Below are 120,126 nucleotides of genomic sequence, written 5' to 3' on the forward strand. Positions count from 1 at the left end.
GTAGACATGATTCAATGTAGGAATCAATGTATATCGTGAATGACGGTGTGATGTGCCATGTTGCATCCAACTGCAAGTGGTTGCAGAACTCAGGCTATGATGCGACAGATACCGGGCTGTGGGAGGCCTGGCTAAGGTGGTCCTAAGGTAAGTGGGTAAGACATCCCCTGAAAATAAGAGTGGTCCTTATTTTGGGGCCCAAAAGAAAATAAGACCGGGTCTTATTTTCAGGGAAACAAGGTAACATCAGACATGCATAAAACACACCTGACTACAAAAACGTGAGGAATTTTTTCTCCTTCCCCTTATAAATCCGAACCCTCTAAATTGCAAAGACAGACATTAAACATTAAAGAAAGAACTTTAGGCGTAAAAGCTGGCTGGGTGACCTTGAGGCTAGCCTACCTCACCTCACAGGGTTGTTGTTGTGGGGAAAATAGGAGAAAGGAGTATTAGGTATGATTGCTGTTCCTTGTGTTATCTGTAAAAATAACAGACAGTAGTATATAAATAAGTAAATAAATAACCAAATCGGGCATTGCATGGCAGTATTCTGCAATAAACTAGGATAAAAGATACTTGGAGAGTTTGTGGCTCACAGACTCCGATCGCAAGGTGGGGCTAGCTTAGGGCTCGGCGTACTGTCTGAAGGTCGGTTGATGGGGTTAATCCAGCCGCCCATTTTCGACCATTGCCCTTTACTGTACTCAACGGATTACCTGCTTCGCTCTTTCTGCGCGGGGCTATGATAAGGAGGCTTAGCGTTATCGCTCGAGACAGATCCTGCCCCTCGCCGCCCTACCCCTTTCCTAGATGAGTGGGTGGATCCCACTCTGATGTCATTTCCCGTGGAGTTCCCCTCCTCCGCTGACACCCCCCCCCCAACACTCTTCCCGGGCCGGAAAATGAAGCAATCCTCCGGCTGGATGTTTTCCTCTTGCTTTGGGAGGAGGCGGCGCTGCTATTGATTTCTTCTGCGCCTCGCTCCGGAGCCGCCGCCGTCCCCTCTTTGCTGCGTCTGGGCTTTCTCCGCGCTGCACAAACGGGGTTTGCACCGTTCTTGGATCCCGACCCGTTTTCGTCCCGTGAACTGAAGTGAGAGTCCCCGATTGCTTTCCAGGGAGCTCCAGTGGAGGTGGGGCGGGGGGGGGATGATGTCCCATGACACGAGCGAGCGGCCCCCAACCCAGAGCCGCCCCCGCGACTGTCTACGTGTTAGTGGAGGACCCGCGGTCGACGGACGCCCTCCAGCTGCTCAGGTGAGTCGAGAACCCCTCCCCCTCCCCCCTCTCCCTCGGAGTTACTGGAATTGCCGTAGCGGGAATTAGGAGGCCTCCGAGAGAGGAGCCGAGTTTAGGCGAGAATCCGCGCGGGGCCTCTCTCCTTCCTCGGAACGACGACCTGAGGACCTGGATAATTCCGGAGCAGCTTCCGTTGGCCAGAATGTAACAATTCCCACGAGAAGGATCGGAACCTTCTTTCCCTGTTAGTTTGCAAACAGCCTTCTCAAACCCGAGTTCTCCGGTTGAGCCGGGTTTCCCGTCCCGCCGAGAGGATGGGGATGGAGACAGGAGTTTGAAAGGCAGAAGAAAAAGTCCACATTCTAGTCGGCTGGATTTTGACGTGTTGATAATCCCGTCACTTTCTTCACTAGGAGGCATAAGAAAAACTGGTTGAAGATGGATGCTTGGAGAAAAGGGCGAAGTGCTGAGCAGAGTGCTCTTGGCAGCCAGGGTTTCTGGTTTCCTTTTTCCCCCCTCTCCTCACTTCCCCCCAAAAATGTAGAAAAAGGAGAAAAAGAAGGAAACTAAGGTGTGTGTGAGCGCCCTTAATAATGTGCCTTAGTATCAACCGTTCAGTTTATTGGCAGAGTTCCTGGCTCTAGAACTTATATTGCTTTATAGTTCAGTTTCAGGTGTTTGACAGAATGATCATGACTCTGGCTCAGCCTCTGGTTTAGCAGAACAGCCTAAGGTGAAAGTGAGAAACCCAGCCATCTCTGAGATCAAAACAAGAAAAAGGGAAAGTGCCTTTGAGCAGGTGCCAAAGTTGTTATTCTCCTCCAACAATTCAGTTTCCTCCTTAAGTTGCTTGTAATGGTAATAAAATGGAACATGTAGACAAAAGGAAGACAAAAGCCCCTCTTAAAAGAAAACTAGGGATAATCCTACCACACATTGCTGCTTGAGCTGGGAAATCCAAACTAGATAAGGATTTTAAATGGGATCCCAGCTGCTAGTCCTGTGATCTGAATTTGCAGAAAATCACAATGTGTATGTTTCTGTCTTTTTCATGGTGGGTGAAGTGTCTTAATGATTCAGTTTCCTTCTATTTTGCTGCCTGTTCCCCGAGATTACTTTTCACTTCTGTTTTTTTTTTAAAAAATGCTGATCTCGACTTTTTCCTGAATAAAAGCACAATCAGCTTTAGCTCGAGCTGATCTACCAATTGACTTTAAAATTCTTACTTGTTTGTTTACTTGTTCCCAGGACCAAAATGTAACTCCCCCCCCACTCCACATATACACTTCTAATGTATTTGAGTTTATCGGGGAAATCATAGTTTAAGGAGGTAGTTATAAAAGCAGCTTTAATCAAAACAAGTGAGGAGAGCAGAAATGAAAAATTTCTGTGGACCTCTGCATGTTACTGAATTATTGTTTTATCCTTTGCTATTGTTTGCATTTACTGGGAATTACTGAAGCTGTCGTTCTGTGACATTAAGAAAGCCCTAATGTATTCATTCCTGATTTAGAAAATCAAAAATATGTACATTCTGTTTTCCGGCTTCCCAATGCTAGAATCACTTTTCCTGGATAAGCTCATTGGGAAGTGTTTTGGGAATTAACGCTTTCCTACTCTCTGTGCATGTAGGATTACAGTCTCTGTCATCCTCAATCATCAGAAGCAAACTGATGAATGGGGAATGGAGTTGTAATGGAACACATCCAGAGCAGATGGCACACAGAGTAAGGATAACTTGGAATGTGAAAATTCTTGGCTGGCATAAATGACTGGCAGTCTGACCTGGTGAGATTTGACTATTTCAAAGATTAATGTATAGCCGTATGGGAATAATCTCCACAGCCCCGGTTTTCCTGGAAAATATGTACAGGACAATATTAAGGATTTATAATAATTTATAATTAAGTAGTATTACTTATTTTGTCCATTTTCCAACCTATGCTTACTTAGAGAATTACAAAAGGATACTGGAATTCTGTTGGCTAATTTGGGGTGGGTGGGGATTCCATCTGATTTCCCATTCACCTAAATTACCACTATAGAAAAGTACTATGATAAATCAATAATATTGCCCTATATTTACTTCCCAAGAAAATTGTTGCTGTGGAAATTATTCCCATACGTCCCATATTATTCCCATTAATCCTTGAGAGAAACCATAACAATAATAATAGAAGCATGACCTATGAGCTTTTTTGTTTGTGTGTCTTCAGGTCAGTCTTGAGTCCTGGTATCTAGGATGCAAAAATGGTTGTAGTATGAAACTACAAAAAGAAAAATTTACGTTCTTTTTGTCTTTTATTAGGTTTAGATTAAGTACCTGATGGAAGGGGATGAGGATGTGGGTGGGTACATTTTATGAAATTTAAAAAGAACAAAAAACTAAAATTTAAATATTTTTTTACCATATCCAGTGGTGTTTTAGATTAAGCAAGGAAAGCACCAAAGACTTCCTTCATCCTGTTCAGAAGCCCCCCTAGAGTTATATAAGGCTAACATTAGGACTACAGAGACAGGCTAGTGGTCTCTTGCACAGTACTGTTTTGATGTTGTTTGGCAACAACCTTTCTGATATGAATCTTTGGTTAGTTTAACTGGTGAGGCTGCAAACAGAAGCTGGGAGTATCTGCATGTAAAATATGTATTTTACCCCAAAATGTAGGTGGCATAATTGTAGTGGTGGTAATGAGAAGGAATGACTTCCTCCAGCATTCTGTTGTTACAGAACTCTAAGCAGGAGAAAATGCCCTACAGCCTGTTGATCACTTTTTCCACAGTGCTATTGACATTGTTAATAAGTGCCGTGGTTTTTTTTTATTCATATCACAGCAGAGGGGGGGGAGAAAACCATTCAAAACAAGCATTTTATTTTGTTCAATTATCCACACTTCATCAGTAGAAGATCTTACTTAGGCTCTCAGAATGTATAACTATTGTATTGTTAAAGTTCATTTATTCAGGCCCATGCTTAGGGAAAAGCCTGTTTGATCATGTAAGGACTATCTTCTGAGTAAAGTCTTTCTGGGTACAAAATTACTGCAATATCTTATTCTTTGTACAGCATACACTTCTTTGTAAAAATCAGTCTCAGCACATCTGGCAGGGCTGGTCTGCTCAGATCCTTTGTAACGTATCTTGCTGCTTAGTGAGGCATGTAAAAATCCAGTTGTATGCTACACCTATAGTACAAGCTAGAAAGCCCTTGAAATTCCCTAACAATGCAGTTCTAATACATGTTTACTTGGAAGTGAAGTCCGAAGGTTAATGGGCCGTTCTCCTGGGAAATATGTCCATGTGCTGACATCATCCTGTTTTGGATTCCGATTCTCATAATTTCCAATTCAGCATGTATTCTTTTTAGTATTTGGAAGGTATTAAGATATGAATTGTGGATTGCTGGCTTTTTTTCTAGGCAGATCAAAAAAGTGATAACACTGGAAGGAAGTTATCTGACTGGCAGCAATAGATTGTCGAGAGATATTTGTATTTGAAATAACTTTTCCTTTTTGGAGATCAAGATGCAGGGAAGGTGGCTTTTTGATAATTTAAGGGTGGGGTGGGGATATTTTGTTTATAATTCTCCAAGCCTCTCCCCCTCTCCTTAAAAATGAATTTTAAGAGTACGTGATAAAGTATTGCTAATACTATTGAATGTGTACTTTTTCTCCCGGCAATTAGTTGGTTATAATTGAATAATAACAATTCCCAGCCAGCAGATGCAAAAGATTAGTCTCACAAGTCTGGTGCGATTATACGTTAATAAGCCACTCTGTAATAACTAACAGCCATAATTCGATGTTTCCCACTCTCAACATCACATTATTTGAAAGTCTTGCCTCTTTTGGATTTTTCATCTCAAATATGTAACCCGTGTCTCCACTAAACGGTGCGAGTCGAAATACATTTCTCTCATCCACCCACCCCAGCCTCCCCCCCCCCCCGCAAGAAAATAATGACAGAAGGGAATTCTGGCGCGGCTCCTTTAAAATGAGCGTTCAGTGGCGAGAGGAAGGGGTTTGTTGAGCTGAAAGTGAGACTCCGGGTTGCCCCCTAGTGACCAACAGGCGCCACCGCCGCCTAATGGCTTCTCCTGTCTCCAAGCGCGTAATTTCTCCACGGTCGGGCTATTAATAGCACCAAAACAAGGGCGCGCTTGGAGATGCGCAGCGAGGATTTGTGTTTTCTTGCGCGGCTCAACCAACCGAGAAAAGGGGCGGAGCCGCTGCCCACTTGGCCAGGACACGCGCTTCGAGGGTCCGGCGGAGCGGCGGGTGCAAAATAATCCGCCGGGTGCTTTTTGCTCTCCACGCGGTTCAGCGATGCCCGGTTTCGAACTGGCCTTTACCAGGAAATGTAACAAGCACTTTTGCCAGAGGCCTTAAAAGCGGGGCAGGAAGTCGGAGGCGCGCCGGGATCGCCGGGCGCGCAGAGCGAGGATCGCGAAAAAGGGGACGGGAAGGGGGAGAGGGTGGATCGCTCAACTTCGCCGGCCCTCATGCCCCACCGCTTGCGCGGGGCCGCTTCTGTGGCGCAGTCCAAGCCAGAGGCAGGGCTGGGGAAAGAGTTCGGCTGGAGAGGAAGAGGAGGAGGAGGAGGAGGTGAGCGAGCTCCGGGCCTTCTCTTGGTTCTCACGGTTTTAGGGATCTCTCTCCTTCTTCCCCAACCCCCGCCCCCCATATCCCGTCGTTATCTCTTGAGAACGAAAACGAGGAAAATTCCGTATTTGAGGAAGTCGCGGGTGAGGGGTTTTTCTTTTTCCTCCGAAATCTTGGGCGTTAACAATCTTGTGGGGTGGGAAGAAGTAACGAAAATCTCAGTTTCCCAGTCCCCTGTTTCCCGGATGCCTAAACTTAGATAAAACTCTCTCAAGGACACGGCGTGGCATTTGACAGAAACGGTTGTTTGTGTGTGTGTGTGTTTGTTGGGTTCCGTTGCGCGGGGTTTTGTTTAACTTGTGCAATGCAACCGTTTCGAAGCTGCTTCGAAACCAACCCGTTTGCATCTGGGATGGTTCGCTTTCGAAGCCGATGAGCCCAAGATCGCGGGACCGGTTGAGCATGTTCTCTCTTTCATCCATCGATCTCTTGAAGAGGGATGGACAGAAGGAAATTTGCTATTTTCAAGAATCTGTGGTTGCTCCTGTATTGCTATTGTCTTCATAGATGATAATTTTTCTGGGGAGCTAATTCGAAGTTCAAATGTAAATTCCTAAGAAGTAAATGTCATGAAATTTACTAACTAGGGCTTACTTCTGACTACTGTACATAGCTTAAACTATAACTAGCTTTACCCACTCCATCCCCAAATTCAAGAATAACTTTACCCTCCCCTTCAATAATGTGGAGGAAGTGATAAGACGACCTTTGTTCTGATGTCTTGTAGGTCCATTGGGGTTTCAGTAATTTTCACTACACTCTCGCTGCCAAGGTGGGGATGATGGGGTTTGAATTTCAACATACTTTTGGGAAGGTTGCAGGATTGATTGATTATGTGTCATTAAGTTGGCATCAGTTCTTAGGCACCCCACAGATTTTCTCCAGAAGGAAATGAAATTATTGCAAGTATATGTAGACTATGTATGGAAAACATTTCAGTTGCTCCAAAGTGCTGTATATTAATAATATTTTTTCCATGTCGAGCAATTCTATAACCATCCGATTGATTGTCTGTACAGTATACTGTTGGCATAAATGAGATGAGTTTGCTTCTGGCAGGGTTGATATGGATCGACGTACAACTTTGCAATATAAAACAATTAGACTTGTGGAGAAAAGCAAATTCCTATTAAGGGTAGTGTTGATGCCACTGTTTATTTACATCTGAGCTCATGAAGATTTTAATTTTGATTTATATAGCCACCATCTTCTAACCAACTCTGGGCGGCTCCCTATCATAGATATCTGATAACGTGCCCATTTTAGACTAGACATTTCAATTAAACCAAAAAAGCAATTTCAGATAGGAGTCTTTAGAAGTGGAACGTGAAGGGACTTTTTATTCACCAAGTTTTGGGCAGGGCTGTTGTTTCTTTGGAGAGAGGGAGTTTTCTGTTTTACACATCTTTTATCAGCTCTAGTATGACTTATGGATGAGTGAGTCTCTAATTGTTGAGTGAACGTGAGAGAGTTCGGAAGTGTGTTCAGAAGGACAATACTGCCTATATAACAAGGATTGCCTGGAATTTTATAGCTTTTATATTGGAATATGATACTGTGTTTCAGGATAGGATTAAGTTTCTATTCACACATGCACTCCTTGGACAGAAACTCACTGAAAACAGGCAATCTTTGGAATATATAAATATGGGACTCTGCTTGAAGTCTATGTTTTGTTTTATTTTACATGTTATTGTTTTATATATTTTAAAGACTGAAAGTGAGATTGTAAAAATAGAAGGACCAGGTGCAGGCAAGGAAATATAGGCAGATCAACAACAAATCTAAATGAGCAAAACCACAAATATCATCGAAAGCTTATGATATTATAAGAATTCTTGCTATCCATTTTATATTGCTGAATTTTGAGCTGAGATGCTTGGTTAACACAGTTCAAAAATGAAGGAAAGACTGTAGATCACAAACAAAACATTAACTCTACATTGTAGATTGCCATTCAATTTAAAATCTAAAATCTAAAATCCAAATCTTAGGTGTAGCAGAATTTCCTGTAGGTGGAATGATTTCTAACTAGAATTAAATTCTGTGTGGTTAATTTTTTAAAATACAAAGGTATTTTAGATATCAACGCATAACCCTACAAATTATTTGTTTGTTTATTCATAACTCACCTTATTATTGTTATAAATAGCTTCAGGCAGTGAACATACCTAATACGCCTTCCTCCTTCTCTTTTTCTCACAGTAATAACCTTATGAGGTGAATTGGGCCAAGAGAGAGTGACTGGTCCAAAGTTACCCAGTTGGCTTTCATATCTGAAGCAAGACTAGAACACCCAATCTCCTGGTTTCTTGCCTTGTGTCCTAACCACTAGACCAAACTAGCTGTCAGTCTAAATATTCAGTTATATGGCTCTTCAATTTAATTAGCCATTCTTCCAGATAACTTTTCCAATAAAAGGGTCTAAAAGGGCATTGGATATATTTTCAAGTAATTGTATGAAAAGTATATTATTTCTCTTTAAAAGCCCTGTTAATTTAGGAACAGCTTAAATTCATTGAAGTAACTTCATTGAAGTAACTTCACTGACTCCTCCTTCAGCAACCATGATAATATAAATGTCATATAGTAAAAAGTGTTCATGGGGGCTTAAGAAAGCCATGTATATAATGCTCCTTACATTTTTATTAATGTATTTGGGAGAGAGAATGAATGAATTATTGAATTGTTCTTACGTTATACCAACTCTAGGAAGTCTCAGTAAATGAAATATTCAGGAAACGCACACAGACCAAAACCTGATCATATTCTACAGGCTGAGGCAGGCTTCGCTGTCTTTGTGTCAAGAGGTATTACATTGATGGCCAGTGCTAAAAGAGGTGGCAGCTGTCGCTCTGACGGCCTTTGCACAGCACCATCCTGGCCCTCAATTAGGACCATTCTTAGATCCTCCTCCTGCTCACTGAAGCCTTGGTCATATTTTGGTTGGGTTGTTACAAAGGCTGCCATGAAGACAATAGTTGCTGGTCCAGAAGGCTAGATTCTGAGTACAGGTAGTTCTCAACTTATGGCCACAATTGACCCCCAAATTTATGTTGCTATGTGAGACATTTGTTAAGTGAGTTTTGTCCGTTTTACTAACTTTCTTGCCACAATTGTTAAGCGAATCCCTGCAGCTGTTAAGTTAGTGACACGGTTGTTAAAGTGAATCTGGTTTCCCCCCATTGGCTTTGCTTGTCAGAGGGTTGCAAGAGGGGATCTTACGACCCCAGGACGCTGCAACCATCATAAATGTGGAACAGTTGTCAAATGTCCGAATGTAAATCATGTGACCACGGAGATGCTGCTAGAGTCATAAGTGTGAAAAATCGTCTTAAGTCACTTTTTTCAGTGCCATTGTAATTTTGAACAGTCATTAAGTGAGCTGTTGTAAGTCGAGGACTACCTGTAGTTAATAATGCATCTTATTTTGCTTGGATAACACAATTCTATGCTTCTGTGTTAACAACCACGTAACAGTGTTACACTACTAAAGAATTTTTCCGATGTGGACTTAGAGACACTACTCATCAGTTGCAAGCCCTTTTTATGCTCCATGAGAGTTTATTCATTCATCTCGTTTGAGTTTATATACCACCCCATGTTCGCATAAGCAGTGCGTTACAAACCCTAGCTGACTAAATTCTGTGTACACAATAGAAATATCCAGACTCCCTTCTCGTTGTTTTAGGCGATTTTAACAAGGCTAATTTAAGTCAAGAACTGCATACATTCAGCATGGCAGCTGTCTCACTAGAGGCAAAAAAACATTTTTGACCACTGTGCTGCTCCATGTTAAAAGACGGCCTCTACCAAGAGCAGCTGTGGGCTTCTCTGATCATTGTATGATCCACCTTGTACCTGCCTATAAAATCTGTGGTCAAAACAGAGAAGTCTTGGACTGAGGGGGCAAAGTTAGAATTACAGGCTTGCTTTGATGGCTCAGACTGGAGTGTTTTTGAAACTGCTTCAGCAAACTTGGATGAACTCACTGATACTGTGACATCATGTGTTGGTTTTTGTGAGGACATGTGTGTACCGACCAAGAGCTTGCGCGTATGTAGTAATAATAAACCTTGGTTCACAGCTGAGCTCAAGCAGCTACATTATGCCAAAGAGGAAGCCTACAGGAAAGGAGATAGGATGTTGTACAGTCAGGTCAGAAATGTATTAACAAGGGTGATCACAGCAGCAAAGAGAAGCTACTCTGAAAAACTGAGGAATCAGTTCTCAGTTTATGAACCAGCAAATGTGTGGAGAAGCCTGAAAAATATCATTGGCCAAATATGCCCCTGATATCTTTCAGGCTTCTCCACAGGTTTGCTGGTTCATTGGCAGACAACCCTCCCAGGTTGGCTGGTTCATTGCCAGACAACCCTCCCATACTGAAGAAATTCAACAACTGGCAGGTGGCCCGAATGTATTCTACTGTAGGTCTGAGAGGAAATCATTGTTGGCTATTGCTACCCTCTCCGTCTCATATATAGCAACAATAACCAAATCAACACCTATCTCTATCCTACTGAGCTCCTCACCTCTGGTGATCTTAGAAAAAGATGTGTGTGGGCTATTTCATAGACAAAAGATTGGAAAAGCACGAGGCCCAGACAGAAATAACTCCTTCTCACTTGAAAACCTCTGCTGATCAATTGGCCCCCATCTTCACCTGCATTTTTAATAAATCACTGGAGATGTGATACGTTGCTTTAAACACACTACTATCATCCTGGTTCCCCAAAAAATATTCATCAAGGAACTGAATGACTACAGACCAGTTGCTCTGACATCTGTAGTTATGAAGGCCTTTGGAAGGTTAGTTCTGGCTCACCTAAAAATTATCACAGATCCGCTGTTGGACCCCTTACAAGTTTAGCTAGCATGCAAATAGAGTGGCAGATGATGCTGTCAATATGGCACTGGACTACACCTTGCAACATTTTGAATCCCCAGGGACCGATGTATGGGTCCTTTTTGTAGACTTCAGTACCGTCATTCCAGAAACTCTTCACTCTAAACTGATTCAGCTAGCTGTGCCCCTCCATACTTGTAGCTGGATTATAAGCTTTTTGACAGATAAAAAGCAACAGGTGAAGCTAGGGAAAATCTCATGGAGTACCCAGGCAATTAACACATCCTCAGGGCTGTGTGCTCTCTCCATTACTCTTCTCTCTATATATATACCAATGACTGCATCTCTAAGGATCCCTCTGTTAAAGTAATAAAGTTCGCAGATAATACATTCATTAGTCTCATTCAAGACAATGATGAATCTGCATGTAGACAAGAGGTTGAACAAATGGCCCTGTGGTGCAGCCGGAGCTGAACATGCTTAAAACTGTAAAGATGAGAGTGGATTTTAGGAGGAACCCTCCTACCACCTCTGTCTACATTAGACAGCACAGTATCAACAGTAGAGTCCTTCAAGTTTTGGGGTTCTATAATCTCCCAGGATTTAAAACAGACGCCTAACATTAGAGCCATCCTTAAAAAGGGACAACAAAGAATGTTCTTTCTGCATCAACTCAGAAAGTTCAGACCGCTCCAAGAGCTGTTGATATTGTTCTACAGAGGAATTATCGAGTCTGTCATTTGTACTTCTACAACTATCTGGTTTGGTACAGCAACCAAACAAGGACAGGTACAGACTTCAACAGACAGTTAGGACTGCAGAAAAAAATAATTGCAACCAGCCTGTCTTCCATAATGGCTCTAGATATTGCATGGATCAGAAGGAGAGCTGAAAAAATATCTTCAGATCTCTCATATTCTGGATATAAACTGTTTCAACTCCTCTCAGGATGCCACTACAGAGCACTGTATGCCAAACAACTAGATTACAGAGAAAGTCACCCCTCCCGTGCCATCACTCTCCTAAACACCTAATTTGCACTGTACTGTCTTTGTCTGAGCTAATTTACCCATGTAGTATGTTGTAGTATTATTATCGTCCTTCTCATTTTCTTTACTGTCTCTTCTTACTGGTATCATTATTATGATTATTATTACTCTGTTATTTTGCATGAACACTGAGAGCTGCTGCACCGGAGACAAATTCCTTTTGTGTCTAATGATGCTTGGCCAATAAAGAATTCTCTTCTCTTCTCTTCTCTTCCCTTCCCTTCCCTTCCCTTCCCTTTTTCATTTTCTCTTCTCTTCTCTTCTCTTCTCTTCTCTTCTCTTCTCTTCTCTTCTCTTCTCTTCTCTTCTCTTCTCTTCTCTTCCCTTCCCTTCCCTTCCCTTCCCTTCCCTTCCTTTTTCATTTCTCTTCTCTTCTCTTCTTCTCTTCTCTTCTCTTCTCTTCTCTTCTCTTCTCTTCTCTTCTCTTCTCTTCTCTTCTCCTCTCCTCTCCTCTCCTCTCCTCTCCTTTCCTCTCTCTCCTCTCCTCTCCATCTCCATCTCCATCTCCATCTCTATCTCCCTCTCCTCTCCTCTCCTCTCCTCTCCCCTCCCCTCCCCTCCCCTCCCCTTCTCTTCATTTTCTTCTCTTCTCTGGTTACCTGTTACTGGTTGACTTCCAGGTGCAATTCGAGATCCTTTGGCTTACCTGCTGTATGGAAGGGAGAGCTGTTTCAGTGCCCACTTATAAAAAAGAGTGTTACTGCTAGGGATACCATTTGCCATTGTTGTGCCCTCTTCTCTGACAGGACATTTCTTATGGATCAAGTATGGGCAGTCCTGTTGCTAAGCAAAGTGGTTGTTAAGTGAGTCTTGCCTGATTTTGCAATCTTTTTTCCACGGTTGTGAAGCAAATCACTACAGTTTGTTAACTGAATCATGTGCTCGTAAAGCAAACCTGGCTTTGATTTTGCTTGTCAGAAGCTGGCTGGGAAGACTGCAAATGTGGATCACATGACCCTGGACATGGCAAGCATTGTAAATACATGCCAAGTGCCCAAGTCACAGGAAACGTTGAATAGGGGACTGGAGGCTAAAACATATATAGAATGGTTGCTGGAACTGGGCGTGTCTAGTTTAATGAAAAGAAGGACTAGGGGTGACATGATAGCAGTTCAGGGGCGGCCAAAAAGAAGAGGGAGTCAAGCTATTCTCCAAAGCACCTGAGGGGCAGGACAAGAAGCAATGGGTGGAACTAATCAAGGAGAGTAGCAACCTAGAACCGTGTTGGCGAACCTATGGCACGCTTGCCGGAAGTGGCATACTGAGCCACTTCTGCCGGCATGCGAGAGCTCGCCCGGAAGAGTCCCACTGCGCATGTCCGCGTGCCGCCAGCGCCTGCCAGCTGATTGTCGGGTATCTGGTGTGCATGCATGGGGTGCGGGGGTGCAGAGACGCACGTGGGATTGCGTGCGCATGCACAGATGGATGGCACAGGGAGGTGATCTCACGCGCATGCGCAGAGGTGCATGGCAGAATTGTGCACGTAGATGCAGCAGCATGGTGCGCAGCAGAAAGATCTTGCATGCATCGCAGGGGGTGTGAGGGGGAGGCCAGCAGGCATTACCTTTTGGGTGCGTGAGCGCAATTATCGGCATGGGAGCCAAAAAAGGTTTGCCACCACTGACCTAGAACTAAGGAGAAATTTCCTGACAGTGAGAAGAGTTAACCAGTGGAACAGCTTGTTTCCCAAAGTTGTGGGTGCTCCAACGCTGGAAGTTTTAAAGAAAAGATTGGACAACCGTGTGTCTGAAATGGTGTAGGGTTTCTTGTCTGAAGAGGGGGTTGGACTAGAAGACCTCCAAGGTTCCTTCCAACTCTGTTAGTCTGCTCCTGTGATGCTTGTAGGGAGTACACTGTATTTTCAGAAATAAGGAATAAGAGTCACAATAAGCAGAAAGTGATGCTGTATTTACAGTACTAAGAAAGAGGCCAGCAGGATCTCTTCCCAATAAATCAGTCGTCATCCTCGTTACATTAGCAAATTGACATTCTGCATTTTTTATTCACCGAACATGCCTTGTCATCTTTAAGGTCTTCCCTATAGCTCTGGTAATCTTTGTTCTGCTAGTCCTTGAGTCAGAAAAAAAGGCTGACAGCATAACTTGCATTGCTCCGATGGTTGAATGGATTCCTGTTCTGCCTCTGTAATGAATCAGTTTGGGGTGCTGCCCTTACAATTTTACTGCAGGACAATTTAAGGGCAGCAAGTTGGTGGATTCCTGCAGCTTTGTTCATCTCCTCCCTAATGTCACTGGTTGGAAAATCAATAAACTCAGATGAAATGCAATAGCACTGACATCTAAGTCAAGATAGGACTTTCAGAATAATTCTTTGGTGAGGTTGTTAATGATAGGTTTGAAAGGAACAGTCATTAAAGCCCTGAGAAATAGCAGTCTCATGAACAGATGTGATAAATCAGAAAGTGAGTAGATTACTAGCTGTATAGAATGACACACAGGTGGGTAATCAGAGAGACAATTATCTTGCCCCTCTAAGAGGTCAAAGTTTGTCTTGTACAGTAATGTACAATGTTAGTTGCTTAGTCTCCTACCCCAGATCTATTTGTAAGAGCCCCAGTAATTCTAGGGTCCCTGCTGGTGGCAGACCCCTCTTCAAGGGAATGTCAAGAATTTCTTGGGAGCTGCTTGTCTGGAGATCAAGATGGTTTTTATTGGAGGTCCAAGCTACAGCCTGAGAAATATTCCCATTCGGCATAAAGCTGTAGTATTTGTGGATGTAGAATCTCAGTCTTATGAAGGATGCATAGACATTTCAAGAGCTGTCCTCTGACTCATCTCTACTAGAGGAAGAAACTATGGTGACATGAACCAGAATGGGAACATTAGAACCACCCATTCCTGGCACATCTCAGCCTTCCACACAGCTTTGGCTAATGCTTGCAGCAAAGCAGTCCTTCCAGCCTTGCCAAGCTCCTACTGGAAGGAGTGGGCCATTTATTGCTTCTCTCAAACTGAACAGCTTCCCCATGCTTGAGATGGGCGATGGCAGGAACATGTTTCCTGGCTTTCTTATGAATCCCAGAGCATTTTCTCCACAGATCATCTCCAGCAGCCATCTGATCTTGTGTGGTAGGTATTCCTAAGAGTGCTAGAAATGTCGCAGTGAGTGGTATTAATTTGAAAATGGCATTAATTTGAAGAGCACATGTTCTATGGGCCAAAAGACCCGGATTTCCAATCTTCCTGAAAGGTGCCAAGGATAGAAAAAATCATGAGCACAGTGGAAAGGAACTCCAAATCTGACTGACTATTAGTGAGCTAATGAGACCAGGGGTTTACCTTTGAATAAATTGATTTATTACACAATAAATTTAGTTGCAATGTATGAAACTCTCTGCTACACAATGAAGTAGACTTTAGTTCACCTAATCATTAGCCAGAATAAATATGTTAGTCTCGAAGGCGCCATTTCAGTCTTGACTGCACTCTAGCCTTGCTTGTCAGTGCACTGTCAATATAGAACAGGGATTTCCAGGTTCAAGAGTTAAGATTATATATGGAAATAGGGCTCAGTCACAAAATGACTCCCATGAATTGCTCAATAGGTCAAAAAAAAAATGCTTTTCAGAGAAAGGCAGTGAGACAATGGAAACAAATACATTTGCAGTCCATGATCAAGACTGCCCTCCAAATGTCTTTCTCAGTCTTCACTTGTCCTTGATGTGTAGAACTCCCCCATTTCTACAACTCAATAATTTTCATGCTCTCACAATCTATTTCCCTGCTGTTTCTCCATAATATAATGTACAAACACTTGTGCTATATTGCCTGACATAGAACGCCAGACAATATTTTGTCATGGAGAGAAGACAGTTTGCATTGCATCCTTTATGAATTGAACAAATGGGAAGGTTTAAGTCCACACATACTGTTTTCTAGGTACTTGATTCCAAGCTGTAGAAGTCTGTATAAAGCAAAACCAGCCTTTTGAATTGTGCTGAGAAATGATTCTTCCTGTTTTAAAGTTTGTTCATTCTTGCCTTTTACAAGGTGATAAAATGTCACCGGGGAGTGTTATCATTTCAATCAATGGTTTTATGATGTTACCAGCAATTCTTGAGTGTTCAGTCTAATCTATGGCTCAAGAATAATTGCCAGGCTGAATCAAGCAATCCTTGGCTCAAATGCTATCTTTACCTCTCTATGGTTGCCAGCTGTACCTTTGCTCTACCAATACCAGACACTTCTCCTTAAGTAACTTTCAGAGGTGCTGCAAAAATTACAGTCTGTGAAGTTTTTGGATGCACGTGTTACAGATACCGGATAATCAGAGTTGGAAGGGACCTTGTAGGTCATCTAGTCCATCCACCCCCCGCCCAAGCGGGAGACCCCACACCATTTCTGACAAATGGCAGTCCAATCTCTTCTTGAAAGTCTCAAGTGATGAAGCTCCCACAACTTCCGAGGGCAAGCTGTTCCATTGGTTGATTGCTCTCACTGTCAGAAAGTTTCTCCTTATTTCCAGGTTAAATCTCTCCTTGTTCAGCTTCCATCCATTATTCCTTGTCTGGCCTACAGGAGCTTTAGAAAATAGCTTGACCCCTTCCTCCCTGTGGCAGCCTCTCAAATATTGTAAGACCTCTATCATGTCTCCCCTGGTCCTTCTCTTTACTAGACTAGCCAAGCCCAGTTCCTGCAACCGTTCATTGTATGTTTTAGCCTCCAGTCCCCTAATCATCCTGGTTGCTCTTCTCTGTACTTTTTCTAGTGTCTCAACATCCTTTTTATAATGTGGTGAACAAAACGGGATGCAGTACTCTAGGTGTGGTCTTACTAAGGCTTTATAGAGTGGTATTAGTACTTGTTTGAAAGGTTAAGCCTGGCTTTTAGTAAGAGTGGAGAAAAACTATTTTTCTGAATGAAATCAGGCTTTTTAAGTAATTTAGAGGAAGGCCAAGCTTAGCCTTGTAACTCAGAGATTTCATCTATTTGTTTGCCTGCTAGAACAGCGGTCCCCAGCCTTTGTGGCTTGGTGGCCCTGCTTGGGGGAAGGAGGGGAACTGGACTGCATGAGTGGCAGTCTGGTGTGCATGCAAACAATTGAATTTGCCTGAGTGGTGCACACACTCGTTCACATGCAACTCAACTACAACTGAGTTGCCTGCGTGTGCATGTTGGCCCACTGCTTACGTGAGTTGAGCTGCACTGTGTGTGCACACTGGCTCACCTCTCACGTGGCCTGTTTACGAATAGGCTACGGTCTGGTAGGGGCCACGGCCTGGGGGCTGGGGACCCCTGTGCTTAGAAGTCTTCAATTTCTGCTTCTTACCTACAGGCTTTGATACAGGCATATTTTTTTGTGGTTGTGCACAGCTCACTATCTGAGATCTTTTTCACTTCCTCAAATTTAGCTCTTGGGAAAAAGGAGGTATTTTATCATGCTAGTTGCACAATTTCTTCTCTCCAGATTAGGAATCACTTCTTCCACCATGTTTGGCTAGAAAAAGTTACCACAAATTCCGCCTAAGTTCTAAATTTTACCTTAGTTGTGTGCTTTGCTAGGACAGGGAGGTCTCACAGCTCAGTTTTAAACTATGGTATTACTTGTCTTTTTGCCTGCCTTTTGGGCCAGTTTTCTGTCTCTGGGGTGGGCAACAGTGGGAAAACCTCCCTTGTGAGCTCTGTACAATAGTAACTTTACATGAGATCCAAACATAATTTAGCATAAGGCCGGTAAATGCAGGTCAGCCTTTCCCAACTGGGACACCAGAATTTCCAGCTTCAGAGGTTTTAGGAGATGAAATTGGTGAATTCAGGCAACCAGATGGTTTTTAACTCACAATTATTTGCGTAATCACCATTACAATGAAACCCCCTGGACCTAAGAACAACCTTATTTCTAAGATCAGAATCCTATTTAATGGAATAAGGTGCCTCTGCAGACATTTCTGTAAATATTGTAAATAAAAAAGAAACCCTGTGGATTGTCCCCAGAATATGGTAACTGGCAGTATATTAGTTTTGTATAAGAAACTGCCCTGATCAGTTATTATAATGAGAAGCCAATTCAATCTGGGTTTCTTTTAAAATATCTCAATAGGGTTTTCATTTTTGATGACAGTTTCTAATTTCTGCTTTTCTTTTTGCAGCTCCTTATCATCTTATATTTTTTTAGTTGCTTCTTTAAATTAAAAGGCTCTGTCTTCAGCAAATAGATAGCTTGTTACCACCCACCATACACCCACCTCATACTTACACTAACTCTTTTGTCTTCTCCAGCTCTTGATTAAATACCTTTTGTACTGTCTTGGGTGTGGAATGTTATATATTGCAAGTTTGAAGCTTTTTATGTGTAGAGAGTAAGGCAAATGATCTTGACAAAGTAATGCAGGAACCCAGTGGTGAGATTCATTTTTTTTACTACCGGTTCTGTGGGCGTGGTGTGGTGGGTGTGGTGTGGTGGGAGTGGCAGGGGAAAGATACTGTAAAATCCCTATTCTCTCCCCACTCCAGGGGAAGGATACTGTAACATCTCCATTCCCTCCCCAAGCCCACTAACCTGCTTTCCAGCTCCATTCTCCTGTACAGGGCTACAAAAGAAGATCCAGCCAATCAGCTGGGACTCGGGAGGCAGAGAATAGACAGGGGTGGGACCAGTCAGAGGTGGTATTCTGAACTACTCAAAATTTCCACTACCTGTTCTCCAGAACTGGTCAGAACCTGCCGAATATCACCTCTGCAGGAATCATTACCTAGGCAAAAGAACGGTGAGATAATATTCAGCGGCACTTCAGGAAGACGCCTCCCTAATCCACTAAGTATAATGAGGAGGAGGAGGAGGAAGTACAGCTCAATCAGACTTGCAAGATAATTATAGTCAATCTCAATAAAAATAGTTTTAGCTTTCTTGTGGAATGGATTTCCTGGTCTGTTCTACCTAGTGGGGCTTACACTAGAAGACATCAGTTCCAGAGATAGTTACCTCCATTCCCTTTACAGGCACGACATAGTTTATCAAAACATAAATAGTATTATTAATAAAATATTTATGGCATTTTTTAAAAAAAAGCTCTGAATAACTTGTATGCTAAGAGTAATGTGTGCTAATAACAATAATTAACTTAGAGGCAGTGTGCTATAATAGACAAGGTGTTAGGCTGGCATGGGGGAAAATGCAGATTCTGTTCCTCCTTCAGCCAGGAAAGTTCACTGGTTGTTTTGGGGGCAATTTCCCCCTCAGCACAACCTACTTCATGGGGTTGTCATTAGAAAGAAAAGCAGAAAGAAGGAATGTTATGTACACAGCCCTGAGCTCCTAAATGAAAGGCAAAATTTGAGGCTAATAAAAGTATGAAATAAATAATTGTTGAGATGGCTGAATCAACAAGCTTTCCAATCCTCTGGGATTTTTAAAATATCAGCAGGCAGTTTAATTGAGCAGCTGAAATTAAAGAACTTGGGTGATGCTGTTTTCTCAGAATCAGATCTATGGCTAGGCAGCATGAAGCAGACACTTCATGCAGCTAGCTTGGAAGTCAGGGCTGTTGGATCCTCTCATTAGCCGTGTCTTTCCTGTCCCCAGATGCAGGGAAAAATGTGGACCCATCGCTAATCTTAAAGTAAACTTTAGCCTCTAATCCAGTTTTTATCATGGTAATTGGATGTCTCAAGTAGCAAAACATGTAAGGCCACCCCTGAAAACTTACAAAACAGGCAACAGCAGCTAAGCTGATCATGAAAAAATAATAATCCTGAATTTGTAACAATATAAGTCTATGAGACTGAAAGATTATGGAATAATGTGGAAGCTTTTGAATTTCAAAGAACTCTACAGCTGACCAGATAGTTAAAAAAATTGCAGGAAGGGCCAAGGAAAAGGGAGAAAATGTACTTAGTATTTCTTCACCAGGTTCCAGTCCTAGAGTTAATGTTTAAATCATCTGGAAGATGTTAATTGGATGTAATCAGATACAGAACTGTGTTAACATTGCACTAAAATCTTGCCAAATAGTGCAGAGAAAAAGAAACATTGAAACAATGGTCAGCCCACTATTCTTGGAAATAAAACATCCTGCGGTTAAAAAACAAAATTCTTTCCATCTTTGTGAAAGATGTGAGTCCCAAAGTACGAAGCTAAGCCTTAGTAAGCTATGTGAAGGGCTTACTGGTTGTCACAATTTTTTAAAAAAATCAAGCTTGGGAAGTAAAAATATTTTCTCTGACCACCTTTGGGTAAATCATATTCTTCCTGAAATATATGATGATCATCGTAGGGTTGAGATAAATGTGTACATTTCAGATCAGAACATTTAATGAGTGTGGGGTGTGTGTGCTTGGTATAATGTTTGAATCACTTTCCACTTCTGCTACCTCCTTTTCCTTGTGGGAAATTTCCCTACCTTTCCCCCTGTACTTGTTTATGGCCCAAGACTGTGAGTTGCAGATACAAGGAACTCTTCTTACTTATTCAGAGTCTGGTGATAGTTGCCTGGTAAAAATGATGCCAAGAAAATTGAAAGTTCAAGGGTTGTTATAGCTTACCAACTATTACTATTGAAGTCTGGTTTTCCTGCTAAAGAAAAATGAAAGTGGCCAGCAACGTTAACTGTTAAAATCACCAGTACCCCTCAGATAAACAACAAGCAACAAACCAATAGCGGATAGCAAGAGCAATAATAATAATAATAATAATAATAATAATAATAATAATAATAATAATAATAATAATAATAATAATAATAGTATCAAGTTTGTGATGTATCAGATTATGATTGCTAGCCAGTTATCCTAGTCCATGAAAATACTAAAAACAGACAGGAAGTATTTATGTTTCTTGAAAATGATACTGCTCTACCATATCACCAGCAGGAAATACAACATGAAATCCAAACAAACAAATGGATCAGTAATAAATCCATTCAAAAAAAAGCCAAATTTTCACATGCATTTAACAGCTTTGCGTTATCTCTGTCTAAGGATGTATTCCTCAGGGCAGGAGCCCTATTTGGGAGATGTTGAACCTCGGATGCTACAGGAAGGAAGAGTTCAGCTCTGACATTGACTATAGCAGAGGTCCCCAACCTTGGCCACTTTAAGACTTGTGGACTTCAACTCCCAGAATTCTCCAGCCAGCAAAGCTGGCTGAGGAATTCTGGAAGTCCACAAGTCTTAAAGTGGCCAAGTTTGGGGACCCCTGGACTATAACATGTGGGAAAAGAATATAGATATAGAGCAAGTGTAACTTAAAATAGACCCTGAAGCCAAGGATGGCTTTCAAAATAAAAATTTGAAACTGAAAGCAAACAGATAAATATAAGCTCAACAAGGTTGGAATTCTACTCGGTGATCTGTCCCAGGTAACAGGGCAGTAATTAACTTCTGAAGACCAAAGAATATTTTTAAGGATAGGCCCATGCGGTGTGTGTTACAGTAGTCCAGTTATACAACTATTAAAGAATAGGTGGCCTTGACAGGTCTGTTTTATCTAAGAAAGGATGTCACAGGTTTATTAAGCAAACATCAATGTCTCCTGCTATATAGAGAATGGTTTAGAGGAGCTAAGTCTCAGTTGATTGGCTGAGATAAATCTTAATTGTTCAAAGAGAAATAAGCATTGTGTCTTAATCCTTGTCTGTATTTTCAAACAGCCTCAGCTCTGTGCCTCCAGAGTCTGGGATTGTGGCTGACATTGATTTGGAGAACATCCTCTCTCTGACCAGCGAGAACTTCTACGAACTCAAGAGCCAACCCATTGGTGTCAGGTAGGAAGATCGAAGCACAGCTGTCACTGGGCTCTGTGAAGCTATGATTCTTCTGCTTCTCAGTTACTTCGGTGGTGGAATAAGCTAAAGGAAAGGAGAATTTCTGATCAGATCAAATGATACTGTTGAGAGGATTTTTCTTGTTTTTTTTAAAGTGCAGTTCATTCATTCTTCTGGCACATTTTATCCTGTCACTTGCAAATAGATTACATAAACCTTCAATTCTAGGCTTTCAAAATAACATATTTCACTGTGGGGGCTTCATTTATTTATTATTGGCCTTTTCAGGTTTTACAGTATTTTTTGGCTGAACCTCAGAGATCCCCGAGGCTTTTAAAGATGAGATTTTAGATTGTACCTGTAAGAAAAAGAAAGGCTAAACTAAACAATACATCTTGGGTTTGTGTTTTTTTTTTTTTTGTTAATCTCCTGCATAGACAAAAGTGGCTGTCACAGAATTTTTTTTCTATTGCTTGCACACATTTAGGTACATAAAATTCAATATGCTTCCATTGACATAGTAGACTTTTGCCTAGCATGTAATATAAAACTTTTTTGTGTATATTAAAAATAAAACCTTATTCTCCTACCTATACTTTAAAATGGGACTGGTCAAACATTCTTAAATTGAGCTGGACTTAGTTTCCCAAATGATCTCTTCTAATTATGTGAGTTTCTTCCCTTGTAGTGTATTAAACACCGAATTTCCCTAAATTTCTAGCAAGAAGCCATGGCAATTTAGAACCTGGATGCCTTTCTGTTCTTTATCTGAAGCTCTGATCTCAGTTGAATCATCTTTGTTTAAATACACCTGACCATTTTTATACTACAGCATATTACCATCATAAAGCAGTTTACAATAGTAGTAATTGTTGCAACTTTGTGGTGTAAAAATTATGTTGAAGGTTGGATGATTGAGCTTTGGTCAAAATAATTGGTGGTGTGGTGATGTTAACTTCTGGATTTAGTAAAATTGACAGTCTTTTAATGCAGGGATTCCCAGCCCTTGGTCTTTGGACTGGCACTGGTCCGTGGCATGCCAGGAACTGGGCCACGCAAACAAGCAAAGCCTCATCCATGGTATGCAGCCAGCACGCAAAACCATGCCTCTTCCGGTCTGGGGAAAACCCTTTCTCCACGGAACCAGTTCCTGGTGCTCAAAACATTGGGGGCCAAAGTTTTAATGCAATTCAGATAGTGAGAACAAAAACAGTCAAGTCAAGGGAAGTTCCATATTTCATGAACTTGTTGCTGAAGTATCAAGATATCTAGCCTGGAAAACTACTGCAATGTGCTACTGGATTCTCTAATGCAAAGCAAAGTTACCCTTCCAGTTTGTACTTATTATCTTTAGATTGTGTATCATGTTACGCTTTATCCCAGCTTCACAGTATATTTCTTTATACCAAATACTATCAGTATGTAAATAGTAGTAACTGCGAGAGGGTTCATGGAGTTCCAGTGAAACCTAAATATGAACCAGCAGATTGCTGCAGCTGCCAAAAAAGCCAACGTAGTTATAGGCTGCATTAACAGAGGGATAGAATCAAGATCATGTGACATGTTAACGCCACTTAATAATGCCTTGGTAAGACCACACTTGGAATTCTGCATCCAGTTTTGGTTGCCATGATATAAAAAAGATATTGAGACTCTAGAAAAAGTGCAGAGAAGAGCAACAAAGATGATTAAGGGACTGGAGGCTAAAACATATAAAGAACGGTTGCTGGAATTGGATATGTCTAGTCTAATGAAAAAAAGGACTAGGGGAGACATCATAGCAGTGTTCCAATATCTCAGGGGCTGCCGCAAAGAAGAGGGAGTCAAGCTATTCTCCAAAGCACCTGAGGGTAAGACAAGAAGCAACGGGTGGAAACTAATCAAGGAGAGAAGTAACTTAGACTACAGAGAAATTTCCTGACAGTTAGAACAACTAATCAGTGGAACAGCTTGCCTCCAGAAGTTGTGAATGCTCCAACACTGGCAGTTTTTAAGAAGAGATTGGACAAGGTTTGTCTGAAATGATATAGGGTTTCCTGCCTGAGCAGGGGGTTGGACTAGAAGACCTCCAAGGTCCCTTCCAACTCTATTATTCTCTTCTCTTCTCTTCTGTTCTACGTACAATATTTACATGAAAAGTTCCTTCAGATTTCTGACCAGGAAATATTTTGAGTTTTTTTTTTCTTTCTTTTGTTGACAGAGTTCTGCTTTCAGGAAAGATAGGACACTATGAATAGAGTAAAGAAAGGACTTTGACCTGAGGAAATTATAGTTGTAAAGGGGGGTGAAATGAAATCCTAGAGAGGAATATGAGTCAATAAAATCTGTTTTATTTTAAGCAAAAAGGGATTTAGAATACCTCTTCCCTTAGCACATGTGGAATTGTAACATCGTGCACGATTCAATGTGCACTCAATGCACATACACTTTAAAAGAAAGTCAGAAAAGGTGAAGGAGAGAATCAGAGACATTTAAGAAATGTGTTGATTTGAGTAAAGATGTCCCTTTAAACAGGAATTTGACCCCTAAGTCACTCTGGTTGCTGATCAGCTAAAACAGGAACTACTGTATCACTGGGATGACTGTGGCGGATCTGAAGGAGGCAGTGTGAGGCCGAGGGGCATGGAGAGTGCTGATCCATAGAATGGCCAAGGATCAGATAAGACTGAATTGTTGTGATTGACCACAATAATGACAGTATCTAAACCCTCAAGTTTGTCTTCCCCATCCAAGACATCTGAGAGGGTTTTTTTTTCCCCCTTCACTTTCCCTCTTTTTAAAAAAAATTCCAGATTTTATAGAGGTACCACATCCCATATCTCAGTTGCCTTTTTTCCTAGTTTGGGGTTTATGAGCAGCAATATTGTTATCAATCTCTGAGTAGTCAAGAGTCTTAGTAATCAAAGCAGCCGACTTTGCAACAGTATAATTATAAAACACCTAATAGAGTGTGTTGCTTTTAAATGTCCCCTGAATTTTTTTTTCAACTGGAATCTGTGTTCTAATGTATAACATCCCTCATTTTTCATTTCACGTTTGATGGGATTGAACAGAGTGGAAAGCACCTCTGTTTTCAAGCAACTATGACTCCAGGTCTGTTTTAATAACTTAGATTTTAAATTTCTTTGAAGCACGTGTCTCTCTCTCTCTCCTGTTCTCTGGCAATTCTAGAAGTAGCCAGAATACAGTAATGGTTAGAGAATGGTAGATTAGAATTAGAGTGTTTAACATTCAAATGCCCATTCAGCCATTAAAGATAAGGTCTGATACTGTCTTTTCATCTATGTTAATCTGCTCAGTGAAGATAAAAGTGTGTGTGTGTGGGGGGGTGTTGTATGTTGCCTTGGAGAAAAAAATGAGTTAAATAAAAAATGTAAGACAATAATATAAAGTGGCCTTTCTTCCAAACAAAGTTCTTAGCTGCCGCCTTATCTTCCTTCAGAACAATCTCTTAGTAGATAACAATGGAAGGAGGGAGGGGTTCTATTTCACTTGGCCATGATTAAATCTAGTTGTGAAATAAAGTTTCCTAGGGAAAGCCTATTTTGATCATGATTGATTCTGTACTATTAAGTTGGTGTCAACTCTTAGCGACCATATAGACAGGGTTTCTCCCTGAGGAGAAGTCCCCAACCTTCTCTTTCAGGTTTTTGAAAAGGGCACGCCATAATAACGGAATCTATCTTGCTGCTGGTCGTTCTCTTTTCCTCTTTCCTTCCATGTTTCTCAGCATCAGAGCCTTTTCCCAAGAGCTAGGTCTTCACATAGTGTCCAAAATAAGATAATTTGAGCCTGGCTGTTTGTGCCTCGAGAGAAAACTCTAGGTTGATTTTGCTAGGCCAGGGGTCTGCAACCCATGGCTCTGGAGCCAGATGCAGCTCTTTCAGCCCTCTGCTGCAGCTCCCTGTTGGCTGATCCCACCACTGGCTGGCCCCTCCCCTCTCCGTCACTCCTCACCTGGCCTGAGAAGGTAAAGGTGAAAGCAGGGAATGGAGACTGGCTCCATATTCCAGAGCAGGAGGTGACGCCCACCCAATCACACCGGTTGTTAAATTATTGGCTCCTAGTGTGTTTTTTTTCTGTGAGAAACAGGCCCAAATGGCTCTTTCAGTGTTTAAGATTGCAGGCCCTTGTGCTAGGCCATCCACTGGTTTAGCTGTCCAAGATATCCTCAGGAGCTGGGTCCTTGAGGGCTGTTGTCAGCCTGCAACCTGACAACCTATCTCAACAATTGCCTTTACGGAGCATCACGAAATATATACTGTACCTCCCATGTATGCTATTTTAGTGCATCATTGCTCCATTAGTGGGAAGAAAGCTTCATCTCACAAAAGTCTAATCTAATTATGCTCAATATAATAGCCTGCTTTATTTATTTATTGCATTTCTGTTGTGCTCCATTCTTACAGGTCTTGGCAGCTTACTTAATGTAGGATATTACACACACACACACACACACACACACACACACTTGTATTCAGGAGCTGGTATTCTCTTAGCAGTGAGGCTTCTTTGGAGAATTTACTGGCCAGTGAAGTAAAATGATTCTGATGGTCTCTCTCTCTCTCTTCCTCTCTGTCCTTCTTCCAGCCCTCCAAGGGCCCCAGCTCAAAGTCCTAACATGTCGTCCCGGGTTCTACTCCGGCAGCAGCTTATGCGGGCACAGACGCAAGAACAGGAACTTCGAGAGCAACGGCAGGCAGCCCAGTTCACTCCTGCACCCGCTGCATCAGCCACCCTGGCTATTTCTGTGAGCCCACTAGCTCGCCCTGCACCTGCCCAGGTGCCTGTGGAGGTATTGAAGGTAAGAGAAAAGAGGAAGCAACTCTGCACTGGAGGGAAATCAGGTTTCACCCTAGCAAAAGGAGCTAGTTAGAAGAAGAGGTTGGTAGCAGGTCTTTGAGATTGAAAGGCCGTCTGAAAGGGATTCTCCTTCACTTGAAATATTTTTCATATTTACAGAGGACAAACAATAACACTGGAACTGCTCTTGGAGCCCTAAGGCAGCTTCTCTGCCCATCCTCTTATTTTAGACCTGCTTGGCCCAAGTGCTCGTTCCATTTCCTTGCATCCATATCACTGTAGTCATGGGACAGAATGACATAGCCTCCTTCTCCATGCAAAAGTCTGAGAGCTACATTCCTTGATCGGGCATATAGTATGTCTTACTACATTGGACATCCATAGTCCAACATGTTTAGCTATGGCCACTCTGAACAGGAACTCCGGGAATTTGAAGTCCAAACATCTGGAAGGCCCTCGAGTTGGAGCAGACTGTGTTATTTATTCCATGTGTCATGTTGCAATTGGCTCCTGAGTTACTTAAGAGTCCTGTTGCCTTCTGCAACAGGTGGATCGAAGGCCGCAACTCCTGGAATTCTCAGCAATGCTCATCCTGGCTAGGGAATGCTGGGAGTTGAAGTTCACACTTCTGGAAGGTGCCCATGTGGGGGATATATGCATTAGGTATTCCTTGGGACAGCTGTGATTGGCTACTGAGAATCCAGTTCTTTTATTGGACAAAGGGAAAGGGGCATCAATGTACGTCGGTGTTCTTTATGTCACCCATTTGCAAATCTAATTTAAACCAACACAAAAGACATTGGCAAATTCTCTGAAAATAGATTGAAGTTCAAGCTGGTTGGATGTCCGATGTCTCCTCCTTCATATCCCCTAATGCAAGGCTACGTTGCAGGTGCAATAGCGCCTCTTTATCCGGGGGTACAAATTTGAAGTGTAAGTTTGAATTCATTGGGAACAGCATGGAGGATTATTTGTGACAGCAGTCTTTGCCTGACAGGCATGGCTCCTTCTGTTAATTTGATTCTATTTGTGTAGCTGAGGGTGAGATTCATATTCAATTTGCCAGCATTTAGGAATAGAGGTAGGCGTTCAGTTTTCTAAGTTTGGGGCGTTGCCTTCAGGATGCTTGGAAAGTGTCTTGCAAATAGTTGAATGGCGCTGCCCAAGTGATGGTTGACTCATACTTTCCCCCCTCTTTTTCTCACTTGAATTCAGGTTCAAACCCACCTGGAGAACCCCACAAAGTACCACATCCAGCAGGCACAGAGACAGCAAGTCAAACAGTATCTTTCTACAGCTAGCAAGATGTCAACACAGGCATTAACTGGAACTAGCCCTGGTGCACCCACGTGCTCCCCACAGGCTGTTTCGGGTCCTGAGCCCCCGCCTGGTTTGGCTCACCAGCAGGGCGTGGCAGGAAGCACTGGCAGTGCCCCCAATAGCCCTATGGCGATGCTCAACATTGGTTCCAACTCTGAAAAAGAAGTGAGTAGAAATTCCCCTATCACCTTCACCTCTCATATTCCCACAGCCTTTTTTGGCCCTTTCCTCCATTTTTGCTTTCTGAATATTTCCAGTAGCCCCCCACACCCCCACCCCCAAATGTCAGATACTTCTGATCCCACCCCGCTCTCCTGTTTGTCAGATTGATGATGTCATCGATGAGATTATCAGCCTGGAATCCAGCTACAATGATGAAATCCTGAACTATGGTGGCCTGCAGATGCCCAGCACTGTGAGTAGTTTTTGGTTTTTTTTTTTTTAAAAAAAGAAAGAAGATAAATGGACGCTTAAGGAAAAGCAGTGGTGGTGGTGGGAAACCTAGATTTGGAAATTAGGATGGAACAGGTAATTTTTATTTTATGTCCCTTGGTTTAAATAGAAAAAAAAAAAACCTTGTGACATCCTAAAGCAGGGGTGTCAAATTCACTTCACTTCATATCAGGACTTTTTACCCCTTCGCTAAACTGGCCATGGGTGTGGCCAGCAAGTCACGCATCCGGCCTGTGGGCCAGGAGTTTGACAGCCCTGTCCTAAAGACTGAGCAACATATGGTTTGCATTTTCATAGGCCATAAGTTGACTTCAGCAAATGGAAGTTGGAAGTATTAGACGAAGTGGGGTATCAGCATCTTCTCTTATATCTTCTCCCATCTTTTTTTTTTTTTTTGCTACTTAAAATACAGGATTTGTGCCCTAAATTTTTGGAAACTGTTCCATTATAATAAAGAATGTTGCCACCCAATAGTGGCTACGTACCTTGGGTAACTGGCCAGGGGAGGGGAAAGCTGCTGCAAAAATCAGAAGGGGGAAGGTTATTTGACCCATAGGCTTTGGGTCACCCGTCTCTCTTTACTGTGCCATAAGATTCTCTATTGGTTTTGATCCACCAGACTAGTAGATGACTGCTCTGCCACTCTTCAAATAGATCAATTGCTTGGTATAAAATGTACTTGAGAGATGGAGAGAAGCCAGTAAAGTACTACAAAAACAACTGTTTTGAAAATATCAGTCATTTTCCTCCCCACTAACACAGTAGAACCAAACTAAATAAAAATAATGTTTTTATTTTTTAACCCCAGTTCTTTAAAAAGTACTTCTCCAGAGTAAATCACCCACCAAGTGCTTGATTTCTTAGGCATTCTCAGTAAATATCATTAACTAAAATTAACCTGTAGATATTTGTACATTTTATATACAGTATATATATTTATCTTCTGTTTTGACATCAAAAGAATATAGTACCCATTTATTTCTTCACGAGAGCACATCCTATTGGCCATTAAAATAAGCCAACATGGAGTAGTGGGCAGATTGTTGGCCTGGACTGCACTGGGGAGATGTAGATTCAGACCCCCACTCAATGGGAAGCAAGCTCACTTGGTGTCCATCCACAGCTCTTATTTCCCAGGTACCGCCTTCTGATCTAGGCCTAGATTAGAAGGTAGATTAGAAAGTAGGCATCTCACAGTACAGCAAAACTTTCTAAGCTGCTGGCCTGGAAGTCCTTTCAATTTTTTTTCTGTTCTGCACAGCTGCCAGTCTCTGGAAACCTCCTGGATGTGTACAGGAACCCAGGAATGATGGAACCAGCTGTAACTGTCAGCAACTCCTGCCCAGCTGACCTGCCCAATATCAAGAGGGAGATGTCAGGTACTTCACCGGAGGGATTGAAAACATGCCAAAGTTGAGCACTGAAAGGTGCTACATTGCAGGGATATATGACTTGGTTATTATTTCTGTCTTATTTTGTGCCCCTTTACAGAAACCGAAACCAAAGCATTTCTGAAGGAAAGGCAGAAGAAAGACAACCACAATTTAAGTGAGCGGACTCAACTATCTGTGGCTTTTTATTTTGGGTTTGAAATGGATATTTCAGTACTGGGGAAAAAAGACGAAAGCATTTTCATGTTTATGAGACCCTCCTTTATGTGCTTATTTTGGTAAAAGAAAATGGACTTATATGAGGTCATGGGTGTTTTGTCCTATCTCCTCTGATTGGCTGTCTCGGATTTTCATCTTCTACACCAGGGGTCTCCAACCTTAGCAATTTTAAGGCTTGTGGACTTCCACTCCCAGAATTCTGGAGGTTGAAGTCCACAAGTCTTAAAGTTGCCAAGGTTGGGGACCCCTGTTCTACACAATCCCTTTGAATAGGGACAACAGGGCTTAAAACTTACAAATTTCTACAGGCAAAGCAAATGCTTTAATCACCAAGTTCCAATCTCTTTGAAGTCAGAAGGACTTTATTCTGAGTAAAATGAACATGATGTAGCAAATCAGTTTTTTCTCCCTCAGGTGGGGGAGGGTTTTTTTCCCGTGTGCATGTATATGTGTGCGCGCACACACAAAACAGAGAATGAGAAATAAAATCAGGAGTAAAATTTGGTGAAATTGGATATAATTATTCTATAATGGCCTGGTTTATTGTCTCAGTATTTCAGTGCAGAATTAGTTTGGTCTGCTTGCTCATCTTTAATTTTCAAAGCCTGAGAGTAAGATTCAAAATTCTGCAGGACTCAAAAGATGATATAATTTAAATTAGAAAATCAAGTCTGTCAAATAAGCTGTCCATCATTGATAACAGAATGACACAATCTCTGTACAGCATAACTGTAATAGCAGTCATAACTGTAATAGCAGTTATAAAAGGTGATGGCATGGCCAGTAGACCTCACAAATACTGCTTTTATGATATAAAGAAACAAAGAATGGGAAGGGACTTATAATAAGGCAAAGTATGTTAAAAATTTGTAATCTTCTACAAGTAAGAATAAGCTCAGTAATTTCAACTCCCCTATATATGACACGTTATACAGCAAGGCAGATTCATACGGCTTTCAGGAAAAGAGTCAAGACACTAATTAAAAACAACAGATGAAATGTCTTGAACAAGCAAAATTCTCCAATGTTTTATATTAAATATTAACAGCCTAGCATAAATATTTAAATAGTGGCTAGTGGTTGCGGGGAGTGGGAAGAAGGGAAGGGGAGAATTCCAAATTCCCCTTCACAATATTTTTACTAAGGTTCTATTTTTCATCTGCCTTTTGTATCTTTTTCTCTTCATCCTTTTGTAATCTTCATCCTTTTGTAATCTTTAATCAATATAATAAATACATATTTTTAATCAGTGAAGGATTCCCCTCTATTTTAATTAGGGTGTTACATTTTGGGAGAGAAGAAAAGGTATTGTGTGCTTTCTTGGAAGAAGGATTTATTTTCCCTTTTTGTAAATGAGATTAAAAAATATTTAACTGAATGAAAACCCAATGTTTAAATTTTTATGTAGCATCAAGATTTTTTGGAAATCCTTTTCACGTTTAACATTTTTATTGAGTTATAGAATCAAATAAGATATAAAATATGAAAGTAAATAGGAAAACGGTGGGAGAAAGAGGGGGAAGAGAAGTGAGGGAGCAGAAGAAAAAAAGAAAAAGAAATATTGACTTCTGACTCTCTCTGTTGCAGTAGAATAAGTCATTAACATCAAATCACAACTTTTTATTTTTTCATAATACTAGGAACCAGCCATTTCTATAAAGATCTATCAATCTAATTAATCTAATTGGTAAAACCCAAAATCAAAGTCACACACTCTCAGCCCAACTCAACTCAACTCAACTCAACTCCTAGGGTTGTTGTGGGGAAAACAGGAGGAAGAAGGAGCATTACCTCACAAATACTGCTTTTATGATACAAAGAAACAAAGAATGGGAAGGGACTTATAATAAGGCAAAGTATGTTAAAAATTTGTAATCTTCTACAAGTAAGAATAAGCTCAGTAATTTCAACTTCCCTATATATGACACATTATACAGCACGGCAGATTCATACGGCTTTCATGAAAAGAGTCAAGAATGCCTTGAGTTCTTTATAAATAGAATAAAGTTGTGATATAAATTAAAAAATAAATAAAATAGTAATTGGTATTAGATAACTTTCCCTCCACCCCCTTCCATTCAGTTGGGTCCAATTCCCAGAGTCTGCCTGGACAAATCACTGCAGATTTCTTGACAAGGTTTTTCAGAATTGATTTTCCATTGCCTCTTTTCTAAGGTTGAAAGTGACTAGCCCAGGGTCATCCAGCTGTCTTTGTGCTAAGGTCAGACTAGAACTCACAGCCCCCAATTTCTAAACTGATGCCTTAACTACTACATCAAACTGGCTCACTGAATAGTTTATGTTGTGCATAATTCAGTTCCCTGTTGATTATGGGGAAATAAAGAACTACGGAGAGCCCTATTTTCCAGCCACTGAAATAGTTTGCATCTTTATTTTTAAGAATATTTATACATGTCTGTCATTGCCCTATTAATCATTTCAGGCCAGATCAAAATTATTTGTAATTTAATGTTACTATGACAATAAGAGCTAGCCCCCCATTTAAAACCATAGTGTTAAAATACTTAGGCAAATAAAATATTTTGCTTGCTTTGAAAAAGATTGCAGTATATCTGAGTTCTCTTTAAAGATGCACCCCTGCTTAGAAACCCCCTTTCTACTTTTCAGTGGCATTATTTGAATAACAGAAGCCCTTGGAGAACAGCCTCAGAAGAACTTAAAGCAGATTCATGTGGGTTGAGATTTTTGACATTTTTGCCTTTATACTGTGTTTCAAATAAATGTTTAGAACCATGAGGCTGGGAACCTTGGCCTTTAAAGAATCTGAGAAGTTGAATTTTGTGCCCAAGAAATAATTCCATACAATTCACAATATATACCTAACTTTGAAAGAAACTTGGCATAATGGGGAATTTATCTAAGGAATGTTGAGAAGTTCATTTGGATGCTATAAAAGCAAACTGCTTTGCTTGCTGGAAAAATTAAGACTTTATATGCATTTATCATTAATAGTTGTAGCAAAAGCAGGGGTCTTCTGTCTCTCCACAGGGCCTCTTATACAACTCTCTCTTTTTACAGTTGAACGGCGTCGTCGGTTTAATATAAATGACCGAATTAAAGAACTGGGGACCCTCATCCCCAAATCCAATGATCCGTAAGTATGACAGGTTGATGACAACTAGTTAATCAAAATAAGCAAAAAGGACACAAGCTTGTGTAGGCTTCATTGTGTATTCCACTGAGTTTTCCTGAGTGATGTATGTAACACGTTTTAAAAGGTAGATAAACAGAGTTGGAAGGGACCTTGTAGGTCATCTAGTCCAACCCCCTGCCCAAGCAGGAGACCCTACACCATTTCCAACAAATGCCCGTCCAATCTCTTCTTGCAAGCCTCCAGTGATGGCGCTCCCTCAGCTTCCGAGGGCAAGCTGTTCCATGGGTTGATTGTTCTCACTGTCAGAAAATTTATTATTTCTAGGTTGAATCTCTCCTTGATCTGATCTGATTTTGGTATAAAGTCAACTATGATTATGTATTTATACAGTACAATAATAATCATAGCCAATGGTAATTTATAAACACGATTCAGTATGTGTAGAAATTATTTTGTGAACACTTCAGTAGTTGGTGATATATAATACTGAACACATGAATACAATAAAATGGTGTGGGAAACAGTACTGTATATATAGAAAGTTGCTGTACTTTCTTTACCTTGAGAAGCCTGTCTTGGTTCAGTCCTTCAGGGGCTGTGGGTTTATGCAGGACTGAATATTGTCTTTTGCCCAGGCCGACTGGGAACATTGGAAGTTTAGCAGTACAACACATTTGTAGGGCCTAGTTGAAAGAAACTACCCTTACAGAATCAAATTAAGTAAGCTTAATTCCTGTTCTCTTACCTTCCCCTCACTGCATATTTTAGGGAAATGCGCTGGAATAAAGGGACTATCCTGAAGGCCTCAGTAGATTACATCCGCAAATTGCAGAAGGAACAGCAACGCTCCAAGGAGATGGAGCTGAGGCAGCGTAAACTGGAGCAAGCTAACCGCAGCCTGCAGCTACGAGTCCAGGTAGGACAGCTGCCAAGGTGGGTGGCGGTGGGAGGAAGACAGGGCAGCTCAGGCCTGCTGCAGAGTCTCATAAGCCTGTCTGTAATTTCCTCCTCAGGAGCTGGAACTTCAGGTTCAGATGCATGGGCTGCCTTTGACTTCCACCCAGGGCCTTCTGGCACAGTCCTTGGGAGGAGACCCCATTCCACCCTTTGCGGAGCCCCTGGACCTGCCCTTTTCAGCTGAAGAGCTGGGTCTGGGTCTCGCAATGGGATCTGATGGGGGAGCCCTGGAAGATGTTCTCATGGACGATGGGACTGCGCTGTCCCCACTGGGTGCCTCTGATCCACTCCTTTCCTCTGTCTCTCCTGGTGCCTCAAAGGGCAGCAGCCGCCGTTCTAGCTTTAGCATGGAAGATGATTCATGATGGCAGCCCTTGGATGGAAGGGCTGGAAACGGCTTCACCGTTTTACATGTCTTGTTCTGACCCATGGCAGACTGCTGCTTACACTCAACAGCTTCAAATCTTGGAGGCTGCTGTAGGCTATAACCCTCTGGAAGTATCATTCCTTTCATAATATTCTGTATTTTTAAAGGTGTCCCTTTAGCCAAATGGAGGGGGCTCGTGGTTAAATTTTCTTCTATAGAAGGTGGGCTCAAACCGCGTAGTACCAAACTTTCTTCTTAGTGCAGTAGAAGCAGAATTTTGTTACAAATTGTAGGACAATTTGTATGTTATCTGCACCCATTAAGGCTCAGAAGCGCAGTGTGATAAACTTGTGCATCTCCTGTACCTATTCTAAACTTCCATAGGGTGTTGCTTTAATGCTGTGCAAGGAGCATGTAATCGCAAACCTTGATTCCTTCACTTAACCTTTTACTCTTGCATCTTTCCTGTATATAATTTGGGAAGAATTGGGAAGGGAGGGGAGGAAGAAAGTGGACTTCTTTCATAACATTTTTGGAAAGCAGAGAGCCACTAACATTTTTTTAAAATGAGAGCTTTATTTTATATAGATATATTGGACTTCTTAATTTGTACCTTTTAGCCTTTCCCTGTCACTGTTTCCAAGTTTTACTAAACTGCCACTTTCTACTTCGCATTTAATATATGAGTTGCTTGGCACTCTACTTCATGATACGACTAGCCCATGTGGAGGGACAACAAGATGGTACTTCTTGGAATTTCACTGGACAAAGGTGCAGGGCAAAGAAAAGTAAATAACTTTCTTGGAATTTCACATATAACTATTGAAGAGTCATGGCTACTCAGTAGGAATTAATTGCCACCTCCCCTGTTTTTTGTAAGATAAGTGAAACTAATCAGGTTTTTTAAAACTAATTTCTTGCTTACCAGATTGATGTTAGCAGAAACCCAACAAATAGAACTGTTTGCTGATTTGTTACACTAAAAATACTGGATCTATGACCTGTTCTCTGGATGTTTAAAAGAATGGGCAAAATTGTTGCAAAGACAATCATTTGGGCTTCACTGGAAACTTTGTCACCGCCATATGTATGAATGCTCTTAAGAAGATATGATGAGCCTGTTCCAAAAGGTTATCTAAACACACAAACTCTTTGGAATGTCTAGATTTAAATAGTTGCTTGGCATTTCTGTTTTTCAAGAAGGGTAACTGAATCTGGGAGGAACTTCCTCAGAGGGGTGGGATCTGAAGATGAACAGGATATAGACTGAACTTTATAGGAGGATGTGATAAGAGCCTTGGTGGTGCACGGGTTAGAATGCTGTACTGCAGGCCATTTCTGCTGGCTATCAGCTGTTCAAATCCCACCAGGCTCAAGGCTGACTCAGTCTTCCACTCTTTCTCTCTTAGAGAGAGAAAGGGCTGTAAAGCACTATAAAGTGGTATATAAGTCTAAGTACGATTGCTATTGCAATAAGTAGCAATTTGGGAATGAGAAGAGTACCTGGGCAGCTTCCCAACTAAGATCTTCTTGAGCAGGAGACAAGGAAATGGGATTAGATGGTCAGTGTAAGTGAGATGTTGCACATTCGTATTTTAGCATGTTGGCAAGAAAGAAAGATGGCAGAGGACAGAGCAGCTTGGAAATTCAGGTTGGACAAGTGGTTTCGGTTCTTAATGGGAATTGAGTTGGACTGTTCAGGGTATGAAAAAGGGGGAGAATTGCAAATTTGAGGAGACTCTTTTGTGGATTCTACATCCTTAATGACCCAGACACCACTTTCTACTGTTTTATTTTGTATGTTTAAACATTTACAATTACCAATACTAGAGGCTTCTAAACAAATAAATGAACAATGTCCATTTTCTACAGCCAGTTATGTCACTTGTTTCATCACTGTGTCATGCAAAATGTAAGGTGTCTGTTTATTTTTTAAAAAAGCCATATCAGGTTGGTGATAAAAAAATATATCAAGATTTCTGATGCTGAAAATAAGGATCTGAATTCAAGCTGGTGAAGACTCATTCGTGAACCTTATTTTACATAAAGGATGGCTGAGAAAACAGTTGTTTCACACTTTGATGACAAGGTGGTTTGACCTCTGGGTTTCCAACTGACCAACATTAATTTAGTTTCTGTTTTGAAGTCAGTAACAGAACAAAAAAATCTCAGATGCAATTTTTGTAACTAATGTGTTTTGCCCATGCTTTTATCAAAGACTCAATACAATCAGGGTCACTATGTCACACTTAGGTCACACTTGGCATTCAGATGCAAATTTCTGATTCTAGAATGCTGAGTGCATCAATTTCTAGTCATTATGAAGTCTGTTATCTCTTCAAATACTCACAAATAAGTGATACACTCACTGAAGTTCATGAAATATGTTCAAGATAAATTATAATTATATAAATTAAGCTTTGTCATCAGCCTTAAGAATTAAGCATCTTTCATAAATGACATGTTTGTTTTTATTTATTGAGGTATAGGGACCTGATTTTTGGACCTTAGCCTAGAGGTGTCAAACTGGCACACACACACACCCCACCGAATGCGTCATGCACTGACCACACCCACCCCAGCTCCGCAAAGGGAAAAATGTGATGGTAATGTGACACTGCGAGTTTGACACCTCTACCTTAGCATGACACTAAAAAAATTATAAGCTAATTATAGGGTACTTAGCAGGCTTTCGAGGAATCAAAGATTTTATTTACAAAAGAAACAGTTAAATTGCAGGGAAGGCTGATATGGCAAAATGAAACAATCTGTTTACAAGGAATAACTCTGTATTTAAATACAAAGTTATTTCTCATAAATGGATACATATTTAATGCATGCATGGTTTGCCATAAACTCAGCGAATGATAAACCTAATAAACTTCTAGTAGCAACAGTTTCCAAAGGACAGACAAATCCTAGTTTGGAATACAGTTACATTGAATCTCTTTTGTATCACTTTGGAAATAAGGAATGCTCTCTGCCTTGAGATCTTAGTATTTATGGCCAGTATGTTTCATGCATTTTGGGAAGCTGCTAACCACTGGATAAGATAGCTTTCAAGGCTGGTAGTCTTATTTGTATTGGTACTGATTCAAAATTATAAGAAGCCATTCCTCAATATTGTGTTAACTTCCCAATAGTGGTGGCCCTCCCAGAGAGATTTCTTAGACTAAAGTCTAAGCAGATGAATTCTTTACAGAAAAATTTGCAGATGTTAATTCACAATGTAGTTTGTAATTTTGAAAATTAGAAAAGTCTGAACTAATTACATGGATAAAATAGAAGATAGTGGTGTAAAAATTAGATTTAATTCAAACTCTAATCATCCACTTAATGGGATTTAGTGAGTGGGCCTCAAACTGTCAATCACAAGGGAAATAAATGGGGGGGGGGAACAGCTGCAGAATGGGACTTGTTACATGGATAAAGCTTCCATTTAATTTGTTCTCTAAAGAAATAGTATTTCACACACTTTATATTGTGTGAAACAAGTACATCTGGTTTAGTATGAGGTAGCTTTAACAGATGTAATTATCTTGCATAAATCAAATACTGTATATTAAGACCTGGGAATCTTCTGAAGAGACTATTTCCCTATAATCATTTGTATAGCAGTAAGTATATTTGGTATACATGTTTAGGATTATACCCTCGCAGCACATTCCTTTACATAATTTGCAATGTTATTGAACAAAAGAGGCCTCAATCGCAATTTAGTTGGTGTAGGATTGCAGCCTTCTGCTTTCTTTCCTGCAAGAGGTGCCATTGCGCTGCTTTATCCGTTAGCATTCCCGTTTCGGGGGTAGCAGTTCTTGGAACACCCGTTTTGTAAGCAAAAGATTTCGATTCCATCCAGGTAGACACACACACACACACACACACACACACAGAGTGGAGGTAGAAATGATCGCACGACTGTCAGCTACTGGCGACTTTATATCTAATGGAGGAAAAAATGACTGTGACGTGACCGAAGGAAGGAGAAGGCACCGAAGAGGCAAATTTTCAATTGTTATCGATCACTTCCGAAGTCGCCTCCTTCGCTCACCTCCTCGGCCATTTCGCTTTCATCTATAATATATACTGCACTCCTTATTTCTATGAGCTCAATCACTTCCGGCATCTCTATGACCCTGACGGGAAAACGCCTGGATCCTCTCTAGGCTTCTGTTTCTATGGGAGCATCCGAACCGCTGCATTACACTTTCTCCTCTTACTCCCTGTCCCTCCCTCCCTACTGCCTCGGGCGCCAAAGCTCCGCTTATGAATCATCCTTCTTCATTAGTGCCCACTCACATCTCTATGCCTCTTCACTTCCGGCCTCCAAGCTCCAGTCCGCCGGTTCCGCTTGTTCCTCTCTCTCCGGTGCAGACAAAAAAAAAGAGAGAGAGAGAGAGAGTGAACGTCTCTCAAAACATCCGTCCGCTCTCCTGCTCCCTCTATGATATCTTCTTAAAGCCATCTCGTCATCCTTCTCCAACGAGTGGGCAGGGGCAGGCTCGTGATTCCTTCTTCCTCTCTCCTTTGGATCGTACCAAGCTGGAGCCGAGCCGGGGGGGCGGCGGGGGAGGGAAGATGGCGCAGGCCTTGTCCGAAGAGGAGTTCGAGCGCATGCAGGTGCGTCTGACTCTGGCTGGAGGGGTAGGGGTGGGGGCGGGCGGAAAAACAAGAGACGCCGTCGGAGACCCGTGAAGCATCCTCGGACGGGAGTGAGGGAAGAGACGCGCCTTGGAGGAGCGGGCTCCGGGAAGCTTTTCCAGCAGAGAGTGTGGCGAAGGGTCGGGGGTGCAAAGGCAAGAGGAGGGGGCGCAATGTCCCAAGAGCTGTGCATGGGGGCGCATCTTTTTTGCGCGGGGGTGGGTGGGGGCTGCTCCCCATGCGGCTGGAGCAAAACCGACGTTTCGGTAAGGAGCGGGGAGCCCTCCGCAGCTGCTTTCCTAAGTTCCCTACGCCTGTTCTCCGCAGTCGTGCTTCGAACCTTTATGGGGACGCATCGGCGCTCGTTTAAAGCGCCCGAAGCCAGCCTTGGCCCCCAGCTGGTCTGCTTGGATTACACTTCCCAAGATCCCTCCTCAAGGGCAGCTTCTGGAAGTTGTAGTGGCTGAGCCCATCGGGAGGACAGAGAGGGTGGGAGGCTGCCTTGGGAACTCATTCATTCATGAATAGGTGGGTGGGTATTGACTAGCTGGTCCCCAGGGCTTGGAACGGAGCCGCCACCCCGCTTGAGGTCGGCGTTGAGCCTTGGTTTGGTATTGCGTTTCCTCACTTTTGCTCTCCGCCCCCACCCCTGCCCGCCTCCACAGATGCGGAACTGGCGCTAGTCATCCCACTACTGGGGTGACCTAAAGGAAAATGGGGCTGGTGTCCCTTTAGGGGAGACTGTATAAGAGAAGAAATTTTCCCAGAGACAGTTCCTCCCCCTCATCCCCGGGCATTACAAACTCTGCTTCTCAGCATCTCTCCTTTTGCAAATGTGTTAAAGAAGCTCTGCTCTTTGAATTGTATTTGTTAAGCTTTAACAAACCTGGTATAACATCTGAGTGTTTCAGATTACAAATCCCAATCACAGAGCCCATAGAGATAGCAGTTGAACATATTGGGTGTGTGCACCACATTGTGAAAGTCTATATAGAGGAAAATACGTACAGACACACCTACCCACGCACCTACTCAGAGTTGCATTACTGTGTATTGTTTTCAAGGTTGACCGAGGATCCATTTCAGCTCATTTCTGCAAGTGAAGTAGTGTCGTTTTTCTCTCTCTTGCCTTTACACCTTTTCCAGGTGTAACATAAACATGATAAAAAGTGAATAGTGTTCCCCATTTCAAGGTGTATTGAATACATCAAGATCATATATTCCATCCCTCTCTTTTATTTCTCTTCTTGTGATCACAGATTAAACTCTTCAGAGTATAAATGTTTACTGATCCTTATTTAATCTTTTGTGCCTGATTGAAAATTCCACAAGTGAAAGAGTTGATCAGTTTTGTTATCAGGATAATAGTCACCTTGGTGAGATGGACAGTGTAGAAATTTAATAATATTTTTTAAAATTCAGCATATGTGGACACTAATTTTTTGCAGTGCCATGTGGAACTTGGCCAATTACTTGCTTCCTTATTATTTGTTCAAACAAATACTTTACGTCAGGTAAGTTTTTGATACCTGCAGAGTTATTTGCAACTCCCTGTTAATAGGACTATCTGAAAGTCCAATTGCCTCTTGAAAAAGCACCTTTGAGACAACCATGACCCGGATGACTGAAAATCTCCATAGACTCTCAGTTAATACTTAATTTTTGTTTGGTGCTGAAGTACAAATATCTTTATGGAGAGAAAAAGCAGGTTAATATGGATTTTTTTTCACATGTTCAGCACAACTTGAAAATTTCTGATGTTCTGAGGAGAGTGCAGAATTAGAGCAGAGATATTAGCTGTCTTAAATCACTGCAACAACTAACCATTGTGATTGCCAGCCCAGAATTAGAAATATGATGTATTGATGGTAGATGCTGCTGCAGCGGGTTTGGCAGAAGACACTTTTGGAGTGTAGTTTTCAAGGCCTTAGAAGGGTAGAAGAATAAGTGGGGAAAATAAATCCCCCTATGGAATTTACAAGTTTTATAGATCACAATACAAGGCAATAGAAACTTTTCTATTTGCATCCTCTTTCTCCAACTCTTAAAAGCCAGTCTGATTCACTGGATGAATTTTGGATAACTGGGTTCAAAGCCCTCTCAGTAATGGCACTTCTGGATTAATATTTATTTCATTTTGTCAGTCAAGAATAATACAGAGTTATTTTAAAAGTAATTAAGAATTAGTAGCAATGTTGCTCACAATTTGCAAAAGACTCATAAACGCTGCATCTCAAACAATATACGTTCTGAACCCAAGCTTTGAAATGAACTGCTGGGTTTCCTGACCTCAAGAGTAAATCTCCTTCGTGGCTTTAGCTCAGTTCTTTGGCTTGACTTGGCAGTGATTCCCAGACTTGGTTCAACTAGATTAGAATATTTTTTGTAGTCAGGAGTAAAGCCATGCAGAACTGACATTACCCGCTGTCACTCTTGTATGTGCAACTTCGGAATTAGTGGATATGTGGCATAGTACTTGAGGGCCATGAAGCTGAGCAGCCATTTCTGTTGAAGAAGCTGCTGGCTCCTGCCTTAATCCTGCGTAGTCATCTGTATGATGTTTCTTGGTGAGGTTGGTTAAAATCTTTTTTCTTTCTCTTGGTAGGCCCAGTTATTAGAACTTCGAACGCAGAACTACCAGCTCTCTGATGAACTCCGCAAGAACACAACCGGTAAGACTTTCTCCTCAGTTCTACTTCCCGAGTAATCCTGGGATCTGAGCCATTATATTATGTACCCAATGTGAAAGCATCAAAATGTCTGCACATATTCATATATGCTTATGTTTGCATATGGTTGTGCTGGTTCAGTCATACTGGTTTAGCATGACTCTTGCAAAATCTGAAATTCAGGGGAAAGGCGTAGTAGAAAGAAAGCAGTGAATGAATAGCTATGAAAAGTTACAAGAAATAGTTAGAATACAATATTGGCCATTGAATTCAGTTCCTATTTAAAAGAAATGGCTTTCTCAGCGATTTGATTGGGAAGTTATTTCTGAAGATGCACAGACAATGTATGATGAAACCTTAGGAGTAGACAGATTGCCAAAGAAGCTTTCCTGTGGTTTGAGAATAAGGCTTTGGTGCCTATTTAGCGGCACATCCCCCCACACGAAGAGCAAAAGCAGAATAAAGTTCTCAGGAATTTGGCCAACTTATATTTATTCTGGCTCAGAAAACAACTGTAAAAACATTCACCTCTTTTCCTCCTTCCTTGTATCTTCTCTGGCTCTTGGAGAGGAAATAAGATTTCGTTTAGTCTTTTGTTGTTGTTCTTGTTATTCCTTTATTGCTTCTCCCATCTTTAATAGGACTATGTTCTCTGCATCATTTTGAAGGCATAAAAAGTTTTTAAAAATCTTTCTCAATTTGTAATTAAAATGTTCTCTTGTTTATCTTGTTGCAATACTTCTCCAAGTCTGATGTGTCTTTTATTTTGGTGCTCACAAGGCCAAGCAAGCATGCATAATTGCATAATTCTGCATAATTCTTTTACATTTGGCAGACTGATAGACCTGAGGGCTAGTAGCAGACTTTTAAGTACACATTCAAAAAAATAAGAATGATCGGAAGTTCAGGATTAGATACCATATTTCATACCTTATCCTACAGGTTCAGGATGGCAAAAGATAGGTGTTCTGTTTCTATAATATTTTCCTAATTGTGATTTGTTTTTCTCTTGATTTTTTTAGAATTAAATGGGCTCCGACAACGGGTCTCCTATTTAGACAAGGAATTTGCTAAGGCTCAGAAGGTAAAGTGAGATTCTTTAATGGAATAATACAGTTACATTAGCCTAAAATGTAATTTTCCTTTGAGGGCAATATCACCAAGGTATCACAGAACACTAGTGGATATTTCTTGATTTTTATACTGCACTCTGGATAAAACTAACTAAAAAACTCACAGGTATTAAAAATTGTGATACCAACTCCTTATATTCTCTTTTACATTCAAATATTTTAAGTTTAAAAAAATGTACAATAATAATTGTAGACAATCTTCTCTCATATTACATTCCCATTCCTAAATGGTGAAAGGAAACAACTGGGTTCTTAAAAGAGTTAAACAAATTCAAAAGCTATGATTACAGGAGTTTGTAATCATTCTTTAGAGGATCTATGAGTGTAAACAATAAGGATTGTTTATGTCAGAATTTCATATAATTGGCACTGTGTCTAAATCTTATTGGTGCTTGGTTAACAATTTTCTCTCTTTCACAGGCTCTGAATAAGAGTAAAAAAGCTCAGGTAAGGCATCAGTCTATAGCATCAATTGCCATGTTAAATTCAGTCCTGCCTGGATCCAGACTATCTGCCATCACTCATTTCTAATATTTTTGTTTTGTCTCTCTGCAAGTCTTCCTTTTCTTCTCCCAGATAACTTCAACTGCCACCCCCACCCCCCCGCCCCCTTGCAGGCCAGATTTAAGCACCCTGCAGGCTGGAAACAGCACATGGGCCTTGAGTTTGACACCCCTGGTATAAGCAATCTAAGTCAAATGGGGCAATCTTAGTTCTCTGGTTTTGCCTGCCATCTAGTGGAAGGAAGTGAACCTTGCAGTGATTATGTGTGTGGGGTCTCATGCAATTTTGTTGACTTTTTAGGAGGTGGATGCACTTCTTAGTGAAAATGAAATGCTTCAGGGAAAACTGCATAGCCAAGAGGATGACTTCAGGCTGCAAAATAGCACTCTCATGCAGGAGCTCTCCAAGGTACTGGACTAATGTTCTCTTTGCAGTGCCACCAGGGTCATGCCAGGGGGTGCTGTGTGACACGAAATAGCACTGCTGATTAACCACGCAGAATTCTAAGCTAGAATTCCAGAACCATAGAGTTGGAAGGAATCGTTTAGGCAGGTACACTCAACCATCTGGCTAGTGCCGAAATCCAAAGTCTAGTATCTTAGCAAATGGCTATCCAGCCTTGCTTTGAAAACAACCAGATCTTCAAAACATGGTTACAAAACTGCGGGATCCACATTCAAAATCAAAGCAGAATAAATTAGGACTGTGCAGGGCTTCAGACTCAGTTGCCAAACAGTTTACGGGAGGGCACAGGTGTGCAGATGTAACCTGTCCTGAGCCCCTTAAAGCAGCTGCTCTCTTCCCCAGGATTGGTTCTGAGAAAAGATCTTGCAAAGGTGCTACAGAGAAGTGCTAAGTTCACTCTCCTATGTCCTTCAAAACACATTTTGCACATTGAATCTAAAATGTTGCTCAGCATATTTAACTACTTATATAGTTTAATACTTTTAAACCAGCATCTTCAGTTCAAGTCTCAGAGGTTTTCTTTTCTTCCATGGTTCATCTTATCTTTTCTAATCATTGCTTCTGTTTGTTACCACAGCTGGCTCAAAGCAAATACTATATATAAAGTCTGGGTGGGAGGAATACCAGCCTTCAGCTCCTCAACAAGCTTCCTTGTGCATGTGAAGAATTTTTTTTTCCTTGTCTTTCACCCTAGTTTGCCTATCAATTGACAAGTCAAGTTACTGCAAAAAATAATAACAATAATCTTTTTCCTTCCACTCTCACAATGTGGTATTTGAGTCACTTGTGTGGTATTAAAAAAGCATTCTGAGTGGGAAGCTTTTCTTAGCAACCGCTGTTTGCATGCTTATTGAGTTTGGAAAAATGCAGGCTGATCAGCGGGGGGTGGGGGGGATCTTTCCATGCATTTGTTGTGATTATTAGATTGCTTCTAGTTCATTAAATCAAAGCCATTGAAGAGGGGAAGGATCACTACATCCTTTGTAGTCAACTCTAAAGAGAAGTGGTCTCCAACCTTTCCACTTTGGCAGCCTGGCAGAATGTGTGTTTGTGTGTGTGTGTAAGGTGCACGCGTATGTGCTCAGCCCACCACTTGCGCTAATGGAGCTGAGCGTGTGAGGAGGCATGCAAGCACAAGCTCCACTTGCGTGAGCGGTGAGTACTCATGCTCGAAGCTCCATTAGCGCAAGTGGAGCTTCACGCCCAAGCACAAGTGCTCTCCACTCAAGCGCCCATCCCTCACATGACCTAGTTTCCAACAGGCCATGCCCCAGTAGTGGGCTGTGGCCTGGGGGTTGGAGACCCCGCACACTCTTGGGACTTATTTGGGGAGCTGGGATAACAAATGCTTTTTCTTGCCATGATGATCAGGGATCAGATGCAGACCAATTTCCCTCAGGTGGATCACCTGTGTTTTTGTTCAGTGTTCTGGGAAATGTATTTACTCACTGAAATCCAGTCCTTTGGTTTTTCAAATGCAGCTGTGCTCGCAGATTGAGCAGTTGGAGAAGGATAATCAGATTCTTCGGGAAGGGAAGACCGCATTAGCCAGCGAAGGGGCGTTCCCAGCCAGTCCCGTGGATGGCGAGCTGTTAAGGCTACAGGCAGAGAATTCTGCCCTGCAGAAGAACATGGCAGGTAGCATTCTTGCTGACATACAAGTGTGGGGGCTCTTAATTGAAGTTTGGAAAGTCCAAGGAATTGGACAGGGGGAAGGTTGGCAAGGTGGAGCACTCTAGAGCAACCTTCCCTAAACATGGGCCTCTGCTGAGACTTCGTGGCATCAAATCCACACAGCACAATGGGGAAGATTGCCTGCAAGCTGATCCGATCCTTCAGCCTGGCAGTTGTTCTCAAGGGGTGCCTGCTGTATGGCCCCGCCTCCACGTGCCATGAATAGGCCAGAATGTGCAAATGTTGGAGCTGAGTAGGGGACAAAGCTAAGATCTACAGCCAAGTCATGGAAGGAGGCAATAGAAGTGTAAGTTCAAGGAAGATAATTGCTGAGAAAGCAAGAAACAGCAGGAAATCCAATAGGCTGGACTCTTTGTCTTTGTCCTTTTAAGAGTTTTAATTGGGGCTGATTGCCAATTTGCTAACAATTGGCTAATCAGCCAATTGCTTACTTTTTATGAGAAGAACTGGAATCTGGGAAGCATCTTCTAACAAGTCCTTTTGGATGCAACATAAAAAGGAAGTAACTTTTTTTAAAAAAGAAGACTGCAGTAAGTTTCCCGTATAATCATTCACCAATGATGTGGAGGATTCAATGAGCCTTCATCAGTCATGTGAGGACTTGGAAAATACTGTTTGCAGAATAAAGTATGACTTATAATCAGAGTAGGTAACATTCTTGTGACTGTAGCCCACACTTTTATTTTCTTTTTGTTTCAAGGGCTCATAGTAGATGAAAAGTTGCAGTATTACACAGTAATACTGATCATTGGTTGCCCTCTCCCCTCTTTGGAAGAGCTTTATAGCTCCTGCTGCTTTAAGAAAGTTCAAAACATTCTCAAAGATCCATCTTATCCTGGGAACTCTTTTTTCAACTATTACCATCTGGCAGACGGTACAGGATAATAAAAACAAGAACAAATCTGCTGAAAAACAGCTTCTATCCCAGGGCAGTAGCTCTTTTGAATTCAACTGTATACTGCAATATTAATGCGATATCAGGGGTTTTCAATTCAATGTGTGGGGTGTGATGTGTGTTTGTGTTTATTTTCATAGTCATAAATTGTACACTGAAGATGGTATTTAATTTTATTGTACAAGGTGCAATGGCAATAAAGTAAACTAAACTGGAAAGTCAGCTATTATGTATTTGTATTTCTAGCTTTAATGAAAGCTACTGAACATCATATGACTATTACTGGGTGCTTTGTCTCAGGATTTTATCAGCAGATTTGAAAGAGGGAGGGCTGTTCCGGGCTGGGAAAAGAGTTTGGGAGACAAAGTTGATCCCTGGGCCTTAAAGTGCCCATCCTTGATTTAAAAAATCATTATTTTTCAAACTTGGCAACTTTACAATGGGTGGACTTCACTTCTAGGATTTTCCAGCCATCTAGAATTGTGGGTCCATACGTCTTAAAAGTTGCCAAGTTTAAAAAAAAAAAAAAAAACCCCACAGATTTAAAAGGGATACAGAAGACGGAATCTGTGGCCTGCTCAGAATGGGTGACCCTTGTTCTGCAGCTTTACAGGAACGCTATGAGAAGGAAGTAGTAGCCCGGCAAGCAGAAAACCGAGGTGGTGGGAAAGGCGATGGTTCTCCGGATCCTTGTTCCACTGTGCCAGAGACGACTTCGGAACAGCCGGCGTTTGACAGTGACGGTAGTGGTGCCATTTCCCAGCAGCTTCTTTTGGAAGTCGAACTGAGATTGCAGACCGAGAGGGAGGAGAAAATACTGCTGAAGGAGCAGCTGCAGAGCCTCGAGGTAAGAAGGACTCCTGGATATTTGTCCTCCTTTGCCAATGTTGGTTTTTGCCTCGGTTGGAGGCTGCAGCTATTGGGAAGTAGTCCGTAAGGGAGCAGGGAGTTATTCCTCACTGCACATAAAACGCAGCTATTTCAAAGGAGATGGAAGACAGCAGAACGTTCTGACCTCAGTATTGACCTTCAGGATATGAGAAGAAATCCCATGCAGAGACTGAGGAGGTTGTGTTTCCATGGGATGTGGTCAAACGTTGTCCACTCTCAGCATTTCTCACCACAGGCTCTGCTGGTTGGGGTTCCCGCGACTGGCAACTTGGTGGCCTCTCAGCGGACCATAGACTCCTTGCTCCAGATTGAATTTCTCCATCTCCATCCCGGCCCTAGAGTCCCAAGTAGCAGAGAAGCGCTTGTCGCCCAGTTGCCCTGGCTTATACTAACTGGATTTGCATACGAAGCTTGCACTTTAGTCACTTCTCGCTTGGATTACTCTCATGTGCTACTTGGGGCTGCCCTTGAAGTTCATCCAGAAGTTGTACCTGGTTCATCATGCAGCAGTACTCAGTTCTGAAGAGCTTGCAATTCACTTGTATTAACACTGCTGCTATATGAGTTTCACTGGCTTCCAGATGCAGTTCTGGGTGCTGGTTGTCATGTTGAAAGACCTGATGGCCCAGGGCGAGGTTATTTTTAGGACAGATAAGGTGGGCACCTCCAGCTCTCTTCTTTTAAATGTTGCCGTCTGGAGGGACCTTGGAGGCACTTCTCTTTTTGTGGCTTTCATGGTCCTTTGGAACAGCTTCTTCCCTGAGATACGGAGGGCCCCAGATTCTGGAGGACTGTGACATCCTGGCTCTTCACTCAGGCATTGGGCTAGGGCGATAGTGAGACCAGTAGATCTGGATATTGTGGGATATTGTGGTACCATGGCAGGATATATGATTAGTTCTTTGCGGGGGAAGCAGGTCTGTGGATTTCTATTTGTCTGTTTTTATGGAATGTTGCTGTGAGCTGTCCATGATTATAACATGTGAAATATAAGCAGTCATATGCATTTTCTAACAATATAACTAAATCACATTGAATTAGAAATGTGCTGATCTAATATAATGGTTACTAGCAAAATGACCAGTGTTAGCATAGCAGGGAATGTTTCAGTAAAGAATATTATACAGACTTGAAAGCAGGAAAGGATTCTGGAAACTCTGGTTCATAGTGATTTGTCCTTTGTCCCCAAGTGCAGGCCTTTATTTTTATTTTTCTTTCCAGAGGAGTGAATGGTGAACTTTTGGTTGCCTAGTATACAGTAAATGATGCCCAGCATGCTGGTTTCTGAACTAGAAAACCTATACGTTGCCTCTTCCTTGGCTCACCACTGCCCTAAAATGGGTGTTGTCTTATAGAACCACTTGGTGGAATTGTTCAAAACGATTGCCAGATCAGTGAATGACTTTAAATGTGTTTGCCTCTCCTTCCCCTCCTACAGGTATCCAAGACAACAGAGACCTCCCGCCTGCAGCAAGAGCTCTCCAAGGTAAGAGGGAGAGAACGAGAGAGAGAGAGAGAGAGAGAGAGATTTGTATGGCTGGTCAACATTCTCAGGAGACTGTTGGGTGGGTAGGAGAGCGAGGATTGCTGGCAGGAACTTACAGCTTTTTCTCTCTTATGCAGCTTATGGAGAAGCTTAAGAAGAAGCAAGAGAGGTAGGTTTTGTGGGTGGGGAGGGGAGCTTGGTCATATTGGGATAAGGAATGGGGTTTACTCCTAGATAGATAGATAGATAGATAGATAGATAGATAGATAGATAGATAGATAGATAGATAGACTGAATAACTTTATTGTCACTTTGAATGTACATTAATTGGCATACATTAAAATGAAATTACATACAGCTCTCAAAGGGTCACCATCTTCAATATATACTACCTAAACATGACTAAATAAATACCGTGTTTCTCATATAATAAGGCTGGGTCTTTTTTTTGAGCCCCGAAAAAATGGCTAGGCCGTCTTTTCAGGGGTGACAGTTCCCCCCCCCTTGCATCTTCGGGCGGGCAGCGACGGCTTGGATGTTGACCTCGGCATTGGTGGGGCACTTCGTATCGGGGTCAATGCAGGCAGCACCATATCCGGGTGTGCAACAAAAGTACTTCCTAACGGCAAGCCCCCCCCACCATTCCCCCCCATTTCGCATGGTTTAATATAGGCCTTAATTTGGGGGGAGGGGCTTAATTTCATTTCATGCCTATAAAACATGCTGGGACTTCCTATTGGGGGAGGCCGTATTGTTGGAGAAACAGGGTAAATAAACAAAAAATTATGCATATACCCACATATATTATATGACACAGAGAAACAACACAGTCTAGTTTGGATGTATACCTGTACATGGCGAGAAAAATGAATCTCGTGAGTTTACCAGATGGATGGCATAGGGAAGAAAGATGTTACAGAACCTGGAAGTCCTACTAGAAGTTCTTTGAAACCTCCTCCCAGAGGGGAGCAACAGAACTGTTAGAGCAGAATTACAGAGCAGAATTAGCTAGACAGGCTTCCACCTGCTTGATTGCTGTTCCTGTTCCAAGTGAAAGTTTGCCATCATCTCAAGAGGTTTGAATGAATTCTCTCCACTGGCGAGAGAATGTTAATACGTTCTGCAGGGCGGCTTCCCTTTGGGAACCAGTTTTGGCCTCTCTCCTATTCTGTGTTTTAACTTCTCCCCATTTTGGCGTCTCTGCCTCTCCCTTTTAGCTTTGTGCGGCTTCAGACGGAAAAAGAAGCTCTCTACAATGACAGCAGGTATGGGCTGAGCAATCTGGAATTTCACCCTCTGCGCCAGGGCAACAGTGCCCTTTTCACATGTTTGAGATGCATCGGGTGGCTGGAGTAGAGCTCTCCAAAGGACACTGGAAGCCAGGGTTTTAGGAAGGGAGGGAGGGGGAGAAACAACAGGAGGAAGCTGGAGAGCTGAAATCCACCACCAGTATTACAGGCCAGGTCATCAGAAAACCACCGCAGTGTGAAAGCGTTACATAAAGTCTGGCAAGATGATCCCTATGGGAATCCGCTGAGCAAGCCAGTTGATGGCGCGGAATGAATTGCACTCATGCCTGAGAGGTCTGAAGTGGGCCCAATTAAGTAAGTAGAAAGCCTTGGGACTCTTTCTCCTTCTTCCCAGCCTCTTGAATGATCATTGGCCCCATTTTCATGGCATTTATTTAAGCCATGCAATGCGGCCTTCAGATACTATATTTGATATAACAAATTACATTCATAATAAAATAGCAGGCTACATTCTAGCCGAACAAAGCTATATAATACAATGTGAGTAGATGAGACAGAACCTCTAAGCTCAAGAACTATTTTTGAACTATTACCATCTGGCAGACAGTACAGAATATTGAAAACAAGCACAAATAGGCTGAAAAACAACTTCTATCCCAGGGCAGTAGCTCTTTGGTGCAGTGTTGCGGGTTTTCAGTTCGATGTGTGGAGTGAAGGATGTGTGTTTGTATTCATTTTCGTGGTCACGATGTGCACTGAAGATGGTGTTTGATTTCGTTGTACAAGGTGCAATGACAATAAAGTAAACTAAGAATGCCAGTGCATCTCTCCCCTGTTTAGCAGAAACAAATGATCTGTGTAAAGCAGACCTTGATCCAGAATAGATTAGACACATGTGCATAATTTAGATCCAGTGTTGTGCCTCTTAGCTAACCTTGAATGGTCTTGAGTGCTGTGCAAACTTAGCCTTAATTACAGTTTGGATGGGGGACCATCTGGGAGGCTCAGAGCTGCTGGCCAGATTTCAGCATTGAATTAATAGAGTACTTTAGAAGAAGGCAGTGGCAAGCCACTTTCGTTACACTCAGGTGGGATGCAAATATTTTTACTACCGGTTCTATGGGCATGGCTAGGTGGGAGTGACTAGGTGCACATGGCCATGTGACTGGGTGAGCATGGCTTCTTCTTTTTTTTGCAGCAACACTCCCCCTCCGTGCTCCATTTTTTTTGCCTCCTGGGCCTTAGGGAAGTCTCCTGAGCAAAGCAGTAAGACAGCTAGGGGGATCCTGGCGCAGCTGATCGTCAGAACAGCTGATCATCTGGAGGAAAAAAAAAGAAATACTGTAGGGAGTGACTGGGCAGAGAGGGGAGGGGCCAGCCACAGGCACGATTTCCTGGTTCTCTGAACTGCGCAGAATCGTTAACAACCAGTTCTACTGAATTGGTCCGAACCGGTAGAATCCCACCCCTGGTTCCATTGCTTAGAAAGCATGGATATATCCATGAAAGTCCCCAGAGTTGAGCATAGCTGAACAGTAGAGGTTCTTGCTTCTTTTTCTTGGAATTTGCATCAGCCGGGGTGCAGGTTTTAACCGAAAGTGAAAGTGGATTTGGGGCTGGAGCATTGGGCAGTAATGGTGTTAAAGTGCTTTTGCTGCAGTGGTGGGTGCTGAAGAGAAAGTGGAGAAAGAAGCCCATTCCTGGGAAGACAAACAATAAAGCTGGAAATGGGGATGAATGGATGAGATGGGAATGGAAAAGGCATATTTCCTGCAAGAGTAGAGTGGTGAAGAGAAGACAAGGAAACAATTACCCAAAGGCAACAGAGCAGCTTAAAGAGAAGAAAAACATTGTCTCTGAGTTCTCTCTCCTCTGTAAACAAATTTTCCCGTTCTCTGTTCAGGACCAAAATTGAGGAGATCCAACAACGGAAGGAAGAGGAACTCAAATCTCTGCAAGTTCGTAACCAGAAGCTTCAGCAGGAGCTCCAGTCCATTAACCAGGTAAAAGACGTTATTCCTTCTCCTCTATGTTCAGATTGAGTTACATTTAAGGCATGGCTGAAGAGACCCGATTCATCAGATTTAGAACTTTGCTCCATCAGCAAGGAAACCTCTTGATCGAAAGGGTTTAGTTTTATCAGTTGAGAGGCCTTGATGCAAAGCCTAGCTGTGTATTTACCCAGTTCTTTTCAGCTTTGGTTCTCTAATCCAGGGGTTCCTAACCCCCAGTCCGTGGACCAGCACCAGTCTGTGGCATGCCAGAAACAGGGCCATGGAAACAAGTGAAGCCCCGCCTGCAGGCTGCACACAAAACCACACCCCCTTCAGTCTGTGGAAAAACCTCTGAAAAGTTGGGGCCTGCTGCTCTAATCTGTACAGTTAGAGTAATTCTGGCCTTTCCGTTTCTAAAACATTGTTTCTGAACCTCAGCAATGTTAGATGTGTGGACTTCAACTCCCAGAATTCCCCCTGCCAGCAAGACCACACCTCTTAAGGTTGCTGAGATTGAGAAACACTGGTCTAAAGCAGGGTTCTCCAACCTTGGCCATTTCAAGACTTGTGGACTTCAACTCCCAGAATTCCTCAGCCAGTTTTGCTTTACTTTGCTGGCTGAGAAATTCTGGGAGTTGAAGTCCACAAGTCTTAAAGAGGCCAAGGTTGGAGACCCCTGGTCTAAAGCATGACTGGCTTGTCAGGGGTTAACTGCCACAATTTTTCCCAATGAAGTTTGAGAAATAGGACGGAGCTAGGGTTGTTTGCTTGTTTATAAATCATACGTATAGGTTGTCCCACTCGCCAGATAAATTTCTCCTATCTCATGGAACTATACTTCCTGAAATTTCTTGGAGGAAATGCCACAGACTTGTTAAAGTGGATAAAACATAAATAAAGCTAACAATAATGGGCCATTTGTTTCCTGTTCTAGAAAATAGGATTCCCTCCCCCTCTGTTTTCCCTAAGAAAGGGAAGAATCTATGGTTTTATCTTTTTAATGGTTCTGAGGTTTATTGATTCCACCTGATAATTTCCATGGGCATGGTTGTCTCCATCTCAGGTGTGATACTAGTGGAATTTAATGCAACAGTGAAATCCTCCCTTCATGTTCTTTCTCTGGTAAATGTGTTCCTTCTTTCTCAGGGCTTCTTGGAATTAAAGGACCAATTGCAGAGTGGTAAAAAAGAACATGAATTGGCCCTTCAGACTCTGCAGGACCAGGTGAATGCCTCTTCTACCTGTCTGCCCCCCCATCCCCCCACCCCCCTTTGTTAAGAATCTCTGATCTGCCTCAATTTATAATTTTGGTGAGATGTTTATTTTCTGATATTGTAGGCCTTTGTGGAGGATTGAATCTCTGTTTCTGCTTCAGGGGGTTGAGTTTATAGCTCCCATCATTCTGAAGTGGTATTGGGGTGCTGGAACTAATAGCATATGAAAGGCATATGCATATACACTTATGCCTGTTCTTGAAAGAAGATAATAAGTGTATTGTATCAGAAATAACAGTACCCAGAGAACTCCCTAAATGGATTCTAGTTTTGGTCACAGAGCTATATGGTTTCAATGTTTATTATAAGGCGATTCAGATTTGCCACCAAAGAAGCAGAATTATATGACTTGTATCAATCGTGCTATTTGAGTACGTTGACATTAGGAGTTCTAGACAATGTGGAATTCTGATTTTGCTTTTGTAGAAATGAACAAAGATTTGTTTTTCTAATGATAAAATGTACTCAAGTCATAAAAACTGGAGGTGTAGGACTTTTTGAAGTAAAAAAAAAAATCTGTGTTTGTTATTATGTTTTGTAATTTTTTCCTCTGCTACTGTGACATAGGTCAGCCCAAAGTCCTATAGATGGTTGAACCAAACTTCCCTAATTATTAATCCTCCCTGATCAATGGCCAAGTGATTGAGGCTAATAGGAATCTAAAACATTTAGAATGAATCATCTTAGTGAAGCCTGAAATGTTAAAAAGGAAGCCTTTGATCAGCTCTGGCAGATACACCTGTTGGATCAGAAGGTAATAAAGACAGCGCCTTATCTCTCAGCTAGACTTCTCTCATTTACTTTACATAGGGCTGCCCTTGAAAGTGATTCCGAAGTGCCTTCTTGCTATTTAGTACTATCCAGTTTCACAGGATAACTCCTATTTTATGGGAGCTGGTTGCTGTTGGCTTCTGGCCCAATTCAGAGTGCTGATGATCACATAGAAGAAGCTCTATACCTTTGAATTCTTGCTATGTCTGGGCTCCTTTCCTCCAGGAAGAATCTGTGCGAAGCAGATAGAGTATGCTTCAAGTCCTTGTCCCACAGGAGATTGGGGGCGGGGGGCGGGGTGAGGAGGGACGGGGATTGCTTGCTGGCATTCAAAATCACCATAGTGATTTCATATTATGTTATATTCATATTATGAACTATCTTATGGCTGTTTTTAGATCGTGCATTCGAAGACATGTGGTCATAAGTCACTTATAAGGATGTGGGTAATGAATAAATAAATAAAGGAAGCCATATGGCTGACTGGCAAATGGGTTGGCTAGCTGAAATATTGATACAACCTGCCCCTACTTGTTCACGGAATTACTTCGGTAGAGATTCATCTGGGGTTTTTTTGGCACTGTGATTGTACTTTCCATAAAATAATTTGCTATTCTTTCCATTTAATTCAATAAGTTGCACATTGGCATTCTGTTCCTATTCTTGCCATATTCTATGTGTGGGTGTGTGAATTATGTTGATCCAGTACAATTTTATATCTGTCTGTCTGTTCTAAGTATATTTTTGAATGCAGAGCATGCAACGTCTCCTTGGTACTTTATAAAAGAAATCTGAATTTGCTGATGTGGATGGGGTTATCTTTCTCTGGATACTTCTTTGTCAGTAAATCCAACTGAACCTAATAAAACCTATTGAATAGTTAAATATGAAATTACATTGTAATGTTTCTCTGTGTATGGAAGTCAACAGCTAAACAATTAGAATCCTGGGACTTAAAATATGAACACTATTAGTGGCAGTTGTTGAAGTAACACTCCAAAAGAATTAAATGTAAATAATGGGAAGTTGCTGTAAAACTACCCCATCCCCATGTCAAGGAGGCTGTTGTATCGCTGCCCTGTGAGTACATCTCTAGTCTCAGTGGGGAGGCAGATACTGTGTCCAATTGGTTTATATCATTCATTTGCCCTGTACTGAAAATGATGCAATTTCAGACAAGACCATGTATTGCTTTATTGAATGAACTCCTCTTAGCTATCCTTCCTTCATTTGAATGATGCCATGTGTTCAGTCATAAGCATGTATAAATGTGAAATTGTGCTAATGTGCTAAAATGTCAGAAAATTGTAGAAGGCAATTATCTGCTATGAACTTGAATTCATGTATTGTTCCCCCCAACACAAAGATTGTCCCCCGCATTGTGTTTCTGCAATATTCCACGTAAGAGAATCAGAACTGAAGGGCCTTTGTGGATGATTGTCTTGTATGTGTACTGGTTGAATATAAATTGTATGTGTACCATACTTACAATGTACAGTTGTACATTGTGATATTGTTTGAGTTTATGCATGGCAATGAGATTATAATCAACCAGTGTCTATTTTACCTATCGCAATGTCATTGGGAGTGACCGTTCTTTATTTTGTTTCACATTGAATATGTTACTGTGGACACTTTACTATGATATTTTAGTTACGTTGTTTACCTTAGAAATTTTAATGACTGTTCTTATGTAAACTGATGTGAGAATAGATATCATATTTGTACACTGCTGTATAGATTCGGCAGCATACAAATCTGACAAATCCATTATTGCAGAACCAGTAGCAGAGCTGAGCAGCGAACCATCCTACAGACTGCAAAGGATGGGAAAAATCTATAACGTTGTTAAGTATTTAAGAAGCAATGTGAAGCTAGTGTAACAGTTAATGAGAATTGTTATCTGAACAGATCCCTAAAATTTAAACCCAGAGCATTAACATATTATGTAAGTTCTGCTTGCTCTCTATATATTCTGTCAGCACAAGAAGAAAACGAATTTCAGTATGAAGCGTTGAGAGCACAGAGAAGCCAGATTTATTGTTATACTGAGTTGAAGTGTAACAATATACAGTACTTATAAAATCTCTAATTTGGGGCATAGTGATGGGAAAATAGTCCAAATAATCTGGACAATACTACTGGTACTTTCCTTTTTAATAAAACAATATGCTGCACATGGGAATAACTTTCATTCAGTGATCTTAATTCTTTTATAGTGTAAGCTTCTCCATTCATAATTTTTTTTCTAAATTGGGTTGTTCTTGAAGGCTCTGAATGAAAAGGGAAAGTAATTTCAGGTTTTGGGGTTACACTGCTGGGGAAGAAGTGGGTTTTTTTACCTCAAGGTTGTGGAGAAGAATTATATTTCAATTTTCTCTACTTTCAACCTACGGCAAATGAAAACAATCCGATTGGCTTAAATCTTTTGAAAAAATAGGCATTGGGAAAATGCCACTGCATCCATCAGGCTTTGCCCAAATAGAAGGATGGAAAGAGACAGGAAAGAAAGATGTTTGCAAAACCAGCTATGTATTTTTAAAGGAATTTCGATGTGCCTTCTCCCTCTAGCATGTTCTCCTTATCACTATTAACTTCATATATCAAATTCATATTGTAAGTCTCTCCAGAGAAGATATTCAATATGTTTTACCTGTAGATTTGGGGGCCATGCTATTTTGAGAACGTTGTATCAGAATCTTCATTTCTTCTGTACAAGATACTATTTTAGGCTTAATTTCATCCAAGGAGCAGAGGATGTAAAACTTTGAATTTCCTATGTAAAACTATATGTATTGGATAAGCTCTTTCTTTTTGAAAATAAATAGTTTAGAACACTTATTTAACTCAAATGCTATTTAATATGAAATACTCTTAAGATTTCTTTTTTTTTTCCCTTTCCTTTTTGCTATTCAATTTCTCCTTGAGCTCTTACTATGTTATATTCCCTTTGTTCCTCCTCTCCCCAACATTTCTTGAGCAATGCTTCAGGCTTATTCCTCTCTAAAAGGGACTCACCCGGCCCCCATTGTTTTTTGATTTACAATATTTGATCAACAAAGGCCTAGTTGCCACTTTTTGTTTTGAAGGGTAATTAATCTCTGGTGAATGGACCATGTAGCTCCGAGGGATTTTCACATCAGTTTTATTTTAATCATGAGGTATGGACATTCCTATGAATGTTACTGTTATTACCTGCTTTTATAACTAGAAATAGAATTGCAAAGTTCAACTAAAATCTCAAAAAATGAAATTTTAAAATCTTTTGGGTGGTTCACATGTATTTGGACGACCAGTTGGTGACTTTTGTTCAGAGCTATCCATTTTTTTCCTTCTGTTTTCCTTCTGCCAAAGCTAGAAAATAGGGCAAAATACACTCTCAGCATTGTCATTTGAAGCCAGCTCTTATCTTGCTATATGCTTGGATATATTCTAAATATTTTATTTCCCGTCACATAATATACTGTAACTGAATTGTCTTGAATTTCATCCAAGCCCATAGTACTGAGGCCCATTTTCTCATCTTAAAGCAGGGATGAGGGAATATTTGAGATTTTGAGAGTTGTACCTTTTCCTCAGACTCTTCTGATCACAGGAAATTGATGATATGATGATGCAATCAACATAGATGAGGCTAATTTCCCCCCTCAGGGGATGTTAAGGATACAGTTGTGCTCGTAAATTGAGGACTACCAGTACAGCAGTTTTGCGCAGGTTTGAACCCCGAGCGACAATGGGATTAGCCATCTTGCTCACAATTGCAGCAGAAACTTTCAAAAGACACCAAGTTTGCGAACCTCATTTTCTAATCACTTTTGGAAATTGCTCATTAACTATTTTTAAGCTATTAGAGATCTTTGGAATAACAAGTTCGAAAATTCCAGATGAGTTTGCCCTTTAATCCTGAACTGAAGAAAATTTAATCATAATGTTAAGAATTAAAAAAATCTTTGCTATTTCTTTATTATATTCCTACTTTTCTGTTTTCTTTTCTTGTACTCTATTCTATTCTCTTTTCTTTCTTTCTTTAAGTTCAGATTGTATTAGATTTTACCATTTTAATAAAAATTATATATCCATATGTATTGACCTCCAAAGGGGTTGACCTCCAGCTTTTACCCAATTTACCACCAAAATTCAGAGTGCCCCTAGGTTGGTGGGGCCAATGGTTGGCTCCTGCTTTCAAGTATAATTCAAGTTCTGCTTGAAAGCCATATTCTGTGGTTCCCTTTTAAAGATTCACATGATGCCTGAGTCTATGCTGTTTCTCTGGGCAGTTACACATAACTTGATCCTCATAATGAGTTGCTATGGGAAACCTTGTAAGATGTTGCCAGTGATACTTTTTTGAGGCCTTACATCTTCTTTGCCATGTGCTTTGGTACGCAAATGGGATTTCATAGACTGGCTGTGGCTTCTTCTGATTTGATATTGGATCGTAATTTAATGTAAAATTTATTTTACCACTTTGTTTATTTTTTCCCTAAGCCATTTCCTCTTGGATAATATAAAGTTTGGTGTTTTATGCCATTGTGATGGAAGTGCTGTTCTACTGCAAGTGAAGTAAGCAGTATTCCATTTTAAACTATTATTTCTTTAAACTCTTTTATTGGAAAAAAAAACATAGCAGCCATGAATTGGATATTTCATCTATTGTTATTTTATCAGAAAATAATTCTTCAGGCTATAGCACCATTAACTTTTCCAGTTTAATTATTAAAAGTTCCCTTAATTTTAAAGTAAAATTATCTCATGGATCTCTTTGGGAATCCCTATTGGATTTTATAATAATAATAATTTATTAAACTTGGATGGGATGGTGGTCTCTCAATTCCAGATTGGATCCTCAGTGTGCTTCTTTATATCTTGTAGAAAACTGGCAATGTGTTTATCTGGAACGTGTTTTGAACATGATGCCCTTGTGGCCTTTGTAGGTCTAGTTAGTATTGCTTATATCTTCCTCAACATTGTAAATGGATAACTTGTAGATCTATACAAGTTATCCATTTAGATCTATATACTACTAAAACTCTCATGCCAATAACCTTCAGTTGCACAAAAAATGCATTATAGGGTAACAATTTTTGATGCAAAATACCTCAAATGGGCTAACTTATAAAATGCATCCAAAATCTGGGATCCATGACTCCCATGGATTTGAAATTTGGCAAACATTAATACAAAATGTCATAAAACATTTCTTGTGCTGATTTTTAACTTTGCTATACAGTTTAACATGGGCTATTTACAAGGCCAATAGATCTCCAAATGTATCCCAACTTTTCTAGTGAAAATTGGACATTAGCACTTCTGTCACTGTTGGAGGCATTGAGGAATCTAGTAAGGATGGCCCCATGGATGACAGGCTATCTAGTATGATCATAAAAGTTCTAGTATTTGAACATTGCATTACCATCTTTGGATGACAATGTACTTTGGGTCAAAAGTATATCATTGGTCATCAAAGCTGCTGTCCATTCTGAAAATGCAGTCACCCTTGAGTAGTTGAAGCTATTTGTGCAATTATACTTTTATCTATATTTTCATATTGTTTGTCAAAATGGCAGATAGAGGCTGAGATAGACTGTCTGCTAGAATATTGTAATTTCCTGGAAGATATTCAGATGGGAACATAAAGTTGATTAATTTGCTAATCTATTGTGCCATGCTCCTATGAGGTTAAAACCCTCCTTACCATTTATTCTTTATTCTTTATTTTGTAAATTATAAATAAAGCTATGAATGAGAATTGCTCCCTTAACTTAATTCAAGATCATAATCATATACATTACTAAGAGTTTTATTCTTTCTGAATCCTCCTTCTGTTTCCACTTCTTTCTTTTGCATTTTTGTTCTTCATATTTGGCTCTACTTCTAGTATTTTCTCACTGGGCTAAATGTCTAATTCAAAAACATATTCATATTGTAGGATACAGCTCTGGCCAAGATGGACTGTCAGTCCAAATTCAGTGCATTCATATTAGTCTAATTTTCCAAATATACATAGTATGTTTACATAGTAAATATACATACTAATGAAAACAGCATTATTGATGAAAAAGTGAATATATCATTAGATAGAGAATTTAATTGTTTTCAGAAATATCACAGATTTTTAGGAAAAGGAGCAGGAAAGGTAATCAGGATGGTGTAATTAAAAAGCAGAGCTATAATGTCTCATACCACACAGGTTGTGCTTCCTACAACCATTCCTGTGCTCGTCCTTATCATCTTGCGTATCAGGATCAGAGATTAGAGTTGTATCCTTCTTTTAATCGCTGTATGCTATCTTGTAATGATTTATTCAACAAACGGAGGGAAAATATATACAGTGAATCTGTTCATCAGACTTACTAATTACTTATCATGTTTTTGTAGGAAAAGAGGCTGTTTCTTAAATTTTTAGTTTTTACTTTTTGTTATTGTGCATTGATTTCTAAAATCCCTAAGTTGAGTTTCACATCCTGTCTGTTTTAACTTACATTTGGGGTGCATTCTAAACTTTATTCTTTAGCCAAGAGATGAGCTTGACATTTTGAAAAGACTATGCAATACTTCAGCAAATCCCAGGCTGATTCTTTTGGCTTATGGACCTCAGCCATTGGTATCGTCATGGGAGTCACTGATCCTGGGCCTTCTCTAACCACCAGAAATCTCCATCTTTGGGATTTTTCAGCATATGCTTCTTGAATACTTTCCCAACCCATATTTCACAATGTGAAAGATTTTACTCTATTTAATAAACAAAAGCTGTATTTACTGTATACCATTGCTTATACAGGCCATGACTATCTTGACTGTGAAACTCAAAGCATTAGAAAACTGTTAAATCTTGTCATGAGCGTGATTGATTTCCCAGCCCTGAATTAAGACGTCTGTAAGATAGATTTTGATTCATACCAGGAGCCAATCTAACTTACCTTAATAAGAAAAAACAAATAGGTTTGACTGGCTACTCCAGAGCTGTCAAATTTCAAGCCCATGGACTGGATGCATCATGCACTGGCCATGCCCACGCCTGATTTAGCGAAGGAGGGAGAAAAAAAGTCCTGATATGTCATGTGACGCCGCTGTGACGATGTGAGTTTGACATCCCTGGACTACCCTGTCAAATGAGCATTTGGAACTGTCCCGATTTCTCTAGAGGCACAGCAAGTTCTAAACAGTGTTTGGGGGGCTAGAGACAAAACTTAGGGTAATGGATGTGACTAGTTTCCATACCTCACTCTACTCTGGTTCTCGAATTGGATTTGGGGATTTTCTTCAAGTCTGTTAAAACTCTGTGAGCATATTTAGCTTCTTTGATTATGTTTTGTCTACTTCATAATGGTGGAACACAATGGTTCTTAGCAAGCACCGTTCTTAGCAAGCGTGGTCCACAAAAAATATGGGTGTGTGGAATACATGAGGGAATAAAAATGTGCAGAAAATATACAGAAAAAGGTCATGCTGGAGGAATGTAATGTGTACTTAAAATGACATTGTGTGTCAAAATGTAATTGACAGAGCTCCTAACATTATCTGCTTGTCAGTCACAGCCAATGGTGGGATTCAGCCAGTTTGCACCAGTTCGGGAGAACCGGTTGTTAACTCTCTGAGCAGTTTAGTGAACTGGTTGTTGGAAGAAATCGTTAGGGCAGAGAACAGGTTGTTAAATTATTTGAATCTTACCACTGATCACAGCCCATGGTTCTACTTTGTTTTTGGCTTGAGCACAACTCCACACTCTTGACTACTCTTTATACTTTGTAGGTCTGACTAAACTTGACTAAGAGCCCCATATTTAATAGTAAATACTTTAATATTCAGGGCCACTGCAATTTAATATTGGTTTAGAAATTACAATGATGATTGATTTGTGGGTGGAAGGGCCTAACCCAGGCCCAACAGTTTATCTGAATACTTTCTGGAAATATTTTTCCTTCAAATGCAGTAATTTATAGCTGAAATGGTTGTACACATTGCTTCAATCATAATATACAGTAAGTTGTTGGCTAAATTTGGGGTTCCTCCCTTATTTGTTTGAAGGGGGGGTGTTTCTACCCAGGAAACCTATCCTGATATATTCTAGCTCTTAGTATTAGGAACTTAACAATGAAATTACTCTCCTCCTTTCATTTAATTGCCCCATTTCTTCTCTTAAATTCCTGTCCTCTGTGGACCTTTCCCTCCTTTTAATTTGCTTTCTTTGTTTTAACCTTCTCTTCTCAAACAGGTTTGGCGATGATGTTAAGTCTCTAATAACTGTGTCTTGTCCTTGTAACTGAAAATGAAATCTGGTTCATTTCGTTAATTGTTTTATTTTCATAGCAATTGATGTGTCTCTTTTTAAAATGTTGTTTCCAAGCTTGCTTTCTCTAAAACCAAAATAAAGATCAATCACAACCCTTGCCCAAGACTGCTAGTTCCATGTTTTGCTCTATTTTTAATCCTTATTTTCTCCTCCCCTCCTGCTTTTGCTCCCACCCTCCCCTCCCCCCCATGCCTCTCATTCTTTCCTTCCTTCCTTCCTTCCTTTCCATTGCCCATCCTTTCCTTCGTGGGCCCTCAGGTTGCGTGCCAAAGTGCGGAGAGCCAGGAACAGGTTGAGACCATTCTGTCTGAAAATGATGCTCTGAGAACCAACCTTGCAGCCTTAGAACAGGTACCAGGTTCTGCCTTGTGAGCCAAGTAGTCAGAGGGGCGTAGAAGGTGGTGTTGATGGTGATGAAATTGAAAGCTGTGACTGTTCATTTTTACGAGGGGGTATTTACAGCATAACGGAGGGTAAATCACCAGCCACAACTGGGGTGTGAAGAATTACTGTTTTATTTATTGCATTTACATTCCTCCCTTCACCCAGTATATTCTGCATATGAAATGTGCAGGCATTTTCAACATTTCTTATTGAGTAAGATAGGGTAAGAATAGACAGGTTCCAAACCATCTTCTAAGCTTCATTAGATAACTGGGAATTTGAATGTTAGCATCTTCAAGCCTGGTCTGGTATTTTAACTGCTATATCACACTGATTCACACTGATTCACCTCACCTCATCATGCACAACAACAGAGCACTTCTCTTTAGCAAGGATGAGCAACTATTTAAGCCCAGGGCCATGCATCTTTTTGAGTGGCTAAGAATTGCAATGAAAGTGGCAGTAACACAACCCAGGAATGTGTCATAGAAAGATTTGGGACCCAGATTTCTTTCTTCTAGGCTATGGAAGAGTTGTTGTTTTGTTTTGGTTTGATTTTTTAAAAAAACTAAGTTAAACCTATATGAAGCCTACAGTTTTTACTTGTTTCCTGCCTTTAAACAACAGGAAATCCTGTTGTCCAAAATTAGAAGCATCAAGTGTTTGAGGGGAATGCTCTGTTAAGTTAGTTGTATTGTCCTGCTGTGAAGTGGCCTGTGTCACCTTAGGAGAAAGTGACTGAGATTGCATCATAATTCTCTCTCTTTCTCTGTGTTGTGTGTATGTATCCTTGGGGGATTACGTGCTATGATGATAACAAAGATGCAAATATCACAGATGCTAGTTTTGTCATTCACAACAGGACAAGATTCCTTCTTCCTATTTTAAGACATGGATAGATTGTGTCAACAATCACATCTGTTGTACGAAAATGTGCCATTATTGGCACATTACCTTAGACTGGCACTTCTTCCAGCACTTTAAGCCTTCCCAAACTCTAGATGTAAGACATGCTAGTTGAAAATTATGGGAGTTGTACTCCTGCCACATCTGGAAGGCTGTAGATTGGAGAAGGTTGGTTTAAGAGAATATGGAGAAATGGTTGTTAGAATATTGTGTGATGCTATTGCACAAATGAAAGATGGCCTGTGTTTAAGCACCTTTTGGATAATAATTACATTGTAACGAAAAATGGGCATAAAACCCTTGGAATCTATGATACTGCAAGACCTACACTATATTTCATGCTTAAATGTACTACAAACCTCTTTATTCTTTCTTTTTGGTAGGCCAAAAACTCAGAGCAATTTCTGATTAGCCAAGTGTTAGTTTTTAAAGGCAAGTTATAAATGATAACATAATTATAAAATCTATAATTTACCTTTTTAAAATGAAACCTGGTTAGTCAGAAATCACTTGGTATTTCTGAATATTTTGATAATCCTACGATAACGAATAAAAATGTGCTGGTGCTAAGAATTCTTATTCAACTACAGATTAGTATAATTTATATAAATTCCATAGTTCCACATTCTGGAATGTAAACTAAGTAAAAGAAAAAGAAAAAAAATGAGAAAATCAGGCTAATTTGCACTTCAAAAGTATTTAAAAATTCATCTGTATCAAAAACACTTTTCTGTGGGTTTTCATAGAGATTAAACCAATGAAGCTTGATACAGATGAGATAACAATCCTGTCCAAAATTAGGAGACTAGGAGTCAGTGGCAATATCACACAGTTCTCCCAGTTTCTCATTTCATTTTATTGTTTGGTTGTTAAGAAATGTGTGTGCGCTCATTATAATTAATCATAATAATTCATATTGTCAGTGGAATTTGAAGCTGGTTTGTAAACTTCAATTAAGCGTGAAGTCAGATGATTGTCTGTAATGGGTAACATCAGAGACGCATCGTTCATTTTTATACATACAGTGAATTAAAAATATTCTTGTGAAACTAAAAAAAATAAAGAAAATACATAAAAATTCAGTGGTGTGTGGAAATGTGCTTGAGTAGTAGGAGAGGGTGGGAATCTATGGTTTTTAGTTCTTTTTTAAGGAAAAAGAAAACCCACAGTTTTCTTTTTGCCAGGGGTGTTCTTTGGAGGGTAGATCATAGTGCCATGTACTTCTTCTGAAAGGACTCTGAACTTTTTCCCTTGCTCTCTTGTCCTGCTGCATTCTTGCCCTGTAGATCCAGACGTCTAAGACTCAAGAAATGAATCTGATGCGAGAGCAGGTGGCGACATTGGGAGATGAGCTACAGCAGTGTCAGAATGAGAAGGAGGCATTGGCTGCCCAGCAGGATGACCTCAACACACAATTGCAGGTGGGCCAAGGCCACTAGGTCCATACTGATAGCCCAAGTATCATGCTGCTGCTTACAAGGCCCAGCCAGCTATTTACATATTCTGCATTTCCTTCCTCCTATCGCCTTGAGCACACTATGCAGAATGCCCCATTTTGAACCTTTATGGTGCGGGGAGAAAGGAGGAGCAAGCAGTTAAATATTTATGACATGAGAGGCAGAGGTAGTATTCAGCAAGTTCTGACCAGTTCTGGAGAACCGGTAGCGGGAATTTTGAGTAGTTTGGAGAACTGGCAAATACCACCTGGCCCTGCCCCCAGATATTCTTTGCCTCCTGAGTTCCAACTGATCGGCTGGGTCTTCTTTTGTTGCCCTGCATAGGAGAACAGAGCTGGAAAGCAGGTTAGTGGGGTGGGGAGGATCCAGGTTATCTGAGGGAACGTCTCTTGTCGGTCACATCTCTCCAACCCACTAGAATAGGGAGGCAAGGAATGTTGTGAGTCCCGTCCCCTAAGGAGATACATCTGGAAGGATCCAGAAGAAGGGCCTTCTCTGTGGTGGCTTCCTCATTCTGGAACAGCATTCCCCCCAGAGATTAGACTGACCCCCACTAACACTCTTTTAGAAGGCCCTGAAGATGTGGTTCTGCCAGTGGGCCTGGGGAACCCAGAGCAGGATGGAGCCCATTAAATGGCTAGTATGAATGTGTGTTGTCACCGGGGTGGATTGGGTTATTATTTTATTATTATTCTTTTTATTTCTTTTATATGGTGTTTTGATATCCTTATAAGCCGCCTTGAGTCACCATGTGCAAGTAAGTGACAATATAAATTTTCTAAATAAATAAATTTCAGTTTTTACACTCACCTTCTGACTGTTTGATTCCTTTACTGGTTTCTTTCTCCTACTCTTGATGGCCTTCCAACTGCTACCTGAGTTCCAGCCGCCATTTTGGTGTGTTAGCAGAGTTCTTCCCAATATCCCACATAATTTCCTTTCAAACGATTGGTTATTTTAATCCCGAATCTTGTTTTAAATTCGTCAGTGTGAAAGGAGGCTAGGTAATTTACCTAACATATTCCCAAGCCGAAAAAGTTTTCGCTCTCACTTTCAAGGGCTTAACCTAAGTGTAGAATTGAAGTGGAATGTTCAAAGTGCTTTATGCAGCTGGTAACTATAATCCTTTTGATAGTCCAACAATATCAAATCTGGCTCGGGCTGTTTTGTGATAGATCTTCTTGGTTTATTGGTGTCGTTGTCGTCTTCTGTCAGAGGCAGTGGACAGCCTCTGATGTAACCGCGGTGCCGATAAACAAAAGGCCTGTCTTAGAAAATAGGATTTTTCATTACCTTCATCTTTTATTGTAGGAGTCACTCCGGGGCAATACTCGTCTTATGGAGCAAGTTCAAGAACTTGTGCAGGAAAAAGGGAGATTATTACAAGAGCTGGATGAAGTACGGAAGGTAAACTAGAGTGGAGGTATACATTGGGGCTCATTCACACAACACCGATCTTGACACTTGTAAATGAGCAGAAGAAGGCCAGACCGTGGCCTGCTTCTTTCTCCCTTTCCGCATCGAGTCTTCTAAACTGATTCCATTTGTCTGATTCCATTGGCAAAAATCCCTTAAATCAGGAGGTCAGGTAAGAGTTTCTGAGTTTCTACTCCGAATGAACTGCAATTCAGTATTAAGCTTATGAGCAGACGCTCATAAAATTTGAAGCAAAATAGAATAGAAGAAAGGACAAGGAGGAATAGGATAAGGGCATTGGAGGAAGAATAGTAGCTAGTGGAACGTTGCAAGATGTTAAAATGGTATCCGCTGGCTAAGAAAGCTGTTCCATTTTGACCTGATTTCCTGACTCTCTCCAGGAGAGCCCATAGACTTTTTAAATTTCTCAGTGCAACTATGAGGACCAGAAATGAGTGCTTTTTGTTTTTAAAGAAGCCAAGGATTTTGGTCTCAAAATGCAAACTTCCTAAATAGTCAAATTTATTTATGCTTCTCAAGATAAACAGCACCTCCCTTACCAATCTTTAACTAAAATCTTGGGCATATTATATGCCTGCACCCCGCCTTTGTGAGGTTGGTCTTTATAAACCAAACTAAAATATGGGATCCTTGGTTATTTTCTTGCAGACATTTCACTACCTAAGTAACATCATCAGTGCGAGAAAGAAGTGGGTTTTGCACCAAGGACCTTACAGTTCAGCCCTGAGCAACAAACATTCTCTTGTATTGAAACTAAGGCACAGGTGGTCCTCAATGTACGACCACCATTGAGCCCAAAATTCATGTTGCTAAGTGAGACATTTATTGCGTGATTTTGGCCCCATTTCACGATCTTTCTTTCCTCGGCTGTTAAATGAATCGCTGCAGTTGTTCAGTTAGTAACATGGTTGTTAAGTGAATCTGATTTCCCCATTGACTTTGCTTGTCATAAGGTTGCAAACGGTGATCACGTGACCTCAGGACACTGCAACCGTCATAAGTAGGAGCCAGTTGCCAAGCGTCGGAATTTTGATCACGTGACCATGGGGATGCTACAATGGTCTTAAGTGTGAAAAATGGTCATAAGTCACTTTTTTCAGCCTCATTGTACCTAGGCTGAACTAAATGAATTGTTGTAAGTCGAGGACTAGCTGTATACTCGGTTTTATACTCCGGGGCAAAGAGGGATGAGGAATTTTATATCTGAATCCTTATTGCCTGTTGTATTGGAAGTTGTGATGGCCCAGGGTGGGATACAAAATAAATATACTCACAAAAAACAGGTGAAGCCCCTTTTATTCTTTCACTTTGCTTCCAAGCTCCAAATATCCTTGACTGGAGACAAAAAAACTCCCACACAAGCAGTTACAAGAAGGAGGAAATGCCGTTTAAATTATAAAGAGTAAAAATACAACACAAACCAGGCAAGATAAGGGCTTGAAGATGTCCATAGATATCAGAACACACACTGGGAAGGACACCAAACTCAGAGAGGAACAATAAACTAGAGATATTTCCACGCTTTGTTTCCAGCACCGGCACATATGCATGTCTGTCCTCTTATCCAGTTGTCACAGCTGCAGCCCGTGAAGAGGATCAAGGCCCTCTCCTCCCCAGTAGACCACATCTCTCCCTTATCCTCCACTCCCTGCATGCCCTAGAATGGAGAGGAGATGAGCCTGGGTCCTCCTCTGACTGCCCAGCTGGCCTCTGCCCTTCCCCAGCCTCCTCCACAGCCTCTGGAGCCACACTTCCATTCCCTGTTGGCTGTTCCTCCTCTCCCTCAGAGTCAGTCTCCACCAGGGGCACGACAGAAGTGGGGTATAGGGCTGAGCTGTGCCTTCTGTTTTCCAGACAGCAGAGAAACGCAAGGCCATGCTAGATGAGATGGCCATTGAGACCCAGCAAGAAAAGGGGCGCCACAAGGAAGAACTCGGTAACCTCCGCCTGCAGCACGAGAAAGAGATGCTGGCTGTGAGGGCACGCTATGAGCGAGAGCTGCGGGAGCTGCACGAGCACAAGAAACGGCAAGAGGACGAGCTGCGGGGCCAGCTCAAGGAGGAGAAGGTATGAGTTCAGACCACCAGGGCCACATTCAAGGTTTAAGGACCAGATATTTGATCTGCCTTTCTCAGTAAAGTTGAGCATTTCAAGACGCATTCTCTAAAGGAGGAAGAACTCCCTAACTTTATGAAAAGGAGCAAGCAGCAACGATTGTCTAAAATTGATCAGCTAAAACTTCTAGGCAAGCTGCTGTCCAGGTTACAACTGTTAACATGCATGTTTACATTGGGGCCAAGAAATGAAATCACTGGTTTTGTTGAGGAAGAATCACCAAGGGAGCTTTGGCTCTCACACTAAAATAGTGAAACTTTGTTATGTTTGGGGTGGGTGGGTGGGGTTTCCCCTCTAGGTCAGTGGTCACCAAGTGGTGGTCCACGAGAAAATTTTGGTGGTCCGCAGAGAAATGCCCCCCCCCCCAAAGCAACCCCCCAAAGCAATTAATTCAGGCTGCGTGGGAACACAAGGCTGCACTGCCCACATCGCCTGCCCATCCACTGGCCCCCACCCTTTGGCCGAGCGCAAACCTTACCTTGAGTAAAGCCACGCGAGCTGGAACTGGAAGGTAAGACCAACGGCAGGGAGGGAAATCCGCCTTGCTCATCCATGGCAGACCGGTGAAAGGCCAGTCGTGTGACTACTGCAGCTCTGGAATACGGGACCGACTTTCCCACCAACGTCTGCAAGCCACCGTCAGTCAAAATTCATATTAGTAGTCCGCGAGATTTAAAATTATGAGCTTAGTGGTCCCTGAGGTCCAAAAGGTTGGCGACCCCTCCTCTAGGTATCTTGAATTTCCTCTCCTTTTGGAATTGTCTGCAGTGTTTTCCTTCCTCTTCTTCATCAGGCTCGTAGTCAAGAACTGGAATCCATGCAACAAACTGTGGAAGAGCTACGGCTCCAGATCCAATCCATGGATGGCACCAAGGGCTGGTTCGAACGGCGGCTTAAAGAGGCAGAGGTACTGATTTGGAAGAGAAATGGAATAGCAATACCTTTCCAGTTGCACAAATCCAGTTTTTGTCTATCTATTGATTCAGCTTTACATTTCAGTATTGGGACATAAAGTAGAAGTGGCATTCTGTGGATGGGCCAGTTAGGTTCGCTTTCAAGGCTTTTATTGGGGCTCTGATTTTCTTCCTCTTCCCCAGGAATCGATAGAGAAGCACCAGCAGGAACACATGGAAGCCTTGAGAATTTGTAAAGAGCAGCATGCAGCTGATTTACAGGTATTGGGGGCTGTGAATTATCTATTCCTCCCCAGGCATGAAAAGTGACAGAGATTTATTTCCCTCCATGCTGTCTGGCATAACACTGCAAATTTTTCAGTTAAGGGGTTTTGTCTGCTTCTGCCATTTAAAGTATGATTTATTGCAACCAATGGTTGATACGGGCTGATGTGAAAAACAACTTGTTTTTATCTACATTGGATTGACTACAAAGTCTAATGAATTTCTGGTCCCTTCTGGACATGGTTAATGTAGGACATGGCTAGGGGATCTGTAGCCCTCAGTGTTGGTCCTCAGTTCCCAGCAGTCTCAGCCAATGAGACTGATGTGAGGGATTCTGGGAATTGTATTTCATAAAATCAGGAGGGCAACAGGTTCTCCACACAGAACAATTCTAAAAATTATGCAGTGGAGCTTTTCTGAAATGCTCAAGAAGAACCTCTTTCATTAATGTGAATGAATGACTTTTTCTGAAATCTTTTTACATTAGGTTTTTTTTTAAAATCAAATTGGGTTCCTGACTGAGTTTACAGCTATAGTCGGAAAAATCAAAATTAAAAGAGCATATTAAAAAATTGAAAATGGTACATAATATGTCTGAGTTTTTAAATTAAAAAGTTTTTTGCTTGGTGTCTGAGAACATTGATTTAGATAGACTTTTGGGGGGTAAAATTCCATGACTGGATTGCTGTAGGGAGAAATGTTATCCTTGTCGTTAATATCAATCTTTCCTTTGATTAAACAGTCACTGAGAGGAAGGCTGAAAAATGACAAACTGCTCAAGACTTTCACAGTAAACTCAAGTGCAAACACTTTGTCATTGAAACCCTTTAAAATATGCAGGATGTGAGCATTTATCTGTTAATTGTAACTTATATTCCAACCTGGCTGAGGTTAGACTGCTGTGGGACTAGGCCTGAGCAAATGTCAGAAGGGTGAAGAAATGTCCATATTTAAAATAAGATTTCTACTGGAAAATCTCTGGTAGATGCCCTGATCATCCTTGGAAAAGCAAATATCGTCTAGGAAAAAAAGCCTTTTGAGTTGCTGCTCCCTGCTGTCTTCTCTTGTTCAAGCTTTTCAAATCAATAAAACAGCAACAGTAACTATGTAAATGCAGTTTTTCCAACTTGTCTTATCGTCGCCTTTCTCTTTAATTAAAAAGAGGAAGGAACTGAGGCAACTGGTAACAAATGCTCAAGTGCTTTTGAGATAATATTGCTGAGGAAAAATTTTGATCTACTTTTTATTGGTGTTTGTTTTGTATGTTCTACAGGGGAATGGGTAGGTAGGTTAATATCAGTCTTCCTCAGGCATATTTAGTACTACAGTCCACAGGATTCCCAGCCAGCAAATAGCCTTTGGCAAAGGCAGTGATTCACCTATAATTTACCTTTGTAAACAGCTTAGAGCAAGGGTCTTCAAACTTGGCAAGTTTAAGACTTGTGGACTTCAACTCCCAGAATTCCTGAGCTAACATGACTAGAGGAGGAATTCTGGGAGTTGAAGTCAACACGTCTTAAAGCTGTCAAGTTTAAAGACCCCCTGGTTTAGAGAGAACTGTAAGTCCCTTAGATATAAGTCTAAGTGTTATTGTTAAGTGTTATAATTTAAAGGGGTCTTTGGAGCTTACTTTAAACTTGAGTGTTACTTTTGTGTAAACCATGGTGCTGATTCTCCTTTCTACCAGTATCTCATATGATCAGTCTTTTGGCTCCAGAAAGAGAGGTCCTACTTGACAGATTGAAATCTGTTTAGCTATTGTGAGTTTCACCACGATGATCCATGCACTTCTCCACATGTTTATGGTGGCAAGGGGGGATGATGGGAAGGGAAGATAACTAGGACTGTTTTAATAAAAATCATACCGTACTTACCCAACATCCATCAGAGTTCCTTAAAGAATCCCTGAATCTTCTTTGGATTATAAATGCAGGCTATTGGCCTGAAGATTGAAATTTCCATGTCCAGCAGCTCTAAGATTTAACAGTTCTTGCTGTTGGAACTGAATGGGGTATTTGCAGGTAATGTGCAGAGCAGCGGATCAGAGCGCTTGGAAAGGAGAATTATTGAGATGGGTGCAGGGGTGGGATTCTACCAGTTTCGCACCTATTTGCTAGAACCGGTTGTTAACATTCTAAGCAGTTTGGAGAACTAGTTGTTAGAAGAAATTACTGGCCTAATCCTGTAAGGAAGGCAGGAAGGAAACATTCTGGTGTTGCTTACAGAAACTGCCTCTCCGTTACCCCTTATTACATTCTTGTCAGGACTAGACTTCCTGTCTCAGGAACTTCTCTGGAGATTTTTTCCCCTCCTTTGCTGGTACTTTGCTTGTGTGGAATGACTATTCAAAGTTACAATGGCATTGAAAAAAGTAACTTAGGATCATTTTTCACACTTACGACTGTTGCAGCATGCTCACAGTCATGAGAGGAGATGGTGCCTTGATGTGAATGATATTCAGTTGGCTACACCCAGCCAATAACACGACCACCAAACCATGTCCACCCAGTTACATGACCACCAAGCTACGCCCACTGCCTAAGCCACGCTCACAGAACCGGTTGTTAAAAATTTGAATCCCACCCCTGGATGGGTGGCTATAGAAATTTGAATGAATGAATGAATGAGTGAGTGAGTGAGCGAGCAAGCAATATGTCAACTAGCCTTTCTCCTTTTTTACGCTTTTGCAGTTTTCTCCATTGCTGCCACTTGGATTCCTTTCACATGTTAGCTGCTTTTTTTCTGCAGTGATGAAGTGTAGCTACACAGTAGAATTTTAGCCAGGCACTTTGTGCTTTTCCACTGAAAATGTCCTTTCTCAGCCGCTGGCATTTTCCATGTGAGAGGAATAATATAGGAACCTTATTCTGCCTTTTAACTACCTTGCTCCTGGTCTCTCCTGCTCCAACTGGGTTGTTTCCTCTGCAGCTAAAAGACCAGGAGGTGGAGGCAACTAAGGAGAAATTGCGAGAGATTGAAAAAGCCAGGAATGAGCACATGGACACAGTCAACCGGCTGAAGCAGGTGTGTATGCCCTGAGCCTGCCAGCTTCCTGCAGGAACTGGTTGGCAGGACGCACTTCCTTCGGCCATCTGTTCCCTCACTTCCTGCCAGGACTTGCCCACCTGCTGAATTATGTCTCCTCCTCCAGTGTGGTTGCAGTACACTGGCATGGGTAGATAGATGGTGCTGCTAGCTCTCTCCAATTCATGTATTCAAACTGAGGGTTTTGTGGTAGTTCCTGGAGTGACAAGAACACAGGCTTCCAAACAGTGCTGTTCCTGGTTTGGAGAGAAGGAAACTGATCTGAGTGTAGAACAGCTCATCATATTCAAGAGAAAGATTAAATCACAGAATGCAAGGAATGGAAGGAATCTCCTTGGGGAGCATCTAAACCAACCCTCTGCCTAGTGCGGGAATTCACTATGGCAGCTGTGTATAAAAGCAGGAAAATATGATGCCAAAGGGAAAGAGGGAAGAAGGGAAGAAGCGTATTTTGACACTCGGCAAGCTTTCTTTTGAGTTGGAAGGATGGAAGCAAAGTCGCTACAGTTGGCCCTTTTTTAATTTCTGGATGTGGCCATATAGGCTCTGACTTGCTAGAAGAGCAAAAAAATCTGCTTTCCTGTAGCTAATGGAAGGTGTCAATGGTCTCAGTGTACTGGCCTTTAGTTCAATAATCCCAGTGCAATTATTCAGGAATCCCCTTATCCCAGTTTAGACAAAAAGGATTGTTGTCAGCCCTTCAAGGTAGGCCAAGTTAGGAAACAGACACCACAAGAAACAGCAGAATTCTCTTTATTATTATGAACTAGAACAGAGGTCTCCAAGCTTGACAACTTTAAGACTTGTGGATTTCAACTCCCAGAATTCTGGGAGTTGAAGTCCACAAGTCTTAAAGTTGCCAAGTTTGGGGACCCCTGAACTAGAATAACAAAATCTTGAAAGCCCAATCACATTTCTCTTTTCCTTCCGTCTTATGCCTAGGCAAACCAAATTGAGGCAATCTTTAGTTTCTTTCTCCACCAGTTAAATTTATTACAGACCTAAAGCCAGATATAAACAAAACACCTGATGATACATAGATGATAGACGGACAGACAGACAGACAGACAGAAAGATAGAATTGTCACTTTGAATGTACAGTAATTGGCATTCATTAAAATGAAATTTCATTGCAAACAGCTCTCAAAGGGTCACTAGCACCAATGTACACTACATAAATGTGACTAAATAAATAAATACATACAAAATTATGCATATACCCATATATATTATATGACATAGAGAAACAACACAGTCTAGTTTGGATGAGAAATAATACATTAGATAATTATATTAATACAATAGAAACAATACATTCTTCTATATATGTGTATAATAGAGGAACAATAAGTACAGGTAGTCCTCAACTTACAATAGTTCAGTTAGTGACCATTTCAAGTTACAACATCACTAGAAAAAATGACTTATGACCATTGCAGCTTCCTCATGGTCATGTGATTAAAATTTCAGATGCTTGGCAAGTAGTTCACCATATTTATGATGTTTGTACTGTCCCGGGGTCATGTGATTACCTTTTGTGACCTTCTGACAAAGTCAGTGGAGAAGCCAGATTCACTTAACAACCATATGTGACTAACTTAACACCTGCAGTGATCCACTTAACAACTGTGGCAAGAGAAGTCATAAAATGGGGCAAAAACTCTCTTAACAAATGTCTCACCCACAGAAATTTGGGGCTCCATTGTGGTCGAGGACAAAAAATAAGAACAAACATGCTAAAATAAATCCAGATGAAATACTATTATAAGAAATTCCAAACTAATAATGGCAAAGAGCATCATACAAACAGCAGCACAAATTGAGAGAAGTTGTAAAGTTATTATTTTTCAGTCCTTGCCAAACGAAGCAATGCTATATAGAAATGAGGGGTTTTTTTCTCTTGTTTTCTTGTTTTCTCAGACTAAGCTCCTGCTTTATTAAGTTGCCACACACTTCTCAAAAGTCTTCTCTGTGCTTTTTCGACAATTTGAGATTGTACCCCTTTTTGTGGTAGATGGGCTAATTGTAAAATATAGGACGGGCTAAGGGAAAGAAAAAAATGAATTCCTAGAATATGACCAGGATTGGAGATAAAGCTAGGGGAAACAGCTTTGGTGCATTTTTTTTTCTTTCTTTCATAGTATGGCATTTTCAGAGTAGTAGAAACGTTGCTTCTATCCCACCCCTGGAATATGAAGAGATCCTACCACTTGTAGCTCAGTGGTCCTGCTTTACAAAGAGGTAGAGCATTGTAAAGATGAGATGTATCATTTTGACTTACGAAGTGAAAAGTCCATGTCTCTTTGGCAGGAAGTGAAGGACACAGTAGATGGGCAACGGATCCTGGAGAAGAAAGGGAGTGCAGCAGTAAGTTGGAGGGATTCTACATGGAAATTGGGCGGGGATATGAAAGTGTGTGTACATCATACTTGGCCTTGCTGGTTGAGCTACTGTGAGAGTCAGCTTGTTGTTCTTTGCCTCTTTCTATTAACCTCTGAGATGATTTTTATCAAGACAGGACATTTTTGTGCCATCCTCTTTGTGAAACCTGAAGGAAATGTGATGTTGAGAATTGCTGGCAGGCTTTAAGATAAGCCTGCTAAATTCCAGTCTACCACCACAGTTAAAAAAAAGGACGGTTGGAAACATCAGGCCCTGTGAAGCTGACAAACAAGAACTATTTGGTTTTCTGGAAAAGATTTTTATTTTATTTTTACTAGGGTAATAGAACAAACACCCAACTGATGAAATCCCTTCACCTTAAATGCATGAAATTGCAATGGAGCTATGACCACTTCTGTTACTCCACTGAGCTATATTTCATACTGGTCTGAGTTCTCCTCACTGTTGCTGCTTATTTAAGTAACCAGAGTGTGAGTTGCTTGAATAAAGATTATTCCAGAAGCTGGAGAAGCTTCACTGGATGGATGGTATTCTCATGGTGTTGACATGACTGGAAAACCTCTTCCTTCCGTCCAGTACATGCCACCAATTGCAGATTGCTAAATCATGCAGATGTCTAGCCAATGCCCAATTCCAAAGTCTTCAAAACTGCTCTTGTGGTATTTTTTGGCCTTAATTGCAGTGTTGTGATTCCAAGATTTCTCAGAATGTACTACCTACAGAAATTAAAACGACACCTTCACAAGTCTTCACAAGTCTTTATCTTTTGGGGTAATGGTAGCCCAACACTAATGAAAGAGAAGTACAGGTAGACCTTAATGATCACTCATTCAGTGATCGTTCAGAGTTACAGTGGCACTGAATAAGGGGGGTCTTACGGCTGTTCCTTAAAGTTCTTGTAGTCCCCCCATGATCACGTATACTTGGCAGTTGATGCACAATTAGGACAGTCATGGTGTCTTGCAGTCACATGATTGCTATTTGTAATCTTCACTTCTGGCTTCCAACAAGCGAAGTCAGTGGGGAATCTGGCAGGAAATCACAAGTCACGGTCATGTGATATTGCATTTAATGACTGCACAGTTCACTTAATGACTTCAACTGGCACTGCCAGAACTACTATTATAAGTCGGCATGGTCACATGATTTTTCACTTTATGACCATGTTCCTGGTCCCAATTATGTTAGCTAATTGAGGCCTTCCTATATTATGCATCTGCTGAATAGTGGGCTTCTTTGCTTATCTTGTGCAAAAATTGGGGGTGAGACAGCCAGTGGTGGGACTAAGCATCAGTGAATCCAGCCTTGATTTCCTCCACATCTCTCTTTTCCCCATGAACAGCTGAAGGACCTCAAAAGACAACTTCATCTAGAAAGGAAGCGAGCAGATAAACTTCAGGAGCGCCTGCAAGAGATCTTGACCAACAGCAAGAGCAGGACAGGTAAGAGATGACCCTCATGGCTGCAGAGGGGAGAGGGGACAATGACTTTGTGTATATAGGCATTTGGTTTCCTCCCACCCTCTACACTATTGTCATCCCCCTGTCGCAATCGTGACTCTGAGGAGGAAGCCGAACAGCTGACAGGGAATGGGGGTGTCTCTCCATTGGCTGTGGAGGAAACTGGGGAAGGGCAAAGTCAGGCTGGGCAGACCAGGGGAGAGGTGAACAAGGGAGAGGGAAGACCCAGGCCCACCCTCTTTTCATCCTAGGGCATGCAGAGAGGAACGGAGAAGAGAGCAACGTGGGTTGCATGGCTTACGGGGGAGGAAAAGGCCCTGATTCCCTTCATTAGCTACAGCTGGGAACACAGTTTATAAAAAAGGCAAGCTGTTGGGAGCAAATATGACTTTATCTTGTATTGCCGTGACTTATCTGTGTTCCTGGCGTCTTCCCAACCATGTGAGTTTTGCCCTGCTTTCAAGTCTGAAGTTCTTGCTCCTGCCCTGCCAAACTAATTACTTCAGTTTGGCTTATTTGGACTTTTAAGTTACAGTGTGTGTTTACCCTGTTTTGGACTGAATTTTCTGCAGTCAAAGGCTGTTTCTGGGAGAGTTTTTCTCCAGCCCGAAGGTAACCTGGACACTGGGGGCAAAGTTGGAGATAATAAAGGGACTCTTATTGATTATCTGACTGTGTTGTCTTTGTGCCACGCCCCGGGGCATTACAACTATATACAGTAGTTTAGCTGGTAGCCCAGCCTTGCAAGCCATTGGAGCCATTAATTCTCAAATGCAAAGCTGGCTTCTAATTCTGAATTTTGGTATTGGAAAGTATCTTTGCGTCTGAGTAACCTCAACCCCTTGTCTAGAATCTATTTAGTACTGAGTAGTTTTAGTGGGTTTACATTTTGCTCATTTAAGTAATATTCCTACTTTAAGTCACTTTGTCTTCAAAACAAAACTCAACGACCTTAAAAGCATTCCCTTTGTTTAAACATATGACTAATTCAGCATGTTGTTTTTTTTCAAAATGTATTTTGGGAATTTTAGAAAATTGCTTTGAAAGACACATTTACACGTAAATCTCTGTTGGAGTTCAGGCTTTTGTGGTGAAGGCAGCCAAGTGCCAGCAATTTCTCTACCTTTGCTCCCTGTGGAGAAAGAGCAGGCGCAGTGATCCATCTGCAGCTGCTATGAGTTACTTTTGCAATGGTTTGCCGATAAAATGGCTTGTACATGCAAAAATCTGAGCTCTACGTGGGCAGAATAGGAAAAGTTGGTTGGATAATATTCTGTAATGCTATCTGGGATTCATTTTGGTTTTTAGACTCTAAGGCAGGGATGTCAAACTCAAGGCCCATAGGCTGGATCCAACCCACAGGGTGCTTAGATCTGACCTGTGGGGCTGCCCTGAGAACAGTGAAGGACCGGTCCGTGGTGCCTCTGCCAGTGAAAACAGAGCTTGGGAGGGCCATGTATGGCTCCATTTTCAGCCGCGATGGCGTCTGGCTGCCCTTTGCCATGTGCGCATCCCCCCCAGCTCCATTCTTACTGGCAGAGGATAGCAGGAGGCTGTTGTGGCCAAAAGCGGAGCTCGGGAGCCCATTTTCACTGGCAGAGCGCACAGGCCACCACAGACGCCCCCGACACGAGTGATGTCAAGATGGCCATGCCCACCCCAGCCCCTGAGGTCAAGCACAACCTTGATGCAGCCTCCAAAGAAATCGACTTGGACACCCCTGTTCTAAGGGAAGGATATAAGATGGACTGTGGCATGAGATCCGCCACTTGTGGGGTGAATTCCAGCTCTACTAGTTGAATTCAGAAAGTGGTCACTAGGAGAAAGGTGCCTTATAGCTGTAGTGTATTTCTTGTAAAAGACGCCTTTTTTGGATCCAAGCATTGGACAGCTTCCACTACATCTCCACATCTCCAATCTTCCCTGTAGTAGGAAGGGTGTAGAGGAGGCATCAGCTGCAGAATTCAAGAGAAGTAGATTATCTTGACCTCTTTTTTTACTCTGGATTCAGACCTGGAAACAGAATGGAAAATGGAACAGGTTACACTGATGAATGGCTTTTGTTGGCTTTGTTAGCAATGGAGAAGTGCATCCTTCTTGATTCCTTATCATGTAGTACCAATGAACCATGATATACTTCTGAGTTATCTGCAAGGACTGGAGGAGGGAGGCACTGTATGGGGTTCCTGCTCTTTTCTGGGTGGGTGTTTCCAATAGGTAGAGAAAGAGAGGCCAGAGAGGTCAGCTGGTTGCTTCCTTGTTGGGTGCAGATGAAACAAACAGAATTCTAGCACATCAGAAGGCTATTTATTTATTGTTAAATTCTGACTCTTATTAGCTCCTATTATTATTCTGGGTTGCGAAGAAGCAGATTACGAGTTTTCCTGGATTCTTAGCTACTGTTAGACTAGACCTGCAGTTAGAAGCTGCGATCAAGGGAACCTTTGCCCAATTTCAGCTGATGTGCAGGTTGTGGCCCTGGAGAGGGAGAGGTTGGTGAAGGTAACTCACACCCTCATCAACTAGAAATTAGACAACTGCAATGGTTTTTACCTAGGGCTACCTACGAAGGCTGGGAAATGAAATTGGTGCAAAATGCAACTGGCTGTTGATTAGTGTGTGTAAGCCATCATACTCATGTGAATAGAATAGAATAGAATTCTTTATTGGTCAAGTGTAATTGGACACACAAGGAATTTGTCTTGGTGCAAATGCTCTCAGCATACATAAAAGAAAAGAGTCAAGAGTCAAGAATCATAAGGTACAACACTTAGTGATAGTCATCAGATACAATAAGCAATCAAATCATACTAGGAAACAGTCAATATAAATCGTAAGGATACAAGCGACACAGTTACAGTCATATAGTCACAAATGGGAAGGGATGGGTGGTAAGGAGTGATGAGAAGATTCACAGTAATAGTAGTGCATACTTTGTAATAGTTGAACAGTATTGAGGGAATTATTTGTTTTGCAGAGTGATGGCTTTTGGGAATAAAACTGTCCTTGTGTCTAGTTGTTCTGGTGTGCAGCACTCTATAGCTTCGTTTTGAGGGAAGGAGTTGAAACAGTGAAGGTCTTCTTGCAGGGCCTGCATTGGCTTCCAATATGTTTTTGGGTGTGATTCAAAAGGGCTAATTGTAAGCTATAAAGCCCTTGGCTACCTGGTATCTCTAGGACTGCCTCGCATCCTCACTCTGAGAAAGGAGGGACCGTCCCCCCCTTCTTTCCATATCTCCTGCCTCAGGTTGATGAGCTAGGGCTCACCAAGAAGCAGAGTTTCTCTGTGATAACACTTTCACTGTGGAGTAGCCATTTCCTAGAAATGTATTTGGAACCTGCCCTGATGTGCTGTAGGAAGGCGGTTAAAAACATTGTCACTTCATACAGGGCTCCATTTGTAATTGCTGTTGGAAGACTAGACACCATTGAGTTAGTATTATCTGATGGTGTATTTTTTTAATTCAGCATTGATTCTGTTTTAACTGTTCTGATTGCTCTTATGTAAGCCATCAAAAATTGTGCTGGGTTGCGGCAGTACAGAAGCATCGCAAAAAAGCAAATAAGTACACAAACACATGGCCTGACCTTCTCTGAGAGCAGAATGCTATGCTTCCTACCATATTGTAAACTTTTTTTGCCCTGGGTTCCTGGAGAAGCATGGTGCATATATACAACCATGACCATGTAATGTGGAGAGTAGGCACATATGTACCTTTTGTTTTGAATCTCATGAGCACTTTCAAAATGTGCCATAGGTGCAGGAACCAAGGATAGGTAAGATTCTTGCAAGCTAATGTAAAATGAAAAACTGCTTCATGTGAGCATTAAATTAACTGTTACATTTCAACAGGTAAAGCTTGTAGCTATTCCACCTTGGTTTTTAGAAAATTCCTTTGACTTGAGTTTAGAGATTGATTCAAACTGGGGTAAGATGTTGTAGAAAAGGAGCAAGCAGACCTCAAGCTCACTAGGTCAAATTCGTGGATCAAAAGAAATAATCTCATGGATACATCCTTACATGTTGAATTTTTTTAAAAAAAAAAAACAACAGCCTAGGAATATGTGATCTGTATCAGCAATCAGATTCATGAATCTTTTCATGCAAAAATCATCTTCTGATTTTTCCATAAGTGCTTTTTTCCAACAACGTTGAGAAGGTAATTGTTTTGTTTGGCAGGTAAAAGGGAAAAATCCTGACAGATCTCTTCAAAGATGTAAATTCAATCCTGGGAACAAATGAAATATTTGAAGCAAAATACAGGTCTATTTCCAGAACTTGCACCGGCAGCAGTTTTGAGAACTCCTGGATCAGCATTGCCAAGAAAATAAGCTGTGTTCCAGGAGGGAGAAAAGATGCTTTTCCAACTGCCAGACACCACAGGAATAGGAAGCCAGCTGTCCAGTTTGTATAGCAGTCAGTCAGACACCTGGCTGTCCCAGCTGTGTGGGGTCTGGAGGGAGGGGGAACCAGGCGAGTTGAAATTGCTCCCAGGGAAATAAGCATTAAAACATTAGGTCAGCTCAGTGAGTCTTCTGGGAAGAGAGAGGATGCTGGAACAGGCAATTACTGTATTGTGTTGCATTTGCTTGAATGGGGAAAGAGGACATGACGGGTTTGGATTGCAGCAGAGCCGGGCCGCCTAGTCAGGATGGCAGGTGAAGTAGAATGGATGAAGGTGGGGAAGAGACTATTTCCTTAGGGTAGCCCTTCATTTGGGCATCTCTGCCCACTGGTAATATATGAATGACACGGTTAGGTTTCAGAACTAGGAGAATCCACCTCAGTGAAGTGTATTGAGAACTTCGGAGAGAGTTCCATTCACGTGTGGCCCAGAAGCCATGTTTCTTGGCTGCCTTTGCCAGTGGACAAAATGAGGGTTTTTAAATCACAACCTGCTAAATTGCTGTCTGGTACCTAGAAAGTCTAGTCATTTCCCTAAGGATTCCTCTTGCTCAAATTTGTGTCTTCTGCACGGCATGTACAAAGCCACATCCATGAATGGAGTTATTTAGGTGCACTAGGGCCCTCTTGTTGTTGCTGAACTACATGTCCTTTGATCTTTGCTATTTACCATGCTTATTGATCCTGCTGCTTATACATCTGAAACAGCTGGAGGAACATTGGTGTTAATCTTGTCATTGGGTCTTTTCCTTAATCACAGCCATGCCCTGACTGGGAAAGATGATAAAAATATTTTCAGCACACATTGATCTTGGAACTGTGAAATATGATTTTTATAGGCACAATCAATCCATTCTAAACTGCTCTTCCCTCAGCTTTATAAAAGGGGTTGCTAGTTGTATAAAACACCATCTATAATTCTCCCTCTTTAAAGTAAGGCTGAAGCAAACAATTTTCCTGAACCCCAGGTAGCCTACAAACTAAAGGTGTTTTTTTGCTGTTTTCCCTCTAGGTCTCCTAGTACCAGAAATATTTTCTTAATTTTCTGAGTTTCTCCTTTGTTGTTTTTGTGTGCTGTGCCTGTGCAAAGCAGAAAATGTTTTTCCTCCTCCGCAATTTTCCAGCATAAAATTGACTTTTTCTCTCTTTCTTCCTTTGGCAAAGTAACAGTGACCTCCAGCTTAGCCTATTGCGAAAAGAAAAGATTAGGATGTGGAGAAAGACAGGCCTTTGCAGCCTCAATAACCAAGAATGGTACTTGAATGAACAAGTAGTTTAAGGCCTGGGTCAGAGAATTAGGGAGATGCCTATGGTTCAGGTTGCCAGTCTCTTATTTTTGTGATTTAATTAAAAACAAACCATCCAGGCTGAGCAGCTGCTGTGTTTGCTGTAGGATCTTTCACTTCCTACGCACCCAGCACTCTCCTTTTGAGAAGCTCTTGAAGTTGTGTTGGATGGTTGGACAACTGCTAAAAATCCCATTTCTGGCATCGGAGGATGGTTTGAAAACACAAGGTGCAGAGAATTCCTGAAACAATGCAGGATCAACCTGGTTGGTGGTCTAGATGGAAAGTCACAGTGCCCTTCATTGTAATAGATTATTTGTCTCTGCAGGCAGATGTTGTCAGTGTGGAAAAGAAGAAATACCTTTTCCATCTCCAACCTAGCCTTTCTTCTTAATTGAGGCACGGGAGGAGAAAATGGATCTCTGTTTGCAGAAATGCTATCAAATTTAGACTCTGCTGCCTGTGCGCTCTGCTCTTCTTTCCCTTGGGGTGGTTTTATTTTTCTTTTTGTACTTATCAAAGTTTGGGAGAATGCATACAACATGTCACAATGGAACACGAGCCAAAAGCAGGGAGGAACTACAAAGATGGCGATCGGCTTCCGTTGATTGTCTAGGAAGGGATTGAAGGGAGGCCGATGTTCTGACTATCCTTAAATGGTTGTCATTCTTGTTAAGGATTGACCTTAGAAGAACTCACTGAAAGAATTGGGCAGCAAGTAATGGACAAACTCTTTGCCCATCAGGGAGGATGACTTTCAGAGTAAGGACGATATCCTGGCATAAGGAAGTTCCTATTTGGGGAAGAAAGAAAACCTACAATATGGATTCATGGCTATTCATTGAATAGCTTAGTTCTCCTTGAAGCTATATGGGTGGGAGCATGTGGAGGGCTCCCACAAAGTGAGGCCTTTAAGAGAAGCTATTATATTCCTCCGTACACTGTAAAAAAATCCGGCTTACCTAAAGCCCATCTCAAGAAAAGCCTGGTAAAAGAATAGAATTGGATCAGGACCATCATAACTCTCATTCTTTGTCACTGTAAAGAGTAATCAGGGTCTGCTGCAGAGTTCTGTTTCTGCTGTTGTCTTTCTGGTGCCGTATGTACTTGTGTGCCTTCATTTCTGCAAAGAGACCGTACTGGCTGGGGCTGGTGGGAGCTGGTGGCCAAGACAAGCACTCGTTTTAAGAGTCTCTAAGTCAAGAAGACTAAAACAGAATAGGTAGCAAGGGTTGCAGATTTTCCCCTTTGAAGGCCTCCTCAGTAGCCTGTTTTAACCTCGCTTATCGTAAATCCCTTTTGGAAGCTTGGTCTTCGTTTTCTGCTAAAACAACCCCTTTCAAAAGCAAAAGAAAGCTCGCTCAGTTGTTTTAGTGGATTGGCGATGCACCAGATGGTCTGTATTGGAAGCCACATTCTGCAATCTGCTTTTTTAAAAGTGTCCCTTGCCTTTTCGGATTATATATGTGTACAATTTTCCAAGGTGGCTTCATGTTCTCAGTTTTTTTCCTGATTTCAAACTGACAGTAATTTTTCTCCTTTTTATCTGCATAGCACTCTTGTATGATGGATAAGATGGGTTACACTATGACATAGCAGGTTGGTTTGTCCAATACATGCGCTCTACTATGTGTTAGTGTCCCACACATGCCATCTGCTTTCTCTGAAGAAGTTTGGAGAAGGAAGTTTGCCATCTCCTTAACCACAGTAGGTTATGATTAAGCCTGACACCCAAATGCAGGATGCATGCTGGCTACTGTCACTACACAGCACATGGTCCACCCGTGATTTGTGACAATTTGGTTTATGGTTTTGAAGGATGGTGGAAATTAGCTCTCCCCTGCAGTGGAATAACACAGTTAGCCAGAGGCTGACAATCTGCTACATGGTGCCTTAAGGCTTGTAGGCTCACCCAAGTATTTTAACAGGTATCTTTACTTTTTTAAAATCAGAATTTTGATAGGCAAAAGCCAAGTAACAGCTGCCAACTTTATTTGGGTTTTCAGGTATATCTCTGGACCCCACAGAGGTCTCAGATGTTTTTTTATAGAAAACAAAAATAATATTGGTGGCTTGATTCAGGATAGTTAGACAACTTGGCCAGACAAAGCTAAGCTGGGGGCTGTCAAGTCAAGAACAGAGAGTCAGTGTGATGCAATAGCGAAAAGGTTGAACTAGGAGTATGGAGGTCTGGGTTGTATTCCACTCTCCACCATGGACAATAACTGGGTGATTTTGGGTCACTCATTCTCTCTTAGGCTATTGAACCCCACCGATGCTGTTCTGAGGGAAAATAGGAAGACGAACTGCTATTCAGGAGCTGTCTTGAGCTCCTGAATGAAAGGCAAATGCAAACCTAATTAACAAATAAGGACTCTGAGAGGAGAAACGAAGTGGTAAATCTCACTCGTTTGCTGTCTGGTCAGTTGTGTCTTGTGATGGGCTATGTATGCTATGGCAGTCTCTTTTTGAATGCACAACTACCACCCTGTCTTGGCAGTTGTTTTATGAAAGAGCATGCGACATCTCAAATTTCAAAGGTATCTATGGGACACTCCCACGCTACCCCACTTGTCAATGGATTGAAAAGGCTGTTGGTAATGGGAGGAGACTGAAGACATCAAACTGTTAGTTGCATGCTTATTGCTTTGTTATTTTTATGCTGAAGAGGTGGCTAATGGCTATGTATGGACCTCAGGATAAATTTAATATCCCATCCAGGTCCATTTACGTCTCTCTGCTTCTGTATTTTCCTGAACAGTGAACTACACTTAACTTTGGTTTCCCAATCAATGGATTGATTCTTCCTGCGTTCAAGTAAATCATACATAAGATTAATCACAAAGTGCCCATTTCAGGCAATGTGACAACCATAATTAGTCTAAAAGAAAAGTGGAAGCTATTGAATTTCTCCTCAGAACTTTCCCAGTTGAAGAGAGGAGAAGCACATAAATCTAATCAGTGGGGAGACTCATTTCCTATCTAAGACCTCCTGATATCTTCTGAGTATGTTGGATTGTAACCTCCAGAATTATCAACTGTGAGAATTTTGGGGTTTGTTGTCTCATACACCTGCAAGCTTTTGTAAACCAGAGTTTATTGTGAAGTCCAGAGGCAGGTAGCTCAAAATTATCCAGAGCCCCCCCATAACTAAATGAAAATCTTAGGAGGAACAGTTGGATAGCAAAAATCTGCTCAGCTAATGGCTGCTAGTCAATTGCTTTTGGATTCTAGTGATTTTCAAAAGAAGGTGGGCTAAACTAGATGCAGATCAACTTGGTTTTAACTCTATTTGGATCATGGTTGTACGCCGTAATACATTAGTATGTTAAGGATTCCTCATTTTAAAATAGTCTCACCCATTTCCTTATACATTTCATCCCTGCATGACGGTACATCATATGATGGTACCAGGGGTGGGATTCAACCGGTGTTACTACCGGTTTGATGACTACATATGCCGTACAAAGCACTGAGGTTGAAAAAGCAGGAAATAAAGGTCAGGTAAGAACCCAGGTGGGTGGGCGGGCCAAACAGCAGCAAACACAGAACCGGTTTGGTGTCTGCTGCTCTTCAGAGCTACCGGCTCTATAGAACAGGGCAGAACCGGTAGCGTCCCACCCCTGGATGGTACATGATCATCTCTCTTAAAACTATTTTTTTTTAATCTGTTCATCTAAATGTACCAGAGTAAAAAAATTTTTAAAAAATTATAAAGAGGGGAGTTTCCAAATGAGACTGCCTCTTATTTTGTTTTACTTTGTTTTGTTTCATTGCTTTATTTTTTATTTTTTACTTTACTTTGTACTTTATTTTACATTACTTTCAAAAAAAAGAAGTGAAAATCGAAAGCTTTAAAGTAGAACATTCAACACATACACAAGCTAAGACTGGAAACAAAGAATCTGCTGTGGTCATACAAAAGGTAATTTGGGCCTTGCAGTCAAAACTTCTGAAATCTTTATGGGAGAGGGGATGGCAACGGAAAGGCTGAGTTACTTCTCTATGCATTTCTTCCACTCACAACTCTCTTTAGCAGCCTTTGCATTAGATACAAGCTACCTTAATGCTGGCCTTAAGCACAATGAATGCTGCTAACCTGTGCTCATTAACTCCTATATGGCATATTTAAGAGGATAGCATCCTGTGCTTTTAGACCAGTAGAGGGAGTTTGAAGACTTCATGGGGGTTGTGGAAGCATGAGGCTCAAAAGCTATTGTTACTCTTTGTCTGTGTATGACTGGATTAGCAACATCACCCTATTAGCCCTGCAAAGTAGTCCACCCAAGAAGCACAGTCAGGAGTATTAGCTTTGTCTCTATTGTAAGGTTACATTAACAGAATCTTGTCACACTGGAAGTATTTCTTCCCTCCTTTCCTTCAGAGACATATTTTATATGTCAGTTGTTCAATCTGTGGCTCTCCATTCTGTCTCCCAAAGTGGTTCCCACATAACTATCACGACCCCCTGGTCAGAACTGTCTGTATTCCTAGGTAGGTCTAGGAAGAGTCTCACTGTTTCTAGGCCATCTGTGATACCTAAAGCTGCAGAGTGACAATCTGCTATTCTCAAGGTTAGTTTGTTAATTCTCTGAGGAAGATGTGACATCAGATGAGATCAGAGTTAGGCTCAAAATGATTAGAAGAGAGGAATTTGCATACGGTTGCTGAAGCAAATCCTGCTAAAAATGGGCAATCACTCATTGCTTCTGCCTACATCTTTTTCAGAGCATTTCCTATCATGTTGACTCTGTGAAAAAATAGAATCTAATTTCTCACATGTCCACAAACTATTCTATCCATCTGCTAGTTCTGTTTCAAAGCCTGGGAAAATGAAAAAGTCATGATGACATCTATTCAGAGTTGATGTTGGTTGACCTCTGGGGAAGCAATGGCCTATTGAAGATGGCTCCACTACAAAACTGATAATCACAGCAGAATAAAGTCTTGGGAGAATTAGTGCCTCAGAATTCTTTTCTGGACAAAGGGAAGGACCTGGGATCACCTACAAGCATTCCACACAGAGGGTCTCTGCAAGAAGATCATAAAACAATGGTCTCCAGTAGGTTTTAGAGCTCTGGGAGCCAAGCAAAAGTCACATTTGCAGTACAGAGCCTTCAAACAAACATTGGGTTTGCCCACTTCCTTTCTTAATTACTTCAGGAAATGTTTTTTTGGAAGTTAAGAACCGTCAGGACAACAAGTTTCATCACACTGGATGATTTTTCTTCAATCCTCTGTGAAAGAGGTTTTATGTAAATTTAAGAACTTAAAAAAATAAACAGCAAAAGGTTATTAGAATGTTGACTATGGAAATTTATTAGCAGACTAAGAAGCTAGATAGGTTGGAAATAAGATTTTGAAATTAATTATATGAATCCTTTTTGTGACTTATTCAAAACCCTATTTAAAACAAATGAAGATTTTGAATCTAAGTGTAAGACATTTTCCCGTGAGAAAATGTTGTGGATTAGAAAAAAACATGATGAGAGATTTTGAAGATTGGGCATTAGAGCCAACCAGAAAGAACTGAAGATTATAATTAAAGGAGAAGAGATGATACAGAATGGAGGAAAATATTTTAACTTTGGAAAAATTCAAGGATATTTTGTAATGACAAGTTACAAGAATAATATGGAAAAGGATGTTACACTTAATCAAATGAAACTGTCTGATATCTTAATAATTAAAAGGGACACACAAATAATAAACCAAAAGAGTGACTTGAACAATTTTCTTACCTTGGACTTAGAAAACAGATGTGTTATGAAGGTGTTATAAGGAGAAAAGAGAAAATGCTAAGAAACAGCTTTTGAGCCACTATTTAAAGGGGTTAAACATCAAGATTTTAAAAAAAACAAACAAGAAGAAATGTAACATGGCTTATTTGATCAAGATTTATGTATGTATGTATATATGTATGTATGTATGTATGTAGTTTTTTTCTAGTCATTTTTAACGAGTCATCCTAAACCAAGACAGTGATGAGGCTTTAAAGATTTGTCTTAAGATATGGGAAGAATATATTTTTATTGTATTAGAAAAAAATGGTAGCTATGGTGTTAAAAGTAAAATAAAGGGTTACAAAGTTGGTTTATTTGATTAGGATTAAAATATAGGTGTTATTTCTAATCCATGCTGAATTCGTGAAGGATTTTCTGAGAGGAAAAAGAGAAAATGATAAATACATTTACAGCACACTTCAAATAATGTGCTCTTCAGAGATTAAAGATTAAGATTCTTTATATGTTGTTTCTGTTGTTTCTTAATAGATTTTTTACTGGATCTGAATGTTGATAGATAAAAGACATGAGAAAAAGACTTACTGCATTTTTAGAGGCAATAAGTTACATTAAAAGGAAACTAAATATGAAACTGATTTATTTGATTTAGATTAAAACATAAGCTGTTCTTTCTAGTAATTCTGAATGGACTTTTGCTGATTAGGACTGAATGACAAGACTAGTTTAAATTTTAATAAAAATTATTATAAAAAAAAGAGTCGAAGCTGGATGTTGCCTTCCTGAAAAGCAAAACTAAGTTTTGCCATAGAGTATCTAGAATGAAGTTAATTTTCTTGAAGATGCTACTATCTGCATATGTTTTCTCTCCTGGTCAAATGGTCCAATAAGTCATTGCAGCTCCTTTCATGGACATCTTCTAGCATTTTCTTTTCCTTCCAGGGATCGAGGATCTTGTCCTGGCAGACATCAGTTCCCCCAGTCGGACTCAGACGGGAGACAGTAGCAGCATCTCATCCTTCAGTTATCGTGAAATCATGAAGGAGGGATCCGTGGCTGGTAGTAACAAGGTGAGGGATACAGAGGTAGAAATCAGAAGCCCGGATTTCTAAGCCAGAGTTCTCCAACCTTGGCAACTTTAAGACTTGTGGACTTCAACTGCCGGAATTCTGGGAGTTGAAGTCCACAAGTCTTAAAGTTGTCAAGGTTGGAGACCTTGTTCTAGGCCAAAGAAACCAGGGCTCTTGAATGATGAAGCTTTGCTTCGTGTGGGGATGAGTCTCATTCCCATAAAATAATTTTCTGTTTCCCAACAGAAAATAACAGCATTTCCTGAAATGGCCCTTTCTGTCTAGTTTTTTCCTTTTCTCCGTGAAGGGCAAGTGAGTTTTCCCCCCCCTCGTTCCTGCTCTGCATCATTTCTTGCATCGGTGAAGCATGAGGTTGTAATTCACCCAAGCAAGTTTCATTTGACGCCGCAGTATTAGGGTTGCAGTCTTCAAGTTTTGGGGAGATTTTTTTTCTTTCTTTTTTTTTCTTTTCTTTTTCTGGGATTCCAAGGTCAGCCAGCTGCAGCCAGATGGGAAATGCTGGCACGAGTGGACAAACACAGCCTAAATATTTAAGGAATAGGATGGTTTGAGTATATCCTTGCTTCAGGAGTCTGTGATCCCTATCAGAATAACAAACTCACCTGTTTTTCAAATCTGTTCTTGTGTAATCTAATGCTTTCACAGATGTTTAGAGTAATTCACACTTGTTGTTTAATTACTGATACTCATAATTTGTATTGTCTGCCAAAACCTTTGCTAACAGTAAATCAAAACACAACTTTACTGAAACATTATGTCAGTGCAAGGAAGTTAATGAAGCCTGAATAAAAAAAAAGCAGGAAGGAGGCTGATGGAAGGATTCCTAGTTCCCTACTCATGTTTGACTCATTTTGTTAAGCTGGCTGTATCGTGAATCAGAACCTAAATGTGTGTAGCAAATATATGGAATTAATATTTTTTAAACATAGTGGAGGAATTCTAAGATTGCAAATAGATTTGGAAGCTGGGAAATCTTGGCCCTTTATAATTAAAGTTACATTAACAGTTAAGAACAATAGGTTAAATTATAATAGCCTATCTTTAAACATTTTCTAAAGCACATGACCTTACAAAGTAAAATCAGCCAAAGAATAACTAAAGCAATAAGAGGAAATAAAATATGTGAAAATATTAAAAACGTCAACAGGAGTCAGACATTATTAAAAGCCTATTTTTGTCTGGCAGCGCAGATAAAATTATGAAGATGGCCCCACCCCGCTTGTACCTACAAGTGAGGGAGGGCATTCCAGGAGCTACCACTGAAAAGGCCAAATCGCCTTCATTGCACCACAGGGTGGAAGGACAGCCAGAACCGCCTCTCCAAGAAAGAATGTTAGGGTACAAATAGAAATAAGTGCGATGAAGGGTTCCTTCAGAGACTGCAGATCCAAGGGTGAAGCCCTTGATAGATTAAGCAGCACTCTGACTTGGGAGCAGAAACTAATTGGAAGCCACTCCATAAAGTACAAGCATAGTATGTTCATATTGCCCAGTTTCACTCAGTAATCTTCTGCCAGCATTTTCTTCTAATTGAAATGTCTCGAATGTCATTAAGGGCAACCCAATGTATAATGCATTGCCCTAATTAAATGAGAAGTTACCAGGGCATGAATTCCTGTGATGAGAGTGTCTTTATCAGATTGAACCATAGCGAGAGAAAGATGCTTCAGTCAAGAAGCTCTCCAGAGCTATGACCCTGAAACTTTTAAGATGAGGGCAACTCCATTCAGAATAGGTACAACTTTATTCACCGGACAGGCAAAGCATCTCTTCTGGATTGAATTTTGGATTATTGGTAATGACCCAGTCCATTACCCCATCATAGGCCTTGGTTCAGCAGTTCCACTACCTCACTCACCTACATCCAATTTATTTCACTGACTGCAACCAGTATAACTTTTGAGTCCCCCATGCACTTACTAGTGAATTTATTTTTTGTTATCATCTGGAAAAATTAGACAAATGATGTTTAATGATGTTTTCCCAAAGGTGTGCATAACATCTCCATGAGGAAAATGTACTGTATGTTCTTATCTCTTTAGCTTTAAGATCGCAACCTTTTTCAATTGGCAGCTTCTAGTCATGATAAATTACAACTTCCATAATTAATTCCCAGTTACTTTGCCACTTGAGGAACTGCTTTCAAATGCTTTAAATGGAAAAGAATAGTTGGTAGTAAGAGCCAGATGTAAAATATTTTTTATATACAGCACAGATGTCTATGATTGTATAAAGAGGAAACATGAGATAAATGATTTGCCTGGTTGGTGGAAATTGAGTTCTTCTGCAAATGAACTGAATTGCGCCTGTAGTAAAAGGCCTGAATGTCAGGAAGTGATACATCTGCCTTTTACCTTTTCTACCTGCAGTCAACCACAGGAAGCCCACAGTCACAGTCGCAACCTCCACGGCCAGCCGACCTTTCAGATGAGGAGATCTCAGAACTGTTCCAGCGGCTGGCTGAAGTTCAGCAGGAGAAGTGGCTACTGGAGGAGAAGGTATAAAACCACCTGGGTTTTAGGTTTGGATTTTGTGAGACCCTGGGCTAGTCAGTATTTCCTGGACTTTCCACAGTATAGACCCCCTAGTTTGGAAGCAGGCACACAGTGGCCTTGGCCTGCCTTCCCAAGGGCCCATGTAGGAGTCCACCAACTTTGCTTCTAATCCTGATAGTGTTGCCTGATCTTGACTTTTGGGGTTGTGGCTGGGGAGCTGATTCTGAAAGACAGATACCAATTCTGAACTTTTGGGGGAATCAGCCAGAAACACAGACAAACTCTGTGAGGTCTGGGATAAAGTGAGCAGGTTGGAAAAAAAGATTGGTCTGCCCCATTTAAGAGACATTGCTTGAAACTAGATGATTCCCAGGTCTAAGAATAGCATTGGCCTTGTGGGAAGCAGGCTTGGCAGTAACAAATAATGCAATCTTTCTCGGTTAGGTGAAGCACCTTGAAGTCAGTAGTGCCTCCATGGCTGAGGACCTATGCCGGAAGAGTGCCATTATTGAGACCTATGTGATGGACAGCCGCATTGGTGAGAACTGTAGTCTTCAGGAGGAAGCAACCAGAAAGTTGAGGTTGCAGGGAAAAAACAGGGGAATGAAGGCTGAAAGCAGAGGTGATGTTGCCTGTCTAATGTCAGTCTGGCTGAGCTTCGGTGAAGGTCTTCTTGTTCCATTTTTGGATTGCATCATGATGTGAAATGAGAGCTTGGCATCTCACAACTGTCTGTGGTGTATTTTCTAAAAATGGTTAAGATTCACAAGAAATTAGAAAGTGAATGTTAGCAGAATTAAACGGTAAGGAAGAAAGAGTCCGCTCCCAAGGGATTAAATGGACCAAGCATAGTTCTACTCTTTATCTCTTGGGCACAGAACTGATGGGAGATAAAAACATTAAAACACTGAAATTCAAAATAAAAATGCAGGATCATCAAGAATACCTCATCCCTCCACTTTCTCTCCAGTTGATTAAGCAAGAATCTGGCAGGTTTAAATTAAAAAAGATTATGACTGCAGAGGAAAAAAAATATGGAATTGAGTGTATAATGTTGGATAAATCTGGGTGAAGAAAAAGGGACCTTGGACCTCAACTGTGCTCTCTTCACCTAGTATATTTTCTTTTGCCAGTATCCACGTTTATTGAAAGAGATTTCTAGAATCAGTGCTTGAGTACTAGTACCAGAAAAGAGTCCATGCCCAATGATTTTTATTTCTGAGTAATCCAGGAGAGGTGGAAAGAAACCTGTAGACTCAAGAAGACAATAAATGATTCAGGTTGTTTAATTTATCTGATGTTGCTTCCATGCCAGACTTGGCCCACAAAAGGGATTTTTTCCCCTGTGTCTTAATGTGTACTTGATGATACCAGGTGGTTAGGGACCTTTTTTTTTGCAGCAGTGACAAGGTCTGCAGCATCTGCTATCGAAGCATATTAGTTCATCATCAAAGTCCCAGACAAAGGGAAGAGGCAAGGAGCTGCTCCCACTCAACCATCCTGCAGTATAAAGGGAAAAACACACTCAGGTGTTTTAACACTTCCTTTGTTTGTTTGTTTGTTTATTTGTTTGTTTGCATGGCCTGGCTGTAGCTTGATATCCCAATAGCACTTGGTGGTTCCAAGACACATATTTAGCTAAGTCTTTAACCCATTGTTTCCTTTGACCTTCTTCAGGAAGCTCTAAGTTTTCAAAGCATTTGATGATGGGGAAAAGAAGCTGCTTGGGAGACAGGGGACGTATCCTGCTCATCTGTATGCTAGGCTTCAGAGGGTTAGAACCCACAGGTTTTATATGTTTTTAAAATCTCTAACCTTCTAATGGCAAACTTGGAAGAATAGTCCGTTTTTGAAGCTTAGAACTTCCCTAGGAAATGACGTCCAGTAGCTACGTCTTTCATACAACAACTCTTTGTTCCACAATCTTTTGGAAAGTGAGTGATGAAATTTTGCAAGTTTGATCACTGGGCCAGATTGCCTGGAGACCCTTATATGAATAGGGCTGGATAAATCTGCTTAATTTCTGCTGCCCTCTCATATCACAGGCTTCTTTGAAAAAATATTCTTGTTTGGCATTCAAATATGTAGCTTAGATTGGCATGTGGTTGATATTATAATGCAAGAGGGAACCTGTTGCCCGCATACTGTGTAGAGAATGTTTAGGGAGGCCACTCTCTCAAAGCTTTCTGCTGGGTTGAATAAGCTCTTTCTGATAGTTGTGTAGTGTTATTGATGTAGAGACTTCTATTGGTTCTTGTGATGTGTTTTTCAGGATACGGGATTTTGGTTTCTGAAGCATTTGGGTTGATGTTACTTTCATTTATGATTCTGATGAGGCCGGATGAGAAAAGTACACGTTTTGGAATGAGTGTCGCATGGCTGATGTAGGATCTGCATTCATATGGAAAACATCATGTAGACATAATCACCCATTTGTATGCAAACACCTTGACTTATTGAGAAGCAGCTCCATAGAGGAATCTACCTCTCTTTTTACGAAGTTGCAGGTATTTCCCAGACTTCGTTTGCTTCTCTTCCATCTACTCGAGTTTTCCTTTCTGGAACACTAAGGTTTGAACAGATGTAAGGGTGATCGATGATCTTGAATGATCATCAGGAAGCAGTGGGCACTTTGATCTTCAATAGATGCTTGGCTTTCAACAGATCTCTGCTATTGTGAGAGACTGACAAGTCCCATTTCCTAACCAAAGTAAATCCATCCTGCTGAATAGTCCTCCTTCCTTTTCTTAACCTGTCAATTCTGTGCTGTCACTCAAAATCACACAAACCTTGCCGGCAGGATTAGAAGCTGCTTTTAACTCTTTTTTTTTTCCAAGTTAAAGCAAATACTCTCAATTCATTAAATTTACTTTCAGTTCATGCCATATGTCACACACTTGGGTGGGTACAATTACAACATACTTGACTTGAATCAATGGACTGTCCAAAATGGACTGCTCTATCTTTTTAACAAAATAGGGATTTTACAGGTTCAGAAACTGAAGAATTCAGGATTAGCGGCCATAATGCTTCCAGCATCAAGTCGGTGAGGAGGAGCACCTAAGCTGTTTACGAGGTTAAGAGGATGCCATTTTAAACATATTTTTCTTCCTGTCAAGAATGAAACAGCCAGGGAAGGAAATGTGTGTTTGTGTGTGGCAGGGGAAAGAGGAGGGGGAGTGCTCACTAAGATAGTTTTTAGAGTTACCTTGGTTTGTGGTTAGTGTTGTGCTCCGAAGGAAACTCTTTCCTGCCCAAGAATGACCCATGAAAATGGATGTGAAGTCAGCAGCCAGCGTTTGAAAAATGCTAGATTCCGCAAATCATTCAGGAAATCATTTGGGAGACTGAGTCACAAACCCAACGTGCTGTTCCGACAGCTTGCTTTCCCAGTGCTCCCCCTGCTGGCTGTGCCCCGCAGTTTTCCCCAGCCCAGTCCCACAAGGGACTAATTGTCCGTTGCCTCTGCCGGCCCCTCCTCTACAGGCTCCACTGCCCTTAGAGCATCTCTGTCACGTAGGATCTGGCTGCTGTTCCGCTGGTGGATCAGAACTGCAAAGGAGCAGACAGGTTGCAAGGGGTGGGGGGGGGTGGGGGGGGTGGGATCATAAGGAAGAAGGGGTGTCTTAGAAAAAGTCTGCCTGCTGAGGTGAAGAGCTGTGCAGCCACATCGTCAAGTGATGGGTGGTGGTGGGGGCGTCCTTTGGGCACGTGTTTTGTACATCCACATTGAACTGTGCTATGGGCACGAAACAGAAGTCAGCTATAAATAGCTTGTGCAGGGTCGCCTTTGCCTCAGCTTTGCAATATACAACTCAGCCAGTGAATATTTCATGAATGCTAAAAATACAAACCACCACCTCCTCCTCCTCCTCCTCCTCCTCCTGCATCTCAGGCTGTTTCCTTTTTGCATGAACGGGCGGTCATTTGCAGCCTGATTTGCCCTCCAAATCTTTGTAATTGAATCTAGCTCCATATTCTAATCACTTGATTCCAAGGGCCCCAGATACTTCACAGAGTATTTTGGGTTTTTTTTGGTCTTGTCTTAAAATGCAACGACTGCGACTTCTGTAACACTTTCGGATCTTTGCCCAAATGTGTTGTGCCAAAGTGAGGAAATAATGGACAGATCTTGTAGATTGAAACCCAATGCCAGCAAGAGGAAAGGAAAACTTGTGGCTGTGTAAGGGCACAGTAGTCTAATGGCAGCAATCTATCTCCTTATTGCCTAAGTCCATTAGATCTTATCCTGTCCTCTTAGACTATAGCGTTCAAACTGTGCTGTTTTTCGTTAAGGTCACAATAAAGTGAGTGAAAATTTGACAGAAGAGGGGGTTTGAACCAAAATGCTTCTAAAGAACATTTTAGGAAGTCCTGCTAGTAGGCTTCCTAACACACTGGCAGAACTTTTAAGAATCACGGCGTATTCCAGAGCAGGATGGCAAATTATGGATATTTTCTTACCCTTTCATTGAATGCTCATGAGCATGGCCCACAAAAGGGACTACCGGTTGCCAAATTGGGCATTTTAAGAAATGCGATTTTCCTTTTCTGAAAACGAAGGCACGCTCCTAGCTACTAACGGCCACTAAATTTGATGAGCTGCGAGGACAAAGTAGAATGAAAGTGTAACTTTTGTGGTTGCTGTTGTTAAAGTAGGGATCCTTGTGTACGTGCAGAATAAGAAACTCAAAAGAGGAGTGTATCGTTTCTGTGGATTTCAGAATTCAGCTTTTGCAGAATCAAATGCTAATTTTTAAACAGTGGGTGCTTGCTCCTGTTAAATGGCAACATGTGGATTGTAACTTGCATTGATGATTGTTACCCAGTGAACAAATGGAAGAGCAGAAAGTGTGATGGGCACTAAGCTGAGTCAGGAGAGTTGATTTGATAAGGGAGCTAGATTCAAACCTAGGATTCATGGCCACCATCTCTTCTGTGAGGCTTTGTGCGTATATATGGCAACACTTACTAGCATAGCCAAGGGACAGGAAGGATTTTGGTACTGAGAGACAGCCGGATTGATGAAGGCTGAAAGGGAGAACAGGCAGAATTGATCTAGATGTCAGGGTTGCTTTAGTCCAGCATCAGTCTTGGAAATCAAGGCAGCAAATTATATTCAACAGCCTTGGGAGGGAGAGCGCAACCTGCAGGCCTTTCCCCACTGGTCTTGGGAAAAAGGAAACAGGGACACCAATGCTCAGTCTCCACCACTTTCTACATTTTAGGGAAGCTGATGTGAAAATGTCCTTCCAAGTAAGTTCCCTCCGTTTGGAAAGCTGGAAAGGTTGGATAGTTGGGGTTTCGAAAGAACAACCCACTATGGATTTATGAAATCAGCTCCGATCAGGACAAACACGGTCAAGAATGAAGCTAGGCAACCAAGTTAGCCTGGCATCTGGCAGGACATTGGTGGAGAATGGCAGGCAAATTCGAGGTTGTGGTTTCTTCAGATGAAATAGTGATTATCAACGTATCTCTGCACTGGCTGCTTGACCAAGTGGCAACCTTAAAAGGCTTAATTTTATTTGGATGTTCCTTGAAACTGGAGCTGTTCCCCAATATATGGGGCCTGGGTTTGGTCAAAATGCTTTGACTTGAACTCTTGTTTTGAGAAGAGCGAGTTCTACAGCAAAGTGCTCAAGAGCCTTATATCTTGTTGTACTCCAGGCACATTTGTCATTGCTTCCTCATCCTTATCTCTGCAACCCCATGATCCAAACAATAGGCTATACTGTCACAGAGCCATACAGACTTCCCTTTTGTTGGAGTTATCTGTCTCTTGGCTCTGGAAAGCAGTGAAACTGCAAGCAAATGTGTTAGCTCCCTCCGTCCTGCACCCAATTTAATTCCTGTGCCCCCTTTTTTCATGCTAGTTTCTTAGAGCAGGACGGAGGTTGGCCTACTGCTGTTATTTCTTTCCTGCTGCTTTGCTAATTTCATGGTTGAACAACTTTCAGCTTTCCTACATAGAAAAGACCCCCACATTCATGTCAGATCCCTGATGAGATTAGATCCGGCCCAAACTCCAGGAAGGAGAGCTGTGAGTAATGGTTAGAGGCACAGGGAGGTGGTGACTGGAGGATAAGTGCGAGTTCCAGAAGGGAGAATTGAAAGGTGGATATCACAGTTGTTGCTGTTTTATTTACTATTACAGCATTTAATATTGGAAGTGGGGGAGTCGGGTGGATTCCACAGTATTGCTGGCCCCCTGCTTGCAAGTTCTCCGTTTTGGCTGCATTTCGAACAGTAAATAGGACTGAGAATAAAGTTGAAAAACTTTACAGTGCTGCTTCTTTCCTTCACTCATTCTCACTTAAACTAAGAGTAATTTTTCGTGACCTCACTCTGAATTGGCTCCCTAACATCATCCTAGGATCAACTCTCAATTGGCCGTGGAATTAAATGGTACTACTCAAGCAGATTTTATTTGCTTCTCATAATTCTGATCCTCCCCTTTTGGAACGTGGAAACTCATTCTCAATAGAGTCCTGTCAGTCTTGCGAGGTAGTCCAGACAAGAAACACAACTAGGAGTACTAGCTCTTATCTTTGCTCCAAGGTTACATTAACAAAACCTTGCAAGTCTAAAAGTCTCACCACCGCCGCCACCTTTTCCTCACTTTGATTCTCCTGAAAACTAGGGTGGGTCCCCTATGAGCCACTTTTGCTACCATTCCTCCTTCAGACTCAAATTTCATTTATCAGACCATTGTCTAGGCAGTTGCACTTCCTCCTGCCTTGCAAGGTCATTCCCGCATACTATTACGAGTTCAGAGGAATAAAAGAACTATAAAAACCGATCCATTTAGTTCAGAAGCTTGGGGGAAAAGAACCAACCATTTGTCGGTCATCTATCTTCCTCCCTTCAAAGGTCATTTAAAATAAACCTCTGGTTAGACGCTTCTGAAAGGTCACCAAGGGAAGAGCTCCGGTGGATAAGTGGGGGAGTCTTCCCCAATTTGGTACCCTCTGGATGTGATGGACCTTGATTCGCAAGTTTTCCGTTATCCAACACTTCTAAAAATCACCAAATTGGGAAAGGCTGCCCTGCCCAGCGGGTGGAGACAAATTTAATATTTTATGAAAAGGGAATCCAGAGCAGAATTTTAAAGATGTAAATGTAAACTCGTTCCCATAGCATTTTTAGGCTGGTTTCTCCTGGGGATGACAGACTTCTTAGTCATGATCTCCTTCATTCTAAGGAGTGTTCTTCCACAAAATCACTTTTCAAGAGAAAAAAACCTGCTGTTACAGGGAAAGTAATGTAGTTATTCATAGGAAGGATAACCCGATACGTGACTTCTGTTTTTCCTCTTCAAATGGTGTGGCCCAGATGCTCGGTTTCCACTGCAGCCATAATTTCATTTACACATTCATTTGTAACTTCTTCGTCACTGCTTTTTTTTTTTCTCTCTCTCTCTCTCCCTGCCCTTTTTCCCTTTGACAGATGTGTCTGGGGCTCATGGGCAGGTTGATCGAAGTAGCCTAAGTAGTGTCCTGCGAGATCTGGTGAAGCCAGGAGATGAGAACCTGCGTGAGATGAACAAGAAACTACAGAATATGCTGGAGGAGCAGCTTACCAAAAACATGCACTTACAGAAGGTGTGTAAGTGGACCCCCGAGAAAAGGCTTTTTTTGGGGGGGGGTGTGAAACGGGAACTGGGCAGAGTCAGCCAGTGAACTGCAAGGGGAGGAAGAGTGGAGGGATTCTGCCTAGGAGGACCAAGCAAAAGGCATAAAGCGACAGGAACCCTGGACTTTCAGAGTATGAAATGGAAATGGCCATTTATGCAGGATATTTTATCTCACTTACCTGGACAATGCAAACGTGGTGCTTATGAATGCGGATTGTGATGCAAACAAGCAAAGAAAAACCTCAGTCAGTAAAACAAGCAACATCACTAAGAGCAGACTCCATAGTCCAATAGAAGCAAATGGTGAATCAAGGCCATGCTGTAGCCACAACAAGCCAACATTTTGGGTGAATGAATAGACAGGTTTTATTTACCAAGACTGGAATCAAATGCTGGGCTGTGCTCTGCAAGGAAGGCATGTTCTAAGTGGCTTTCCACAGCCAAGAACGCCTTCTCTCATATCTCTGTATAATGTTTTCTTCCCAAAGGGGAGATGTTGGAGAAGAGCTCCCTGGGAACTTATCATTCCAACTTATTCACTTGGAAAACCTCAGGATTTGGGGTGGGAATGCTAGAGCAACGGGTGTATTTTCCCTAAACAACAATGTTCTACATTAAACACATGGTGCTTTTCTATGGCAAGGCAAAGATGGATTAGTTCCTTGGCCATTCAAGGGTACCCTGGGGACCGCACTCCAAAATATTATGGTTGAGGCTAGGATAGAAACTAACCTTGGATTTTATTTCACTTTAACTATATTCAAATGTGGGTAAAATTAAAAATAATTCATACGACTGCTTTCCAATCGTGTATTTAACCATTTTCTTATTTATTAAAAATGATCACTTGGGGTACATTTGTGGAGGTCCCCGGGGATCTCATTCACAGCTTTCAGGCATTTATATATCATGCCGGGGCCTCGGACAGTGCACGAGTCTTTCCCAGGATGGTGCTGTCAGCCTGTGCAAACCCTTGCTATTTGCCCATGCTGGCTAAAGCCTGTAGGAGTTTTAAAGCGAAAGGTTGAAGGGTATTGGGTGGCGTAATTCTGGCCTTCGAACAGGCTGGCATGGAGTTCTGGGAATGCTAGTTTGAAGATGTCTGGAAGTCACCATGGTAAGGAAGAAAAGGCTGCCCCAGGAGGAAAGCAAAATGGCATTGCTAAGTAACCAAAACACGGATAGTGGCAGTGGGGGGATTATTTGGAACAATTACTTTGGAATAAAAAGTGTGAGCTATGTGCCTTTGGTTGGGATCTGCATGGTTACCATCAGAAGGAGACAATGCTTTTGATCATTGTCTCCTGTAAACAGAAGTCTCTATTGCTAGTGTCAGCTTACCTAGAGGAAGGCCCGATCCTCGCCTGCTCAGTTTTATAAGTACCTGTCATTTTGCATTTCAGCTAGATTATTGCAATCCTAAATTATGATGCCCGGTGCCAACATCCATAATTGAAAAATATTCTGAAGTTGTTCTATAGATAATCAATGGCATCCCTCCCTTAGAGCTATGATGATTGTATTATTATTATAATTTTGTGTGTGTCTGCCCTTGAATTAGTCTTGAACTACCCTGTGCAGTTTTCTTGGTGACATTTTCAGAAATAGTTTGCCTTTGCTTTTTTATCCTAGGCTAAAAGAGAGAGTGACAGGCCCTAAGTCATCCGGGTGGCTTTGTGGCTAAGGCAGAACTAAAACTCTTCATGTTTCTAGCCTGTACCTTAACCACTACATCATACTGGCTTTCACTATTGCTAATACTGCAACTATTTTCTGCTCTTCCTGATTAAAAGAAATGCTCTGTACATTCAGAAAAACAGAATTGCCAAACCAAAAAAATAAAGTTGGCAACCCAAATGATCAGGAGCAGTGGTGGGATTCAAAATTTTTTTTACTACCGGTTCTGTGGGAGTGGCTTGGTGGGCGTGGCAGGGGAAGGATACTGTAAAATCTCCAGTCAGAGGTGGGATTTGGCAGTTCTCCGAACTACTCAAAATGTCCGCTAGCAGCTCTCCAGAACTGGTCAGAACCTGCTGAATGCCACCTCTGATCAGGAGCAGCTCCTCGTAAACAAAATACAGAAGCGGCTGGAGAGAACAAAGGGGACCCAGCGGCCTATATTCAAGGCACAGCTACAATCTAGACATGCTGAAGGAAGCCACAGCAGCCTTTGCCAAACATAAATTCCCACCTGATATTGGATGATAGCTGCCATGATTCCTGCAACAATAGGAATTCTGATCCAGCACTATGAAGAAATCCATGGTTGGGAAAGGGGTTAAGACCAGCAACCAGAGAGGGAAAATTACTTGTTATATGAGGTATAGGGCTTGTTGGACAAATCCTCCGCAGCCTGTAACTGTTGAAAAATGAGGCTTTAGGAAGAGTTCTTATGGAAGGAACAGGCTGCTGTGGTAAGTGAATAGGAACAGAGAGGCTCTTTGCTGGCTGGCTCCCGAGTTTGTGTGTTCTTCACCCTGAGCAAGTGTGTACACACAGCTGCTGTAGCAGCCTGGCCATTTATCTTGTTTCTCAAGCTGCAGATCAAGGTGACTGATGAGGAAGAGAGGCAGGAAGAGCCCAGCTTTGGCACCAAAGGGAAGCTAAGGGAGTAGCAAATTTCCTCCTGCCTGAACACTGTGGTGACCTTGAAGGAAGAATTCTTGTCTTCATACCCATAATCTGCATTTTCTCCAGCCTTCCTTCTCTCGGTGTCACAGATGGGCAACCATCCACATTCAGAGACAAGATCCTGGGTGATGCAGTTGCCTTTGGGAAGAGTAGCTTAAGGGGGTTGGGGGTGGGATTTGGATCTTGGAAATATGTCTGGGGTTGCAGGAGAGATATCTGCATTCTGGCCATAGTGGTGATGGTACAGCAGGCATGTTACTTCCTGGCTGTTTGTCATTTAACACCCACTGCTGGGCTAGGCCCAGAGTGCTCAGCCATTTTGTTTTGTTTGTTTTCCAGTGATACAAGTGGTCTAATGCTGGGTTTTCAGATAGATAGGCAAGAGTCTGGGTAGAATTGCACTCAGATCCCTTTGGAGTGTGCTTTGAGCTCCTCCCTCCCCCCCAAAAAGTGACAAGAAAAATCCCTTAACACACGACCCGCATACAATATTTATGCAGTTTGTCAAACTTACAGAGAAAGACGTTTCAAAGAACTAGATAAGATTTATGCAAGGTGGTTCTTTGAGAGCATTCCTCTTAGCCATGGCATCTCCAAAGGATACTCCATATTCAAAAGGAGTATACTTCTGAATATCAGCTTATCTAGGATCAGATGGCAGGGGAAATCAATTGCTCTTTTCTCTGTGCCTTAGAGAACTTCCTTGTTTCCAATAGCTAGAAACAGATTGCTGGGTTAGATAGGTGTCTATCTCATCTAGCAAGGTGAGTCTTCTCTTGCCTGCTTTTATCACGAAAGCACATGCTGAGGTAAGAGAAAGAGAGCCCGCCCCAGCGAAAGACTTTGCAGCATATTGGGGGGGTTCGCCCCCCCCCTTCAGCACGAGCTTGATGTAGAATCTGATCTTCCCAATGTCCTAATGGAACAAGGGGACGAAAGAATGATGTCAGCGGAAAGAAGAGGCTATTTATAGCCGTATGTCTGAATGGGGAGGGGAGTGAGCATCCTCAGAGGACAGGTTGTTTCAAGGTTGGGGCTTTGGTGGAGCAGTCAGTGTGGGGCAGAAGAAGGATGCTATCTTGGCACCGTCCGTGAGGATCAAGATGCTAGTCTGGGAGGAAGTCTTCAGATAAGCCAGCCACACAGTGGCTAGCTGCACTGAGTAGGGAGGAAAAGATAAGGTGCTACATGGCAGAAGTAGTAGTGTGGCAATCCCAGTGATGGCCTCTAGGGGGCACTGTGCACTTGGGAAAGAAGCTGTGGGCAGCTAAGAGTGGATGGCAGAAGAGGCCAGCTAGGCTAGGGCATGAAGGCCGGTTCTAGCTCTCCTGGTGTCCAACACTCTGCGAGAGAGAATGCGATCTGAAATGCATCGAATCCAGGTTTCTGAGCCGCAGGGCTAAAAAGGGGAAGAAAGTCTTGTTTTCAGGGACTTTTAAGGGAAGTTGCTTTTTTTGCACTCCAAACCGTCCTTTTCTTCTCTTAATGAAGCCTATTGATTGCCACTGGTTCTTTATCTCTTTGTTGGTTTGGGTTTGTTGCTTTCCAGACTTTTTTTTTTTTTTAATTCAAGCCCAATGACGGATCAATTAGCAGTTTTTAATCGGGAGAATGAATTTGTGCAGAATGAGCATGGCTGGAAAGGGACGTCTGTATTTTGCTTGGCAGGGCATGCTTCGGTATATCATGCCTGCTCTTCGAACCGGTCTCCTTTTCCGGCTCCCTCTCATCTGATTTGCCCCTTTTCTTCCAGGATTTGGAGCTCCTTTCCCAGGAGATCGTCCGTCTTAGCAAAGAGTGTGTCCCGTCTCCCAACGCTGAACCAGGCCTGGATGATGCTGTCTGAGCTCAGTGCCACCTGTGATGCCATCCTCCGTGCTTGGCCCTTGGCTGCGCTGCTGGTGTGTGTGTGGGGTGGTGGGGTGGGGAGGGGTAGAGATATTGGAACTTTCCTGCCTCCCCTCTCTCTGGCCGGACCATTTCTTTCAACTGTTATCAGAGGGGGGCAGGCATTTAACCCCGCTACTCTTTTCCCCCTTAGTGGAACACAAAACAGCAGTTTCTCCCTTCATCACTGTTCTACTCGGGCCTTCCCCCAAACAGATTGATTTCTTTCGAATCATGCACCTACTGATTACGCTACCTGCCTCTACGTGGACCTGCCTTTGCTGCCCCGTAGGAAGCCCTGGGCGGCAGTAGCCTGTCTGCAGTTGGCACGTGTTTTTTTTAAAAAAACAAAAACTGCATGGCCAATTGCAGCTTTATTTTTTGAGGTTGCCAGTTTTGAAACTGCCTCCCTCCTTCCAAGGTTGTCATCCCTGGTCCAGAGGAGTTGCCCCATGGAGGAGGAGGAGGAGGAGGAGGTGTTCCTGCCATAATAAAGCTCCATAATCCATTCTCAACGTATAGCGGTCCTGGGAGTAACGTTCAGTTTCCTTAAACGCCTCTCTCCCTGCATTCTTCTCCGCAAGCTGCATTTGTGAGTCTGTAGCTTCTTCTGAGTCATGGTCATACCACCTCCCTCATTTTGCATGTCTGGTCAGTTCTCGCTGTTTCAGATATCTATCTATATCTATCTATCTGTATAGTATTTGCACTGATTCCCTCCCAGCAGGATGGAGCCCAAGGGATACAACCCAAAAGGACTTGTACAGGGTTGCAGCTGTGCCCCCTTTTCCCAGTAATGGAGGTGGAGCTAAGGCAACATGTTTACCTTACTTACAGTGACTTGTACAAGGCTGTAATTGATGATTAACTGATAATGCAAAGAATGGTGGGTTGGGGTTTGTTTGTTTGTTTTGGAGGGGCTTTTACTCTGTGCATGGACATTGCTTTAAAATGGGCTTAAAGATCTGAATTGATGGGTACTATTCTAGTAGACATAAACTGGAGAAGTCTCTCCCCAGGCCATGTCCCATCATCTTCCCGCCCTTTTTCCCAGTCCAGGGTAGGCAAAGGGTAGCCCTGGGCCTAATTTCAAACCAGACATTTCAGAACTGTGGCAGATGTGATGCTGCTCCTTGTTGATAGCTGGCTGGATGGGAAGAAAAAGTAGTACTTGGTGGGGGGGAGAGAGGAGTGAGCTTCCACCCATTTGGGGCTCTGACTTGACCTCAGCCTGGCCCTACGCGTTCATTGCGACCCACCAAAGACTATGCCTAATAAAGACATGCTGATTTACCTCAGTGGGTAAAAGACTGCCCATCCCCTGCCCATCTGGGTCCTCAACCAGATCCAGATACACAATCTCTGCCATCCCCTACTCATTGTAGCTCTTACCTCTGGCCTAGTCCCCTATACGGCTCTGTGGGAAAAAGAGAGGGCCGATGGTGTTTGGGGCTCAGAAAGTGAATCTCTACTTGCTGTTAGAGCATTTCAGAAAAGATTGGGGTCCTGCTTGTTCTGCTGTGTGGCCAGTCCTCGGGACATACTACTTGGTGCTAATCCAGCATTTTGGAGGGTGAGAGGAGAGCTTAGGAAGTAACATTGGGCCTTTCTTTTCTGGAATTGGCAAATTAGACTTTCCTATGGCAGTTTCGCATCCCTGGGTGCTCCATACAAAGGAAGCTTTGATGGTACCAAGGGGGACAGCTGGTGGGGAGGTGAATCCCTCCTTCCCGTAGCCGCAGTAAATGACATGGATTCATTTTGTCAGGATTTATTGAAGAGGAAACTTAGCTTCTATCAGACTTCATTGCAACAAGCAAATCAGTCCAAACACCCAAAGCAATATTTGGCCCAGAATTCTCTCCTTAAATTGGGCCTTTAATTGGAGGGTGGGGGGAAGAAACAATCTGTGATCTTCCTACTGTTGCTCCCAGCATCCCTCACTATTAGATGTACTGGCAGAGGCTGCTGAAAGTTTATTGGTTGTTTGATAATGGAGAAGATCTGGCAATGTGCATGAACGAATCACACTCAGTCACTCTGCTATAAGAAAATATTAGTTGATTTCACCTCAACGTTTTTCAAATTCACCTTTTTTATATTTATTCAAACATTGGGGGACTAGAGGCCTAAGGCTTAAAGGAACACATAGTTGTTTTCTTATCAGCCAGGTTTTGAATTTGAAACCCAAGACCAGGGCTATGAAGCAAAAGCCTTCGACTGCGTGGATGATCAGGCCCTAACTCCATCCTTACGCTGTTGGTTTTAGAAAAAACATTTTGCTCTCAGCTTTCTCTTCCACTTGCCAGATTACAAATGAACGACTCAAGAAAGTAGCAATTTAGGGAGAAGGAAAGAGGTTGCACAAAGCTGTATATCCTTGACTGGAGATTTTATTTTATTTTTTGAAATTATAGCAATTCTCAATGCTTCTGGGTTTTATAGAATCTCTGCTCAAGCTGGACTGCTGAAACAAAAAGAGCCATTTTCTGAATGAACTAAAAATATATCCTCCTACCTTCCTATGTACTCACAACCCAAGTGCAACTTGTCCTTAAAGTACAGGTGGCAGTCCTCTGTTAACAACTGTCCTGTTTAACAACTGTTTAAAACTACGATGGTTCTAGAAAAGTAATTTTATGACATAGCAATGGCATTGAAAAGTAACTTTATGACTAGTCCGCAAACTTATGACAGAGTGACTTATGAGTGTTGCAGCACCTCCCCCCCACACACATACACAGTCACAGGATCGCAATTTGGGTTCTTTGCAATCGGGGCATTTATAATTGTTGCAGTAGCCCACTGTCACATGATAGCCATTTTGATACATAGGCAGAAAGACACACACACACACACACATATGTTACATTTTAAACAGTTATAAGCTAAAATACAAACTAAAATAGAGTGAAAGAGAAAACTAAAGAAAAATTTAAAATGTAAAAAGAAAAAGAGTTAACAGAAAAAATAGAAAAGAAAGCGAAGTGATATAGAGTGGCTTCCAATATTCTTTATAGCAGTGTAACGACAATTATAAATTGACCTCTAAAGTTAAATCACAGTTCTTATATCTAATCATAAAACTATAAATTATAAGCTTATTTTTTTCTTCTTTACACAAAAAAGGCCATAACGGGTTTCCATTCACCAATAAATGTAGATATTGTCTTTTCTCTAATCAAACAATTCAGTTTGGCCATTTCAACAAATCATGTCATTTTTATCTACCATTCCTCTGTCCTAGGCCTTGCCAATTATTTAAATTTTTGTAACACAATAGTCTTGCTGCAGTTATCATATATAAAAACAATGTTCCATGCCTTTTTCCCAACTGCTTCCCCCTCAGTCCCAAGAGGAAAAGTTCCGATTTCAGCTGAATGCTAATCTTTGAAATGTTCTGAATTGCCGTCTTTGAACCCAACATTTTCTAGCTTTTTTGCACGTCTACCAAACAAAGATAAGGTAACCCTCCTTACATCCGCGTTTCCAATGTAAATTTGAAATATCTTTATACATTCTGACAAACGACATCAGTGGAGAAGATAGTGGTGAACTCACAAGTCACATGATGTCTCACTTAACAAGCATGTCACTGACCAGAGTTGCCAATCCCATTTAGTATGGTCATTAAATTAATCTGTATATTTCAGGCTCTTTTCTGCCATAAATGTTGGTTTTCAGATGATGAAATTGAGAAGCCTGAATTTCTCTGATAAATGTTTCCTAGTCTTTTTTTTCCCCCCATTGCTTACAACGCCCCCGAGTAGCTAAATAAAACTGGGTCTTTGATCTGGGGGAAACAACAACAATGAAATATTTATCCATGCATCAGGAACTCAGTGACATTCCAATGAGTGGGTGTTGCCAGCTGCGGTGAAGATGCAAATTGTAGTCATCAGTCGTGGTTGCATGCTTTTCCCTCCTGCTAATGGCCCCCCTCCCCATGTAACTATTGGGGTCTGATTAAAATAGAGATGCACATATAAATAGTTTTTCCCTAACATTCTCTGTTGTCATGCTCTTTTTAAAACAATATGAAGATTCTATAATAGCAAAAAAAAACCCAAACAAACCCCAACTTTGGGTTAAGGAGGCTATGCAGGGGGAGATGAATCCATTTTCCACGATTCTCACACTGAATTCTGTGAGACAGAAAAAGAATTGCTGCTCACTTCTAGGAGAAATGAAAGACGGTATCCTTGGAGCAAAATTGCACACGGATAGTATATGACACTGATAGTAACTTTGGCCTTAGAACGATGTAATTGGTAATGGCATTGCTGGCTGCTTGGCAGAAGCATTTTTCATCGTCCTACTCATCCTTCCTTATATCTCCTCAAGTCCTGAATTCACTGAGTGGTTTTCCACTAAGCACTCTGACATCCTACCCCTTTTCCCACTTTTGCCTTAATAATGGGGACAATAAGTCCTATCCATCAGGAAGGTTGTAATAAGGATAAGGTTGTAAGGATTTCAGCAGAAGATTCTTTGTGGCATACAAGAACTTGGAATGTGGTGAATGTCAAAATGTGTTACCGAATGCCTTCTATAATCTTGACTCTGTCCAAAAAAGCTCTATGAGTGAAGGAAGTAGCTGATGCATGCTGAAATATATAAGCAGAGCCATCCACAGAAACGAGAAGCACCATCAGTTCTTGTTCTCGACACTAATGAATCCAAAAATGCAATGATGTCCTACTTCATCGGACACAATTTTCACCCAGCTCTTACTCTGCACAGTAAATGAGGAAGAAGGCAGGAGAAAGGTGCCGCAATAAATGGATAAAAGGACTCACAGGCTCTGCACAGGGAGACTCAAAACTAGGGCAGGTGCTTGGTAAACACTGATGAGTCTTAATTTACAAAAACATGCCCATTTTGATATAACCACAGATTTCAGCAGTCTGAGGTCTAGTGGGAAACTGTATACTGTATTTAAATTCTCTCTTTTTTTTTCTTTTTAAGCCCAGTGGTAAACTAAAGTTAAAATAGCAACATCCCACACCACCCACTTGTCCTAGTGAGCATTAGTAAACATGTAAACAGTATGATCCAATCTTAATATTTCAGGTGGGTGGTTACTTTTATAGCAAATTCACACACCAATCAGGCTGAACTCAAAGGATCCTGCTGATTAGCATGTTCTGCTCTCATCCACCACCAGTGCCTTTTATCAGGAGTTTCATCTGCAGTTTAGTTTAAGTGCCATGAAAGCCTTCATCTGATAATGTGGGCAGAGGAGACAGTAAAAGTTGGCACTGCTATTCATCTGAAATGCTTTATTTTTTTCTCAGCCTGCATTTTTAACAGAATAGCAATAGCACTTAGACTTATAAACCACTTCACAGTTCTTTGCAGTTCTCTCTAAGTGGTTTTACACAGTCGGCATATTTCCCCCAACAATCTGGGTCCTCATTTTACCCACCTCAGAAGGATGGATGCCTCAGTCAGGATCGAACTCATGGCAGTGGGCAGAGTTAGGTTGCAATACGGCATTCTAACCACAGCGCTGCCAGAACAGAACGTGAAATTGGGATGTCTTCTTTCTGCAGAGAAAATTAATGCTTAATTTCTATGCATCGGGTGGCTGTACAAAAGGTATTGCCCTAAAGAAGCAACACCGTAGATAACAAGTTCCCATCAGTCAGGAATCCAAGGAGGAGGGAAAATGCACTAACTAGACCAGGGGTGTCAAACTCGCATCGTCGATTTTTTTTCCCCTTCGCTAAACCGGGTGTGGGCATGACAACTGTGTGATGCATCTGGGCCGCGGCATGCGAGTTTGATAGCCCTGAACTAGATAGAAACTAACAGATGAAGCTTTTCCTAACACAGACATGACCTAATAGTAGCTGCGTCTTTTGAAGGTTCCCTTTCATATATTGTAGTAGAAGGAAGGGAAATGTGCCAGGTGTGGATTTCTTCGACAAAACTGACCTTTGAACTTGAGCTTTACAGAGGATTTGTAGCTCCCAGAGCTGGGTAATTACATAATTCATGACAAAGAAAAAATTGCACATTTATATTTTTTACTCTTCATTGTTAGCTATGTTTTTTACTCAAAATTTCTGGGTTCCCACAATACAGGAAATCATAAATTAAACATGGGGCTGGATTTGTACAATCCTCTAGGCAAAAATGATATTGGCAAGTTTGTGATTTAGCGTGTTGTGCAAACCCAACCATTTTTTTTCTGCTCCCAAATCTGCTAAGTAAGTGCCTGTAAAGGCAGTCACTGGGCCTGCCTTTCCTTGCTTGCAGATAGTCTGTGCCAGAGCATTTGTCAACCTGTAAAAGTGAGGTAGGATGAGAAAACTGACTTGTATGCTTCAGGAGAAAACCTCCGATGTGGGCCATGGGGAGAAAAACATTCTCATACTTGAGTCTGGAACTGCCACGAGGATACAGTGGGATGGTACAATTCTGTTGAAACAAGAGGGGGCGGGTTGCATGCAAAAACATATTAGGAGTTGTGACAGCAATCTGGTGATCCAGATAAGGGGGAAAATGCCTGGATCAGGGACAACCAGAAACTTCCAATGAAAATAACAATTGGGACTCAAATTTCCTGGCCCTTCTCTGCTTGTTTCAGCACACTGCTTGGCAGGCAGGGTAGTTAGCTTTGTGATATCCTGTTTGACAACCAATATTTTGCTGGTTGTGCCAAAGCTTTCAGGACAGCTTGCAGTGCTGATCTTAGCCAGTAACTGCAACATGGGTTTTATGTTGTGAAAAGCTTAGGCTGCATAGATCAATTTGCAGCACCGTAATTGATCAGCCTTCAGCTCTTCTTACTTGCTGCTGGCAATTCTACCTAAAAGAAGTCATGGCTCACATTTTTTTCCCTAAGACTACAGGTGGCCTCCCAAGGTTGCTTTGCCTTTCCTAGAGCCGCCTCTAACCAAGCACCAATGATCAGCAACTGCCCCACAAAGACAAACAACAATCACATGCAAAGTGAGGTGCAGACCTTGAAGTCCTAAATCTGCATGTAGCCTTGAGGTATGGATTGCAGAGACTCCCATTGTATTGGGTTTTTCCTTCTGCAGTTAATGTAAGTAATTTTTTTCCTGAATCCATACAGTTCTTTTCAGAGAGCTGCTCGTCACATGCTACTCAAAATCCAAGTGCAATCAATCCTCAGCCCACAACCTTTGGATATCCCTGCTGTATTGTAGTCTCCAAAATAAGCTCAGGAAGGATGACCGTCCCCTCCAAATACCAGGACCCCCTCCCCAACAAACCCAATTCTGAATGATCCCCTTTCTTATCTTTCTTCAGCACCCACCTACAACAGCTCCTGAAGGTTATCCACCCTGGGCTGAAGAAAGAAAAATGTTGATGATATTACAGTAGTATATTGTATACTTAATATAAGCCATGATTTATTTGAGTCAACCACAATTTGCACACAATGTGCCATAAGTCGTGCTTGGCTTTGTACAACAGCTGAGCCACAAACAAGCAAACTGTGTTTACTTTTGCCTGATACGCACTTCAGCTCCTGTTAAGGATTGTGGGAATTGAAATGGAACATGCCTGGAGCGTACAATTTTCATATACAAAAATTGTTCTGATAGAATACATTTAGATTGTCAACTGGTCAGGGACAGACAAAAAATAATAATCAGTGTTTTGACCTGCTCTTGTGCCCTTAGCAGTTTGTTTTGCTCGAATTAACAGCTGAAACTTTTCCAGATCTGGAAGTCGCTACTAACTGCTAAAGCCAAGTTAAGGAATCTGCTGAAAACAAAGCAAACTTTTGCTAACTTGCATGCACATATATTTCTAGTGGAAATACCCAGTTGCGTCCAACAGTCAGAGAATTAGGATTAATGAGTGATGTCTTCAAAGCAGTGCTGTGTGGCTGGTAAGAAAATAAGCACCTAAACGGATGCACATTTTGTGTCTGCAAATGTTCAAAGGCACCTCTATATCGATCTGATTCTTGCTAGTACTTTTATATGTGGCCCCATGTAAATCGAGAAGCTAAACCTAAGACCATGTTATATCATAGACTGCCTAACCCTCATGGCAAAGTAGGTTTTTTTTTGGGGGGGGAGGGGTGTTTATATGCTCTAGAAAGCCTCTGACTTCAGGCTGAGTGGTCTGATGGAGACAGATCCCCTTTAGACTGCCACACATAGGATTCATTTGAACAAGTGAACAGGTAGTTGAATATTGTTGGACAATAACAGGGTGAGTAATATACATTTCCTCATCATAAGGTTCACTCAATGGATTGACACCTGTCTCCATCTCTCTCTTTGGTTCAGTCTGACTTGCTGCACAAGACCGATCTGAAAATACGGTGGGACCATGCCATACATTCAGGTCTCTTATCGGACAAGGATTCCATCGAGTTTCCATTTAAAGCCCATTAGCCAATCAGGGATGAGAGATTTAATTTCTGAAAAGGATTCTTCTCTACTGGTAGTTCAGCCTATTTTACTCATTTTCAAGGTTTAATTTCAACGTTGAGCTGCATTTGTTCAGAGAGATAAGAAAGGCAACCCGCATATGATGGTTACCACTCTTTGTGCCCCAGAGTTTATCACTGAATGAAGACTGAACTCATCACTTTTTATGGAAACTTAAGTCCATATAAGGCACGGGGAAAGTGGTGACTTTCTACATTTCCAGTTTTCACAGCTTTGGAATGTATAATGATGATGATGGCTGGAAGTTGCCCCTGCCTCTTTTGATTTTCCTTCCCCTCCTCTTTATTATCTCAGTCTTTAGCAGCAGCTGTTGTGGCTTTTTTGGGTATCAACATGACTAAGAAAGAAGCTTCAATTATATGATGTATTACCAAACAAATTCACACAATGAGGAATGGATGAAAGCAGACCGGGAACTCAGTGCTAGACGTTGTTGACATATTTCATTTACGAATACCAAAAATGATTTTAAAGTTCCCTCATCAAATACTAATTACAGTTTAGCTTCCTCTCTCCCTCACCAAGGAAGGGACACGGAGGCATTAGCAATTCTTTTAAATCAATTTATACTTTGAACATGAATAAAATTGCAGTTCTTAGAAAATAGGGACAGAGCCATCTCAGCTGAGTTTCTATGCAATGCTAGCATGTTCCAACTGGGCTAATTGGAGAAATTTTCTTGAGTCTCCAGTCCTAGGCTCACCCTTCCCCTTCAATTGCATTTTAAAATATTTGTAATAGGAAACAAATTCCTGATTGGGAAACTCTTTGAAACGGGTCTAGAGAGGAAATATTCAAACCACAAATGTCCTTTGGCCAAGGAATTCTGTGATGAAAACCAGAGGAATTCCACTTTATAGAACAAGAATAAACCTTCGTTTTGGTCTTTCTCTCAGCAAGGTAGCCCTGAATGAGGCATTGTATTTTCTCGGCCTTCTTTACCCTTCTTGCCATTTATCAATGTTTCAAAACAGGCCAGGATGAAATCAATAACTATAATCATAGAAATGCCTAATTCAATTTGCTGGGGAAAAAAAACTTATGAGAAGAGGCTTTTAAACAACAAAAGAACAGCAGCAACGGAAGGTTGAAAAAGGAGATCAGAGAATGATGGTTATTTTACAACTGCAACTGCTCTAATGTGGCACTCTGGAGTTTTAGGACTACAAATCCCAGAGTTCCCAACCTGGATCTGTCCAATCTCAAGGGTCAGTTGCAACCTGCATGTGCATGCCTGCTCTTGGAAAACAACAGTAACAGGACAATGCCACCCTCAGAGAGTCACCCTTAAAGGAAAGACAGAAGGACTGTATTTGCACGAAATCATGGATCACGAACTAGCCACCCCACTCCTACTATGAATGTTGTGTGAACCCAAACTCCTTAACTGAATTATTAAGTAACTTTAAAAATTGCACAACACACTAGGCTAAAACGTGGTTGGCTAGTTTGTGGTTCAGCTTATCTTGCAGACCCTGTTCTTAAATGAAGACCCTTTGTCCATCGGGCTGATTTGCAGCCATGCTATGCTATTGTTTAACCATGTTTATTGAATAAACCAGAACGAGCATACTAAGCTCAAATCATGCAAATGACTACATGCCAAGGTTTTCTACAGATCGAGTTCTTTGTATACTTGACACAAATCTAAGCCAAGCTATTATTTCTCTAATTGGTTACTGAGCCTTTAATATGGTCTTCACCCAATGCAGCTAATCCCTCAAGGATTGTCCTGGATGTTCTGAGGGAAACATCCCTAGGCTGTAGGAGGCATGAACAAACCAGTTCCATATTGCTAGTCCCCAAAGTACATTTTATGGTAGTAGCAGAGGTGGTACTCAGCAGGTTCTGACCAGTTCTGGAGAACCGGTAGTGGAAATTTTGAGTAGTTCAGAGAACCAGCAAATACCACCTCTGACTGGCCCCACCCTCATCTATTCTCTGCCTCCCAAGTCCAAGCTGATTGGCTGGGTCTTCTTTGGTTGCCCTGCATAGGAGAACGGAGCTGGAAAGCAGGTTAATGGGGTGGGGAGGGAATGGGGATTTTGCAGTAACCTTCTCCTGCCATGCCCACTAAGCCACGCCCACAGTACCGGTAGTTAAATTTTTTGAATCCCACCACTGGTCCAGCAATATACTGTAGATCAAGGATTGTGATTGACACTAATTTATTTACAGACAGCTTTACCAACATACCTGAAGATGCTGCAAAATAGACCGAAATAACAAACAATTCTTTCTCTATGCCATAGTGAAGCTGTACTTACTAATTTCTGGCAGCTGCTAAAGACACAAATCTGCCATTGTAAAATGGGAACAACAATTCTTTTGATAAAGACTAAGATAAGGGTCAGAAGGAATACTTTTAAGAATCTCTCTGTATAAATGGTAGTTGAATGTTCACAGATGTAAAAAGGACTGGCACTATGCACTGAATGTTTAGCTAAAGCAGCCTGGTTTCCTGCATCTTTCCCCATCCTTATAGTTTGAACTTGAGTCATCGTTCTTTTCTCTGGCCAATTCTCATAGATGCTGTGCATCAAAGGATTATTAGATATGGCCTGTGTGACAATAATTCATATTAAAATCTTTGATTTAATAAAAGGATGTTTTGATCGGTTTTGACAATCTTGCTGCCAAATAATTTCTAAACGTGAGATGACAGCCACACTTATTTTCAGTGTTCTCTTCAATGAATCTTTCCATGAGAAATCTGCCTGCCTAAACTCTCATCACTCATTTCTGTTGAAATAACATTTCTGTAGTGTCTAAGAGCAGGAACAATAAGGATAACTCACTCTGACCAGCGTCAGTCACCCTGCAGGCTCTTTCCCTATATTGCTACTAGAAATTATTCTAATAGTAGATTCCACAAATTTAATACTGGGTCTTCTAGATTATTGGCCGTGCACTCACTGCTATTCCACATTTAAACCTGGATTATATCATTGGATTAGATCCTTTCTATTCCCACCTAGTTTGGTTCATGTTCCATTATTTCCACCTCTATGAAAGGGAAGGATTTGGGGTGGGAATGAGACTTCTTCCTGTGCCAGTTGTTTTGAATGGCTGCATTCCCAAGAACTGCCATGTCAAAGTGACTATAATCAGCCTGACATTGAGCTGCTTCTGAAGGATCAGATCAAAGAATGGAAGTTGTCACAGAGATGTGCAGGGGTGCATGTGCAGAAGCACTTGAGGAATGTGAGATGTTCTGAACAAGAAGAGGAATATGTGTGCAATTGTGTTAAATCTCTCAAATCAAGGTTAGAGGACTCGGTCAAAGTTATTGAGGATTTATACTTTTCTGAACGAAGTTAAGATAAAAAAAATAAATTGACCAGGCTAGTATCTGACACAGCTGTGAGACTGAAATTATCTTGGTTGCCACTGTGGAGAATCTATACCGCAAGATAAATGGGCATAATGCAAACCAGCGATTCTCCTTAATCTTTCAACAGCTTTTGACACAGTTGAACAAAATATCCCCCTGAGGGTCTCTGCCAGGAAAAGCTGTAAGACAGGCACAGTTTTCCAATAATGTTGGTCTTCTCTGAAGAGGAAATCCCAGAGGAGGTGCTGCTGGTTTACTATTCTCCCCTGGGCTCTCTAACACAGGATTTCAGCTCCTCTCTGTGGTATTTAATTCCTACCGGAAATTGCTACAAAAAGCCATGCCCAGATTTTTGGCTGGGGTGTCATAAGGATGCTTTATGTGTAGTAGAAGTCAGTTCTAGTCTCAAGTCTTCCTTGTCCAAATGCCAATGACATTTCCATCAGTTGGATTATCATCAAACACTATGCCGAGATTTTCCTTCAACAGACAGTCCAGGATCTTCAATCAATTGTAACAGTAGGATAAATCTTCTGTTGTCAAAAGGATACACTGCTTCATGCTGACAGCATTTCCATTTCATTGGCAACCAATTTGTTAGTTCAAAGGTCACTTTCTGTCTTTTGAAATCCTAATCAAGTGTAGTTCCCAGAGGCTGCTGAGCTTCAATTCCCACCACACCTCTCCTATCACTAGTTGGAGATCAATGAGCTGGACCAAAAGCAACGGCTCAAGACCTGCATCCTGATGTATTGCTCTTCATTTCCTCTTCAGAAGTGCCAATAAACATACGGCTGGTGTGGCGTAAAATGTATAAACCAAAGTGGGGTGGGAGAAAGCAGTGCTTCCCAATGAAGTTTCTCAGCTTGCCTTTAACTGGAAGATGGCCTCATAGAATCATATGAATGGAAGGGACCTTGGCGGTCTTTTAGTTCAATTCCCTGCCTAAGGCAAGAGACCACCTTCCACCCCAGAAAAATTGTTGTCCAATCTTTTCTTGAAAACCTCCTGCAATGGACTTCCACAGTTCCAGGAGGCAAGCTAATCCACTGGTAAACTCTTTTGACTGGAAGGAAATTCCTCCTTATTTCCAGATGGGATCTCCTAACCAGCTTCCACCAGTTGCTTCTTGTGTCCTGGGCCTGGACACTCGTGACTATGTTATTCCCATAAATGAAGTTGGGATACAAATAAATAAATAAACATTGAATCGGCACTTTTTCATTGTATAAACTGCTTTGAGTATGATTTCTTGCAGAAAAGTGGGACACAGTTGTCATTGTTTAGTCACTTCCAACTCTTCTTGATCCAATAGGACAGTTTACCAAGTTAGTTGGCAGCAACTGCCTTCTCTGAGGTGTTCTGAAGTCCTGTTCATGACCTCTCTGATAGCTTTTAGCCATCTTGATTTCTGCAAGGCTCTTTTTAATGGCCTTCATTTTTTTCCAAAGCATAGCCGTCTCAAAATATTCTTGAAGGATAAGATAACCTTTATTTTTTATTTTCATTTTGGGGTGGGATAGGATATAATGGTTGGAATATACTGGTTGAGTGTTAACAGAAACCGCTAATTTCAATCGAGATGTAGGTGAGGTCCACATTTGACTGCACTGTCCAACTTTACCCAACCATTGCTGAGATGAAATCTGACCTCATTACAATTATTTTGGCACAAATATGATTGTATAATTAATACACTGCAAGTCTCAAGTGGAGATCCTTATGGGATGATTTGATTGATCATATACCATCAAGTCATTGTCAACTCTTAATGACAAAATACATTTTCTTCATGACAATCTATCCAGGTAATTTATGTCAGCTGGAAAAACTTTATAGGCCAAAAAGCACCAGTTTCATGGTCGCTGTAACAATGAATGGTAGTAAAACCAGTCATTGAGTGAGGACTACCTGTAGGACAATTTGAGCCTGTTCATTTGTGCCTCAACTAAAACTTTGGATCAATATGTTTGATGAGCTATTTGTTGGTTTTCCTGACAGTCCATGGTATTCTAGCACTCACAATAGCACTTATATACCACTTCACAGTGCTTTACAGCCCTCTCTAAGCGGTTTACAGAGTCAGCCTATTGCCCCCAACAATCTGAGTCCTCATTTTACCAATCTCGGAAGTATGAGTCAACCTTGAGCCGGTCAGGATCGAACTGCTGGCAGTCAGTAGAATTAGCCTGCAACACTGCATTCTAACCACTGCACTACCACGTTTCATTCTCAGGAATCTTTTCTTTTCTTACACCAAAGTTCAAAAGTGTCAACATCCTTCCTATGCTTTTTCTTCAAGTCCAATTTTCCCTTCCACAGCCACAGAAAACACCACTGCTTGCACATTTCTGGTCTTTGTAGGTACAATATAGACACAAAATGGTGTTTGAATACCTTTTGCAAAGCCTTCGTGGCTGCTACACTATCAAACAATTAAGCTGCATTTTTATTGAGATAAAGCACTGACCCTTCAAGTTCAGTAGTACCTAAATGAAATTTCCCAGTTGGGTGCCCCTCGAATTTAGATCACACCACCCATTACTCCTGCCTGCTGGATCAGATAGCAGATGTTCAACACATCTGGAAGGCACAAGGTTGGGGGAGGTTGATTTGCACTGCTGATAGTGGCTCTCCCAGTTATTTCCCAGCCCCAACTGGAGACAAGTTAGGATTTTTCAATCTACGTATGGCTTTTCCATTAAATCATCTACAGAATTGTCAAATGTACAGGAACTGGATCAGATCCTTCTCTGTATCCCACCATCTTTTGACAGTTTTTGTACAATATACCTTCTTTTTCAAACTCCATTCCTTAAAACTACATTGTGAGTGGCTGCAAAAAAATGGGGCCCTAGATTCAGAAGTGATGTAGTATATATGCTCCTGTGTAAGAACATAAGAAGAGCTCTTCTTGATCATGCCAAAGTATCACCCATCTGCATATACATATACCTTGGTGCTTGGTATGAATTTTCTGTTTGACCATCCTGATCATAGTTGCGAGTAAGCATCTTTTTCTGGAGTTTTTCTAATATTTATTTTAAAAGTTATCAAAGGTCTAATCTGTGTCTCTAGTAGAAAACAAAAGAAGTTGTGGGTGGGTGTGAAAAAGGTATGACTTCTGGCTACAGAGGGAATATCACATTTATAATACAAAAGTCTGCCAAATGTATACAAGTTTATACCTGGGGTGGGATTCAAGTTTTTTAACAACCAGTTCTGTGGGCATGGCTTAGTTGGTGGGCATGGCTTGGTGGTCATGTGACTGGCTGGGCGTAGCCAACTCAACATCACTTACATCGAGGCATGCATCTCCTCATCTGGCTTCTCATGACTGTGGGGACGCTGCAACAGTCGTAAGTGTGAAAAATTGTCATAAGTCACTTTTTTCACTGCCACTGTAACTTTAAATGATCACTCCACACAAGCAAAGTATCAGCAAAGGAGGTGAAAAAAACTCCAGAGACATTCGTGAGACAGGAAGTCTAGTCCTGCCAAGAATGTAATAAGGGTTAATGGAGAGGCAGTTTCTGTAAGCAACACCAGAATGTTTCCTTCCTGCCTTCCTTACAGAATTAGACCAGTAATTTCTTCTAACAACCGGTTCTCCGCTAGGTGTGAACCTATAGAATCCCACCCCTGGTTTATACACACACACACACACACACACACACACATATTATTGTGGATGCTGTAGTAACATGTAAGGAAGAATTTTCTCTCTCTCTGACACCCACCAAGACTGACTAATTGCTTAATGGCAGGGTTAGCCTTGAAATAGCATAAATTACCTGCATATCTCATACCATCTTATATACTCAGTATGGCAAAGCTGAAGTCCAAGTATTCCTTTTCTACAGCCAACGTACAACTTTGATCCTATGCTTGTGTCTTTAACTCATGTTGTTGGGCAGTCTTGGTTGAGCCAGACAGTAAACCAGAATACTACATTCATGCCTCTTCCATCCTAATGAGATCACCTTCCCTGGCTCAGCCAGTATCCCAAACAGGTCCTTTTTGGGATACCCTTGGTTGCCTGCCTGCCTTACAATTGGGAGAGAGAGGTTGGCTTTTGGCCAATGTAATGAACAGCTCTTAGCTAGAGCAGAGCTGGTATTGATCGCTGCTAAGTGCTGGTTGTTCCCTCTGTGCTGATTCAGAGGTTGATTCATGCAGAAGTGTCCAATCAAGAGGCAGTGGGGGAAGGAGAAGACTAAAAAGGACTACTGGTCCTGGAGTGAGGTAGCCCATTGCCTGGGCTTAGTGGAAGAAGCAAATGAATCGAATATCTCGGTGTAGTATGATGACTGCAATGGCAAACTTGGGGCTCACCAAGAAAGACTGGCCTTTATTTGGATTAGGCACCACTGTCATTGCCCGCCAAGTAGAACAGGCAATAAGGAGAATTCCATCATCACTTCTCTTTCCCAAAGAAGACATGCATTTCCATAGCAAATTCCAATGATCAACCTTAACACTGAATTCCTATTAGACTGGTTCCCAGTAGGAATTGACTTAGTTGTTGAGTGGCTTAGCCCCCTGGTGCATATTTGTGCTGCTTCTTTCATTTCTTGGCAGGCTGCACAATGGCATTTTAGTGGGCAGCAGAAACACCCTTTCTTCTGCATGTGCCTTTTGCTTAATGTTCTGTACACAAAGAGTGAAGGCTTGAAAGTTGCATAAC

General features: G+C 41.5%; 2 protein-coding genes across 6 annotated transcripts; both read left to right on the forward strand.

Moving 5' to 3' along the window:
• The first annotated feature begins 690 nt into the window (after nucleotides 1–690).
• Nucleotides 691–36,016, forward strand: TFE3 (transcription factor binding to IGHM enhancer 3). The gene is made up of 10 exons (XM_087925685.1): nucleotides 691–1,259; nucleotides 21,405–21,518; nucleotides 26,109–26,322; nucleotides 27,537–27,806; nucleotides 27,967–28,056; nucleotides 29,356–29,473; nucleotides 29,586–29,642; nucleotides 32,744–32,819; nucleotides 33,588–33,735; nucleotides 33,833–36,016. Exons 1-10 carry the CDS (start codon nucleotides 1,162–1,164, stop codon nucleotides 34,139–34,141), a joined length of 1,494 nt encoding a protein of 497 aa, XP_087781811.1. The 5' UTR covers nucleotides 691–1,161; the 3' UTR covers nucleotides 34,142–36,016.
• A 2,421-nt stretch (nucleotides 36,017–38,437) lies between these two features.
• On the forward strand, nucleotides 38,438–107,381 carry GRIPAP1 (GRIP1 associated protein 1). Of its 5 annotated transcripts, none has more exons than XM_026711509.2 (26): nucleotides 38,510–38,763; nucleotides 41,390–41,456; nucleotides 42,476–42,537; nucleotides 43,007–43,033; nucleotides 43,391–43,498; nucleotides 45,037–45,193; nucleotides 46,751–46,992; nucleotides 48,475–48,522; nucleotides 48,660–48,691; nucleotides 49,740–49,787; nucleotides 51,676–51,775; nucleotides 52,913–52,990; nucleotides 62,363–62,455; nucleotides 64,681–64,815; nucleotides 66,163–66,258; nucleotides 68,143–68,355; nucleotides 69,197–69,310; nucleotides 69,501–69,578; nucleotides 72,510–72,605; nucleotides 74,937–74,993; nucleotides 76,372–76,471; nucleotides 88,864–88,991; nucleotides 91,382–91,510; nucleotides 91,952–92,045; nucleotides 98,957–99,111; nucleotides 103,528–107,381. In XM_026711509.2, the coding sequence occupies exons 1-26, from the start codon at nucleotides 38,722–38,724 to the stop codon at nucleotides 103,618–103,620; spliced, it is 2,592 nt and encodes an 863-aa protein (XP_026567294.2). In that variant the 5' UTR covers nucleotides 38,510–38,721; the 3' UTR covers nucleotides 103,621–107,381. The 5 variants fall into 5 exon arrangements, with proteins under 5 accessions (XP_026567295.2, XP_026567294.2, XP_087781807.1 ...); XM_087925683.1 differs by lacking the exon at nucleotides 38,510–38,763 and adding an exon at nucleotides 40,297–40,492; XM_026711510.2 differs by lacking the exon at nucleotides 62,363–62,455 and having other exon boundaries at nucleotides 38,438–38,763.
• Nucleotides 107,382–120,126: the final 12,745 nt, after the last annotated feature.

This window comes from Pseudonaja textilis, chromosome 2 (assembly GCF_049901715.1).
Source record: "Pseudonaja textilis isolate UNSWEBS1 chromosome 2, rPseTex1.2, whole genome shotgun sequence".
NCBI lineage: Eukaryota > Metazoa > Chordata > Lepidosauria > Squamata > Elapidae > Pseudonaja > Pseudonaja textilis.

Coding starts and splice junctions, on each gene's coding strand:
- TFE3 (XM_087925685.1), top strand. CDS start 1,162: ATGACACGAGCGAGCGGCCCCCAACCCAGAGCCGCCCCCGCGACTGTC. Junction 28,057..29,355: donor GCCTGCAGATGCCCAGCACT/GTGAGTAGTTTT, acceptor TGTTCTGCACAG/CTGCCAGTCTCTGGAAACCT. Junction 32,820..33,587: donor ATCCCCAAATCCAATGATCC/GTAAGTATGACA, acceptor TGCATATTTTAG/GGAAATGCGCTGGAATAAAG.
- GRIPAP1 (XM_026711510.2), top strand. CDS start 38,449: ATGCCTCTTCACTTCCGGCCTCCAAGCTCCAGTCCGCCGGTTCCGCTT. Junction 43,034..43,390: donor ATAAGAGTAAAAAAGCTCAG/GTAAGGCATCAG, acceptor TTGACTTTTTAG/GAGGTGGATGCACTTCTTAG. Junction 92,046..98,956: donor TGTGATGGACAGCCGCATTG/GTGAGAACTGTA, acceptor TCCCTTTGACAG/ATGTGTCTGGGGCTCATGGG.